Source organism: Magnolia sinica, chromosome 1, assembly GCF_029962835.1.
Source record: "Magnolia sinica isolate HGM2019 chromosome 1, MsV1, whole genome shotgun sequence".
Taxonomy (NCBI): domain Eukaryota; kingdom Viridiplantae; phylum Streptophyta; class Magnoliopsida; order Magnoliales; family Magnoliaceae; genus Magnolia; species Magnolia sinica.
Window position 1 is genome coordinate 124,313,161 of NC_080573.1, and position 137,671 is coordinate 124,450,831.

General features: G+C 39.8%; 6 protein-coding genes and 2 pseudogenes across 12 annotated transcripts; 2 read left to right on the plus strand and 6 right to left on the minus strand.

The window, feature by feature from the left end:
* Positions 1–4,684: 4,684 nt before the first annotated feature.
* LOC131256831 (sulfite exporter TauE/SafE family protein 3-like) lies at positions 4,685–12,160 on the plus strand. Its single transcript, XM_058257887.1, has 12 exons — positions 4,685–5,891; positions 6,729–6,888; positions 7,308–7,508; positions 7,580–7,644; positions 7,744–7,771; positions 8,076–8,167; positions 8,238–8,324; positions 8,435–8,485; positions 8,971–9,192; positions 10,336–10,429; positions 10,508–10,648; positions 11,906–12,160. Exons 1-12 carry the CDS (start codon positions 5,676–5,678, stop codon positions 11,989–11,991), a joined length of 1,443 nt encoding a protein of 480 aa, XP_058113870.1. The 5' UTR covers positions 4,685–5,675; the 3' UTR covers positions 11,992–12,160.
* A 3,702-nt stretch (positions 12,161–15,862) lies between these two features.
* On the plus strand, positions 15,863–19,663 carry LOC131256838 (chloroplast processing peptidase). Of its 4 annotated transcripts, none has more exons than XM_058257903.1 (6): positions 15,863–16,598; positions 17,363–17,431; positions 17,511–17,579; positions 17,872–17,958; positions 18,726–18,883; positions 19,281–19,663. In XM_058257903.1, exons 1-6 carry the CDS (start codon positions 16,020–16,022, stop codon positions 19,330–19,332), a joined length of 1,014 nt encoding a protein of 337 aa, XP_058113886.1. In that variant the 5' UTR covers positions 15,863–16,019; the 3' UTR covers positions 19,333–19,663. The 4 variants fall into 4 exon arrangements, with proteins under 4 accessions (XP_058113886.1, XP_058113881.1, XP_058113901.1 ...); XM_058257898.1 differs by having other exon boundaries at positions 15,865–16,598; positions 19,304–19,663; XM_058257918.1 differs by having other exon boundaries at positions 15,868–16,598; positions 18,816–18,883.
* A 1,797-nt stretch (positions 19,664–21,460) lies between these two features.
* LOC131256864 (protein disulfide isomerase-like 1-6) lies at positions 21,461–39,501 on the minus strand. Of its 2 annotated transcripts, XM_058257925.1 has the most exons (12): positions 38,698–39,497; positions 36,472–36,601; positions 33,465–33,630; positions 27,282–27,400; positions 25,787–25,867; positions 25,595–25,681; positions 24,784–24,855; positions 24,627–24,695; positions 23,616–23,693; positions 23,185–23,319; positions 21,877–21,930; positions 21,461–21,797 (listed from the first exon to the last, which is right to left on the minus strand). In XM_058257925.1, exons 1-12 carry the CDS (start codon positions 39,228–39,230, stop codon positions 21,684–21,686), a joined length of 1,638 nt encoding a protein of 545 aa, XP_058113908.1. In that variant the 5' UTR covers positions 39,231–39,497; the 3' UTR covers positions 21,461–21,683. The 2 variants fall into 2 exon arrangements, with proteins under 2 accessions (XP_058113908.1, XP_058113917.1); XM_058257934.1 differs by lacking the exons at positions 27,282–27,400; positions 33,465–33,630 and having other exon boundaries at positions 38,698–39,501.
* Positions 39,502–43,655: 4,154 nt separating this feature from the next.
* On the minus strand, positions 43,656–76,703 carry LOC131256877 (protein CONTINUOUS VASCULAR RING 1-like). Of its 3 annotated transcripts, none has more exons than XM_058257947.1 (7): positions 76,391–76,690; positions 73,361–73,413; positions 66,372–66,481; positions 58,270–58,437; positions 58,096–58,193; positions 56,971–57,097; positions 43,656–44,009 (listed from the first exon to the last, which is right to left on the minus strand). In XM_058257947.1, the coding sequence occupies exons 1-7, from the start codon at positions 76,532–76,534 to the stop codon at positions 43,912–43,914; spliced, it is 798 nt and encodes a 265-aa protein (XP_058113930.1). In that variant the 5' UTR covers positions 76,535–76,690; the 3' UTR covers positions 43,656–43,911. The 3 variants fall into 3 exon arrangements, with proteins under 3 accessions (XP_058113930.1, XP_058113947.1, XP_058113940.1); XM_058257957.1 differs by lacking the exon at positions 43,656–44,009 and adding an exon at positions 44,296–44,415 and having other exon boundaries at positions 76,391–76,703; XM_058257964.1 differs by lacking the exon at positions 56,971–57,097 and having other exon boundaries at positions 76,391–76,703.
* Positions 76,704–90,345: 13,642 nt separating this feature from the next.
* LOC131218565 (inactive protein kinase SELMODRAFT_444075-like) lies at positions 90,346–92,287 on the minus strand. Its single transcript, XM_058213218.1, has 3 exons — positions 92,140–92,287; positions 91,576–91,808; positions 90,346–90,604 (listed from the first exon to the last, which is right to left on the minus strand). The coding sequence occupies exons 1-3, from the start codon at positions 92,285–92,287 to the stop codon at positions 90,443–90,445; spliced, it is 543 nt and encodes a 180-aa protein (XP_058069201.1). The 3' UTR covers positions 90,346–90,442.
* A 7,099-nt stretch (positions 92,288–99,386) lies between these two features.
* On the minus strand, positions 99,387–108,726 carry LOC131249050 (PI-PLC X domain-containing protein At5g67130-like; annotated as a pseudogene).
* An 18,979-nt stretch (positions 108,727–127,705) lies between these two features.
* Positions 127,706–128,537, minus strand: LOC131249058 (UDP-N-acetylglucosamine transporter ROCK1-like). The gene is made up of 2 exons (XM_058249626.1): positions 128,361–128,537; positions 127,706–128,111 (listed from the first exon to the last, which is right to left on the minus strand). Exons 1-2 carry the CDS (start codon positions 128,535–128,537, stop codon positions 127,974–127,976), a joined length of 315 nt encoding a protein of 104 aa, XP_058105609.1. The 3' UTR covers positions 127,706–127,973.
* Positions 128,538–128,999: 462 nt separating this feature from the next.
* Positions 129,000–130,674, minus strand: LOC131218635 (PI-PLC X domain-containing protein At5g67130-like; annotated as a pseudogene).
* Positions 130,675–137,671: the final 6,997 nt, after the last annotated feature.

The window sequence follows — 137,671 nt, forward strand, 5'->3', positions numbered from 1 at the left end:
AATAAACATTCCAGTGACCCATGAAGTTATTAACGGTGGGGATTCAATCACTGCTAGGAATTGTCCACTTAAGATTTTGATCTGCTTTATTTTAGTGATAGTGCCCTAAAATGAGCTTTCAAAATGGATAAACAGTGTGGATGTAAGGCACATACATCACAGTGCGTCTTACAGTTGGCGATCCACCGACCTGGGAGAACCACCCAAACGCGCTTCCGCCCGGGAAATGTGGAAGCGGGTTGAATAGTGTGTAACTCACTACGCTTAGCGTACTGAGTAAACTCTTGTGAGGTCTACCATGATTTATGTATTTTATCCACTCTGTTCATCTATTTTACCAGATAATTTTAGAGCTTGACCGGAATGTTCAAATGGACCACACTATAAGAAACAGTTGAATTCAATGTCTACCATTGAAAAATTATTGGGGCCACGGAAGTTCTGGATCAAGCATATATTTGTGTTTTCCCTTCATCCAATGTCTGTATGATCTTATGAACCGGTTGGATGGAAAATAAACATCACTGTGAAGCCTAGCATGGTTTCAACTGTGCAAATCATTATCCTCACTGTTTCTTGTGGTATGATCCACTTGATTTTTGGATATACTTCAGTTTTGGGCTCAACCGCTTAAATTAGATGGAAAAATAGATGGACGGCATGGATTAACCACATACATTCAAGGTAGGCTCAACTGAGTTTACTCATTACAATAAGAGCAGGCTGAGTAACTTATTGCGCAATCCGATTTCGGAAAATGTCAGGAAGCGAATTGCCAACTGACTCTGTCAGTGGCAAGTAACTACTGGATGGTATTTTATGGGCCCCACCATGATTTATTTGTTTTATCCATGCGGTTCATTCATTTTTTTAAGATCATTTTATGACAAGATCTAAAAAATAAGGTAGATCTAAATTTCATGTGGAGCGCACGAGAAACAGTAATGATTGAATACTCACCATTAAGAACTTCTTGAAAGCTACAAAAGTTTTGGATGAAACTGATATTTTTATTTTCACTTCATCCAGGTCTGTGTGACTTACTCAACAGGTTGGATGGCAAAAAAATATTACAGCGGGCCTAAGGAAGTTATTAACGGTGGACTTTCTGTTACCACTGTTTTCTCATGGTGTAGTCCACTTGAGATTTAGATTTTTTTTAATTTTTTTTTTTTTAATTTTTGGTCTCATGTGAAAAAATGATCTGGAATGATGAGGCCCATGGATCAATGTCTAGTAGCCACCTTACTACCGGCATTGCCAATAGGCAATATGTCGGCTCTTCAGGCTTATTTGGGCCAGTGGAAATGCAAATTTAGGAAACCTAATTTACATGTAGACAATACTTTTGTTTTATTTATTTATTTATTTATTTCTTGAAAATATAATTTTCATTTTCCTCTCCCTTTTCCTGAAAAAAAAAGAAGAAAAGAAGCTCAATATTCATTTCGTCGTCCATGTGATATACAATTTTATACAATTTTAAATTATTAAAAAAAAGATAGAAAATAATCTATTTCACGTGTTGCCATTCATCTCCAAGCCCCTCAAATTATTAAAGATTGTTGATCAAGAGGTTTTCCCATATGATTATTTTTAAGATCTTGGGTTGATAATTTATGAGAATGAAGAGATTGAGAAAGATGTTTCCTATAGAATTCAAGCAGGGTGGAAGAAATATAGACATGCCCCTCAGTTTCGTGACCATTGTATACCACTCAAATTGAAAGGGAATTTTTTATAAGATGGCTATAAGAACAACCATACTTTATGGTACAAAATGTTAGGTAAAAAGTAATATGTCCATAAAATGAGTGTAGTCAAAATGAGGATGTTGAGATGGAAGAGTGATAAGAAAATGAATGATAAAATTTGCAATGAATACATTTTAGAAAATCTAGGAGTAACACCAATAGGTAACAAGATTAGGAAAGTAGACTTAAATAGTTTGGTCATGCACAACGAAGACCAAGAATTACACTAGTTAGAATGAGTGAGTTTGTACAAGTTAAAGGCTTTAAAAAGGCAAGGGGAATGCCCAAAAGGAGTAAAATAGAAAAAAAGGAAAAAAAGATTTATTGACAATGTGACTGTGGAGATATGTGGTCATTACAGGATCAATCTCATTGGGCTTAGATCCATCATAATATCCTTGGTTCCCATTTGCTCCGAGGAGAATCTGCTTCTTAAACCTTAATAATTGCAGTGAAAGCACCGATCGTCTCTAGGAGGATCTCCCATTTGGAAGCATTATGTGAGATAGCTACGTTGAGCGTACTTAAGTATGTGATAAAATCCCTATCTTTGTGGGTCTTTATAAACTTGTTGGGCAAGTTACTTCGATCATACGTGTTTCTTGTGTGTAGGGCTACGTGTCATTTTGTCGCAACATCTTATCTGTATACGTGCGTATGACCCTATACAATTTTACTTTTAGGAAACGACGCGCCACAAAAGAATATGAGGCAAATAAGCACATAGTGCCAACACGTGGCGGCATCTCATTAGTCAGTGTTGATGCACCAAATTAGATGTAAACACCACCCAAACCACATATGGAACTGCCTTCTTTTGGGCCTAAGGTATGAGACATTTGGCGGTTGGGGTGGATTTCACATAAATTTCATGGTGGGGCCCACCGAAACTGTCTACCTTTTTGCTCGCAAGCTTATGAGAGCTGCCGTTACAAAAAATCCACCGTTGGTACTCTAGTGATAATGGAAGCGGATTGGTTGGTGTACCACACACCATTGACCTGACTGTTGTGTTTAGGGCTGAAAGTCGGGCGGGTTGGGTTGGGTTGGGTCGGTTCAGGTTAGTACTCAGCCCTAGCCCAACCCAAGGTCCCTAAACCAACCCAACCCAACCTCGGGTTGGGAATTCTCGACCAAAGCCCAACCCAAGAGGGTTCGGTCAGGTGAATACATGCTAATTTTTCGTTATTACATTAGTCTATTACATTTCAATACATGTCTTATTTTTTGTACCTATGATTTTATTAATTATATATGTAGTTATTTATCGTAAAGAATTTTATTTTTTCTAAACAAATAAGCTAAAATATAAGACAACTACTCCATTAAAAGACATGTTGTATAGCACACAATCTATTTGGGAGAGAGAAATCTGGTGTATATTGTTAGCTTGAGTGATTGAGAATGACGTGGACCAATGAGACCTGATCACATTGGAATTTCCTATGCTTTCAACACGGACAATCCGCATTCAATTATAATTTATAATTTATATATCGATTGGGTTCAGGTTTGGGTTGGGTTGGATAACCCAAGACCTCATCCTGAGTAGACTCAAGTTTTATCATATTGGTGTTTATATAGCCCAACTTGGAACTGAAGATACATCATGCCCGAGCCCAACCCAATGTCGGGCCGGTCACGGGTCAATCTAGTTGAACCCACGTGGCTTTCACCAAGTTTTGTGGGTCACACCATGAGGTATGTGTTATATCTCAATTGTTCGTTCATTTGCCGAGTTCATTTTAAAGCTTAAGCCATAAAATAAGATGGATCCAAAGATCAAGTAGATCACATTGTAAAAAGCAGTGGGAGATTGAACATCTACTATTGAAATTCTTTTGGGGGTTACAGAAGTTTTGGATCAATATGATAGTAGTTTTTTCCTTTTCATCCAAGTTTGTGTAACCTCATGAATAAATTGGATGGAAAATAGACATTATGGTAGGCCCTATGAATGTTTTAACAATGAGAATTATTGCCCCGCTGCTATCTGTGGAATGGTCCACTTAAGCTTTGGGTATGATTCATTTTTGAGGTGATGCTCTAAAATAGGATAAATTAGGTGGATATAATAAATACATCATTGGGGGCCATGTAACTTAGATCTCCCTTGTCGGTTCGTATAACCCGAAACTAGAAGAGCATCAGCGCTTATCCTCACGGAGGTGGATTGGTGGGTGTACCACACACCACCGATCTGACCAGTGTGGGTGCGTGTCGTGCCACTCCTCGAGCTCCACGTTGTAAAACGGTTTAAATAAGATCAAAGTTACGTGACTTCGAGATGTTGTATTTATTATATTTACACCGTTCACTCATTATGCGAGATCATTTCATAGCATGATCACAAAAATGATTCATATATGTGTCTTAAATCGACCATACCATAAAGAATATAAATAACAGTAGAAAAATGATTCTCACCATTAAAATATTCGTAGGCCTTACCTAACGTTTATTTCCCATTTAATCTACTCATAAGGTTACACAGACGTGAATGAAGAAAAACTCTAAAACTTTTGGGACCCTAAAAGGGTTTCAATGGTAGACTTTTAATCCCCACTGCAAAATGCAGTGTGGTCCACTTGCTCTTTAGATTTTTTTTTTTCTTCGGTTAAAGCCTCAGGACTAGCCCACCAAATGGAAGGACGGCTGGGATATAACACATAACTCATGATGGCACCCACAGAACTTGGTGACGTCAACACATCAGCCAGGTCGGTGGTGTGTGGTACACCAGCGAATCCGCTTCATAATTAAAAACTTTTTGAGGTGGGTCCTGCAAAATACCACAGTACGGTATGGAAATGTATGACCTGGAAAAAAAATCCGATCCCGCCATGCGATGCAGATGTCTCACGTCTGGTCACGTGCCGAAAGCATTCTCTTCCGTAATTCTCTCCAAAGAGAAGGGCATTGTTGCAGACGACAGTTGGAGGAGTTTATAACCAGAAAACCCGCGCCCTTCTCGGCCGAAAACACTGCATCCCTCATTCGAGACTCCCTATTATACTTCAAGCGAAGAAGATCGAGAGCAACACGGGAAGAAGCTCTCTCTCTCTCTCTCTCTCTCTCTCTCTCTCTCTCTCTCTCTCGCCGTTTTTGCTGTCTGACCTCTCAATCTCCCGCATTCACGGCGCAGAATCTCCCTGTCGACGTTTTCGCTGTCCAATATCTCAATCTCCCGCATTTACGGTGCGGATTCACTTTCCTGACGTTTTCGCCGCAAACCTGCCTGGAAAACGGGAAAGGACGGTCAATCTTGTTGGATTTTGGATTGAAAGACCTACGGTCGGAGTTGACGGAGAGTTTCGGGGGAAAGTCTGCCGGAAGCGATAAATCGGTTGCCGGAAGCTCCATTTCCATCAGAAAAGCTCGCTTTGCCTGGATGTTTTTGCCATTCTGCGGTTCGACCTACCGGATCTCGTAATCTTGTCTTTTTTCTGCTCGCATTTGTGGAATTGACAGAGGAAGCCCTCAAGAACCGGAATAAATGGTTGAGTTGTAGGAATCGAGATCAGAGGATATATGTGTATAGCTTAGAAGAAGAGAAGGAGTTCGAGGAGATTATCCAGAAACTCGAACTGAAGAGATAGATCACTTTCTTGAAATCCTCTATTCAGAAGTTAGATCGCTTTCTTGAATTCCTCTATTCAGAAGTTTTGTCGCTAAAAATCGTTTTTTTTTTCCCGGCCAACTATTGGAGATTCAGGCAAAAAGAGGTCTTCAGAACTCTGTATTTCCAGCTGCAAGCAGAGTTTGAAATTTTCTTTCTGTGGAAAATAGGATTTCCGCTGTTTTATCTTTCGTGATCAGAGTTCCTTCGTTTCCTCCTTTTCCATTAGAAGCGTAGGAAGAGAAATTTCAAGGAAATTTAGAATTTTGTTTATTTAGATAAGCTTGAGGATTTTGTGATCGATGGCTGAAATGGGAGCAAAATGGGATCGTTTGAGATCAGTGGCTATGATTGGGCTCAGCTTTCTTCTAGCCTCCATGCTTGCATCGGCAGAACGGAATATAGTGCGTGACGCTTCGAGAAGCGACAGAAGCAAAGAGACTGACTTGAATAACTTCACGAAATTCGTACATTTCCTGTGGCGACCTGATCAATCCAGTTACCAACATGTTTGGCCAGTAAGACTCCAAACTTCGTTTCTAGCTTATCCAAGAAACCCCTTTCCTCAGAGCATGAAAAAGAATCTGTGGTTTTGAGGCTTTTCTTCTCTCCCTCTCTTTTCTTTGTCTTACGTATTTTAATTTTCTGTTATGCTAATTTATTTATAGATAGATGTAAGAGACCGACATCTTAGTTTCTTGAATTATGGTTTTCAAGCACAGAAGATTCAAACACATTGATTTTATTTAGCATGCATTTGGTTGCACCGGATGTCATGACATTTCATGTTATTTGGTGCAACCAAATGCACCCCTAGATTTAGACCAAAGTAGAGGAGATTTCATACATTTACATCTGTTTTAAGTATGAAAAGAAAATTCCATGGTCTCAAATATTTCATAATCTCGTTATTTAATGGGAAAAGATTGTGTAAACGCAGTGCGAACCAAGAGCTGGCATGCCTGTGCCTATCTCCGTACAATTTTGGCAGACAGGAATCCTAACACAGTTCAAAATGGGTGTTTGAATAATGCATTTTGAAATGCTTGTGGGATTGCATAACCATCTATTAGTAATGGGAGATTATGTGCAACTGGTTGCAGTGCACGCTGAAGCCGTCCTCTTATTGAATGTACTGGGATGGTATGCTAATTTGTTGATGAATGTAAGAAATTAACAGCACAGTTGCTCGAATTATAGTGTTTGGGCTTAAAAACATCATTGCTAAGGCAATGATTCCATTTATGCTAGGATAGAGGTGAAGCTTGTGACTCGTTTAACTTTTTTGCTCTTTGTTTGATAAGAATTCAATGCAGACATTAGGTCTTTATAAGATGGTGGTTTTTCTTTTACAGGAAATGAAATTTGGCTGGAAAATCATTGTGGGTTCAATTATTGGCTTCTTTGGAGCGGCATTTGGGAGCGTTGGAGGTGTTGGCGGGGGCGGTATTTTTGTTCCCATGCTCACCCTGGTTATTGGCTTCGATGCAAAATCATCGACTGCTATATCGAAATGTAAGAGAATTTATAGATTCATCACTCTGTCATGGTGATTCTGGAATTGATCCTCCATATGTTTATTTCTTTAACATCATTGTGAACCTGCTTGCATATCTTCGGAGGAGAACCATAAACATCATCAAAGATCATAAAAGCCTACATCAAGATAATTTTCTTGTATTCAAGTTCTCTGTATCTGCACGAGACATCCGTCGAGCACTCTTCAAATAAAACTATTTGGACAAAACCTTAATTTATTTTCCTTATTATTATTTTTGAATGTTTCCTGGCCTTGTGTAAGAGCCTGTTTACCCTGATTATTTCTGAGGGTTATTTTCCTTAATTCACAAGATCCAAATCGAATAGCAAATTTTCATCTTGTCCAACTTTGTTAAACTGCGCTAGAGCAAGTTCTGAGGTCTCCATTTCGGCAGGTATGATCATGGGTGCAGCAGGGTCAACTGTTTATTACAATCTTAAGCTCAGGCATCCAACTTTAGATATGCCCATTATCGACTACGACTTGGCATTGCTTGTCCAACCAATGCTAATGTTGGGGATCAGCATTGGAGTTGCATTCAACGTGATTTTCGCCGACTGGATGGTCACAGTCCTGCTAATTATCCTCTTCTTGGGTAATTTTCATTTTGATTATATCATTATATGGACTTTGTGAGCTTCCTTGATGGTTTTCGTTGGTTTTCAGGCACTTCAACCAAGGCTTTCTTCAAGGGTGTTGAGACATGGAAGAAAGAGACCATAATAAAAAAGGTACTGTCCCTTCATCTGCTTTTGTTCTACCATGTCGAATCACCTAATGCAGCTTAATCAAAAGCAGCTTTAGTCCTGATTATCTGTTTTATATTTCAGGAAGCTGCAAAACGCATTCAGTCAAGTCGTAAGTTGCTATATGCTCTCTATGCTGACATAAACAATGTTTTAAACTACAAACTTTAATCAGGGTGATTGAGCTTTTAGTAGTTTAAAATATTTTTCAGCAATTTTTTAGTTTTTAGCTGTCAATCAATTTTATTTTATTTTTTAATTTGAAAAATCCCGTCAAATCTTGATCTAGTTGCACCAACACCTTGTGCTAGATCGAGATATTGATCATAAAGCATCAAAAGAGTACATGCACTGTGGATTTTTATTTTTTATTTTTTGTTTTGGAGACTTACAATTCATTTTCCCTTTTGAAACAGACACCGGCAATGAAGAGGTGGAGTACAAGCCTCTCCCTGGTGGTCCAAGAAATGGTACTCAAAAAGAGACCAGGGCATATGTAGATGCAGAGGTGAGTCTATGTTGTTAGCTGTATTCCCATCTCTCTAAGCTGTTGGAGTAACTTCTTGTAACCATCCCAGGTCCCTGTTCTTGAGAATGTTTACTGGAAGGACCTTGGCCTTCTTGTCTTTGTCTGGATTGCATTCCTTGCAATACAGATTGCCAAGGTGAGCTCTCTACGATGCTTCGTTTTCATGTTCAAGTGCGGTAGATTTTCCTGTATTTTGTTTGTTAGCACATGAGCAAACCCATCAGTAACCTGACCTGTTTGATGCAGAATTACACAGCAACCTGTTCGATAGCATACTGGGTTTTGAACTTATTGCAGGTACGATCTTGCTCTGATCCTTGGTTTACACACAAATAAAACTCAACCAGGACCATGACTGCCAGAGTCCCAGTCATGTCATTCTGTTTAATATTAATATAAGAAATAGACCTATACTGAGAATAGCTTCACCACACATTGGTGGGATTATGTATTGCTATTTATAGAGAGAGGGGATGCACCTGAATGAGATGTGGTTACAAAATTTAAGTACAGGAATTATTTGACTAAAAAGAATTACACCGTTTAGATTTGGGATAACAGATAAGAATGTTATCTCTTCACAGTTAGTTTAAAAGAATGTGTTATAGTCTGTTTTCCATAGTTTTTTCGTACTTAGGCCCCATTCAACTCAACCTGCATTATTTTCTGACTGAGCAACTCAAAGAGTTCTTAAGATTACTTTGATCAGACATGAATGCTCCTGAGAAGCCTGGTTTTTAATGTGTTGGAGTATCAAATGTCTGTCCATTGATATCTCGCAGATCCCAGTTTCTGTTGGGGTGTCTCTACATGAGGCAGTTAGCCTATACAAAGGCAGAAGAGTGATCGCATCCAAGGGAGATGAAGGGACAAACTGGAAAGTCCATCAGCTGGTTCTTTACTGCTTCTGTGGTGTATTAGCTGGGATAGTGGGTGGACTGCTTGGTTTAGGTGGAGGCTTTATTATGGGTCCTCTTTTCTTGGAGCTGGGAATTCCTCCTCAGGTGAGCACATCATCCTTCAGATTTCGCTGCAGTAGATTGCTCATGTTAATTGCTTTTTCCTTCCAACTTAGTCATCTTTTAGCTCTGCATCTTCCCCTTCGGACCTTCAATACATTTTACTCATGTTATACCTTTTCTGTTTTCAAAAGTCAAATCAGCATTTTTCATTCATTGTCCTGAAAGGTTGCCTCATTGATATCATAGTTTTAAAACTCACTGATTCGACTTGAAACTTGGCTGAGTCAACCTGACTTGGCAAGATTTAGAGATGAATCATTTGAGACTGACTCATCCTGGAGTTAAGAAGACTCGTCGAGTTGACTTTCAAACTCAGTCGACTCTATGCGACTCGCAGTGGCTCGAGCTGAGTCACTCAAAATGTGAAACTGTAGTTTCTAAAATTAGTAAATGGCTTGGTGCAAGATTCAAACTCACCACCTCTAAGGGTGAAGTGGTCCCCTCTACCACTAGACTCCACAAACCTTTACTGTTAGATCTCCTATTATATAAGACTTACATGAAATGTGACTATTTTTTTCTTCTTTGTTATTACAAATATTTTTAATTTATATTATTAAATATTGAGTCGAGTCAGGTTGAGTATTCAAGTATTCAACCCGGATGAACATTCAAGTTGAGTTTTTGGGTTTTAGAACTATGATTGAGAGTACTACTGAATTCATTAACGTACAAGATGACCTCTAGTAATGAAATTTCATGGTAGGTGCAACTAAATGCACCCTAGGAAAAGAAAAGAAAAGCAGAAAAGCTCATGGTCTTTCATTCCAAGTTCATTACTGAATCCTAAACCCCTTGTATCATGTTTCTTAAGGGTACCTTTGACATTACCTTAGGAATCAGGGGCGGGCAGAATGCTTTCGCTGTCAAATTAAAATTCCATTAATCCAAGTATCACTTGAAACAAGTGAAACTGTTATTCCCGGGAGGAAAAATGATGGCCTGACCATCCAAGATTCCTTTTCCGCAATACCTCAAATGTTCAGTAATTTGAAAACGAAGAAATACACCCAAATATTCAACAAATTGTCAATTTGGGAGCAATTCGATATGCTATGAAAATCTAATTTTAATGTGTCGATGTGCACTTGCCTTCTAATCTTGCCTGTCCGAACTTTTATGCAGGTCTCAAGTGCTACTGCCACCTTTGCCATGACATTCTCCTCATCCATGTCTGTTGTAGAATATTACCTTCTAAAGCGTTTCCCAATCCCATATGGTATGGAAATCTGTAGGGTTTCTGTCCTTGTCAAAAATTACTACTGGAAAAGTTATCTAATATCCGATTGTTTTGCAGCTCTCTACTTCATGGCTGTGGCAACAGTCGCTGCCTTTGTGGGGCAGCATGTGGTGAGAAAGATAATTATTTTAGTAGGGAGGGCCTCACTGATCATCTTCATATTGGCTTTCACAATCTTTGTGAGTGCAATCTCACTAGGTATGGAAACGGATTCCTTTCATTCCTTCAATCTTTATTCGAAGTTTCAAGCATAATAATTTTCAGGTATATAGATAGAGATGTTTCATTAAGAAAATAGAAGAACCCTGCATGCCATTTTGACAAGCTTATCTGAAGTACCCAAAAAAGTTTCAAGGGTTCCTTTTGCTCAACCAAGACTATTATTTTGCGTGTGTGCATATGTTTTCTTTTCTTTTTTCTTTTTTCTTTTTTTCTTTTTGTTTTCTTTTTATTCTTCTTCTTCTTTTGTTAAACAGATGCATGTATGTGTGCACACACAAATACAAATAGAGGCGAAGAAAACCCCCTGGAGAGTTAAAAACCTCTAAAACAATGGACTGATAGAAAACTCGAGTTGACTCATCACGTCCCAGTTTTTAGCTTTTAAGATTCAATCCATGATCACAATGACATAACAACCCAAGGGCTTGTTTAGCAACCATCCAAGTTGTGTGCTTGACATGGTGGTCAAGGATACAAGACTATTGAGCTGAGCCCCAATGCTTGGTTTTGTCAAGAAAAACAAATACCATGGTGTCTTCACTTTTGACCGTTGGTGAGGATAATGTCGTGTTATGTAAAAGGGTGTTTTCTACATGAGTGTGGTAGGCACTGGACTACCTGATTATTGTATATATGTGTCTCATGTGCCACGTGCCAACATGCCTTAGCATCCATCTTCAATTGCTCAACATGTGCGGCATTCAACCTTGAACCACCCTATATATGCCCCATGCCAATGTGCCCACATGTACATTCGTCACATATGCCATATGTGTGACCATACATCTTCATTAACCCCACATGTGCCGCTATCAATCCACAAGCGCCCCACTTGTCTACGTGTGCCAATACACACAGGCATCACATGTGGGTGTCTATCCATCCCTATACAAACAGTGCCATGGACAATAGGACAACAAAATTGCCTATCCAAGATAGATGTGTCCTGAGAGAAATGTTATGTACATGCTTCCTAATTAGGCTATTTGGGACACAACTTTGACAGTTACCAAATCATGCCACAAGGGATGTAATGCCATGTCTCTATTACCAAGGCATCAATTTGGGAAATGTTGTGATTGTGGCAATACTAATTCTTGACTGTAAAAAGGAATTGAATCATTTGAATATCCATCATGGATTATTTTTGCAACCTCCAAACCTTAGAAACCCTTTTATATTCTAACAAACAATTTGGAAATCTGATCCGTAGTGGTTGATTCCATGTAACAGGTGGGGTCGGCATATCAAACATGATAATGAAGATGGAGGGAAAGGAGTACATGGGATTTGAGAACCTCTGCAAGTATGAAGTTTAGCATTTCCAGATTCTTCCAATTCAAGAAACTCTGCTATTCTTCATTTTACTCGGCCCTCAAGGTCGGGCCTGTCTTCCTTTCTGTACCAATTTTTAAATTTTGCTTAGATGTACCAAATTTTAAACTTTGCTTAGATGCAAGAAGACTCGTTCACTTTTACTTAGTTACATTCCATTAGTGCGGTAGTCTTTGAATTATTTACTTGGATGGTGTTTGGTATACGCCTAAAAATGAGTTCATCTCATTTTAGTTTATTGAATTATGTATTAGAGATCTTCATCTCTAATATATACTATTAACATGAACTCATTATGTATCGAAGATTGAGATTTCTAATACATAATTACTGTTAACTAAAATGAGATAAACTCATTTTAGGCATCTACCAAACAGGGGTTTAATGATCAACTTACTGGAAGAACTGATTTGTGATCGTGCACTGCAAACTGTCACCATTTCGATCGAATTATTTTTCAATTCTTTTTTGTCGCGTGGCCCGGATGATTCAACGACTAGATAGAACCTTCCTATGGAGGTTGATTTAGTTGGGGTTTTGATATGCGGGGCCCAGTTCCCACCGTTGGATGGGACTCATGACAAAGATCCAAGCCATTCATCAGGCAGCATACACTGTGAACAAACACTGGACCATTTGCCTCCAAAAAGAAAGAAAGGGAAAAACGGACCAAAAAATAACTTTGTCCGCTAATCAGGCAGATGACACTTGCACGTCAAAAAAGGACGTTCCAAGTTCAACTGTACACAGCTGGCTCAGTTGCTGAGTGTTTATGCTTCTTCTTCTTTTTTAAACCTGATTTTTCAGTGCGTGGCATTTTCACAACACGCATACCTAATGAATCGCCCATATGGATCAAAACCCGTTTAGTTAGAGTTATTTTATACTGTGGCAGAGTAAGACGCCTCATACTCAGGCATTCAGGAATTGTAAACGTGGCATAAATTGACTCAAGCTAAGCCGACTTGCAAACCAACTGTTGTTAAGTTACTATACTGAAATCAGATCGGTTGAACAACCCTAAACCCTGATTTGCAGACATGTTTATGGAGATAGGACCATTGGCAATTTTTCATTCCGGCCGTTCATTTAATGTTTGGCAATCCAATAGTCACGTGATCAAATAAGTTTAAATTTTGGCTCATGATCCATCTAAACTGGAGCCCATAATTGGACGGTTTAATTTATATCACTTGTATGCCCATCCCCATGCAATTTCTTACTTATTTCTAAGGGCCTGCGTATCATCCGGCAGACTCTTCCAGAGTATAAAAGTTTTTCTCACTAATTTCTAATGGCATGCATATCATCTGGCACACTCTTCCAGAATATAAAAGTTTTTCTCGTGCGTAGAGGATTGGAAAGGTTTGGCATCCGCTGGATTTCTTGTAAAAGGAGTCTGTTAAAGCTTATTTAGATACTATCCAAAAAAAGTAGCTTTTTAACTATGTAAATAGGTTAGTTTTTTCAATTTAGTTTGGTAAATACTATTATTTAGATAACTTATTTCATAAAAGTAACTTATCCAAATCAGTTTATTAGTATTATTATTATTATTTTTTTTTTTTATAGCTCTTTCAGGGTTTTTTTTTTAAAAAAATATTTTTAAAATCTTTTTAACTTATAAAAAACCTGTTGAAGATTAGTCCTTAGTTTGCCAGGTGATAGTCATGAGGGGGTCCACCATTTGCATGGCTCGACAGTGACACCTTCCATGCCTGGTGTTTTATGTTCCGACAGGCATTCTCCAGGCATGCATTCTCCACACACGCCTGCCAAAACTACCAACTAGGCACATGTGGACGTCTGAAGCGTGGATAAGGTAAATCTCTTCATATAGTCCTCTCATCGGGTCGGTCCAACCTTGTGATCAATTCTCACAATCAACGTATACATGTCCACTGCAGGTTGACTGGTAGTTGGCCGACTTGATTTTTGTGCTACGTATTCTACATGGTGGGGGCCACTTTATCCACCGATGAAATTTAGTTTTTGAGAAATCAAAATTTTAGAAATTTTCATTTTGCTGTTAAAACCATTTTGAAATTTTCAAATGAAAAACTTGTGATTTAAAAATGTGGGGTTGTGTATAGTATTTTTATTTGAAAATTTAAAGATTAAGATGCTCAGGTTGTGTGCGCATTGCAATACATGCTGGTTCGCGCGCCTAATGAAGTAAAAGAAATATTTTTATTTTATTTTTTAATTTTCAGCATTTTAAAAATATTTCACAACATCCACCAGGGGCACAACAACTAGAAGTGAGAGAGGATCTCCTAATCCATGTGGGCCCTCTATGATTCACGGCCCATGTTGAGTGTGGGCTCTACATGATGGGGGTGGATATTCAAGGTGGGCCTCACATGATGGAAAATAGCATTGATCGTGGGTCCAACGTGATATATGACCCTTATCAAGGTGGGTCTAACAATGGATTGACCACATCGAATGTCGGGCTCCAATAATGAAAGATGCACATCCAAGAGGACTCAGCCCCGCCCAAATTCCAAGCTGAGTTGCTAGTCCGAACCCAGCCCGAAGCCCTCTGTACTCAACCCAACCTAGCCAGTCCTCGATCCTCAACCCACAAACACACGTGATAATTCCCAACCCAACTCCACCCGAATTTTGCTCAACCCGATCCAAACCCAAATGCAAATCAGGCTAGCTTTTCTAACTTCAGAGCCTTCACAACCAGACTCGTGACCCAACTAGAACTCTCGTTGGGTCAACCCGAACTCGAACCCAAGTTGCAGCTCGAATGTTTTGCACGGTTCGGATGTATTGCACTATTGATAGGTTGGCAGGAAAGGAAAGAGCTGCATATGAAATCACATACAACGCGGTGTTGCGAACCGGCGGGGATTGGAATTTGGAAAAACTACCCAACGAGGGAAACGGATTGGCTACTCCCCCTGCCATCAGCCAGGTGGCTGGTGGTCGGTGCTCTGTGGGCCCACCATGATGTATGTGCTTCATCCATTCCGTTCATCCATTTTACAGATAATTTTAAGTCTAATACCAACTATCATATAGATATAAATCTCAGGTAGACCAGACCACAGGAAAACAATAGTGATTGGATATCTACCATTAAAATCCTCCTAAGGCCCAATGTACTGTTTATTTGACATACAATCTGTAGGTCACACAGACCCACTGAAGGGAAAAAACAAAGATCAGCTTGATACAAAACTTTTATGGTCCCAAAAAATTTTCAATGGTCCACGTACATTCAACATTGTTTCCTGTAATGTGGTTTACTTGAGATTTTGATATACCTCATTTTTGGTCTTATACATAAAATGATCTATAAAAATAGATGGACCGCATGGATGAAACACATGCATCATTGTGGGCCCACAGAGCACGACCATCAGCCATTGGCTGGTGGCAGGGCGAGATGTGGGCCCCACCATGATGTATGTATATCATCCATGCCGTCCATCCATTCTTTCAGATCATTTAATGGTACGAAGCCAAAAAGTTGGTTGATCCAAATCTCAAGTGGACCGCATAGTGTTTATTCAACGGTCATCGTTAAAAACTTATCCGGGGCACAAAAGTTTTGTATAAAGCTGATATTTTTTTTTTCCTTTGTCCAAGTCTACATGACCTAATCAACAGGTTAGACGTCAAATAAACTTTACAGTAGACGTGGAAGGTTTTTAATGGTGGATATTCAATCACTACTGTTTTCTAATGGTGTGGTCCACCTGAGATTTATATCTATCTCGTTTTTGGTATCAAGATCTAAAATTATTTTTCAAAATGGATGGACGTCGTGGATAAAACACATATATCATGTTGGGGTCCACCTAGCACCGACCACTAGTGGCAGCGTCACCAGCGAAACCGCGTCCATCGAACTCCACTTTCTGGGAAACAGCCACTGGATGTTGCCGAAAGACCGTTTTGCACAGTAAAATCGCCTTTCACACCTTCATATATAAACCCTAATTTCAGTCCCAGCTTATCTGGATTGGGGTGTGGGGAGAGAGAGGGGCAGAAAATGAATTCTCTTCAACCCTTGAAAAGCCCCTGTTTCAGCCCCACCCAAATCACAGCCTCTTCCTCAAAAACCTCCAATTCCAGTTTTACCCTTTTCACCTCTACCTTGAAAAACCCTAATTCCAACCAAACCCAATTCACATCTCCATCCCAAAACACTAATTCCAAACCCACGCAACTCATCTCTTCGACAAGCCCTACCCATTTCACCTCTTTCTTGAAAAACCCTAGTTTCCTAGGGTTTAAGCCATTCCGCCCAAGGGCTCGAACCCAGAGAATCGAATGCAGCGGAATCAACGGCCCAGCTGAAGAAACGAAACCCATCGTGGAATTGAAGAGTGACGATAGCGGTGGGAAGGGGGATGGCGGTGGAGGAAATGGCGGGGGCAGCAGTGACGCCGGGGAGAGCAAGAGCCCATTGCCGGAGTGGCTGAATCTGACGTCAGAAGATGCGAAGACTGTCTTTGCAGCGCTTGCTATATCACTTGCTTTCCGCTCGTTTGTCGCCGAGCCTCGGTTCATCCCTTCCTTGTCAATGTACCCGACTTTCGATGTCGGAGATCGGATTGTTGCTGAAAAGGTAGTTCTCTTTCTTTTCCCATTATCATTCTTTGAAATCTTGAATTATTCTGTATTTTTCACCAAAGATTGGTTTTTTTTTTTTTTTCCTATCGTTTTGGTGAATTTTGAATTGTGGTAATAAACATTCAACTGTGTATAGTACATTAGAGTTCAAAAGTAGAATTGGAGGGTTTTTTTTTTTTTTTGGATTCTAATGTTAAATTTAATAATGGGAATCAGGAGAAAATATCAATTTTTGTTACTGAACATTTTAGAGTTTTATGGTGGAGATCTAACATTTGCCTAGTGCATAGGTTAAAAATTGCCATGCGCACTGTCCAAAAACAAGTGTGACGGTTAGATGATCCTGGAACATTCATCTGGTGGGACCTACTGTAGATGTGTAATGTAAGATAAATATCACAGACTGGATTATCTTAAACCAATTAATCTGTGATACTCAGCAGGGTAAAGAATAATAGTGGTGACAGTGAACACTCAATGGGAAAAATTCCACCAATCAGATGACCAGGGTGGTCCAATCCATGCAATTTTTGGACTCTGGTCTACTAGCTATAGTCACTGCAGATTTTGAATTATCTTTTGGATAAGAGATTAATTGGGCAAGTTGGGATAGTATCTTAACATGCATAAACATCTGAAGCAAATCCATTCAAAGGCCTTTTTAATCTTTAAATTTGCAGATTTCTTAAGGTAGGATTTTATGTAAGTGTTTTAACTTTGAAGATGCTTCCCTAACATGCGTTATCCTGCCATTGTTAGGTTTCATACTATTTCAGAAAGCCATGCGTGAATGATATAGTGATTTTCAAAAGCCCACCGGTCTTGCAGGTAATATATTGTCTCTAGAGGTCATGAACTCATGCAGACATATTTTGTTTGTGTGCTTGGTAATGCTTTAACTTTGCAGGAAGTAGGATATACCGATGGGGATGTCTTCATTAAGCGGGTTGTTGCCAAGGAAGGTGATGTTGTGGAGGTGAGTCTAACAATCCAATGCAATTTCACATGCTTCTTTTTTTTTTCTCTCTCAAATCAGATGGAAGTAGAAAAACACATAACAGATGGAGCTAGATTTTTAAAGAATATGCAACTTTTAAGTGCTAACATTAATTTCAATTTATTCAATACAAATAAAATATAATGTTTGTTACGTTAGCTTGATTCCATTATCTTGAATAGGTCATTGTTGTTACTTCGAGGTCATCTCTCATGTATTGATTACAGGTCGTTCGAGAGGAAGCTAAGCGGAATTATTTTTGCTCTTGCAGGTGCATGATGGGAAGCTAATGGTAAATGGGGTTGTGAAAAATGAAGATTTCATCCTTGAGCCACCTTCTTATGACATGAGTCCCATTGTATGTATGACTTCCGTCACCTTCTTTTTTAGTATATAAATACTAGCAAATTGTATTGTAGCAGCAGCAGCAGTAAAAAGAAAGTACCTCATTAACTGCAGTCCTTTTGTCACAAAGCAGTTGCTTCAGGGAGACTGATCACCTACAACCATAGTTCAAAAACCCAAATACTCGCCTTAACTCAATGTCGAGTTGGGTCGGGTTGACTCCAAGACTCAAACGTGTCTTAAAATGACCCGACTTGATATTATACATATAATTGATGATTAAAAGCAGGAATAAACATTTAAAATGCACACATATAAATTTATTTATATAAAAGCACAGCTTCCACTTGTGGAACGCTGGTAACAGGGCTGTGCTTCACTGGCACCTTCGCAGCTCTCCTGCATAATTTTTCAATAACTAAAAAGGCACATAACTCGGCAGCTAAATCGATTCCGAGTCACACTGAGTCATATTGAGTCGAACAATTTGCCAAGCTGACTTGATGAGTCTTGTTGAGTTTGGACCGAGTCAAGCCGGTGGCTGAGTTTCCCAGAGACTTGCGTGGTTAGTTGACCTACAACCCATTTTTAGACCAATTTGCCCTTGAAAATACCATATATTTTCAGGGACAAACTTGGAAAAATCTGAAGGCCAAAGAGGAAAAAGAGAAGTTAATAGTGTACCACCAGTTGTAGGTGACTAGTACTCTTTGGTTTCTTAGAGTTTTTGCATTAAGAGGATCTCTTCAAAGTTGTAACTATCTTATCTTTTTCTTGTAGACACTGACAGCAATTGTGCATCGCTACCTTTTTTTCTTGCAAAATGCCATTGATTTTGGGTCTGTTGTTTCTGCATTTGTTGTGATGCAGCATGTACCAGAAAAATCAGTCTTTGTGATGGGTGACAACCGCAACAACAGTTATGATTCACATATCTGGTATTTATGCTACTTCCATGAGCCTAGAATGAGGAATGCTAGGCTTTGTTGCATTTACAATCACCATGTGCGAGATCCTTGCCATTCATCAGATGACCCTGGTGAATTTGCCCTGGCCAAGAGATCAAGCCAGTTGGCCAGACAAGTACATTTAATGTGAACTGTTACATTTTTAGCCATACATTTTGTTACATGCATGTGTGGGCCACCTGTTGAGTGGACTGGCCCGATTTTGGCTAGTAGTGCTAATCACCTTGGGTGCCACCTGTGAACCTCCTGTATCTCATACATGTGCCACGTTGGTGACTGGGGTTCGGCAACTGAGCTTTAGCATGCCTCTTCCCAATTTTTCTTTCTGATCATGACTTCTAACTTTGCATGGCTCCATGCTTTTAAGTCCAAGCTGTTCATTCTCAACAGGGGCCCACTTCCTGCAAAGAATATATTAGGAAGGTCGGTGTTGCGATATTGGCCACCTAAAAGAATTGGCAGCACGATTCTGGAGGGTGGTTGTGGGGATATCAAACCAAAGAGCAGTCCAGCATTGCCGTCATGAGAATTCCGATTCCCAGATAATCCAAGGAGCACTTTGGTGGATGTTTCCGAGCTCTTGGTTAGCTGAACACCATACTCATGAGCCCTTGCAAGTCACATGCGTGCAGTCTTCAATCCAAGAAACCATTTTCCCTACTGGTTTCTTGCATGGATTGATCCCTTGTTCTTTATCTTGTAATTTCAGCTAATTATCCAAAATGGAAAAAAATGTCATTGTTTTAGCTTCATTCTTCATGCCAATGTATGCTCCCTTCATAGAGGTGGGCCCCTATGGCTCGGTGATCTAGTCCATTGGTATGATTTATCCTGCCTCGGATGGTCCATACACCAAAAGTACACAATGCAATGCTCCCAGATAAGATCCCACCGTTGAATCTCAGCCTCTTCTTAGTTGTGAGTCTTGTGACCACTGTTCAATCATCTTTTATATATATTTGCAGGAAATTTTGAATTTTAAACATGAGGCCCCACACGTACTGGTGTTGCCTTAGAAACTTCTGGGCAGATAAACTGCATATTACCTCAACAGAAATCCTGGCCACGCCATCAATGGGCTGGGCCAACAGGTGTCTTGGTGCCAGGCTTGGAGCTGCTGGATCTGCACCATTTAGGAAGGCGTATTCAAAATTTTGCATATGCCAGGCCCAAAACCTGGCCGATTGGTATCCATCCCCAGAAGCAGCTTTTCCTTTCTTGGATCGAAATCAATCAGCATCGTGGGTCGGGTGGGCTCTTAGCATGAGATCATTCATTGTCAGTTTTAGGGAGTGAAAATACCATTTACCAAACTGCTTACAGAAAACTCTGGCTATGGATACGGATATGGTAAATCCAGGAGTTGTTGATCCAATCCGGCTAAAGGTTTCACGTTACCGTTCAGTTCTTTCACTTTGTATGGGTGGGGCCCACAGTGATCGCAACAAGTTAATGCATGGACCGGGCCGATGGCCCAAGCACCAAAAATCCCCCAAAACCGAAGAATTGACAGCTAACCGCCGGCTTCCCATTCAAACTGAAAACCAGAACAGTACGTTGCAACCCTTTTCAGCCCAGCATTGCAGCATAATCTCTACTCGCACCAGTAGTTTTTTTTGGACATTTTTGCCCCCGCAGTTAATTTGGCAAGGGTCCAGAACTTTGAGCATTTAGAGACATGGGAAGACATTTTAAATGAGACACCGGGGGTATTTTTTGAACTGTTAAATGTGGCTGTTGTTGATTGTGTGGTCGGGATTTTACCCACCAAAAGTGAGCGAGCAGCTTTATGTTCAAGCAGTTTGGACAATCCTACAATTTTACTCTCGCAATTATTTAGAGCTGTTACTCAAGGTTTGTGTTATTTCGCACTTCTTTTCAAGAAACCGGCACCAACTCTCCCTCTTTTTTTTTGTTCTTTTTCTTTTTTGCGTGGAGCCTGTGCAGAACGCCAGTCCTAGGGAGCCGGGGACAATGTGATGAGATGACTGTGTTTTTACATCATCTGTACATCTGTTGCACCAGCCCAAGATAGGATGTCGGCCCAGACAATGAGAGGATTGGAAATTCGAATGGACCACAGTTGAAAACAGTTGGGATGCGTCATACTTCATAATCATGCTGCGCTAGTGGCAGTTTTTTCGAAAGAGGTGTTTAAATTTAAACTGCCATTTTTGATTGACCTTGTAACTTTACAAAATAGGCCGTCCAGTGATCCAGATTCCGTACTTTTCATTTCATACCTATGTTGGTGCCGACCCAATAGGCTGCTCGACTCATCACGTGGGATGTGTTAGAAACAAACTGATAGCTCTAAAAATATTTGCCAAGCTCTTTTTAGCTGTCCATTTGCTTCATAAACCAACTCGGATTGATCCATGGACCAGCCTGATTTTGCACCAGAGAATCTACACAGTAGGACTCACCTGATGGACAGCTTGCCGTTTGCCAGGTAGGCACATACAATGCTTGCGATGGATTAGCAAATGAAGTATAATATGTATATAGCTTTTTAAGTGTGCATATAACCAAGGAAGCATATGAAGCTATATGAAGTTTATACTGCTTTTATTAGACATAATGACGTATATATACTGTTTGAACAAAATGTAGAAAGAATCAAACGGCAGGGAAGAAAGGCCTCGTAGTTAAAAACTTGAAAACAACAAGTATAGGTAATACTCCCTTAGTTTCAAACCATTTTACTCATTTGGAAGTCGAATGTCTTTAGCCTTCTAAAATCCAGATGTGTTTCCATTATATGATCAATTTATAATTCGTCTTTCACTGTCTGTTCTGAAGTTGAGATTTTTCCTTTGGCTTTTACATTTGCGTTGATGAAAGCAATCAGGTCCTTCAAGCTAGACTTTGCAGAAACTTTGATCTGCAAGTTAAATGGACTTTAGGCCATGTAATGAAGGTTTAATGAAGCAGATCAAGCAAATGTGTGAAGAGATAATTACCGGATTAGATTTATTTCCAGATGGGTAAAACAATACCGTCGGGAAGTCATTGATCTGGAAAAGAAAGAAAGAAAGAAAAGAAAGAGAGGCTCATCAGAATGTTCCTTGTAAACAAAACCATGATTGCAACTCCATAATAATCATCACAACAGGACAGAGAAGAAATGGATCGAAACAAAATCTAGTATGAATAATGGAAAGCATCTTATAGCTTGCAAATATTCAAGAGAAAATGTAGAAAAAAACAAAGTTCCACAGCTAAATCATTGTCATATGCTCGTATCCACATGCTCATAGTTGTATCAGCATCGGATCGTCAATCATAACCATAGTTGTCATTGACGTTATCAACAAAAAACATCCTTTACACATTATTATAGAAAATACCCACAACGGATAATGCAAGACTCGCAATCTAAGCTATTTGCTCGAAAGAAAGGCACATTTTCTTGTCTCACCAACTAGCAAATTAAAAGTTCAAATGTACTTCCATCAAGTACTTGACAAGCTCCCCCAGTTTGAGTTGCCTCATTCAAGGGTCACGACATGGTTATTATATAGTATCAAAAGAAGTAGATTGGGTAATTGAAAAACTAAACGAAGTGCTCAAATACTCAATTGCATACCCAGAAAAACAAACTACAGCATAGATGTTTTAGTCTTAAAATTAGAAGTGTTCAACCAACTTTCAAGTCAACATGGATTTAGGGGCTTGTCAGGTCCAGGTCGAGTTTTCAACTCTCGGTACATATTAATTGCTATGAAGTTAATAGTTATAAAAAACAACACACTGAAACTGCAACAATTCTTTCTGATTTTTAAGTGAAAGTCCATTAAAAGAATGAAACTATAATGCTAGAAAAAATATAAAATACTCAGACCGAATGAAAAACTTCTTTCTTTGGCCATCAGTTATACAGGAGGCCCTTGCCTCTTTGTGATCCAGACCGTTCATCTGGTGGGACCCATATTGAATTGCACCTCAAAATTTTCAAGCATTAAAAACCTAACGATAGGTATATTTTTTTCCAAGTTGACTTCAGACAATTGGCTAAACTGTCGGTGTGCAGGGTCCTCAATCAAACAATATCTTTCATCGGAGATTTTACGGGATGTTCATCCATAATGGGGTACGCCAGATCGTCCAGATCATCAAAAGGTGGGACCCACATGTACAATGGCTGAGCTGGAATAGCCCACATAATGCTAGGAAGTAATAATTGAGAAAAACATAACAAAACAATATATATTTTATCATTTTCATGGATCTTCTAGACATTTTTATTATGCAATGCCCAAAATACATACCTGCAGTTTTGGATGTTCATTTGAAGAGGCATCTATTCTTGCAAATAATAGATTATCCACCCCTTTGAAGTGGGTAGCCAGCTTCTCTATCTCCTTACTCATTTTCTCACAGGTCATGCACCATGGGGTATAGACCTTTGGTTTCAGTTGATTCACATTCAAAAGAAAGGAAAAAAAAAGTTTCAGACAATAATTTTACCGTTAACGGATAAAGGATTCAGGTGACCACCACACAGACCCAAACAGGTAGATGACCCGGTCCAAGAATCAGGTCAACCATTTCAGGTGGGCCACAGTGTGGAAAGAAAATGGACAGCTGAAAAACCTTCATTCAGAGAATAAAAAATAAAAAATAAAAGTACTTGAGCAAATCCGTATAAAACATGAGGCGAGGATGCAGGTCTGCTTAGGCAGCTGCATAACATACAAACCTCTAGAAGCACATTCTCAGGACTGTTCAAAACCACCGCGTCAAAAGACCTCCCTACCACAGCCTGGACAATGCCTTTCTGCAATTTTTGCAAGTTCCAGAATATATCATCACAAGGCATTAAAAGCCGGTAACCAATGTTAAAAGGGAAAAGGAAATTGAATTGGACGTAAGTATTTCCAAGTTAGACAAGTCTGGGTTCATGCGAAGTTTGCTGATGCAGTCTAGTCAACAAAATATCGCTAGGAAACAATGAAAGATGGGCAAAAATTAGATGCACAAAGTGTGAGAGGAAGCTGAAGTGGTTTGGGTGAAGGAGCATGGAAGTGTTTGTTTCAAAATATTAGCTGGTAAAACCCTAGGAAGCAGGTGTGTCAGTCCAAAGCACGAGTGCAAATTGGAGACAGCACCTTGGCAGAAGAATTATACAACTAAGGGGCAAATGCAGGAAATAATAAACTGTAGGAGAAGCGGCGAGGGGAGTGACCAGGAGAAGAATAACCTAGGATTGGCCAATTAGGGTTAGGACTAAAGGTGATTTTTCCTGGGTTCCTTGGACGGGGTTTTCAAATTGGCCGAAGGATGGGCATGAAAGGAGCTTTGCCGATCAAAGCATGAGCAGACTGGTAGCAGATTCCACTATTGGTAAGTGCTGGTTCAAACATGTAAGTATGAACACTCAAGATGAAGGAGCAGGAACAAGACATCAAAGCAGGTGTGGGAGTGGGAATGGCACATTAGTTATTACGTAGAAGGTTCCCACGAGGCTGCAAGGGAAGGAGTGAAGAAATTGCCAAACATTCCCCAATTTGAAGAGAAGAAAAAAATTAAGACAATCCAAAATAAGATTTCATTTTTGGCCTTCAACAGATTCAGCTAAGTTGAAAACAGAACCCAACAAATCTACAAAAAAAAAAAAAAAAAAAACTGAAACATCCGAGATATGTCCACCCCCCTAACATCTGGATTCTCACATATACTAGGACAGAGAAATCAATGGATGGGTACATACGGTGTCGGAAATTGGATCTGATCTATAGTACGGTGAGAGAGTACCATGCAACAGCCCCGAGCAAAACTCCTGAAAGCATCATATCAAGAACCATCTTATGAGTACCCAACTTTCAATATTTATCGAATAATAGAACAGCACTAAGTAAAGATGTTACTTCCAAATTACTCGATGTAGGTTCTGACTCTAACAAATACTTCGAGCCAGTTGTGTAATCAAAAGCAGTCACCTGTAAATCAGATAGAAAGCAACATTGGCTTAGCTAATTGCTGTAAACCATGATAGAGGACAACGGAAATTTATAATCAAGAAGCTTAGTTTGGAAAGCATAAAGAAACCAAAGAGGGCACTCTCATGCAAGCACATACAGATTGATGCTGCATGTGTTATCTGTGATTCCTTTTTAGCCATTAATACAAGTTTTTTTAAATTTTTTTTAATTTTTTTTATTATTATTAGTCAAGACTATTTCATATGCCTCAAGAAACAAGATATATATATATATATATATATATATATATATATATATATATATATATATATATATATATATATATATATATTGATGTTAGAATTTTGCAATGCCCACACACAGTCACACATGCTACTGTGTTAGACATGTTTGATCCCAAAAAAATAACTCATTGAGCAGGGCCCACTGTGTAGATGCCCTGGCCCAAAATTCAGGGAGGTCCAACCATCAGGTGGGCCTTGCATGCACTTTGAATGTGAACTTCTGGAAACCATTTTTTGTTAAAGCATCCACCGTTTCGTACAACAATTTTCCACCTGATGACTGGACTATCCTCATTTTTCTGCCTAGGCATAATTCTGGAACCCACCCAATGAAAGGCTTGGATCTTGCACATATAGCGCACATTTGTGTGTATGCGTGCTTTTTGGTAGAGATGGGTGTGAGCTTAATAACGCACATTGATGTTGAGACATTAAGCATACGGAAAACTCACAATAGGCTTCTCTGAATCAAGCCCAAATAAAGTCAAGAAGGGTTTGGCAAGGTCGTCATCCGCAGTATCTGCATAAACGAACATTATCTGCAGAAAAAGAAACATTGTTAAAGCAACTCCCACCCTATTAAGAAGTCTAGCTACCGTAGTCTAAAACCTAGGGTGACAACTGAAACTCTACAGAATAAATACCTTCGTCTTAAACTTTCTTGCAACATCCTGAAGCATCACAAGTAGGTTCTTGAAATCATCAGCCACCGCAAAGATATAAACCTGGAAGAAAATTGGATGGTTGCCATTTAATAAAAATCTATAAACGAACAGAGAGAAAAAGAGCACTTCATATACACAAAGGCATTTTCAATAGAAACTGAACAGCAACCAAGGGAATAAAACGTGTGAACCAAGATTTTTGTTCTTTTTCTGTCTTGACTCTGAGAAAATACAAAAGGGAGAAAGAAAACAGAAAGAAAGGGACCCCAGATATTGATTACTTCGGGATTGAATATTCACATCAAAGAGAAGGGAGTTAAAAAAACGGTTTGCTATTTGGGATTCCATGGTTTCTCAGAAGATGCTCTGACCTTGAAATTTGTGAGAAAGGTAATGAGTTACAGCAGACAGCTTTTAGTGCATGAAAAACTTCCATGGCTGAATGCAGGTATTATTCAAAGCATGGAACTGTCCAGGTAGAACAGCATATTTGAGGAGGGGTGTGCCTTCAAGAGAGATTTCATCAGTGCAGCAAATCAGCACATCCAATTGGGTCTCAAGGTTGGGAGAGATCTGATCCTTGGAGCTGTTTAAGTCAATTGACCTACTCTCAATTTGTGGGCTGCAGAGCTTATCTTTAGGGTCGTAGGTCTGCCTTCCATTATGTACTCTCTAAAGAAGCAAACTTTTGCCTTCCATAATCCTCAAACTCTTTGTTTATTGGGTTTCAATTCTAAATGATAGGGCTTCTGAATCTCCACTGAAGTATGAAGAACAAGGGTACATTAGGAAATACATTGGAGTTGGGCAAGAGCAATGCTTTTTAATAATTTTTATTTTGTTTGTTCCAAGTTTCAAGAAGTATTCGACCCAAAGAACATTGTTATTTTGGGGTGGAAACGTAGAAACTGATAGCCCACCCATTCATATTTCATTTTTCCAAGCCCCTGCAGGCAGGAAGAGCTCCCCGTTCCTGGTTCTCCTGTAGCTGGATCCTTTGGAACCACAAGAATCCTTATAATAGCCTTTGCCATTTGATCTCTCTTCCCTTCGACTAGGAATGCTCAGTGACCATCTCTCACTTGTTACTGCCTGGCCTCTCCAGGAACTTCTATCCATCTACAAGCGGCAGTGCTCCAGCTGGTAGGGATGTTGGGGATCAGAAACTAAATCCTCCCCCCTGGTGATGTTACACAACCGGCCAGCCTTCTGCTTTTCCAAGGTTTTGCCAGGTTCAGACCGGTAGGTGAATGCAGTTCCTGCCCACAGACATATTCAACCAAATGTTGATTTGGGGGTACCTCAACTGTATTCGTATATGCGATTCCATTTGCATTCACTAAGAATCCAACAAGTAATGCTCTCGTCGGTTGAAAAAACTAATCAAATTTAAAGCAACCACTACTTACATAACTTACATATTGGAAGCAGAAACAAGTGAAAGAGAAAAACAAGATTTAGGAAGGGTAATAACCTGGAGCTTTATAGGACTGGAGTGGAGTCTGACTGAATTAAGGTCCGTCAGTACAGTAACTAACGGGAACTTGTTATAATCCAAGAACTGCAATATTTTGCTCTCTTCAAAGGCATCCTCTGCAGATCAACGGTTGACCAATATTCATAGTAATAAAATATCCATTAACATTATCAGCACAATAACTTCAATTTGATAGTCAAGCACGTGAGTTCAACTAATAATGATCACTCATCCCTGCTTGAGCAACCACGATAACCTGATTGTTTCTATATTATTAACTTGGTTAAAAACACAATTTACTGCAACAAACGATTTCACTGGACATGGCAAGAACCACCATACAATCATATCTATCAAACCTTTCTTTCTTTCTTTCTTTTTAAAGATGGAGGAACTTTATTAAAACTTAAAGAGGGACTGAACTCCTAATACAAAGGGACCAGCAGCTGAAACCATCTTCAGCTAACTTGTCTCTGCTATAAATCTGCATATCTACCAACGTGGGCAAAATAAATGTTTAAATAGTGATATGGTAAATCCTAATGATAACAAAACTCAGCTTCCGCAGGCTGGAGTGAGTCAACCAGGCCAGGTGATCACATTATCAGAGTAGTATTCAACAGGAGTGTGGAACGCTTATGACCGAAAAGATACAATCATCAGCCTCAACCATCCATGCGGTGGGCCCTACCTTTGAACGTGTTGAACCATGAGGCTACATCCGTTGTGGAAACTGTAACTTGTTTATTTCTCTAAGAATAAGTGGAATATATAGAAGAGATGTATCATTTCAATATATATATATATATATATATATATATATAGAGAGAGAGAGAGAGAGAGAGAGAGAGAGAGAGAGAGAGAGAGTAATGCTCCCCTATGAACCGCAGCGTAGGGGAGCTATATGCACACCTAATCTAAACCGTAGCTTTCCAAAATTTTCAGATTGTTCATAAGAGAGCCTCCAAAGACTCTCACTTGAGTTTTAGTGTCTGAAAGAGAGCCTTCGAGACTCTCTCTCACTCGGCTTTCTCTGTCTCATATTCCTTCCTTAAACACTAAGTTTTGTGGGCCCCACCATGATGTATGAGTTATATCCACATAGTTCATCCATTTTGCGAGATCATTTTAGGGTGTGGGCCAAAAAATGGGGCAGATCCAATGCTCAAGTGGACCACACCACAAAAGGCAGTGTAGATTGAGCGCCTAACATTGACATATTCTTGGGGTCAAGAAAGTTTTGGATCAAACTGATATTTGTTTTTTTTTTCCTTAATCTAGGTATGTGTGACCTTTTGAATGGGTTGGATTGCAAATAAACATCATATGGGCCCTAGGAAGGTTTCAATGGGGTTGTCACTATCCCCACTGCTTTCTGTGGTATGGCCCACTTGAGCTTTTGGATCTGCCACATTTTTAGTCTCATGCCCTAAAATGATCTCGCCAAATGAATGAACGGTTTGGATATAACATATGCATCATGATGGGCCCACACAAAACTTAATGACGTCAACACCCCATCGAAGTCGGTGGTGTGGCACTTTGCGCAATTCGCTTCCACGTGGATTATGGGAGCAGATTGCCTACTGACTTGCCAATAGCCAGGTGGCTACTAGACAGTACTCCGTGTGCCCCACCATGATCTGTGTTTTATCCATGTCGTTCATCTATTTTTTCAGATCATTTTAGAGCATGGTCCCAAAAATAAAGCACATCCAAATCTATGGTAGTCCACACTACAGGAAAATAGTGGTGATTGAATGCTCACCATTAAAATTTTCCCGGGGCTCATTGTAATGTTTATTTGCCATCCAACCTGTTGATTAGGTAACACAAACTTGGATAAAGGGAAAACACAAATATCAGCTTCATACAAAACTCTTGTGGCCCGCGAGAAGTTATCAATGTTAGGTATTTAATTACACAGTTTCCAATGGCATGGTCCACTTGAGATTTGTATCTACCTCATTTTTAGGCTCATGGGATAAAATATTATGGAAAATTGGATAGACAGCGTGGATAAAACACATACACAGAGCATGCTCCACGAGCTATTGATGGAGTCAGTAGGCAATCCGCATCCGCGGATTCCCTGTAGAAGTCTTTGGCAGGGACTTCCTGCGACCGGGGAGCTAAGCGGGGCCCACCATGATGTTTGCTAGATATCCACCCCATCCCTTCATTTTTTCATATCTTGTCAAGTCATGGAGCAAAAAATGAGGCAGGTCCAATACTCAAGGGGGTAAGGAAATGCCCACAATTGAAACCTACCTGGGATCCACTATGATGTTTATATGCCATCCATACCGTTCATAAGGTCATTCTTACTGAGATGAACAGAAACACAAAATATTAGCTTGACCTAAAACTTATGTGGCCCCACAAATGCTTCAATGGCGAACATTTACTCCTCACTATTTTCTCTCATGCGACACACTTGAGTTTTGGATCTGTCTCAATTTTGGGACCATGTCCTAATATAATTTGAAAAAATGAATGGACCAAGTGGCTATCTAACAAACATCATGGTAGGCCCTGCTAGCTTTCCTCCGCTACCATGGGATAGTACCCAATCCGCACCCCTTCGAGGTAGGTTGAGGTTTGGTGTGTTGAAATTATCAAGTTCTATGGGCCCCACCATGATGTATGTGTTATATCCAAACCATTCATCAATTTGGTGAGATCATTCTAAGGCATGAGCCAAAATAAATGTGGCAGATCCAAAGCTCAAGTGGACCATACCACAGAAAGCAGTGGGGACAATGACAACCAGTTGAAACCTTCCTAGGGCCCATTGTGATGTTTATTTGCAATCTAACCTATTCAAAAGGTCACACGGACCTAGATTAAGGAAAAAACAAATATCAGCTTGATCAAAACTTCCATGGCCCCAAGAAGATTTCGATGGTAAGCGTTCAATGCACACTTTGCCTTTTGTGGTGTGGTCCACTTGAGCTTGGATCTGCCTCATTTTTTGCCCATGTCCTAAAATGATCTCGCAAAATGGATGAATTGTGTGGATATAACACATACATCATGGTGGGGCCCATAAAACTTAGTGATGTTAAGGAGGGAATACGAGAGAGAGAGTCGTAGGGTGAGAGGGAGTCTCGAAGGCTTTCTTTTGGATACTCTAAAACTCAAGTGAGAGGAAATCTTTGGAGGTTCTGTTATGAACAATCTAGAAATTTTGGAAAGCTATGCTTTAGATTAGGTATGCATACAGCTCCCTTATGCTAAGGTTCATAGGGGAGCATTACTCTCTCTCTCTCTCTCTCTCTCTCTCTCTCTCTCTCTCTATATATATATATATATATATATATATATATAAATATTGGAGAGACGTCTATAGAGATTTGGAAAGACCTCAACAGGTATACCTCTTAACAAATATAGAAGATTCCTAATCTAAGAAGATTACCCTAATCTACACTAACATCCCACCTCAAACTCTAGGTGCTCTAAAAGGAGTATAAGTTTGAGTTTGAAAGGTCCAGACAACATTTATTCAAAAAACAAAAGAAAACTTCAACTGTAATGTGGCGATGAAACGATAAGTAGCATGAGGAAATGAAATGAGGAGTAGTATGAGGCAACAAGACGATGAGCGACATGAAGTGACCGGGCACTTTTGACAAATTTTGGGCTGTGAATCATTGGCACTTCCAACAACCGGCGAACGATCCAATGTCACTTCCACTTGTTAGGATTTCAACTACTATCTACTGCTCATTCGGTGGATACAAACTTCTGGTGGGTAGGAATTCAACCGTTGCTCTTCTAATGGTTCTAGATGTTCCGATAGAAAAGAAAAAATAGGTACAGCCACAAGATTGACTAAGGTAATAGGTTTGGTCCATATGTCTGACAAAACAAGTCTGGTCTAAATGCCCGGCACAATAATGAAAAACACGTCTTGGCAAAAGGTTCGATATGGGGAAGACACATTATCGAAAGTACCGAGGCCCATGAGGCTAAGAAGATGAACCATCTTCACGAAGTCCACTCAACATCCCATTTGCCTCAATTCATCAACAATGAACTCTATACCGCCACCCAAGTTCCTAATTTTGCACATGAATTTCTCCTCCAAAACTTTGTCAATGCAGAAAGATGGGTTCAGTGCAAATTTGGAGATGCCATATCTAGAGAGGCAAGCAAAAAATGGCATGGTGATCAAAGGTGGTGAAGATCTAAGGTATTGGAGGTTTGAGGCAACCAGAAACAATGGCAACGGTCGGAGAAGATGGTTGGAATAGCAGTGGTGGCCCTGCTTCAACAATCTGGGTAGACCATGGGTCTATAGCAAATGCAGACAACAACGGCCATGCAAATCGGGACCATCGAATGCATAAATGAGTAAGTTGATGATGAAGGTGACAAAATGTGCTAGATCAAGGTGCTCAAGGGGCCAAAAAAGATGATGAAGCAGAGTGCATATAGCATCGAACAAGGATTTATGGTGATGGATTTTCATGGCTAGGGATAGAAGGGCAAAGACGGTGGTGGTGCGCCACATGGTCAACGTTCTAAAGATGAGTTTGGGTGCCGAGGCATGATGTAGATAGTTTCAAGTCAAGTTCCTGTGCAAATTGAGCAAATTGGTAGCCGCAAGGGCTTGGTCGACAATGGCACCGACAGTGGCGAGGGTTTCGTCAACATGGGGAGCGGCAACAGCGAATTGGGGCTTCAAGTAGATGTTGTCGGCGCTATGGAGAAGGAAGAAATGAAGAATGGAGGAGAGGAGAGGAACTAGGGTTTAAACACCCCTATCTCTAATACCAAGTTGAACCATAAGAGGCTAGATTTTGGAAACTATAACTTGTTTACTTCTCTGAAAATAATTGGAATATATAGAAAAGATGGAGATCTGTAGAGATATCTATAGAGATTTGAAAAGACCTCAACAAATACACCTCTTAACAAATATAGAAGATTCCTAATCTATAGAGATTTGGAAAGACCTTAATAGATATGCCTCTTAAAAAATATAGAAGATTCCTAATATAAGAAAATTACCCTAAACTACTCTAACATAACACAAATTGCTCTCAAGAATCACTTCATTTGGACAGTGCAAGACACCCAATCCGTGGCTTAGAAAGTGGACGGTCATAGCAAAAGGAGACCAAAGGTTGAACAGTTTATCATCAAATTGCTGTGCTTTCTGCATAGAGGTCCATGAAGATTGGACTGGACCAAATGGATGGTCCAGATCAATTATTAATTGTCCACCAATCCAAACTCCATGTGATTATGTGCTTTATTACTTATGTGCAGTCTCCTAGATATGCAGGGCGGGAGGGCCATGCTAAAAGGTGACTTTCACCATGAACACCTAGGTGCAAACTAAAGGCCGATATCTTAGACCAAAAGAATGGTCTTATGAGTGAGACCAATGCAGGCCGGCAGATCATATGAACGACAAGAACTTAATTTCTTCAAGTAGAACAGTTCAAACTTCAAAGCTGAGAAAGATGAACAACACTTAAAAGCAACTACCTTCTCTCTCTGTTTTTTTTTTCACATCTTCAAGCTTCTCAATTTTTAGGTATATGGTTTAAGAAAGAACTTCAACCATCTCTACTGCAAATTCCAATACCAGTTAGAAATAGATCTCACTGCTTTCAAACACACTTAAGAACTCAAAATATTTGGGGTCAGTTCAAACTTCAAGGCTGAGAACAACAGCTAAATGCAACTTAATTCTCTCTCTGTTTCTCATTATTTAGTTTTTTCACGTCTTCAAGCTTCTTGATTTTCAGCTATATGGTTTAAGAAAGAACTTCAACCATCTCTACTGCAAATTCCAATACCAGTTAGAATAGATTTCACTGTTTTCAAACACATTTAAGCACTCGAAATATTTGGGTTGAGTTGACACAACCTTATTAGGACTCATTCCTAGTTGATGGGATGACTTGGTTCTAAAATAGACACTCAACTGTGTACCCAAAATGCTAAAAGAATAAGACAGCAGCATAAGCTTTTTAAAACCCAAGGAACTCTATCCCAGCATGTGACTGAGTTTCGAGTTTACTTGAATTCAGACCCTTGCTGAGTTGAAGTCTGAGCTTCAAGTTTTCAAACCTGGAGTGAAACGTCAGAAAGCTCACAATAGATTCAGTAACCAAACCCACTTAGAACTAAAAAGTAAGAAGTCCAAATTCATCAACTTACCAAATATCTCATATTTCTCAGGTTCGCTTTTGACGAGGCCAAGGAAATGATTTTTCGGTTTGACATCTGGAAAAAGAACTGCAGCAACCTCAATATTGCAAGTTTCAACAAACTGCACACTGTTATCAGCAATAGCTACTTTCACAAATTCTTCATAATCAGGTCCCTGAAAAAAAAAAAGAAGTAAATCTACGTATAAGTATGATAATTTGTTGGACCCTATGTAGTTTAATATCCAACTAGATTGGAATATTAATCTAAAATTATAATATCTGACATTCTGACTAGATTGGAATATCTATAAATAATCTATATAGCTGTGACAAACACAAACAAGACTGATCTAAAGGACACAAGTTCCTGGCTTCACATAGCAAGTTGGAAAAAGTTCCATTGGAAGAATATAAACAGCTCATGGCCCACATCTAAGGGACACAAGGTCCTGACTTCACATAGCAAGTTGAAAAAGTTCCATCGGATGTATATGAGCAGCTCATGGCCCACCCAACCAACATTCTGTCCTATAAAAGAAGGCAAACAAACTTGTTACAAGCAGTCAATCATAATTTAATTTTCGCATGCAAACCGGTTTATCCTTTCCAGAGTTCAGAGACCTCATTAGTAGATTTCAAGACAGTGATAGACAAGTAGAAGCGTGGCTGTAGAAAGACCGGGGGGGGGGGGCATGAGCGGAAGACAGCAGTTCTCACAATGTTAGGGAGTGTGAACGTCTATGAAGCGAGAGCAAGGGCAAGATTCTGAAATGAGATGCTGAGCACCTTGGGTTGAATGTTCATGCAACTAAGAACCAACCAATGCAAGAATTCTTCTAAAAGGCAACACAATTTTATTAAAAAGGCAGGGGAGCAAAGACAAGGAATCAACAGCCCACAAAGCTACAAAAGAGCAAAACAACAAAAATCAAAATAAAAAGGGGAACAAGAAAAAAAATTTGCTTGAAAATGTTTGAATGCCGGTGCCCAGAAACCACATTAGGCTTCTTGAACACCTTGTCCGGGCTACATTCACGGCTGAAAAAACACTTGTTATTCCTCTCAGTCCAAATCAACAACAGGCCTGTGAAAGCCTCCACAGAATGCTCCGTTCTTGACCAATGAGACCCAACGCAAGCATAGCAGTAGTACAGTAAATACATGAACAAATAGCTAAAATTGCAATTCACGCATGTGATATCAAAAAATATGGTGCATGCATGTAACCTAGAACAGCATCTAGAAGCTAAAACCACCATGCCGCACGCTCAATAAAACCTCTTAAGGGAGACTTTTTCTTCCTTTACTTTTTCCTCCTTTCTTTCTATAGATAAAAGAGAATGCAGCAATCACTAAAAGACAGGAAACTGGCTGCTAACCATAAAAGAAGCGGATTAAAAGGGCTCAAATGAGGGCTCAAACGATCTACAGGTAGATTGAAGATGAGCCCGTAAGGCATACTTAAAGGCAATTAGTATGGTGCAGATGTGCCTCTATAGTTTTGCGTGAATGTTGCATACCTATGAATTTTTCTAAGACAATTATTCAAACATGTATGCTATTTTTGTGAGCCATTTTTTTTTAAAGGTATTGATAATTTTTATCAAAAAAAAGATAAGAGACGATTTACCCCAAAGACTCTTAGTTGAATGCAAAATTTGAAGCTCCTACCCATCAAGAGATTCTCTTGCTCTAGGAGCTACTCCTGAAATCAATGATCCTCAATACATGCATGATGTGATGCTATATTCATACAAGGAGTTATTTTACTAGTTAGATGCTAATCATTATAGAACAGTGTGATATTATCCATTGTTGTCGAATCGCATATGCGATCATGTGCGATCGCATATGCCTATGCGCATATGCGATCGCATAATTGCATATGCGATTGCATTTTTTATTTCTTTATTTTTGAAAAGTGTGTGTGTGTGTGTGTGTGTGTGTGTGTGTGTGTGTGTGTGTGTAAATATGTTAGGGAAAAATTCAAAAAATTGTAAAAAAAAATATAAGAAACTAAGGAGAACTTTTCTAAGTTAATAGATAACTAATTTTACATATTTAAAATACATTTGAGAGAGATAAAATCAATTAAACAATGAATTAAACATCAAGTCATCCACATTTAACAATATAGTTAACAAGAAGTAACAACAAAATCAACAAGCTATTTCCAACTTCCAAGAGAGAGGGAATGTAAAGGAGAGAGAGATTAAGATCGCTTGGAAGTACGAAATACAAGAGAGAGGGAGATTAAGACTACTTGTAATTAAGAAATGTAAGAGAAAATTAGAGTAAGAGAGTTTTGGAGTGAGAATATTGCGAATGGAGGAGATTTGGAAGCCTTTTTATAGACAAAATGTTATTTTTTTTTGCAAAAAAAATAAAAATTCAATGTGCCATGGCCAATATGCGATCACATATGCTGTATGCGATCGCATATTTTCGCATATGCGATTGCATATGGATATGCGCATTCGCACATGACAACATTTATCCAACTTCTATTCTAAGATCTAAACCTGCAAATCTAGTCTTCTTCTGTTCTTTTCTTTTTTTTTGAAATCATTGCATATATTTGTTCTCCAAGTATGGAGAAAGATATTGTTGGCTGATCACGACTGTCCAATGTCAACATCCTGTGTCACCTGTTTACCTACCAAGGATGGGGCCTTAGATAGGAATGACTAGCAAAGGGACTTCATACCTACCCCAAATAGTTGGGACAAAGGTGGGATGATGAGGATGGTGAACCAATAAATCAATTAAAAAGAAAGATATCAATAATCTAAGATCAGGTTGCTCGCCATATATTATTGGAGTCATCTAAGATATTAGTCCACAATAAGGTACCAGGTTCATCATATCCATGGCATATTTCTTTTTTTATAAAGTCAGGTGAGAAGCAAATTTTATTATGAGAATGCACGAGAAAACCCAACAAGGTCAAACACACATTGTTCATCAAGCATGTTTCATTGGTTCCAAGTTCTCATAAAGATCAGTTCCCACACCTCAAAGTTCTCAAAGAGGCCAATGGCGAATATCCGATGCTTCTCAAGGAACTTTTCTGCTTCAGTCACGGAGGATAGTCTGATAACAGGGTTGCCCGTCTTTTTTCTGGTCCAAATCACTATTTCTTCCCTGGTAAACAATTGAAACCCAAGTTAAGAAATACACGTACCTACTACCATCAGTAAAGTAAATGTGAACGAAAAAAAAAAAAACTAGTTACAGATATTAAGAAATGAAATATAATTAAATAGCATAATTATAGAAACTTGTGAGACAAAACAGTAGATTCAAAGAAAGTGGCTATGATCCGTGGCGACTGCCTCCAATTTCCTAGTAACAATGCTCCCAAGTTCAAATTGCTTCACTTTGATAAAGTATAGAATGTATTATATACTTCTCAAAAGAAACAAAAAGAAAAGAAAAGAAAAAAAGAGAAAAAAAGAAAGAAAAGTATAGAATGAATTACATCTGGAAATAAGACATTCAATCTATCGAAATGGCTTGCCACTAAGAGTAAAGATTTAAGAAATTTCATGAATAACCTCACACACTCCATTTCGGGAAAAAATAAAAATAAAGATGTTCTGGTTTTGAACATTAAAATCCTTCAAATTTAGAAGAATGTTTGCATCAAGAGATGTTGTACAAAGCCCAGGCCCAAGAATTTTCCAGCAACATTATGACTTTCAGTTTCTTTAACTGGGGCCCATTGTTCAGTGATCCAAGCCATTGATACTATGGGCCCCCAGTGTGGATGGTCCATGCAAAAAATCTCCCAAAAGGAAAGATCCTGGACCCTTCAAGCGGTGGCCAAGAGCTATATGGGTAAGAAAGAAAATACAACAACAATTCGTATTCAACCAACAAATGTCAAATATTATATACCTAGGATATTCCAATCCGAGGGATTTTTGGTGCATGGCATGGCTAGGTGAGTCCCAAAATGTTAATGTTTTGGATCACAGAACCATGAGTCCCACTGGTACATACTGAAAACTGTACCATTCTATACAATCATGCAGCCAGCACATAAAATGTGTTCACATTTAAACGCTTTAACTCAGGGACTGTAGGTTGGTTACTGGTGGACTTGTATCTGGACCCTACAAACAAAATCGGAATTTGGTCCTGCCAGATTCCACAGGTACCATAAATGAGGTACTGGATCCAAGTCCAATCAGGTTCGAGTGTCCCCTCAGGTTTTCTTGTGTCCAGTTCTAGTACAAATTACGAAAATGGGGTTTGTATTAGGAACTGGATCTAGAATTGGCTCTGGGTTGGGCCTAGATATGGATCCTAGGATGAATGGAGTTGTAAGGAATAGGGTCTAAAATCGGCTCCTGATCAGGTTCAAGTCCAGCCCCGGAATGAACGGATTTGTATTTCGAATCAGGTCTGGAATTAGGCCCAGTCTCATGTTCAGGTCTGGATATGGATTCAGGAACTGGCATATATAATTGAATAAGGATAAACTACAAAGCATGTCTTGGTACCTGACAAATACCCAAGTCAGGCACCCAACCAGCCCAATTTATAATCAGATCTAAGTCCATGGACTAAACCAGCTCTAGAATCAAGTCCGTACTCAGGTTCTGGTCCCCAATACATCCCGACCTATTTCTGACCAGATCCAAGCCTGTTGACCCGAATCCAAAATCATCATTAATCCGGCCCGGAATCTGAATTCATAAGTAATTTGGATTGGAAACTTCAGGCATCCATAGAACCAGATACCAATTTACAGCCCTAAATAAGCTCCAAGCTGCCACTTGTCGCATTTTTATTGAATAATAGCACGCAATCCATGGTGGACCACATGTGCATGAAAAGAAGGAGAGTTAAAAGAAATTGACAAGCAGTCCACATTTGATCTACATGTGCGGCCAACCGCATGACTAGATCGGCTTGGTTTCTTGGCCAGCGCACATACACAATGGGACCCACCCAATGAATGTCCCAGATCCCACATACTCATCGTGCAACTATACATGATACCGGAATTGAGTGACAGTAAAATGATACCGACAAAAAGCCAGTGATGCAGCAGCAATAACAACAAGATCTACAAGTAGGGTGTTGATATTCCCATCTCAACAAGGGTGATTTGGTCATCAAACAGATTGCTAGAAGCACTCCCGACAATGCGCATCAGGACCAAATGACCAGAACATGGTTGAAAATATCAAATTCATGGCCAAAATTCTAACGTCCGTCAGATAAATTACCCCGAGAATCCACCAGTATAGAGCTGAGCGCTCCCATTGACGAACAGCTGCAGCGTTGGGAAACCTTTGATCCCCAGCATCCCAGCCGCCTTGGGATACCGCTCAGCATCAAGCTTTGCCAGCAAGACCGGACTGCCCATCTCCTTCAGCGCTGCAGCTGCCCCGGCGAAGTGCGGCATCATCTCAGCGCTCCTGTGGCACCAAGGAGCAAAGCCCAGGAGCAGAACGTAGTCATTCCCATCAATGACCTGCCTCGCATTCTCGTTCGTTAGTTGGAGAACAATCCGCTGGGCCCTACTCAGGACCTCAGCCTCAGAAGATTTCCACTTTTGCCCTTCCTCCTGCTCCTCTCCCTCCTCCTCCACTTCCTTATCTACTGCTAGTAGTTCTTCAAGGCCATCCATGTCAGCATCGTCATCGTCATCATCATCATGGCCATCATGCATGGCATGGTGAGGAGCTGTTGTGGAGAGGAAGAGAAGAAGGGCGAGGATGAATGGGATGAGTATGGATGTGGGTCTTGCTGAGGGCATATTGGGTATTCGATGAAATCGGAAAGGGAATGAGGATTTTTATAGCTTGTGTTTGGGGAAGGAGATCTGGTTTTTGGTGGAATTGTAGTTCGACTGTTTGGGGAGCGTTGGGTTTCGCAAAAGGAGAAGAAATTCAAGAGTTTCTGAAATGATTTTTCTTTTGCAGTCAGAGGCTGTTTTCTGTTTAAGTAGATTCTTGGGTCGGGGAGAGTGCGAGAGTGTGAATGCAGACTAATACGGGAGTTTTTGAAGGGTTTTTACGACACGTTCACCGCACCAGACTGTGCGCATCCAAAAGATGCGCTGCCAGAGTACGAAGATATTCGTACACTTACACACCAAAACTTTGCATGTATAACGCATTTAGTACAATCGATACCGTTAAATTTGTGTGAATTTCAGCAAATTTCTCATATTGATGGAGATTAGCTTCATAAAATTGACTTCTATTGATAGGATTTAGATTTTCTTACTACTGTTGTATTAGTCCTCCACTGTTGGACATTCAATGGACGGTGATGATTATTATTTACTTCTAATCTTGGTTGGTAACCCAGGACTGATATTTGAACCGTTTGGAGTAGAAATATTCATGCCATATGTAGAATTTCTGTGTGAAAGATTATGAATGGCAGTAGTCTGCAAGTGACCTAACTATTCTCAAGGGTTATTGCGTCTGCCTCTTTGCCTTTTGAAGGTTAGAGAGATTCTGCGTGATCTTTTCTGTAAATACCCGCGTACGTGTTAGCGTGGCAATTGACCGGCGGACCCGCCTGTGATGCCGGTATGGTCGAAGATGGACGCGGATTAACTACTGACAGGTCGAGTAGCGAGACTCGCTAGTCAAGTGACGTCACCTAGTTATGTGGGCCCACCATTATGTATGTTTTGTATACACACCCTTCCTACATTTGTAGACATCATTTTAGGGTATGAACCAAAGAATGATGCAGGTAGAAGGCTGGGGTGGACCCATCACGTAAACCAGTGTGGAGAGTGACGCCCACCGTTGAAGCCTTACAAAGGTCCACCGTAATGTTTTTTTGAGATCCAGCCTATTCATGCGTGAATGGAGATACGAAAGAAAGGAAAACATAAAAATGCTTGAACAAAAACTTTTGTGACCATTAGAACTTTTTAGTGATGAGTGGCACTCTCCAGGTCCACTCAAGAGTTTGATATGACTCATTCATTAGATCATTTCCTAATATAATCTCTTCAGGTGAATGGACAGTGTAGATACAAAACATACATCATGGCTGGGCCTTCGGAACTTGGTGACTTTACTTCAGCAGCCAGTCTTGGGACTTAACCTGTCACTGCTGTCAGCAGCTAATCGGCTCGAAGATAAATGGGTTGTAGGGAAAGGGACGCGGTTTAGATAGTGACAGGCTGAGAGTTGCGGCCTACTGAAGACGTCACCAGGTTATCTAGTTACGTGGGGCTACTTTGATGTAAGTGTCGTGTCCACACTGCCATCCATTTTGATATATTATTTTAAGGCATGACCTAAAAAGTTATGAAGGTAAAAAGCTGTAGTGGACCCCACCACAGAAAGCAGTGGGGAGAGTGATTCACACCATTGAAACTATTCTAAGGCCCATCATAATGTTTATTTGAAATCCAACCCGTTCTAAAGTTAAAAAGGACACGAAAGAAGGGAAAACACAAAAATCAGCTTGATCTAAAACTTTTGTGGCCTCTAGACGTTTTTAATGGTGGGCATCACTGTCCCCATTGTTTTCTGTGCCGGGTCCAAAGGAGCTTTGGATTTAACTCATTCTTTGGATCTTGCCTTGAAATGATCCAGGTGAATGGAAGGCGTGAAAACAAAACATACATTATAGTGGGGCCCACGGAACTTGGTGACGTGACTTCAGTTGCTAGCCTCGCTACTCAACCTGTCAGTAGCTAATCTGCGTTGAACGGACCCTACACGACTAGACCTGCCAAAATAGGTTGGGTTGGGTTGAACGGGTAGTGGCACCAGTTTAAATAAATGGGTGGGGTCTGTGTTTAACTACACGACTAGACCTGCCAAAATAGATTATTAATGAGTTGGGGCTACATGACCCGATCCAACCCAACCAAAAAAACTACGAGGACCAGTATATATGAATTTAGTCTACTGATTGGGCTAGGTTGCGCATGGCCTTAACATCATATTCCATCCTTAATCCTAAGGTCTTGTCCATCTGGGTTGGGTCAGTCAAAACCGACTCATTTACTATTAACTGGGTCAGGTTGCGTCATAAGTTTAAATGAGTCCGAGGTTGTGGGTCGGGTTTAAGGAATAACTTTTGACCCGTTTAGTAAATGAGTCATGCTTGGGCTTACCCCGTACAACCGGGACCCATTACCACTCCCAAGTACCTGTTGCTTTCATATAAAGAATTATCTCAACTATTTTCCATTTTTAAGACTTTTCATTGACTAAATGCATGCTTTCAGATCCGATACACTTGGCAGGTATATATCAATCGGAACCGTCCATCTATCTAGTTAGTCTTGATGAAGATGGAAATTGGTTCAAAGAACATGTAGATCTGATGGCTGTATCCATTAATCAAAGGATCAAGATTCAGTGGCCTAAATAATGAAGTCTTGTCCAAGATAGTCTTATGGTGTGATTTTTAAACATTAGTCATCTATAGATGGACGGTCTCAATTGATAAATTACTCCGCCATGTTTACCTGAGTTGAGTACCCATCCGCAAAGATCCACCACCATTTCTACATAGGCTTGCCTGACCGTGAGTTTTCGGGCCCTTGACTAAATAGGCTGGGCGAGGTCTGGACTTAGATCCTTTGCTGGCAGGCCAGACCGGGTTCAGGCATGGGGATTTTGCTCCAGAGTGCACTCAATCAATGTCAACCCTTACTGCACACCCGAGTAGTATCATCCAACCATTCATCTGAGGAGTGCTTGGTAGAGATGCATGGGATGGGAATTTCCACCAATCTAAACATAAGATCAATGGCCTCTAAATGGATGGCCAAAGAAAGATGATGGTGATATGCGCTCAACAAGCAACCGGCCAATGGTCAAGATCATTCGATTGGTTTAGATAAAGAACTGATGGAGGCCCAAGATGTTAGGGTAGTATCTTCCAATGGGACTAGTTCTGGGGTACTGTCCATCCATTCGATGGGTCCATCAGATCAATAGTTCCAATCATCAACTGAGTGATCTTCACAAGTTCTCTGCAGTGCGTTTGGTTGCACCTTGATGTCCCAAATTTCCCAATATCACAAATGATTTTCTATTACGGGCATTTTGACATTTACATGGAAAACTGACAATATGTTTTTACCATTGGAATCCTCATCTCTCCATTTCCTATGGATTCCACATTGGTTTTCAATCATTTCTACTTCCCACAATTTTTTTTTCTCTATCATTTATATACTTCTCACATTATTTCTTATGTCTACCAATCCTTTCAAAATTTTCCAAGGTTTATGCCTTGATACGACCTCTAGAGACATTAACCGTCTCAACTACAACTCAAGGTTTTCAAAGGGAAGTTATTCGATACTCTGCTATGAGGCTTGATACACAGGCACTCAAAGAACTGTTACACAAGCCATACATAAACTCACATTGAACAGACTAGATTATGGTATGGTGGCTAAGTCACAGTCCCAAAGTCAGATTGGTTGAACAATTCAACCTCTCATTCATGAAAGGTTGTTCAAACATGGCATTATCACAATCATATAAGCATTGTCCTAACTAATTGAGGTCAGCTACATGAATCCCATTCCAATCTACCCAGGGCCATAATTTCAATTAGACCATAAGTCATTCATTAGTCTTTTTCTTACTACCTTCCTTTTAGATCCTTCAACTTTACCAACTCGCTCCTAAACGGCACAGTTCTTGTTCTCTGTTGCACATGATCAACCCATCCAAGTCTACTTTCCATGGTCTTATTACCTATTGGTGCTATTCTAACTTCTCTCAAATGCATTTCATTTCTAATTCTCTGTCCACATCTGACCACTCATCCATCTCAACATCATTTTAGCTACACTCATCCTGTGACCATGTTGTTCCTTTACTGCCCAAGATTATGTCCTAATTTGTTGAAATAGGACAGTGCCATACTGACATTGTCTTTCTCACCATTCCGGCAGGCTTCCATAGTCGGGCCCCAGCCCGGCCCAAAATCTCAGCCACTAAGGTCGATTTCGCAACCCTGCCTATTGGCACTCCTTGAAAACTTCTTAAAATAAAAACTGGGTTCCGGTCTTCATTCAAATCAAATGGTTAGGTTTGAATCCGAACCACTCTGAATGACCCACACCCTGCTCTAGGACACATGGCATGCTTACATTCGTTTAGATTCAGCATTCTGTAAATTTCATCACATGCCAGGTCAAATAATGGGAAAAAAAAAAAAAAAAAAAACATCGCTGGAACTGAAAAGAGTTTTCTACTAGAAAATTTACTCAAAAAGGCCCACACCACACCAACCTACAATTCTTAGCCTCTTCTGCCTACAACTTTCCAGCACCAGGGTGAAAACCAGAAAACAGAATGTTACATGCTATCAGAATCCAGCCAAATATGGGAACCCGAAAAACTGACAAAATCAAACCGTGCAGATGCTTCCGATAGCTCAAACCAAAGGGGGGAATAGAAATACAAGGCACGACCCTCCATCTCTCTCAAGATTCAGCTTCTGCTAGCTCTAGTTCTATCCACCTGTATTGTCTGTGAGTCCAACGTTGACAGGATCTGAGGCATCGACATGCCCCCAGAAACAACAATCTCTGCATTTGCAAACAGATATAAGGCATAAGACTCCAATCACGCAGGGAAAAAAAAAAGGACAGGAGAAGAAGAAACCCATGTTATGCAGTTACAATGACATTGAATCTCAAATGGAGCCATTTGAGAAATTCAAGAGGATGTGATGCATTTTCATCCCTCCCTCTGCACCATGCCCTTGGTTGTATGAAGCAGTACCCTGTGTGAATGGGGCAAATACTTTTGATGATTGTGGGCAATGGGCATTGATATGGTGGGGCATTGATATGGTGGAGCACAGTGACCAATGAGAGCTGCTCATTCTTTGAGTTATCCATCCATTTTGTAGGCCACTGATAGGGTGATTCCAAGTTCAGTCCCCTTTTGAGCTGTCGCCCGCACACATTGCGGCTCCCCAAATCAACAGTCCTGATCACCACAAACAAGTGCCATGCGTACAGTGGAGATGTTATTGAACACTCTATGAAGTATGAACCACGTGACTGCAATAGCATTCCACTAGCTCAATAAGACGTTGAGTGATGAGGGCATCCGAGCACCAATACAAGTTTATCAGAGGAGGAGAGCTAAGGCCCCAGCCTCAACTTCATTATGGTAGGCTGATCATTATTACATGGGGCCCAGTGGACCCAATTCAAGTTCTTAGACGTGTTAAAGACCCAACATGCATGATTGTGCATCTTTGAAGACCCCACACTGGGAAAACGCATGTGGGTTGCTTATTTAGAACTGATTGATACATCTTTGGACTGTTTGGAAGTCACCCAACTTGACCCGGAACACATCTGGACGTTACAAACATTAGACCATGCCATTGGATATCTTAGACGCATCATTTTAGCAATCTGGACCATTGGAAATGTTTGGAGGCTCGGGTTTGGGTGTATGGACACTCTAGTCTTGCACATCCGAGCCATGGACACATTGGACCACATTTACTCAGGTCGTTGATCACGTGTGAACGTGTGGACGTACCTGTTGCATGTTGGAGATCATCATTGTGACGTGTGGCACATCTTTATTTCTGCTTTATTTTTCAGTTTTATTTTAGATTGTTAGAGATTTATGGTTTGATCTTTATAGTTAATAAATTTAGACAATCAAGAATAGTTCTATATATGTATCCATATTTGCTTAAGACTTGAGACTTGGGATAATGGACATATTGAATGAAATTTCTCTACATTGCTTCTCTGAGCAAGAAAACTTCCTTAAAATGGAATTTGGTGTGAAGCAGTTGGAGTGATTCCAAGTTTATCTTTCTTATTCCTATTCAAGTATTTCCTTCTTCTCTTTCTCAAACCCCAACTCTACCATCATCTATCCAACCCATCACCAACCAAACCAACCCAGTCCCACCACCACTGTCCATATGACTGTACGGACTGCACAGATCTGTCCATGCAGTGTCCGTACAACCGATCGGCCTCCCCCTAAATGATCATTTTCTCTTCTTCTCTATTGTATATAACCCTAGCCCTAGCTTTTTTATAAAATCCTAAATTCCCAATTTTTTATTTCTAAACCCAAACCCTAGGAAAGCGCAATTGAATTCTCAAATCTAGAACGAATCCTATGTTAAATGGAAGTTTTACCTTCCATTGGGCCATTTCTGATGAATAGCCTTAAGGATCTATTTTACGATATTATGATGTGGTCTTGAACTTGAGCTTAATTGAATATTTGATTTCTTTACATTTGAGGTATATTGGCTTTATTTTATGTTTTGATTTACTCTGGTAATTCATTAATTCATTTATTTGCATCATCCTAGTTTAGGTCATCCGTCCTGCATCAAATCTTGGTATCAGAGCCTAGGTTAGCTTAGGGTTTCCCGAGTCCATTGCATTTAGAGTCTAGGGTTTTCATATTGCCACATCTAGAGTTAGCAACTTTTTCCATCTTCAGCACATTGCATTTAGGGAGTTTAGTTGCCAGCCCTTCCTAGTTAGCGTGCCTAGTTTATGCGTACCCATAGTGGGCGTCGTTTTGGTCTACACCCCACAATGAATTCGGAATAGCTTGTCGAGGCTATCAATGCCATCAATAACCGTCTCACGGTGATCGAGGCACAAAGCAAAACCACCAGTAACCAACTAGCAGCCCTCCAGAATGAGATCAATACTCACATGACCGAGTTGGAAACTCCCCTTCATGCAGACCGTGCAAATTTGGAAGATGATCAATCCCAGGTGGGAGGTCAAGGTGGAGGGCGTGAGAGAGAGTGTGACCTAGACGTTGGTCGTGATTTTTTATTTTTTTTTTTGGTGGGGGGGGGGGGGGGGGGGCGGCATGCCCAACCGCCCCTTATAGAGTACCAAACCCACCCTGATCCCAATGAGCGAGTGATGAAGAGCGTAAAGATTGAACCGTCGAGTTATAACGGTCGCTTGGACCCAAAGGCATTCCTCGACTGGCTTGCAGACATTGATCATTATTTTGAGTGGTAAGATATGTCTGATAGCCATCAGGTGAGGCTCACTAAGATGGAGTTGGTGGGCCAAGCCAAACTGTTTTGGACGAATGTTGAGCGAAAGATTGAGAGGTTTGGTGACGATCCAATCTCACGGTGGACTAGGATGAATGACATCTTAAAGAAAAGGTATCTTCTCCTCTCTTACCGCTAAAGGCCCGTTGATCAGTGGCGATCCCTTCCTCAAGGATCTATGCTTGCGGTTGATTACATCGCAAAATTTGATGAGTATATGATGCGATGTAACATCAAGGAGGACCCGTTAGTGACCCTTTCTCGCTTCGGAATGGGCCTTTAACCCAAGCTTCAACGAGAGCTCATTCCTCACAACATCAGCACTATAGAGCATGCATATCAAGTAGTGCAAGAACTCAAGCGGTATCTGAAACCGCAATTTGTGAGGCGATTCAACTCACGTGATTCCAATGTCAAGGCCACTCCCCGAGGAGAAGCCTAATTTTGGGAGTCATTTTAAAGCCCCCTACTGGCACTTCGTCCAATAATCGGGATGTGAAAGATAAAGATTTAGCTAGTACCAGCTTGGGGGGAGGTGAGCAAGCGTGGTGTTACGACTACCAAGGATAGGGCCATTTCGCATACTAATGCCCTACAAGAGAGCAAAATACAGCCCTCGTGATTGATGAATAGGATGGGGATGATCGGGACGATTATGATGAAGAAGTCTATGAGCCAAAAGTTGGTGCTAGTGATGAAAAAGCTGAAGAAGTTGAGGCCGCACCACTTACAGTTGTCAGTTGCGCCTTGGCCCAAGCCAAAGAAAGTGATGATTGGCGCGAAAATTCAATTTTTTATACTTACTCCAAGTGTGGCGACAAAAATTGTAAAGTAATAATTGATAGTGGTAGTTGCACCAATGTTGTCATCGCTAGCATTGCATCTCATTTGGGTTTGAATCCCATCACTCGCCCTCAACCATATTGAGTTTCATGCGTTGATGCGTCATCGATGCCGGTTTCTCAATAGTGTCTTGTTCCCATTTAGTTTTCTTCCTACAAAAACATGTTGTGGTGTGATGTTTTGGCCGTTACCTATGGATGTAGGCCACATCATTTTAGGTAAACACTAGTTGTATGATCGTGATGTGACACTATTCGACCGTTCGAATACGTGTTTTTTAATTTACAAAGATTAGAGGATCAGGTTAAATCTTCCCCAACCCCAAAGCGCCCCGGAAAAAGATGACATAAAGAAGAGTTACTCGAAAGATGGGAAGAAGCCTCAACCTAAGTCTCTCCACATAATAAATGCCAGAGAGTTTGAAAGAGAGGCTAGAATTTATTCGATGGTGTACGCCCTCGTGGTGAGAGAAGTTGTCTTTGAGGTCAACATAGAGTTGACACCTAAGGTAATTCGGGTATTGGAGGATTTCCATGATGTTTTCCTAGAGGATCGACCGAATGAGCTTCCACTCATGCAGGACATTTAGCATGCTATCGATTTAGTCCTTGGGTCGACTCTATCAAACCTCCCCCACTACTGAATGAACCCCGCAGAGCATACAAAATTGAAGAAGCAAGTTGATGAGCTTCTTAGGAAATGATTTATTCAGGAAAGTTTGAATCCATGTGCCGTGCCAGCCCTCCTCACGCCTAAGAAGGATGGCACTTGACGCATGTGCATGGACAGTCGGGTCATCAACAAGATCACGGTCAAGTATTGGTTTCTTATATCATGTCTTGACAACATGTTAGATATGATGGCCAGTGCCATGGTCTTCTCTAAAATTAACATAAAAAATGGGTATATCAAATACGCAATCACAAAAGAGATGAATGGAAGACAACCTTCAAGACGAATGATAGGTTATACGAGTAGTTGGTCATGCCTCTTCGCTTGACTAACGCTTCGAATACATTCATAAGAGTGATGACCTGGGTGTTGAGGCCCTTTATGGGTAAGTTCCTAGTGGTATATTTCTACAACATCCTTATTTATTATACCTCTAAGGTACAACACCTCCACCATTTGAGGCAATTTAGTAGGGTCCTTAGAAATGAGAAGCTATATGCCAACCAAAAGAAGTATTCTTCCATGTCTGATAAAGTTATCTTCTTATGGCTCATTGTTTAATCTGATGGCATATTTGCGGATCCCGAGAAAGTTAAGGCTATAGTAAGTAGGCCTAAACCACAAAACATTCTTGAGGAACGTAGCTTCCACGACTTAGCTACTTTTTATAGGCGATTCATTCGAGGCTTTAGTTCCATTATGGCTCCTATCATGGATTGCCTTAAAAAGGGAGAGTTCAAATGGACTAATGTTGCCTTCAAAGCATTCAAAGAAATTAAGGCTAAAATGATTGAGACTCCTATCATGCGCCTTCCTGACTTTTCTAAAGTCTTCGAGATTGCGTATGACGCATCTGGTATAGGTATAGGTAGGGGTGCACATCGAACTGGTAGAACCATGGAATCGAACCGGAACCGACCAAACGATCCGGTTTGGTTTGGTTCTAGAGTAAAAAAGCCCAAGTCCCTAACCCCTATTCACGCTAACCCAACCCTGCTGCGACTACCCTCTCTCTCTCTCTCTCTCTCTCTCTCTCTCTCTCTCTCTCTGAACCATGGAACCGAACCGATTTTAATGGTCTGGTTCCTGTTCAGTTCTAGGGTGCTAACGGTTCGATTTTGGTTTCGGAAATCCTACAATCATTAGGAACGGTTCGATTCCGGTTTCAACCCAGAACCGGATCAAACCGACCGGTGTGCACCCCTAAGTATAGGTTGAGTGCTTAGCCAGGAAGGGCACCTTGTTGCCTATTTTAGTGAGAAGTTGAAGGAAGTGAAGCAGCATTACTCTACCTATAACAAGGAATTCTACACAGTAGTCCGATCCTTGCAACGTTGGCGACATTACCTACTACCACAAGAGTCTGTCCTGTTTTCTAACCATGAGGCCTTGCGATACCTCAACTCCCAAAAGAAAGTAAACCCAAGGCATACCAAGTGGGTTGATTTTCTCCAAGAGTATAATTTTGTTTTGAAACACAAAGCCAAGGTCAAAAACAAACCTGTCGATGCCCATAGCCATAGAGTGGCATTAATTCAATCCATGAGTGTAGAAGTCACTGGATTCAATCAATTGAAATGAGAATATTTTGTGTGCCCAGATTTTGGAGAGGTGTACACATCACTTTTGGGTGACCAATAGAGGAGTGACAGTGGGATTGTCCTGATTAATGAGTTCTTATTTAAAGGCGACGGACTCTAAATTCTACGTGCCTTCCTACGATATTTTTTTCTAGTTTGGGAAATTCATGCAAGAGGAGCAGCCGGTCATTTTGGTAGAAACAAGACTATTGGCCTTATTGAGGATAGATTTTATTGGCCTACTCTTAAGCAAGACGTTGCCAAAATTATTGGGCAATCTAGGACTTAGCAGACAGCAAAGCAGAAAAGGCAAAATACTGAGTTATATGCGCCTTCGCCAGTACCACATGCTCATTGGAAGGATATCAGCATGGATTTCGTACGGGCTACCCAAGACGAGCAGAAAGCACGATTCCATTTTTGTGGTGGTTGATCGTTTTTCGAAAATAACCCATTTTCTTCCATGTTCCAAAATATCTAACATTTTTCTTTGGAGAGGTGGTTCGCTTACATGGTTTGCCAAAGACCATTATGTTTGATAGAGATGTGAGGTTCATGAGCAATTTTTGGAAGACACTTTGACCGTATGATGGGTGCGAGACTCCAGTTCTCAATGGCATACTACCCTCAAACTAACAGTCAGACGGAAGTGGTCAATTGAAGCTTAGGTAACCTATTGTGATGTCTTGTGGGTAACGATATTAGGACTTGAGATTCGGTTTTACCAGTTGCGGAGTTTGCTTATAACAGTTCAATCAATAGATTGATAAGCACGAGTCATTTTGAAGTAGTTCATGGTTACATGCCTAGGAAGCCTATATATCTCATTCGCATGTTAGTCCCCCACAAGCCTTCAAAGTCTGCAGATACATTTGTACGGCATATTCATGATTTGCATAATGAAATTAAGAAACAGATTACCATGAGCAATGAAAAGTATAAAATATTTGTTGATTCTCATTGCAACTTTAAGAAATTCTAAGTAGGAGATTATGTGATGGTTCGAATAAGGCCGGAACGGTTTCCACAAGGGGTCGTGAAGACATTACAAGCCCGTAGTGGACCTTATAAGATATTGAAAAGATTGGGTTCCAATACATATGTTAAAGATCTCCCACTTGACATGGACATTAGTTCCACATTCAATGTGGAAGATCTTGTGTCATTTAAGGATCCAACACTTTCATCCGCTTGCCCTTTTCTTGACCTTCACATTGACCAAGATAGTAGTGCTCCCAATCCAATCCATGACCCGTGGCTCTTGCCTGACCAACCTTCTCATTCTTTGCCTCATTTACCATCCATACCTACCAAAAGAGGAGATAGAAGGTATCTTGGATGAATACGTGGTTTCCACCAAACATGGAGGTTTTCAAAAGTATCTCATCAAGTGGAAAAACAGACCAAAGTCATATAGCACTTGGATCACCGAGAACGAGCTTCAGAGACTAGATACAGATCTTTTAGAGTGTTATTGTCATTTTATTTCGCTAGAGGCAAACTCTTCTCAGCCGAGGGGAGTTGATGAGGGCTTCCAAGCACCTACACGAGTTTATCAGAGGAGGAGAGCTGAGGCCCCAGCCCCAGCTTCATTATGGTTGGATGATCGTTACAAGAGGCCCAGTGGACCCAATTCAAGTTCTTAGCCACGTTAAAGACACCGCATGCATGGTTGTGCATCTTTGAAGACCATACATTGGGAAGATGCATGTTGGTTGCTTATTTGGAACTAATTGATACATCTTTGGACTGTTTGGACGTCACCCAACTTGGCCTGGACCACACCTGGACGTTATAAACATTAGACCATGCCATTGGATATCTTGGACACATCAGTTTAATGACCCGGACTGTTGGATATGTTCAGAGATTCGAGTTTCGGTGTGCAGACACTCTAGTCTTGCACATCCAAGCCATGGACACGTTGGACCACATTCATCTAGGTTGTTGATGACGTGTGGACGTACCTGTTGCATGTTGGAGAGATAATCCTTGTGCCGTATGGTACATCTTTATTTCTACTTTATTTTTCAGTTTATTTACGTTGTTAGAGATTTATGTTTTGATCTTTACTGTTAATAGATTCGGACGGTCAAGAATAGTTCTAGACTTAGGGTTTGCTTGAAGAAGTCCTTGCTGCAGCTAAAGGGCTGCCTCCTGATGGTGCTCCAAGCCCGGACGGGTTTTCTGGAGCTTTTTTCGTGGGGTGTTGGGACATCGTGGGCCAAGATCTCCTCCTAGCTACAAAATCTCTCTTCAACGGTGGAGCTCTCCCAAGGGCCTTCATCGACTCTTCTATGCCTCATCCCAAAATCTCCTTCAACAGATACTTTTCCTGACTTTCGCCCTATTAGTCTTTGTAATTGCGTTTATAAAAAAATTTTCCAAATTACTTGCTAATAGATTGTCCAAGATTCTGCCAAGAATAGTTACCACTGAACAAGGGGCCTTCATCCATGGGAGATCTATAGCAGAGAGCTGCGCTATGGTGCAAGAGATTAACCGTGATATTGATCACAAGGCTAGAGGTGGAAACATTCTCATTAAACTCAATATGGAATAGGCCTACGATAAGCTCGATTGGAGCTTTCTTAAGGCGGTCCTCCATAAGTTCGGTTTCGATGCGAGATGGGTAGCGATGGTCGAAAAATGCTAGAACAACTCCTGGTTCTCCGTCATCATCAATGGTGAACCTTGCAGTTTCTTCAAGTCCTCTAGAGGCATCGGCCAAGCTCCAAGCTTATTCATCCTAGAGGCTGAGGTCCTTAGTAGAGGATATAAATTTATGTTATCCAGTGGTCTCTGCCACCCTTTCACAAGCCGAAGAAGCTGCCTGCTAATTTCCCATCTGCTTTTTGCGGATGACACAATGCTTTTCGCTAACGGTAGTTGTGAATCTATTAGGTGTATCAAGTGCTTCCTATCCCAATACCAGATGGCATCAGGCCAAAAAATAACTCCAAAAAAAGCTTTTTCGTCCTCTCAGCTACTCAATCAGATATGAGGGTCAGATCAGTCCAAAGAATCCTGGGTTTCAATAAGGGGACTGCCACACTCACCTACCTTGGAGTCCCCATTTTCAAAGGGAGACCAAGAGTCTTTTATTTCCAAGCTCTAGTTGAGAAAATCCAGCACTGAATATCAAGTTGGAAGAGTAGGATCCTCTCCCAAGCGGGTCGTTTAACCCTGATCAGTCACGTTCTAGACAGCGTTCCACTTCATACTATGGCAGCAACGGAGGTCCCTCCTTCATTGTTATGCAACCTAGAAAAAGCCTTCTCCGACTTCTTCTGGGGCTGGGACGGAGAGCGCACGCTGCCATTGGGTTAGTTAGAAGATCTCCCCCCCAAAATTTGAAGGTGGCCTTGGGATGAAGAGCCTAACCAGCATTATGAAGGCCTTCAGGATGAAAATGGCTTGGACCATCAGGTACATGGGTATTGATAGTTGTTGGGCCGCCTTTGTGAAACTGAAATACGTCGTCGACCTCCCTCTCACCGATGGTGTGAGTCTGGCCCCCTTTGCCTCCCCCCTTTGGAAGGCTCTTTTCAAGTTATTCCCTGAAGTTGTTGCCCATAGCCATTGGATTATTGGCAGAGAGGAGTGCAGTTTTTGGGAAGACGATTGGACAGGTTTTGGTCCTCTTAGGGAATGGGTCCCCCTCTCTTTTTCCCCTCAACCTCAAGCCGTCCATGAGCTGATTGGACCCTCTGGTTGGCATAATCCAGCAGGGGTCCAGCGTATCCTCCCCTAGACGTTGCTGGACCACGTCACGGACGAGGGGATCTGCACGTCAAACCTTGATGATAGGCGCAATTGGATCGATTCATCGTCAGGTGAATTCTCTATTAGATCGGCTTGGAAGAGTTCTACTCCTCCAGGAGATTCGAAAAGGCGGGCGAAGTGGGTGTGGCACCCAAAACTCCTGCTGAAATTAGCCATCCTCTCTTGGAAGATCATTTACAGTGTTGTCCCTGTCGATGAAAAAATTCAAACTAGAGGGATCTCTTTGGCGTCTTGATGAGCTTGCTAAACACAACCCCCCCGGTCAAGACGATTGATCATGTCTTCTCATTCGGTCCCCTAGCCGTCAAAGTGTGGGACAACTTTGAACTCCTCTTCAATATCCATTCATCGCTTCCAAATGGTGGTCCTCAGCTAGATCCTCCGATCGCTTCTCAATCTTAAAGGGCCTAAACCCTTCATCTTCTAGGAAATCTGGTTGGCCAGGTAATGCATGGGCATTTTCACACCGGGCTTGAGTAGGGTCGCTGTGGAATGCAGGGGCATTTTCACATCGGGTGGGCAGGGCCCACGGGGGAGGTCTCGTGTTCGAAACTCCTCACTGGGAGTGATTAATGTGCATTTCACACCGGGCTCGAGTGGGGTAGCCTGTAGGATGCGGGGACACACTCGGGGTGGGCAGCCCGTGTGATTTGAGGCCCACGAGCCCACAAGGGGAGTTCGGCCGAGGTCCTAACCCATGAGATGTGGGGCCTGGGCTATGAGATAAAGGGATTAATTCGTCATACTCTAACAGTTCGAGCTTTTAAAGCAAGTGGTTAATTGTCCTGCATCACCAGGAACACAGTTCGCTTTGAAGAATTGTCGAATATTGTGATCGCCAAGGTCCATCACTGGATCACCCGTCTTGAGCCTTCCCTTCCTCTTCCTATGGTGATTAGGAGGACCTCAGCAACGGCCCTTTCTACACTTGGGATTGTGGGGTCAGCCACGGTGGTTAGGCCTGTCCACGTAGTCAAGTGGTTGAGACCGCATTTGGGCTGGATCAAAATCAACGTGTATGGCTCTTACCTGGGCAACCCGGGCCCTTCCAGGGGTGGTGTTGTGTGTAGGGATCATGCGGGCAACATCCTTTTCGCTTTCTTTTTAGGTTATGGCTTCGGTTCAAACACCAAGGCCGAGATCAGAGCTATTTGGGAGGGCCTCTCCCTATGCTTTTCTTTGGGCTTCTCTAAGGTGGAGTTGGCCAACGAGTCCAAAACGGCGATCGGGTCCCTTTCTAAAGTGTCCTCCATCACTTGGGCCACTCAATATTGGTGGACCAGGATCAAATCTCTTATGACCAATATGGACGTAGTCATTTCCCATAGTCGTAGGGAAGCTAACACGGTGGCGGATGCGCTAGCCCAAGGGGGAAGTAACAACCAAACTCACCATTTCTTCAATCACCACGAGGAGCTCCCAAGGCGGATCAATGGCCTCCTTTTTCTAGATAGAGTTGGCTTAGGTTGTCTGAGGGAGGGAAATTAGCTTTGTCTTTCTTAATCTTGTTGCTTTCATATGATAGGTGGGTCCTTCCCCTTTTTGTCTTTGGGCTTGCCCGAAATCTGTCATGTACATCTTTCTCGTTAAATGAATCTTCTTTTAAAAAAAATAAAAATTAAAAATTAAAAAATAAATAAATAAATAAATAAAAAGACTTAGGGTTTGCTTAGGCTTTCTTTTATATATATTTGTTTGAGAATTGAGACTTGGGATAATGGACATATTGAATGAAATTTCTCTACATTGCTTATTTGAGCAAGAAAACTTCCTGTGAATGGAATTTGGTGTGAAGCCATTGGAGTGATTCAAAGTTATATCTAGGTATTCCTTTCTTCTCTCTCGAACCCTCTTTTCTCATTGAATTTTTCTCTTCTTTCTCAAACCCTAAATCCATCATCAATCCAACCCATCACTGACCAACTCCCACCACACCGTCCGTACGTTCCCATACACTACACGGATCTATCCGTACAGCTGATCGGCCTCCCCCTCATTGATCATTTTCACTTCTTCCTTATTTTATATAACCCTAGCCCTAGCCTTTTATAAAATCCTAAAGTCCCAATTTTTTATTTCCAAACCCAAAACCTAGCAAAGCGCAATTAAATCCTCGAATTTAGAAAGAATCCTATGCTAGATGAAAGTCCTACCTTCCATTGAGCCTTTTCCGATCAATAGCCTTGTGGCATGTTTGGCCTGACGCACTGGATGGAACTGGATAGTATTAAGTGGGATTTTATCCAAATTTCCATCCAACTGTCTATTTGGATGGCTGGATGTTACTCCAGCGCAAAACGCCTCGTAATCTGCACCAGCCCCCAAGGGATTCGTAAAATCCCTCCTTCTGGCTTCGCCCATCCCTCGGTACAACGTGGGATACGGGATGGGACCACAGGCGGCCCACCGTGATGTATAACTTTGATCCACACTGTCAGTATGCAAGGTCCATTCGTTATAGAGAATTGGACCAAAACAAAGGTAGATCCAAGGTTGCAGTGGACCACACCATAGGAAGTAGTGGTGCTAAAGACGCCCACTGTTGAAAAATGCTTGCATTTCCAAACATTCCCACGAGTTTATAGCTAGAGGGCTGAATCCCACCAACCATCCAAACAAAAAACCTAGATCATCCAAGGCTCTTCCAATCCACTGGAAGTCCTGGACAACCACTGACAGTTATCTCATTACCTTAAATCTAATTCCATCCCTTCTAATCCACTCTAATGCAACGTCCCAAACTGGCTCTTAAGGATCTATTTTGCAGGATTGTGATGCAGTCTTGAACTTAAGCTTAATCGAATATTTGATTTCTCTAAATTTGTGGTAGATTGACTTTTATTTTATGCTTTGATTTACTCCGGTAATCCATTAATTAATTTATTTGCATCATCCTAGTTTAGGCCATCCGTCCTGCATCATTGCGTAAAATTTGAATTAGTGACTTCGGAAGCTAGTTTGACAGCTTGAAAACCTTCAAAAATCATATCAAAACAGGACTTCAGAAAAAATTACTTGACCAAATTTAGCTGTCAGATTTAAGCCCTCATTTTGTCCAGGTCAATTTTCAAATTTCTAAATCTTTCTACTCAGTGCCCTCATTTGTTTACGAGTGTTTTAGAACTAGAAAAGGTAGTCATCACAACAACAGGTATATTATATGATGCTCAACATGAGAATTATCTACAGTTTACTCACGTTGCCTACTTTGTAAAAGTGACCATGATACAGCAATCCAAATGGTTAATACGATGGGCTCCACAATGGATGGCTCATGCAACAAACTTCTTTCCAGTCAGGAAAAGTTCCAACCCCTCAATTCGCCGTGGCCAGAAAACAGACGGTTAAAAAATAAAAAAATTATAGCAATGACCTACACTCATCAGAAGGACAAAAATTCAATGCCTAGGATCTTCCAACATGGCAATTTTTGGCTGCTGGTACATGGTACATCCAAGGTGGTCCCAATCATACCAATGATTTGGAACCATGGGAAGCCCCACTTGTTCAATTTGAAATCCAGACGAACTGTAGACATACTCAAATCAGTTTGTATGATATCTCTAACAATAATACTACAAAAACGAGACTCACCGATTCCTTCACGAACAGATAAGTTTGGTCTAATTACATCTCTGGAGTTGATTAGAAATATATCACCGATGTAAAGGTGGTTGGTGGGTACATAAACACAGCAGAGCTCCTCTTCCCCAGAATCACTCTGTAAACAAAATCATGGATTTCATTTAGGGGGAAAAAAGCATCATCATCCAAATGCTCTAATGAAAGTGTAAAACCCTGAATATTAATAAGGAAAAAAAAAAAAACATTAATTGACGTGAATGTGCACATGGCTTAAATACATGCCACATGCATAATGCATATAAACACATGAACACATGCATATACACTGTACGCATATAGGCCCACCAAGCTAGGAGACTTTAAGTGTCATCACATCTCCAACAATGAAAAGTTGTGACTTACAAGATTCTCCAGAAGTGATGAAGAATATGCAACCACAAGACTTTCTTTTTGCAAAAACATCAAAGAAAAATGAGAATACTTCAGTTGACGAGAAGAAAAACTAACAGAACATACATGTATTTGAGTAGGTATCTACTTGATTCATTCTCTGACAATAATAACACAAGAAAAACACCAGATCTTCTCCAGAATCTTTTCAGAACCAATCATCAATACCCATGTTCCTTTTTATTTTAGAACACTCCATTTTGACAAAACAATAAACTAACCAAATTGCACAATTTGGAGATAAAACAATCCAAGACTTCTGAGTTCAAATTTCCATAGAGAATACAAGACTTGCCAAATTTTGTACCCAAAAAAAAAAGGGGCATTTCAGCTCTCTTCTTCAAGCCAACCAAAACTGAGTCGACCCAGTTTCTTGGGGAGCAGCACGTTTTTGAACAAGGGCACAGCCTTTGAAAATGAAGGAAATGTTTCATTTACAAAAGTGAATATTACAGTCCTAAAATCCACAACAACAACAACAACAAAAAAAAAAAAAAAAAACCCCGCATGTAAGCATTCATTACCCCATGAACCAATTCAAATCATCCAGCAACTGACAAGCACAGGTAAATGGCTATTATGCAGATGATCAAGGTTTAAGTTATAACTGAAAAGGCAAGGTATTATTTCAGGATGGTTCATACTTTACAAGGTAGCAAATGGAGCCAGGGATTCATTTCAGACCTGAAGAACGACAGCTGAAGTGATAAATCCAAATGCATATTCACCAATACGTGGATGTCTAATGATAGCAACTTCCTTGAAGGCTTGAGTGTTCTGATCTGTGGAGTAACAGAACGTCAGCAATGTGCACTCATATTCAAATTGAATGAGAAAATGAAAATCATAAGGAAATACCAGGAGAAATGGCTGCACTGATTTGCTTGGAAGCATTATAAATATGACGAACAAATGGCATACGCTTGATAAACCATTCGCCTAGGCCAAGAACTGATGCCCCCAACCATGATGACATGAACACCCCGACCAAGAAGATGAACGTTATGGAGGTTAGGAAACCAAGTCCTAACCAAGAGAAACAGCAAAGTTAAATCTTTAAGCATACAAAATAAAACAGGTGGCAAGGGAAACAAATCAAGGGAATTGCAATTCGCATTCAAATAATGTCAAATGGGATAAGGATACACCACTCTTTAGAAAATTACTATATCCAATACCCAATTCAGATGCTTTAAAAAAATCAGGATTACATGTCAGAAACACTTGTCTTTTGGAAAGGTATGTAAACACTTTTTTTTTTAACGGTGATGAATTTATTTCAAAGAGGACAAAAGCATAAAGATTAAAGAATACAAGAAAAAGGAAAAGAAAAAGAAAAAACAAAAGCTACGAAGCTGCTCAATTGGCAAGAAACCGATCCGCCACTATCATTTTGGATTCAATCACCCATTCCGAAACCAGTACTATTGCTGACTAGCTGACTTCCAAAGAAAGACCTATACAGTTCCTGAAGTACCAATTGTTCCTTTCCCACCATATCACCCAGATCCCAGGCAAAAGACAGAGACGCCATATCTTCTTTCCTATCTTTCCTTTGCTTCCTTCATGCCAAGACAAAAAGAAAACAACAATAGAAGCCGGCATAACCCATTGAGGTACAAAATTACCAAGAAAAATATCACAGACCTAGGCAAAGTCACAATGAAGGAAGAGATAAGCCACCAATTCCTCATCTTGATAACATAGTAGACACGCGTTCGGAAGGGGCATTCTTCTCTTGCACAAATTGTCAACCGTAAGCACTTTATTTCTTCCCACTAACCAAGCCTTGCCTACCTTCAGGGGAGTGCCATATCGCCATAGATAAGTTGTGTGACTCACCTCAAAACCATTTAAACCACCACTAACCCTTCAGTACAAATATTTGACTGAAAACCTTCCAGACTTTTCTTCTAACCATCTCATCGAGTCCCTTTGAGAAACCATCGGACGAGCCTTACTCGAAACTTCCAATAATCTCAAATACTCCTCCAACTCTTCTTCATACAAATTCCGCCTACAAAGAGAGGCCAAAATAACTTCCTCACCCAAGGAGAGAATAACATCTCGCCACAGGAAAGTTTCCCTCCAATGATAATCTTGGGGGAAGGGGAAAACTCTCCCTCAACTTTTTTACCCCAACATCTTCCCAAACCCTTATACCCTCACCATTTCCCATAGTAAACTTCACTCCTTCCCAAACCTTGTCCTTTAAAGAGGCTACCGCTTTCTAAAGGGACTGTGCTCTATACAATGATCTGTCTTTATCCGCCAAGATCCCTCTTGAACCCCATATTTCATACTCACTACCTCCATCCATAAGCTACCCTCTTCGACCCCAAATCTCCACACCCATTTACCCAATAACGTTAAATTCATCTATCCCAAAACCCTCAACTTGGCTCCCCCTCGATCCCAAGGTTTGCATAGTTCTTCCCACTTCATAAGTTGAAACATATGTTTATCATCCCCCCCACCCCCCAAAAAGAAAAAAAAAAAAAAACCCTCCTAATATTTTGAAGCTTATTGACTACCCCCTCTAGGCACTTGAATAATGACATATAATATACCAGTAAATTGGACATTGTCGCCTTAATCAACGTTTATCTAGCTCCCAAAGACATGTGCCCATTTCTCCAAACTGATAACTTACTTGAAACATTTCAATAACTTTATCCCATAGATGTTTGGTCAGCTTTCTTATACATAACGGCACTCCAAGATATGTGGTTGGAAATGAACCTTCCCTACACCCGAAAATCGAAGCAAAAGGGACTACCTCTTCCCTTGATAAACCAACTCCTAAAAGTTCACTTTTTATTGGAGTTAACCTTTAATCCCGACACCACCTCAAAACAAACAACTATAAAACGCACATTATCTATTTCTAATTCATCTACCTCACACATGAGCAAAGAATCATCCGCGTAGTGTAAATGAGATATTTGAAACTGAGAATTGTCAACTTTAAGACCTTTCACTAAACCGACCGCCACTCCCCTATCCATCATCCCATTGAAAGCCTCCATTATCACCACAAACAAGTATGGCGACAAAGGATCACCATGTCATAGCCCTCTTGATGCTTGAAAAAAAAAACCATTTAGGGAACCAGCTACCAAGATTGAGAATTTTACCGATTTCATACAAACTCCAATCCACGATAGCCATTTCTGACCACACCCCAATCAACCCAACATATAATCTAAAAAATCTCAATCAATATGATCATATACTTTTTCAATATCCAACTTACAAATCGCCCCTTTTACTCCCTTTTAGTTACAAGAATCAATTACTTCACGTGCTATCAACGCACTATCCACAATTTGACACCCATTTACAAATGCCCCTTGTGATTTGGAAATCACTTTGCCTATAACCATACAAAATCTGGAAGATAAAATTTTTGCCAATATCTTATAGGGGCTCCCTAAGAGACTAATGGGCCTAAGGTCCTTTAAACTTTCTGCCCCCTCTTTTTTTGGAATTAATGCCACGAAAGTAGCCCCTAATTCCGTCACTATAAACCCCTTTTTAAAAAATTCATACACAAAATCATCACATCCTTCTTTACTAGCTCCCAAAACTTTTGAAAAAAAAACAATCAGATAACCATCCAGACCCAGGGCTTTATCACATTCCAACTTCGAAATAGCTGCTTCAATTTCATTAACTGTAAAAGCTTCCTCAAAAGATTCGGCCACCTCCCTCGAGATAGTATGAAAATGGAGATCATCAACTATAGGTCTAACCCATTCTTCCTTTGATAAGAGCTCCTTATAGAATTTCACCATTGAGTAGAGCTGGACACAAACCAAGTTAGCTCGCTCGACTTGACTCGAAGCTGGGTTCGGGCCTAGTGAACTTGTTTTTTGGGGCTCGAAAAAATTTCGAGCCGAGTCGAAGCTAGCCCGAGCTCGACTTAGCTTGGCTTGGACCACAACTCGAACTCGACTCAATTTGACTCGGCTTAGTCTCGGTCACTTAATACAAATTGAAATTTCAAACCCTAACCCACCTTTCCCATTCGAACGCCTGAGCCAAGCGCCCCCACCCCAAATTGAAATTTCAAACCCTAACCCTCATTTCCCATTCAAACGCCCAAGCCTGAGGGCCCCCGCCCCAAACCCTACTCATTTTCCCATCTCTCTACCCGAGCGGCCCCACCAAGAGCCCTACCCCCTTTCTCCTCTGTCTGATCCCCAACCCCACCCCATCCCTACTTCCATCCGAGCAACTTGTTGCCTTGCGCGCCCATCCAACCTTCCCTGCCTCCACCCGAGCTTGTTACCTGCCATGCGCGCCCATCCGTCCAAACCGTCTACATCTCTATCCACCCCGACAACACACTTGAATGCCTCTCACTCTCTTAATCATTGTATTTTGGCGTTCAAACCGTTTACATTTGTGCCCGACCCGATAACATGCTCAAGTAACCTGAAGCCAGTCTTCCTTTTGCTTCCACAACATTAAAAATAGTGTAATCCTCTGGTCTATCACCGAAAGTAACCCTCAGCATGCGAGCTATCTGCCCCACTACCTTTTTCACACGCTTCATTCCTTGCACCATTGTAACTTTATGTACCTCATTTTCCTTTAAGACTGTATCTGCCTTTTCCATATCCTGAAGATTCGTATTGACTAACCTTCCTTCCACGATTTCCTTTGCCTGTTGAAACTCCACCGAGGAGCCGTCGAACTGTTTTACCAGTTCCCCAACCACAACCGCTGCTACCCTTTCAGTACCTATCTCCTGCCTCTGTATTTCTATTACTGTGAATGCTGAGTTAATCTAATTTCTCAAACCTTGCCCCGTACTTACGAAAAATTGCTGATCTGCGCTTTCACCCCTTCTTTCTTCTGGATGTAATTGAGTCTCTGCTGCTACCAGACTGAGAATGACCATCCAAGAGTGACTTTCTTCTCCTGCTCATAGCAATTTGAAATCGAGAAAAAACAGGAAAAGGCAAACCAGAAATTCATTCTGAGTTAACTTCAAACACGTGCCATAACTAAAAACATCCCTTACATGTGTAAAGAAAAACATGTGCCAAATACATTCTAATTACCCCAAACACATGCCAAACACGTTCTGATTACAGCCATTACAGAAAAAGATAAAAAGGATCATCATTTGTCCTTTCCCATATCTTTTGGTATTATTCATACACTTCTTTTTGCATAATTCTATGTTAGTTCTATTCGTCCAGATACATTTTGGCCATATCAAGTTCTTTTGTAGACTACCATTTGATACATCAATACATCTTCTAATTATCATAAGGTTGTACTTAAAATAGTTGGCATGTGGAGTTCCCTCAACTGCCATGTGCCTGACAGCGTGTGCTTGTGCCGAAGTTACACAAAAAGGCCCCGGAAGAAAACAAAGTACAATCACGGAAAAGAAGGCAGTCAAAACCTACTTATCATGTATTATGGAGGCCACTCAGGCAAAACATAGGCAATGAGCAACTTCTACTTGGGAACACATGACCTTACTCTTCGGTATTCGGTCCCTTCGCATTCTATTTTTTCTTCATATATATATATATATATACACATACATACATACATACATATATATATAGAGAGAGAGAGAGATGTCCCTTTGCATTTATCACTGTTTATGTTAAAACTTTTCTCTTGGGCTAAAAATTTGGTTCAATGATCGAGGGACAGTTTCAATCATAGACCATGCAACATCAAAGCCAAACTGTCGAGTGAAAGATTGTCCTTAGGTCTGCCAAATATGGATGGTTTATTTTATGTAGCATTCAAAGAGGAGAAGGTAGAATATTCATTCTGGACTTTTTGACAGCAAAAGTAATAGAGAAAATCAAGTTTCTTATTATTCAATGCAAGCAGGGAACTATCACGACAGAAAAAGAATGGATGACAGCAGTAGAAGGCAATGTTAGAGAAGTCAAAAGGGCGGCTAGGTGGGAATAACCACCACCACCATCATCATTGAAGCCTTATCCCACTTAATTGGGGTCAGCCACATGAATCATGTCCCATGATTCCACTCTATTAAGGACCATAATTCCAGTTAGACCATAGGTCATCAAGTCTTTTCTTACAACCTCCACCCATGTCCTTTTGGGCCTTCCCTTTGCCCTTTTAGACACTTCGACTAGTACCAACTCACTCCTAAGTTCTAACCAGCACAGTTCTTGGTCTCCATTGCACATGACCAAACCACCTATCTAGATTCCCTCATCTTATTACCTATTGGTGCTACTCCTAAGTTTCCCTCGGATGCATTCATTTCAATTTCTATCCTTCATCTTCTTGCCACTCATCCATCTCAAAATCATCATTTCAGCTACACTCATCCTGCAAACATGTTATTATTAACTGCCCAACATTCTGCCCCATAGAGCATAGATGATCTTATAGCTATCCTATAAAACTTCCCTTCTCTTTGAGTGGTACACAATCATCACATAGAACCCCAACGGCACATCTCCATTTCTTCTACCCCGCTTGAATTCTATGGACAACATCCTTCTCAATCTCTCCACTCATGAATTATCAACACGAGATATCGAAAGTAGACATTTTGGCAACTTCTTGGTCAGCAATCACACCTAATGCCTCATTCTCACTCCTATTGTTACTAAAATTGCACTCCTTGTACTCAGTTTTTATTTGACTAATTTTAAATCCTTTAGATACTAAAGCATCCCTCTAGCTTTGTTTTTACGCACTCCCTCATCTTGTTAATCAAAATTATGTTATTTGCAAACAACACACATCATGGGATTTCTTCTCATTAATTCGCCCATAACCAATGCAAAAAGGCACAGGCTCAATGACAATCCCTGGTGCAAGACTACAGCAATTGGGAACTCACTTGTCTCTCCACTAAGCATTAGTTGCTTCAACCCCCTAGCATGTGTTTGCTGCAATTTTATAGCATTATTTGCTTATAATCTATCCTTCTAGTTGAACAAACAAGAAGACTGCTGGAATTTACTTCCACAGTCAACGATTTTAAGTATTTATCTCAAACATCAGGCACATTGGTGAAGAAATTTTGAGCTTTAACTGGTATGTATTTATCCCAATACTAAAGTTCGGATTCTTTTCATATCTTGCTGCATCAAATAGCATTGCAATATAAGGAGTATCTGATCTGCATTATGCAATAGGCAGTCTCTACCCCATAGCAGGCTTGTATTTGCAGTTTTCTTTTCCTCTTCTTTTCTTTTCTTTTCTTTTCTTCTTCTTCTTCTTCTTTTTTTTTTTTTTTTTTTGTTTGTGGAAGGATACCTTGTATTTCTTTTCTTTTTTCGAAGGATAGTTTGTATTTGCAGTTTAAAAAGAAAAGAAGAGAAAAGAAAAGAAGAAGAAAGGATAAAGGAGACATCAATAACAAGCAGATGGCAATACAGGAGTGTTTCAGCAGAATATGGGAGGCATTTCATGGTACCAAATATTTCTCCTAGAGGCATATTCAAAGGTTTGCAAACCAAGCATGTTCGCATATTCCACACCATCCTCCCACACTGTTAAAACTTGTTCTGATCCCTAGGAAAATTCATTAAGATCCATGTACTAGGACATGATACTTTTAAAATAATGTTATCACAAACATCACCATAGCTACTAGGGAAAGAAAGCATTGTTTCTTTCATCTCTAGCCCCATATTCAACTTTGGCAAAGTTAGAATAACCAGCAAGCCACAACTTATAAGGATGTTGATACCCATCCACCGTAAATGTGGCATACATGCGTGCCCATCCAAACTCACCAAATATTGGGCCCAATGATAGAGCATTGCCAGAAAATGACACTGACCAGATTACCCTAGCCATTCAATATGACAATCAAATTCAACAAGCAAAATAAGAAGGTTAAGATCATATAAACAGTCCACGTTGGCTTTCATGTATGCCACTAGTAAGGTGGATGAATTCCAGCATCCAAGCGGAGATAGCACCTAGAAACATTAACTTTACCTTATTAAGTTCGATGTGTTTTATCCTTGCATCGCAGGCCTTTATTAATGAAAATATATAATAACATAGCTTTTTAATCATATAAAACTGCACGGGCTTGTGCACAGGACAAGTTTCCCATATTCATGTGTTTTGACGCCTTGTCTCGGTATTTGAAAAGGTTGTGTCAACCCAGTTAGACACAAACATGGGAGTGTGCCATAAAGAGGAATCACATCTCTGTAATCCAGTTGGACACAAGCATCTTTCTGCTAACTAATATGTCAAATGGAAACTCTTGATGATTGTTTTCCTTCTCTCTAGCACCATAAAGAGGAATCACATCCAATAGGAAGAAGCATTGGATGATGGATTTGTTTTATGATGCATCATGAATGTCAAAAAATGAATTATGGTTAGCCCATGAGGACTACAGCACTTATAATTGTAATCATACAATGTGTGATAGACATCTGATATGTCAAAAATTAAAAACACAAGCAACCGAGATTAAAGCTTCTTCCTTCACAGAATCAGCTTGCTGAAAACTTATATCTATGGGTCCATGACATCATCCACGTCAATAGGTAATACAAGATGTCGAAAATTAAGCAAATAATGAATGTAAAAAATAACAGTTTCAATAGTTCCAACTTTTCTAATTCTCAAATAATGGTTTTAACAAGTTATAGCTTGTCAATGCATAACTCTCATGTGTTCTCTCCATATGGGTTATATGAACCATGCACGAGTTAAGAAGGATTTATTTTTTATCAATTTAAAAGGTAACTACTGTCAACCAGCACAATGCATGTGATGAATGAAATGTCAGCTTCACTAAATTCTATACATTCAATGCCGGTCCTCTATGTATCCTTAAAATATATGTATAGTGCATGCATGGATGCAAGCACGCACGCACACACATGTATATGTGCAGAAACTTGGAGAAATGTATATCTGAGCTGAGAGAGAGAGAGAGAGAGAGAGAGAGAGAGAGAGAGAGAGCATACCAAAGATGTTGATTCCAAGCTGAGCGTAGATCGGAGAGAAAAACCCATCCACGAATTGTATAAACCAAAAGGTGATGTAGAAAGTGAATGCTATTGGGAACAGTATAACACTGTAAAGTACAAAAACAACAAGCAAGAAAAACTAATAGCATGAGAGGAAATAGAATTTGAACATAAAAATTTAAAAATAATAATAATAATAATAGCATAGAAAGCTCCAGAGACAGCCCCATGATAGAATATAAAAATTACACAGGCCATGGAATGCCAGGTCATAAGCAAGGATGCTTGAACACCATGACTTCCTAATTTATCAGCTAAAATAATATGCTTTGCAATGAGTATCACACTTACTCATCAATATCAGTAAGTTTATTCACTTTGGCCCCATTTTTAAAAAATGGAGCTATGCAAAATTGGCCACAACCCTAGAGAGAGATTATTCATTTAATAACAAAAAAATTGTGGTCTATGTGTCCTGAGTAGTAACAATATAACAAATTTACTATAAGGAAATAAAACTCCTGGCATTAACTGTGGATGTATTGTTGAACATGATTACCAGGAAAATGTTTGATATAAAGAATACAGGGATACAAGCACTCTTTTTTTCTTCTTTTTCTTTTTTTGTCAGGGACAAATAAACATGACCATATTTCTCTGAAACACCTGTTGTTAAAGATTCCAAACAAATGGAAGCTAAAGCACTCCATTATTTAGAAACTTTCAGCTCGTTGACGAAAGGAATGCTTTTGGCTGAACATGACTCAGCTAGCATTGTTTTCTAAGCCATAATAAAATTCTAGACGGAGTTTCTTATGCGGGAAGAATGGTCTAGGCCAAAGTTAGATAATCTTTCCTTTGAAACAATTTCAAGAGAAGGGGCAGAAGGATTGGAGAGGCTGTTTTCAGGAGAACAAATTAAATGGCCAGTTGATGAACTAGGAAAGCATAAAGTTCCAGGTCCAGATGGGTTCCCTATTGCTTTTTCTTCAGGAATTTTGGGTAAATGATAAAAGCAAATAATCACATTTATAAATGAGTTTTATGACTCTGGTAAAATAGCAGGAGAATTGGGTGCTACATTCATTGCTTTGACTCCCAAAAAAACGATGGGGCGGAAACTTTGCAGAATTACAAACCAATCAGTTCATTTGGTAGTTTCATAATCGCAAGCAGCCTTTGTAACAAATTGACAAATAGTGATCGTGCTCTGATAGCGCATGGAGTCATACATTCTTGACACAAAGAAAAGAAAATTGAGGTGGTTTGAGAAAGGCATATGATGCAAAATTCTCAGTATTGATAAATGGTTCTCCGAATTTCCACTTCGAGGGGCTTGAGGCAAGGGGACCCGCTATCTCCTTATGTAGCTATGAAGGCATTAAGTCGTATGATTTAAAGAGGTGCGGAATCAAATCTTATCGAAGGCTTCAAAGTGGATAAATCATAATTTCAAATGTCACACTTACAATATGCAGATGATATGATCCTATTTTGCGAGGCGGAAGTAGAGAAGGTGGACACTTTAAGAAAAATTGTTACTTGTTTTGAGGCGGTCTCTGGAGCTAGGGTGAATATAAGCAAAAGTGAATTGTTGGGGATACATTTATCTAAGGAAGAGGTGGGGGATCTAGCGAGTATTTTTGGGTGTCGGACAAGGTCTTTTCCTTCGACTTATTTAGGCTTACCTCTATGCATAGGAAAATTGGCAAAGCACTTGTGGGATCCGATGGTAGAAAGATTTGAAAGGAAGCTTTTAGTTTGGAAAAGGATGTACTTGTCCCTGGGAGGAAGATTAACTTCGATTAAGGCGGCAATGTCCAATCTCTGGGTCTACTACATATCCTTATTCAAATGTCCTAAATCCGTTCTCAGTCACCTGGATAAAACCAAGAAGGATTTTCTTTGGCAATGTGCAGAAGAGAAGAAAAGGTTCCATTTAATGAAATGGGAGGTGTGCAGACCATTTTCAAGAGGGGAGAGCCCGCATTAGAAGTTTAGAGTTGAGGAATTCTGCACTTTTGGGGAAATGGCTTTGGCGATTAGGTGGGGAGGAGGGTTTTCTATGGAAATGGGTTATAGCTAGAAAATATGGATTGGGGGGAGGGAGGAGGGGGATTAGAGTGTATTCCTTATTGGAAAGCGATAGATGGTTTGAGAGAAATTTATGGACGAGATAAGATTCTCATTAGGGGAGAGAAGGAGCATTCATTACCGAGTTGATGTCTGGTTGGGGGATAAGCCTCTTCAAGAATAATTCTCAAGTTCGGCTGGAATATCAGTGGATCAAAACATTATGGCTGCTAATTAATACTCAATAGACGGGAATGTGATAATTTGGGCTCCTCTATGCAGAAGAAACTTGTTTGAAGAGGAAATAGAAGTGTGACCAAATTGTTGGGATTGCTCTGAGAGGGACCACTAGTGGCGGGAGAGTGTTGAGTGTCAAATATTGCATATTTCCCCGTGTTTATATCTTGGTTTTATGAACATGATAATGCTTAATTGGTATATTTCATACTTGTTTGTCTTGCGAGGTGAATCTGAGAGCTTGGAATGAAACGAATGTTAAAAGCATGGATTTGATGCTCAAGAATCACCAATGCAAGGGATGGATCTTAGGAGACCAAGATTGAAGATTTCAAGACCTTGAGATTCAAGGAAACCAAGTGGAGAAGGAAGTCACAAGCGCAAAGTGCAGAAAAACAGAAACTGTTGAACTCATTGTCGATGACATCAAACACCCTTCGATTCCATCAAAGTATTCGATGTCATCAAAGCTTGTTCGATTGCATCGAGATTTACAAGAATTTCAAGTTTGGTTGCTGGACTAATTGGTATGATTCTTCGATACAAGTTCAACGAAGACCAGTTCGATGCCATCAAAGACTAGCTCGATTACATCGAAACATGTTCGATGGCATCGAGAATTTTGAGAATTTATAGAGCAACTCGCTGGACAGTTTCTAGACGTTTTTCGAGTCATCGAAGACCTTTTGATGCAATCGAAGGTGTCCTCGATGCCATCGAAGCATGTTCGATGACATCGATAACTTATGCAGTGCGAAAGGGCGCGACTTCCAAATTCGATTTAATCTGGGATCCATGTTCGATGACATCGAAAGTTATTCGATGCCATCAAAAGCGTTACGCAGAGTGCGTAAATTTGAGGCGGTTTCCAAAGACGGTCTAGGAAAGATTATAAATATGGGTTCTTTAAGGAGTTCAAAAGACAAATTAAGGTTCCAGGAGCAGAGCAAAAGGGTGGCAGCCTCCAAAGAGTTTTTCTTCTTCCTTAATTTATTTTTAATGTTTTGTTTAAGAGATTTGGTTTTAATCATGTCTATGGTTAATTAAACCTCTTAGCTAGGGCTAAGAGGTGAAGCTTGTAGTTTGTTGGGATGTTTATCTTGCTTTGATTCATGTTTATGTTGAACTTCATTGATTTCTAGTTTGAATTAAGGAACATTTTTAGTTTTCTATGATTTATTGTGACTCAAATTATAATAAATGATGTGATAGTTTTGAATATCTTCTTATCTATTTTGATATTGTTGAGATTGGTAAAATTCGTGACTCACCATTGTCTCTTGGGCATGGTGGATGTTTGAATTCCCTTCCAATCATCACAACAATGCTTTATGTGTGGACTATTTCAATAAGAAGTTCAGATTGTGCTTCGACTGTTTTATCTTCCGACTGGATAGGATTGGACTCCGATTCCAGTTGTGTTTTGTTGAATCAAGTGAGGTAGAATCCTAATAGCTACAAGTGGATCCTTGGCGCTCTAGTTCCTCTTTTAATTAATTCATTCACAATTGTTCTCAACTCTTCCAGATTTTAGTTTTAATTTCAATTCTAGTTCTAGTTCTACTTACTTTCGGAATACGTACAAGTATATTCATTGTGGATTAGACCTCCGTCTCACCGAGTTATTACTACATCGCGACCTTGCACTTGGGATTGTGAACAAAGAGTGGGATTCTATGGTGTGGACAAAAGAAAATTCGAGGAAATTTTTTGTAAATTCATTATATAACCTCCTAGCTAGGTCTTCATCCGAGGGGGGTTTTAGTCACACAGGTCTAGCATGACAACGCCATAAATGAATGCCCACTTTCCTTGCCATATTTGCATGACAACACCTTATTCCACAATCTGTCCTTTTCCTCTCCAAACCTCCACAAACACTTAGCAATGAGTACCAAATTGAATAGTACTAATGACCTTTATGCCAAGACCCCTTTTTCCTTGGGCTTGCGACTTCGATCCAATTGACAAGATGGAACTTCTTCTTCCCTTCTACACCTCTCCAAGGAACACCCTTTGTATTCTCTCAAGCTTCTCACTAACCCTAGTGGGGTGATAAAATAGTGACATGAAATAAAGCGGCATATTTGAAAGAGATGCTTTTATCAACATGATGTGTGCCCCAAATGAAAGATGTTTGCTTTTCTAAACAAATAACTTTCATTGCACTCTTTCTAAAACTAAGTCCTATAAGTGTTTTGCTAGTTTCCCAATGCATAGTAGAAGGCCAAGGTAGGTGGAAGGAAGATTCCCTTTCTTGCATCCAAAATGTTGCACATAATATTCTACCTTGTCTTCACTTAGCCCACACTCCCAATAGTTTGCTTTTGTGTATGTTTATCTTTGGTAAAGTATATTTAGTTAATCTTCTATATTAGAATATTTCCTTATTTGTTAAGATGTGTGTGTATCTGTTAAGATTTCTTAAAATCTCTCATCTTCTATATATTCACCTATTTATACAAGTTACAGTTTCCAAAATGTAGTCTCTAGCAGTTTAACATGGTATTGGTATCAAAGCTAGAGTAAAACCCTAGACCCCATCTCTTTCTCCCTCTCCCTTCTCGTCATTGGTAGCCGCACAACCGACATCCCCGAATAATGGCGAGACCACTCCCACACAACCCCAACACCACTGCAGTCACCAAACAGTGGCGATGTCACCGCCTAGCATCCCTTTCTTTCTTCCTTTCTCCGTCGCATGCCATGACAATGGCCAGCATCACCACTTGAGGACAACTTTCCATCACATCCCACATGTAGATCCAAGCACTTCATATCTAAGTCTTGGGACCATTAAAATGGGGTTTGGCATGCAACGATGAGCATGGGCCATCGTCAAAACAAGATCCCCACACAGACCATCTTCCAGCGGCCCTCTTCATCCACGACCACCACCATCTTCAAATTAGAACGTTGCTCACAACTCCTCCCCATCTTCGTTTCTCTTTCGCCCTCGTTTACCAATCCACTGCCTTCTTCTCCGACCAACATTTGCAGCCCGTCACCAATGAACCCACCATCCCCATTTTTCATCACCATTGCCATTTTTGAGCGATCACCACCACTGCAACAACAGTTATCTACCACCATCGTTGTCATTGGATCTTTTTTTAACCTCGCTAGATATAGCCCCTCTTCTTCCCCATTGCTTATGAACCCATCAGTCATTATCACCATTATCGCCCTGATCGGAGGATCATTCGTTGTCAAAACTCCGTCTCCAACCCAGTCACCACCACTGCCAACATTTTTCCAGCTCTTCTATACCAATCTGACCTCAAATTCATTGGAGCATCAGATCCCGATTACATCATCTCCAACATCGATCAGCTTGCTTTCAATCTTCTTCCGCCTGCTTTGCTTTAGTCAATGCCAGATGAGATGATCGACACTCTGTCAGGGTTGGATCTACCATGCGATGTGCGGTTCTTCACAGAGTGTCAAAGGTTCTTTAGAAAGACAAACATAGCTATCATGGGTTTGGGCCAGAAGAGGTTTTAAAGCTATTTTCTAAGGTGGCTTTTGATTCTTACAAGAGGAAGAGTGCTTGCCATGGATTCACTCCCCTTTTATGGAAAGCTAGGATTTGATGGTAGATGAAGTGGGTTTTATTAGGATTTTTTTTCCTTTGGGATTTTTAGGATTTTAGACCATGATCAACTCCCTTATACCAACCAACAATGTATCTTCTCCATACCAAGCCTTTTGACAAGATATGTTTTTCATTTGTGCCGGGCATTTTAGACTGGATTTATTTTATGCAAGGTATTTCGTTTGTGCCGAACTCACCTAAAGAGATTGAGAAAATTAGCTCCAAATTTCCATAGCAATCATAATCAAGTAAGGTGATCTACAACCTCATCTTCCCCACACATGAAAGCAAATGCTAGGAAAGCTTATTCCCTATGACAAAGACGATCAAACCAAATTTCTGACACATGGTACACCATGTGGGCCCGAACTCATGCAAGCCGCCCCTAAAGAGAATGAGAACAAAGATGACAAGAAAAGAGAAAGCAAGATATAAGCAGTCATCCGACACTAGGCTATCCAAGACTGAACAAATTCCTCATGCTCTTGCTTTTGGCAAGCACTCAACCCTTTTGCCCACCAAAAGATCTACCCTTTTTCCCTATGGAAAACATCAATAGATGATTCCAATATGTGATTGAAAAATCAGTTGTTATACTCCTTCCATGCCACAACACAACCCAGATAAGCAGTAAGTAGAATGAGAGAAAAGTGGGGAAACAAATTATCGTGAAGATAGGGCTCCAACCATGATGGACCAAGTCAAGAATCATGACCATAAACAGATTCTATTCTCTCCCTTTTTCTTTTTCTTTTTTTTTTTTTTTTCTTTTTCTTTTTGGAGGATGAAGAAAGAAATAAAAGTTTGGACCTTTTTAGTGAGTAATCATCCCCCCAAATGGCTGTTGAAATTGGTAGCACCAAAAACAATCTGGCCATCACTTTTTTTACTTTTTTTCCTTTCTTTTTTTATTTTTGAGAGAGAAAGATAGACCCGATATTGGCTGTTGAAATAAAGGGGTCCACACAAAACAGCTGATTCAGGAGGAATGTCCTCATCCAATAGGACTTGGCTGACTACTTGCTGATTTACATAAAACTTCATAGAAAGAAACAAAGAAAAGTTATGAGAAGATTCTCACCATCCTGTCATGAAATTTTTTGAAGCCCAGCTTCGAACAACTTTAAAAAATGCCTGCACCATAAAGGCATGGAGTCAATATCTTTTTTTGAAAGAAAGCGTTGAGTTAATATATTTTTTTGAAAGAAAGTGTGGAGTTAATATCTCAAGCTTTGTTAACAAAACTGCAATGATAACACATGCGTGCACGCACGCACACAAAGACAGGGAAGAGAAAGATAACAACCACAAATTTTGCAGTGTAACAGCCCAATAAGGTCAAAGAGTTCTGAAAGTATATCATGCTCCTTGAAAGCACAAGGATATCTGATAGGATCACCATACTTGTATACAATCAGAAGTTCTATCAACTAACCTAAGGTTCCTAAACAATAGTTTTATGGGTTAAAGTGCATAAAGTCACACATGGTTTAGGGAAAAAAAAAACCAACACAACTGTAGCAATAAAAAATGCTGCCTTTTTGTCAACATTAGGTCAAGTGCACATGAAAATAGAAACTATTTTCTCATCATATGGAAGGAATAGGCAAAACAAGACATGGACTGGTCTTTTGCTTATCATGCACTTTATATATGAAAGGCATCCTTAGATCTGATTTTCCCTTTTTTTCTATACAAATGCTTGGTGAGGTAAAATGATGCAATCGCCCCACATCCCACTCTGCACGTGTGCAAAAGAAAGGGCCCACTTTGCCTTTTTAGGCCATCCCTACTTTCCTTTTCTTTCAAATCTCTACGGTAGGAAATATCTTTACTTTCATTTTCTTTCAAATCTCTACATTAGGAAATAATATCTTTATTTTTCTTTTCTTTCAAATCTCTACATTAGAAAAATTCATTTGATATCTTTATATTAGGCAAAAGTAATCTTAGATTTTTTTTTATTCAAGTACTTCTTATTAAGTGTTTTCTTATTTAGGTAGTTTCCTATTTTTCATATCTTTGCTAGCTAGGAATTCTTCCTTTTTTTTAAGAGATAACTGAAATTTTATTAAGAAGCTCACAAAGTGAGAAAAGAATACAAGCCCAAAAACCTCTAACAATCAACTAGAGGGGAAGGGCAGCCAAGGCTGCCTTTACATAAACCGCCCATACCGACACTAGCCTTTTAAATTTAGAAATCACCTCATTGACCCCCACTTCCACGTTCCATAAACAATGACCATTTCTGGTACTCCAAATGACCCATAACACGGCCATAATGTGCATCCAAAATAAGACTTTACGATCCTTCCCGACGCCACCTCTATGCCACGTCCATAACAAGTCTTCCACAGTTTTCGGCATGACCCAATCCATATGAAATGAAAAAAGGAAACAGTCCCATACCATCTTGACAAAAGAGCAATGAATAAAAAGATGGTCAATTGACTCTTCATTCCCCATGTACATCACACAAATATTAGGGAGAACCATTGCTCTTCTTTGGAGGTTATCAATAGTAAGAATTCTTTTCCGGCCACCAACCGGACAAAAGCTGCAACCCAAGGAGGGGCCCCATAAAACCAATGATGAAACGGATGAGGCAAGCCCGACGTAGGAGGCAAAGAGAAGATGAAGGAAAAGAGCAATCTAGCCAAGATCTTCCCAAATCTATTGCTTGACCAAAAGAGCGTATCCTCTTCCCTCAACTCCAACTTTGCCAACTGAAGAAGGGCCGGCAGCGAACTAATCAAATTCGATGTTCGTCATGTTTCGATGGCACGGGGATTCCATAGATTTTATTGTGGATTGTAAGGACTAAATATAAATAAGGCTTGGCCTATGGAATAAAATAAACGATATTCTCTTTTTATGAAAATGATCTCGTTTTCTCTACAGTGGTTGTTGAAGGGGGGAGGGGGGAGTGATTTCTAGTTCAAGACCGGAGGACTGTTGAACTTGCTCAGTCTTGCATTCTTTTCTCTTATGGTTTGAACTTCAATCCGGAATGTTGATTCCCATTGCAATTAGTTTCTTCCCCGATCTAGTTGCATTACAAAACCAAGTGCATTGGGCTGCAAGCATCAATGATCTCAAATAGTCACCAAACAATCAGATTGCGAACAAGGATTCTCGCTGTGAGGTTTGAAACTTTTTTTGTCTCCAAGACAAGGGACGTCAATCTACAATTGGGCCCGTCCGTTGAATGAAAAGATATGGACAGATCTTTCTCCAACAAATTATTCCACCTCGATCTTTCTTCAATTTTCTATCCTTGGAGAGCCGTTCTGTGGCTTCTTGTGGGAGTGGCCATCTGAATCCTACTCTCTCAGTGTGTGGATACAAGTAGGTGAAAGATCTGGCCCGTTTATCAGGTGGTGCATGCCTTGAACATACCCTGGCTACCTCTCAAAAATAATAATAATAATAATAACGTGCCCTAGCTGGAAAAATCAGGATGGGAATTCTCAACAGGTGAACACCAGTGTATATGAAAATGGACTGTTGGAAGTAAAATGATCGACGGTCCGTATCTCATGTATACATGCGGTACACCTGATGAGTGAACAAATCCCATTTTTATGGGGTTAGGCCATGTCCACAGTGGCCCAGCCTGATGATTGGCCTGGATCACTCGCACACAAGCAAAGAAGAAAAACCTCTTTCTCACGCAACAAGCAAGCAGCCATTGCAGGTCTTCGAAAGGTTAACATAGATGGCACCATAAGGACGTTTCTGGGGCACGATTCATCCGCAGCCATTAAGATCGTTGCATCGAGGAGATTTCCAGGGCACGGCGAATCCAAGGCAATAACCATCAGATCGACCGTCTGGATCGCCACACTCAGCCTAAGGATACTGTGTAAAATCCTCGGGCCCAGGACCTGTGCAATCCCTCCTCGGGACAGAACCCTGTAAATTCTAAAACCAAAGGCAGCAGAACTGCAGAAGAGAACCGCCTAAAGAAGAAGATTTCTAAGAACCCGATCTAAACAAGGGAAAAATAGTTCTCCAAAAAGCCCATCGGAAAATTAAAAAATTACATGAATTCTACAACGAATCAACCCCGAAAAGAAAGGGTAAAAGGGGCAGATGAAAGAGAGCGAACCTCTCTACCAGAGTGATGGTGCGAGGAAGGGGTGGACGAGGAAGAGGCTTTGGATTCGGCATCGACTTCACCGGACTCCATGACTTGGATGAGGAGCTCTCGATCTCTGCTCGCCATCGGAATCGCCGATTTGTCATCGCCCATCAGCAGCAGCTTTTCTTCTTGCTTTTGAAGGAGATTTCAAAGATTCTTCTTTCTTCCCTGTTGTTTGTTAGGAAGAGAAGACGCGGGATGACTGAAAGCAACTGATGGGGAAGAGATTATTTTGCGTCCCCGGATTTCAGCGGGAGGTCGGTTTGCCTCCGTCGCGACACAGGATCCAGCGTGTGTCGCCGGACACAACACCAGCCATCTAGCTGATGTCAAAGCTCTGTGGGCCTCTCCATGATGTATTTTTATATCCACTCCGTCCATAAATTTTTAAATATCATTTTACACTATAAACTAAAAATTAGGTAATCCAAAGCTCAAGTGGAACACACCACAGTAAACAGTGGGGGTTGAACGCTTACCGTTGAAAACTTCTCGGGGAAAGTTTTATATCGAGCTGATATTTGTGCTTTACTTTCATCCATGTCTGTGTGGCCTTATGAACAGTTTTGATGACAAATAAACATCTCTACGGGGCCTATGAATGTTTCAACGGTGAATATCATTCTCCCCAATGTTTCCTGTTGTGTGGTCCACTTAGATTTTGATTTGCCTAATTGTTTGGATCACGCCCTAAAATGGATGGACGGCGTGGATAAAACACATGCATCATTGTAGGGCCCACAGAGATTTGACCCCAGCTAGCTGGCTGGTGTTCCTGTCACCAGTCAAACCGCGTCGCCCCATTGGACCACGCATGCTGAGTGGGCCAATGATCGGATACATCCGTGTCGTGGTTGTCTCGCACTCAGCACTAACAACCAAAGGTTAGGATCATCAGCTAAGCCTGCTCATGGTAGTAACCAGACCGTTCAAATCGTTGGACCATCTCATCGTGTGGCTTCCAGTCAAGAACGCTCAAGTGTTTTTATGTGTTGTTTTGTTCGCATGAGATGGGTAGCATGGGTTCGATGCGTACGTTATCCTATGAAGCGGCCAGTTGGATCGTCCACACGCCATGTTGTGGTACGCTTGTACAAGAACATAGACCGTCAGTTTTTTTCTAGATATTGATCTTTTTACAGAATAAATGCATCTGATTATGACGGTCTGGATTTGCTCCAGCGAGTGTTCTTAGTGTGCCTTATCTGATGAAAAGCTCAGATCTCGCACCTGTTTGCTGCGAAGGCCCTATTCCATCTCATGCGAGCGATTACAATTGTGATTATTCTTAATTCTTTATAATAAGTCGATTATTGCAATATGATACATCGGTTTTGTAGCCGCTGGACTTGGGTCTTTTTGTCAATGACCTAAAACTGTTTTGTGGGGACCATTTGAATTGGGAAAACTCTTATGCTGAATATTTCCTCCCTTGATTATCCAGAAGTTATGGTGACGGTCCATGTTCAAAGCAAATGAACCAAATTATCAAACGGTTGAAATAATCCATATGCAGAGCTCTTATTTATTGTCCTACGATGTGAAAAACATCGTACGAACTGTTTGGATGACTGGAAGATGGCCCAGATTCGAAAAAAAATGGAAGGTCTCATGATCGTGGACTAGCGCAAATCTGCAGTTCTGTGATCCTCCAATGCGCGTGGAGCTTGGCTGCTCCCCCTGCCACCCGCCAATGGCTGATGGTCGGTGCTCTGTGGGCCCCATTATGATGTATGTGTTTCATCCATGACGTCCATCTATTTTTCTAGATCATTTTATGGCATGAGACCAAAAATGACGTATTTCACAATCTCAAGTGGACCACATTACAGGAAACAGTGTTGAATGAAAGTCAACCATTAAAAACTTTTGGGGACCATAAAAGTTTCGGATCAAGCTGATCTTTTTTTTTCCCCTTCATCTGGGTCTGTATGACCTAATCAAAAGATTGGATGTCAAATAAACAGTACAGTGGGCCTTATGAGGATTTTAATGGTGGATATACAATCATTGTTGTTTTCCTGTGGTGTGGTCCACCTGAGATTTATATCCCTCTCATTCTTGGTTTAAAGCCCTAAAATGATCTGTAAAAACGGATGAACGGAATGGATGAAACCAATACATCATGGCAGGGCCCACAGAGCACCGACCACCGGCCACCGGGCTGGTGGCAGGGGGAGTAGCCGATCTGTTCTCTACTGGAACGGCTTGTGATTGGCTTGGCCATGGAAGGACCGTGTCAAAAGATCCTGCTGTGTTCGATGATCTTATCGCTCCTGCCTAGGCTGACAAATTGATGTTTAATCTTCAAGTGTCAGCCGTTCATTTTCCAATTCGAGAGGTAGGATTTCCCAACCAGTGTGCTTTTTCACAATCAATATGATCATCATGGTGGGACTTGTTATCCGAAAAGGTAGTACCTGGGGGCTACATTTTAGTGTGGTCCTCTGGACTATCAAACAAGCTGACGGGAAGTAAATGATGATGCGTTTTCTTCCGGGATAAGGGCGTGTTTGGATTCTCGTATAGTATTGTAGAGGGAAGTAAAACTGTCTCATCAAGGTATTAGTGGTCTTGCAGCGGTAAAGCGTCTGCAAATTGCAAACCTCTCACAATGTTTGGATAAGAGTGCACCTGTAATCACACGAGACCATGGTTTCCGAAATCAGTGTTTGGGAATGGAGTGTTCATCAGCCGCACTGCTTCCCAAGCATTAAATAGGTATGAAATTATCGTTCATTCGTCTTGTGATGAGAAGAGCTTGCTTCCTTCAATAGGGCATCTACATAGTGAGAATGGTAGAGGGGAATTCTAATCTGGCACATGTGCCCCTCGTGTCGATCTGTGAGCCGAATGAGCAAACCTAGCTTCAACATCATCCATCAAAGAGGAACGCTAATATGCAGTTCCCTCCTCGTGGCACACGGGTTGCAAATTGGCATAGTGATCGAAAGGCTATCTCGTGGCCCACCACATCAATAACGGTTGGAGCAGCAGTCCACATTCAACGAGCGGATGCGATTTTTTTTACCCGTAGCTCATCTACAAAAAACTTGAAAATGATGGGAAGGATGGAGGAAGAAGTCAGGCAGAGGAAGAGGAAATCTTCTTCTTGTTGGGATGGTCTTCGGGGCAGTAGTAAAAGGAGGCGAACATAGTTGTAACGCCCTGAAAATCGGGGGTCGAGCATAGACTCAACTCCCGAGTTCCAACGCATCACTTATGCAACATAGATAATGATGATTTAATGTTGTCCATATTAGTGCCTGAAACATGAATGAGATTATACCAAAACAGCATGTCATACTCCAGAGACAGTTAACTTATGCAAGCGGAAGACTGTGATGGATTTATATAAAGTACATAGACGTGTTTCTCAACCTCCTGAGTATGATAGCATCACTGAGCTGAATAAATACATATCTGTTTCAAAAAGAGTACAAAATGACAAAATGTGGATGTCCAACTAATCATATGTTCCTGTAATCCCGTCGTTCCGAGCGGCCTATATAAATCCGCCAGAATACTGAATATATGAGAATGCCTCATCTTTATCCTTAAAGTCTGGCTCCGCCTCGCAGGCATCGCCACCACCTGTAACTAAGACAAAGTCTGGTTGGTGTGTACAATACCGTCCCGTAACGTGGGGAGTGAGTGATCAACTCAGCGGAACAATAAAGCAAAGGTTAGCATGTTATCAATTCAGTCAAGCAGTAATGATAACATAATACAAGCAAACACCCCTAAGTACTGTGATTAATGCAAGAATGATATGAAATAATGATGCATGCCCTCGCCTGCGCTCCCTCAGCGACTTCATCTCACGATCGCGCGTGAAACACTTCCTCAGTGCTTGACCTGCTACGCCAAACACACACGTAATGCGGTGCATGAGCGTGATTACCAAGTTCTTATTAATCATTTTCATACAGCAAGATTGTAAAGCTAAGGTACCTCCCTTATATCAATTATCAAACAATGATCCATTCTAGGGTCGTCAGTCCTAGCAATTCTCATACTATGTTGTGGTTCTAGGTCACTACAAAGGGCTCGTCACCTTATCAGTGCAGGCCTAATTTGTACTCTGGTTGCTATGGAAAGACTCGTCGCCTCATCACAGTCTCAGCGTACACTCGAGGTCACTACCGCCCACACCCTACCAATTGACAGTCTATTTTCGAAGGCTCGTCACCAACTCGACTGGGGACCACAGTCAGGCTGCGCAAGGGTAGGCCGACAACTCAAATACAGTGTCCCATACTGCCGTATTTGGCTCACGAGTTTGGGTTGTTCACTGGTCACTATGGGGAGGCTCGTCACCCCAGCGTAGGCCGACAACTTGACTACGGTGTCCCATACTACTATGCCCGGCTCATGAGTCTTAGCGGATCGAGGTACCAAGGTTAAAGGGATTTTCCACTGATGAGTTTGGTACCTTAGATTCTATACATGGTGAACATACATTGGGTCAATCGGGTTACTTGACGAGCTCGACTGGTACGAGCGTACGCTGAATTAATCGACAAGGTACCATTGTCGACGATCATCGTACGACTCGGATTCATCGAACGCATCAATTGTGGCAAGACTAATGCGGCCACTCAAATAGGAATTGTTACCAATTGCCTGGACTACATAGTAGTCCCAATCATATTCAATTAAAACATATGGAGACATGTGATAATCATATAAGCATTTAGTGAACATTTCCAACATGAATCTCATTCGAGCATTTCATTAAACACATTGCACATATTGTCATATATTGCATTTCATCCATAAATTTGCAAAATCAGAATTTAGGTTACATGAAGAAAACTATACATATAGATAAGGTAGCTGAGAATTCTATCTCAACACCCTTATTAAATACAGTTCAATGAACAATACCTCATTCAGACATTTTATCAATCATATAGAACATGTTATTATACATGTGCATTTTATACATAAACCACGTAGTTGAAATTAAGACTACATGGAGGAAATTATATACCTAGGTAAGGTAGTTGGGAAATCCTATCTCAACGCCCTAAATAAATACAATTCATTGGACCATTTCTCATTCAAACATTTTATCAAACACTTGGTCTACACATTCTATTATATATGAAATAAATTAGTTATAACCTATATTATAGCAAATCCTTCCACCAAGGAGTTGCCACCCATACAACAAGCAGAAATCATAATTTCATATTCATTTAAGCATTTCAACAAACGCATGGAAGGCATTAAAATCAACATAGTTTACATATATGTGTAATATATGGGAAACATCGCATCTAATCACATGTAACAGTAATCAAGTCCGTCATAAACCATTTTTGACATTGAAGGCCTTGAAAACCATAACTTAAACGTTTATAGTCCACACCTTTTGCCAGTAAACGCGTAACGAACTCAATTTAAACACTAAGTCTTTGTTTACGGCACAACGACAATCTACAGTATGAAACAGGTCAGCTATTTCACCATTTACTCTACCTGAATCCCTAAAACAGATTAGAGTTAGGATTTCTTACTCGAAAATGGAATCAGAATCGCTAGTATAGCAATACAGATAGGCCGATTGAGCACGTGGAGCGATGGGCTCGGATGCCAGGAACTCTCTCCCACTTTCTCTCCCTTTCCTTCTCTCTTTGCTCTCTTCTCTCTCCTAGGGTTGCAAAATCGTATGGAATGAGAGAGAGAGAGAAAGTTTAAGGCCCTTATATAGGCCCAGGTTTGATGGAAATGGCCCTAGGGCCAAAGTATACTTAAGTTATATCCAAAGGGCGTCTGTTTCAGCCCAACGGAGCACTTCTGGTGGCCCTTTTTCTACGTGCAGTCGAACTTAAGCTCCCTAACCATGGATATAGGTTAGGCTGAGTTTTCTCTCCGATCTGGTTTACAGATCGACCGTGGCGGACCAGTTTCAGTTCAACGGTCACGGGCACTCGAACAGGGCCACAAGTGCATTGCCATGTATGGGACATTTCCCCTGATCTGAGGGTGTATTTGGGTAAGATTCTGACGGTCTGAATCCTTATATTTGGCCCGCAAGCGACACGACTCAGATTACTTAAATTCGGATTTTATTTCTAAAGATATCCACGTTTCTCACGCACTTCGCTCCGAACTCAAGTTGTGCATTTTTGGGTATCATTAGGACTTGATTTCCGAGGTGGATGTCAAGTCCAGTGAGACGGTCCTAACCGTATGGTTTCGCAGTAACCGGACTTTTGACGTGCGGTCCAGGTTCGATACGGAGTTTCAGTGTGCTCCCGAGAGCAAACGGGATTAGGGATTGATCATAAGTTTTAGGGTATTGTAGCGGTATCGATTCTACTCGTTTTGGGTCCTGCAGTTTGTATTTAAAGTGATTAGGGCCCATTGCATAGAGAATCTAGTTTAGCGCTAAATTAATTCTCGTTTAGTTTCTAAAGGATTTGATCCTATTTGATTTCTACCTGAGGTCGTACTTGGGCCTTTGTAGTTTGTATAGAAAGTGAGCCAAGTTATTAATACTTAACTAAATTACGCCCTAATTACAATAGAATAAGGTCCTAGGGCAGTTCTACGTCCAAGGACGTCCATTGCCAAGTTGGGAAAAATTCGGGATGTTACAATAGTGCCTAGGAATACTATGTATTGAGAGAAGGTTATGAGCTTGGAAACGAGAGGCTCTCCTTTCGGAAATATGCTTTCGATGAAAATCCTCGATCTTGCAAACCCAACCATTTCTTCCTTCCTCAGCCGCTTCTTTCCTTTCGCCCAACGTGTGCTTACAAGGAAGGCAATAATGATCGTATATGTCCGCTGAACCATTTGCAATCTCGGGATTTTTAATTTTTTTTTCTTAAAACTCTCATCTTCTACACAGACGCCTACATTGTAACAGTGTTTTACAAAACGTGTCGTTTCGAGAAACTGGGCTGGCAATGTACTCGGGTCGCCAGCGTACCACGTGGCGGTGTTTGGATAGCGTCGATTTCAAGGATGTATTTCACTGACATATACGATACATTACGTTATGGGCCCGGCATCCAAACACGCCCTAAGGAAAGTATCTTGGCCCATCGAGCTTAATTACTGGATGGCCCATCGAGCTTTTGGACCCAGCCCACTTAGATATGGGCTTGGATTGCGTATTAGGCCCATGGGCAGGGCCTGGGAATAAATTTTAAGATTGTTTATTAATCTGGTTGAGCTGGGACTGTATCTAAGAGCCCCTTAGCCTAGCCCGTTCAGGATTTTGAAAGGCATGCTTGTCACTAGTCGGAATCATGCATGTCAGGGTACACTGGATGCTAGACGGTGAGATCAAGGGCCAGGAAGTTTGGTCTAGTAACAAAAAAAGAGCCATTGGGCTCTGGCTTTTAAACAAGCGTTACTTTTCACTTTGAATTTCAGTTTTGTGTTGCTATGGGAGATGGGAGCAGATTTGGTGAAGTTGTGATAGCACTAAATTAAATTTGTGATGTGGCGTCATTTCAATGGTTTAATGGATATAGTTGAATAGAATCTTTTAAAAGTTGGTGAGCTACTTTGGAGCTTGGATTGTGCAAGAACTCTTGATAGTAGTCACTAACCAATTATTACGATTCTGCAGTCGGTTGGATCCCATATAAACACATAAGATCGAGGACCCGAAGATCCTTAACATCAAGATGACTCATGAATTTACGTTTCAGAGATTCCAAGTAAGGGACCGCGGTTATAGAGAGGAAAAGTGTTAGGCGGTCACTCTGCCCATATGGATGTATGGTCTTTACTTCATATGATCTTACTAATTTCTGAATAATAAGAGTAGTTCTTGCTTGTTGTAAATGTAATGCGATTGAATGCTAGAGGTGTTTGATTGATCCAATTTTCTGATGGACAGGTTATAATTATATCAGCAAGCCGCATAACATACATTCAAAACGATCAAATGCAGGGTGCAAATGATGCTTGATGTTGTATGGATGCTTATTATAAAACGATGGTCAACCAGCTAAGGTTTTCTAGTGGATTTGCTGTGATTATATCGGCAAGTCTCAAAGCATACGCTCACCAGTCATATACGATGAAAATGATGGAATGCAATGTATGAGTTAAACGATGGCTAACTGGCTAAGGTTTCTGATGGGCAACATCTGATTATATCGGCAAGCCACATAACATACGCCTGTCAGTCAAATTGTGAAAACAATGAGATGAATTATGATGTTGATGTATATGAGGAGCATGGGGGTTGAAAAAGGAATGAATGTTGCACGATGCTAATGCACCGGTTTGATGAAATTTATAGAGGCTTAAACAGTAAGATAAACAGTGGTGTCGCAGGGTTATATTGAGTTGCTCATATTTGAAATTGGGTAGCTCATAAGGCTTGGACTCTGGCTAGACTGTACTAGACCAGGGTTAGGCTCTCTCTCTCTCTCTCTCTCTCTCTCTCTCTCTCTCTCTCAATGGAATGATGACTTCCTAATAGGTGAGCTCTCTAATATGAGAAGGCTCTTTGATGCTTATTGAAGCATGGTGTGTGTGAAATGGGAAGGGAAGGGGGCTATTTATAGTCTCCCAACATATTTTTCTTGTGATTTCTAGTGATCTTATGGGTAAAATATGGTTGAATGGTTGTGAGTGGAGATTGTCACGTGGCATCATCTCATGGGTTAGATGAGGTGGTAAAAGTGTGATTTTGGGTAAGGAGTTCGGCATCAGAGTAAATATACCTTAACTGCACACTCAAGGTTCGAAAAAGGAGGAACCCGCATGCTTGAGAGATGCGACCCGAAAGAGGAGTGTCGTCCCCACTTAAACTCCCTGCTTTGGCAAGCAGCATCCTACAAGGGTGTGGAGGCTCTGCTATGAGGGTTGATGCTTTGAGGTTTCGGTCATTTCTCCGATTAGGCTTGGTTTTGGGCTTCTATTCAGGCATGGTTTTGGGCTTAACTAGGTGAGTTGACTTGGTTATGGGCTTGGGTAGGATGATGGGGTGAGTTGAGTACCTGAGTTGAGTCAAGGTTCTAGGGTTTCGAGTTCCTAGGGTTCAGGGTTAGGTTGACCAGGTTGACTGGGTTGAATGGGTTGAGTTTATGGTTCAGGGTTGGGGTTCATAGGGTTCAAGCTTATAGAGTTAAGGTTTAAGATTGGGGTTCCTGGGGTTTACGCTTTTAGGGTTAGGGTTTAAGATCAAGGTGTGGTTGTCTATCCATCCATTCAAATTCTAGTAGCTTATTAGCCTAATGTGGGGTATCTACAACGCCCCCTTGGGATAAGGAGCTACATGGGGCTCGGGCCTATGTTCTACTTTGCCGGACATGTTGATTAAAAATTGTATTGGCAAAAACTGAAATCGAGCGAAATAAAAAGAGTAAACCGGGCTTTGAATCACGTATAAGATATGCTTTTATTAAAGCATTATTTGCCCTCTATCGTTGGTATGAGATTGCTATTGGATTTTTAACGAACTGCTTCTAGGATACGACAAGCCTTGATGGTTCTATATGCAACAATCATGAAGAGACCACAATGGGAACTTGGTACGCAGTTTTCATTTTTAATAGACTGCGTATTGAGAAAATAAAAATAAAAAACCCACTTCACTTGCTTTTTAGAGAAAACGATCAAGAAGATATATATTGTGTTGTATGTATAAATCATTGATTCATAAGGAGTTTTATAAAGAGTAAGAGGTGAGTTTTTACGAAGAAGTGCTTATAAAAGACACAAGCAACACCGTCCACAACAGTTAAGTTATATAAGAAAATATGCAACTTAACAAGCGAAATTAACTGATTCTTATAACAATTGGGTTCTACAGATTCTTCAACACAATAGGAACATTCAGCCAGCCAATACATAGTAACAATCGAGATTTGTTAGCAAATTTGAGACACGACCAATTTCTATAGGCCAATCGGTGAAATAGTCGAAAATAATCGGCCGATTGATACGATGATCGGAATCCATCAGCAAGTCGTTGCAACAACCATTATTTGTCGACCAATTTCTATAGGCCAATCGGCAAAAAATGTTTACTCATCTGCGTTTCACTGCTTGGAAGCGGAGCATTAAGGAGAAATTTCCAACCGTACGACCCATTTATGGCCCATTTACCTTTTTAAGCCTACTTCTTTTTACCTCCCCAGAATACTCCCTAGCTGTACGGATGTCTTGCCAAAGGTCAAAAATGTCCCTGCATTTTTTGCAAGTATGGTCAGAGCAGATGAGGACGAAAATACCCCTACCCTCTAAAGTAAAACTATGGCTACAGATTATAACTGTAGCCATGGATAACATAATACGTATCCATAGGTATCGCAGGCCGATGTGTCAGCATCCCCCCACTCCTTTTTATATATTTTTTCTTTTTTTTCACACACACTTGTGGGAATGAAGGGAATGATCTTGGACTTTGCCAGAGTTGTATATAGTCCACATTCAGCTATAAAAACCCATGAACTATTTGGGTAATGCTTTCCAGTTGGAGAAAATCCTAGGACCAGTGTTCAAAGTATCGGTATCGCTACAAGTTTCGCTGGCCAGGGATACGAAAACAATATCGATATCGTCAATAATATCGTTGATAATCGGAAATGCGGGCAATACAAGCAACACTTAGAATTTACATAGTTGAAGATATTGGTGACTACATTAGTGATATTAATACATTGGTGATACAAGGGAGAGATGTTTGAAAGATGAAAAGATGGTGGTATAAAGATGAAGAGAAAGATATTTAGAAGATGAAGAGTGGGGTGTTTAGAAGATGAAGAGAAAGGTATGTGGAAGATTTCGAGTTTACCCCACTCAATTTCATGTTTACCACACTCAATTTTCTGCCCCGCTGATATTTCATGTTTGCCCCGCTCAATTTCTAGTTTGTGACGATCAATTTTGACTTTGCCCTGCTCAATTTCATGTTTGCCTCGCTCAATTTTCAGTTTGCCCCACTTAATTTCATATTTGCCTAGTTGAATTTTGTGTTTGCCCCGTTGAATTTCATGTTTGCCCCGCTCAATTTCCAGTTTGCCTTGCTCAATTTTATGTTTGCCCCGCTCAATTTCATGTTTGCCCTGCTTAATTCTAGTTTGCCCCGCTCAATTTCGTGTTTGCCTTGCTCAAGTTCCAGTTTCCCCCACTGAATTTCTTGTTTGCCCCGCTCAATTTCCAGTTTCCCCCACTGAATTTCATGTTTGCCCCGCTCAATTTCATGTTTGCCCCGCTTAATTTTCTGTTTGCCCTGCTGAATTTCATGTTTGCCCTATTGAATTTCATGTTTGCCCCATTCAATTTCGTATTTGCCCCGCTCAATTTCGAGTTTGCCTTGCTCAATTTCATATTTGCCTCGTTGAATTTCATGTTTGCTCTGCTCAATTTCATATTTACCCCGCTCAATTTCCTGTTTGCCCCGCTCAATTTCTAGTTTCTCCCGCTGAATTTCATGTTTGCCCTGCTCAATTTCATGTTTACCCCGCTCAATTTTCTGTTTGCCCTGCTGATTTCTGGTCTTCTCTACTCCTGTAGAGAATCTCCATGAGAAATTTCCTACTGTACGACCCATTTATGGCCCACGAGAGTAGAGAAGACCAGAAATCTTAATGAGCCTCACACGAGTGAGATTGTGGAAAGGCCTTGCCATGCATCGGACAAATATGATAGTTTTTAGCGATCTGATCCATTTATCGGATCATAAATAATTTAATTCCTTCTTGCGAGTAAAATGATGCACTCAACACGTAGATTTAGCAAAAGATTATGAGGTACATTGTTAGATGATCCGTTTAACCTTTGCATATGGATTTTATAAAGGATATCTCACAATCGTGCCAAGTTCTCCACATATTTAATGGTAAGTTATCGATAATATCGAGACCGAATCGATAGTATCGAAACTAATGATTTATGTCCATTGATGTAGATTGGAAAACTCGTGTCGACATATATCGAGAGTGTCTCGATAATATCGAGAATCAATCTTCGATATATTGAGCGTTGCTTAATAATATCGACATTGCCTTTGAAATGTCTAGCAACCAACATTGAATTTTCAATAATTTCTCGATATATCGAGCATGTCCCGATAATATCGACATTCAAATCTCGATATATCAAGCAATGCTCGATAATATCGAACTTGAGCGGGGCAAACTAGAAATTGAGCGGGGCAAACATGAAATTCAGCAGGGTAAACTAGAAATTGAGCGGGGCAAACTAGAAATTCAGTGGGGTAAACATGAAATGAGCGGGGCAAACTAGAAATTAAGCAGGATAAACATGAAATTAAGTGGGGCAAACTGAAAATTAAGCGGGGCAAACATAAAATTGAGCGGGGCAAACATGAAATTCAGCAGGGCAAACTGAAAATATAGCGAGCCTAGCATGAAATTGAGTTGGGCAAACATTAATTAGAGCGAGCCTAACATGAAATTCAGCTGGGCAAACATTAAATAGAGGGATCCTAGCGTCAAAGATTGTAGCTACAACCAGTTTGGAGGATTTCATGTAACCCTAGCCAATATGGAAAATGGCAAATGTAGAATGATAATATGTAGATGATAAACGAAGATTTTAGTTAGAAAAATAGGAAGAAAAACGTGCTTACGAGTGTTTTTCTTTGAAATGGGGTGAGAAAGGCATGTGTTTTGAAGAGCAAGGGTATTTCATGTTTGCCCTGTTCAATCTCTATTTGGCCCTCTCAATTTCCGGTTTCCCCGGCTCAATTTCATGTTTGCCCCGCTCAATTTCTTTCTTACTTTATCAACAGGATGAATTACAAATAAAAATTCCAGTGACCCATAAGATGTTTTTAATTGTGGATATTCATTCACAACCATTTCCTGTGGCATGGTCCACCTAAGGTTTGGATTTACTTCATTTTTTGAAGCATGCCTTAAAACGAGCCATCAAAATAAATGGATGAGTGTGTGTGAAAAAAAAACAAAAAAAACAAAAAAAATAAATATAAGGAGTGGGGGGAGGATGACACATTGGCCTATGGTACTTATGGCTATGGTTAATCCATAGCTATAGAGGGCAGCCGAATCGGTGTGGCCCCGCCGGATAGGCCATAAACTGGCGGGGGATCACCAGTTCGGTGAGCCCGCCTTGATACCCCTTTTGGTTTTGGCTACGGATTATGTTATCTATAGCTACGGTTATCATCCGTAGCCAAAGTCGACTTTAAAGAGCAGGGGTTCTATTGTCCTCAACTGCTTCGACCGTACTTGCAAAAAATGCAGGAGCATTTTTGACCATTGGCAAGATGTCCGTATGGCTGGGGAGTATTCTGGGGAGGTAAAAAGAAATGGGCTTAAAAAGGTAAATGGGCCAAAAATGGGTCGTACAGTTGGAAATTGTCTATCTGGAGAAATTTCCAACCAGACAAGAAAAAAATGACAGTTGACCAAGCTTGTGACTCAGTTTAAGTCACCATCAGTCATGTCGAGTCGACTGAGTCCACAATCAGACCCAATGGGTTGGACCAAGCCACATTCACCAGCTAGTTCTTAGTGAATTGACTTGAAAGCCCGTCGAGTTGAGTTGACTCAGCCTGGTTCTGAAGCAAATCACTGAGCTTTAGAATTGTGACCTATGTGTGGCCACATGTGCCAAAATTTGGTGGACATCTGAATTATGCATCGAGTGGGCCACAACATGTATGCTGAATGAGGGCAGTTGGCAGTTCTATTTACAACCTTCCATTGTTTCATACATGTGTGGCCCACCTAATGAGTTGATTGTCTGATATTTGGGCTAGGTCCCATACATGGTACAGTACCTAATGCATGCATTGGATATCCAAATTTAGAAGTGCATGTGGAGAGGTATATATGGGCTTAGGAGAGCTCTAGACCATCATGTATTTTATTTTACCAAGAGAAATCCAATACCAGGAAAGCCACCAATGCTCCCTGATTTTGCAAATGATCACCTTTAGCTGCCCCAGAGCTACTGAAAGCCTATTCTTGAATTCTAGCAGTTCATTGGAGATCTGAGCTGCACCTAGATAATAAAAAAACCCATAGATCTATGTGACCAACTTGCCTATAAGTTCATATTGGAAGTAACAACACAATTACCATATAAGTGACTGGAAACACTGCCATTAGCTATGTACTCATAAACAAGCATTTGCTGGTTATTTTCCTGGCAATATCTCAAAAGAATTACAATATTTCGATGCCTGATGGATGACAAGTAGCGTACCTAAAAGAAAATTAAAACTTCATTATATAACATTTAAACGATAAGAAAAACCAGAAAATGCAGATATTGATGCATATCATTACACATGTGCATATGGTTGTATGCTATCTTGTAAAACAGAGATTTCCATAAAACAGACTGTGTAAGCAGCCCAAAATATGTGCATAGACTCGTATGCTATAACATGGTCTATATTATATGTTTTACTTTGAAATTACAGAACTAGATCTACAATAAGAGCCTGAGCTCCCTGTTCAAAACTTCTCTGTTGTGCATCTAGTTTGTAGATGTGGGGTCCATGTTGGTCGATCCAAGCAATTGATCTGATGGCCCCATATGGATGGACCATTTCCCCTAATATCCCAAATTGGAAGATCCTAGCCATTGAATCTTTGGTCTTTCCTACACTGAATGTGGCTTATTTCTGCATTCCTTTTAACCACATATTTGCATGCCAACAGTGGGAAGGTAAGAGTTGACCAGTTGAGGGGATTTTTCGGGTATGGTCTATCCATGATGGGCCATCAGGTCAATGGCTTGGATAAACCAACCCTGGGCTCCATATGTACAAACTTGTTGCAAATAGGAAATTTCCCTGGTCGAAACAAATAGGGAACTTGGCCTCTTACAATAACTCTTTTAGAAGTATATAAAATTGTTTTATTTTTTGTTATTTTGAGCATTTAAATTTGCTTGTCTTTTATTTCCTTGGTTATACATATTGAAAGCTTTTTTTTTTTGGTGGAGGTTATGAGTTCGGCCCTTGATCGGTGTTTTTTATATTAAGAAAACAGTTACGCACCTAGTAAGCTATGTTTTGACTCACCTGGCCCATTTGTGTGGTTGGTTCCAGTCCAAACTGGTCTGATCTGGGTGTTAAAACACAGGCTCTACCGACTCAATTCAGTGCATTCATAACTAAGTAACACCAGCTCTATTTCATAATCTCATGTGGATAAAGATGCGATTACCTCTTCGATAAGTTCCTGATTAGGTGCACCAGGCCGCGTTTTGATGGCCACAATCATCCCATCATTAAGCAAACCCTTGTACACTTCTCCAAATTTTCCTTGCCTGATCAGATCGATATTGCTGAAATTCTTTGTAGCCAGGTTTAACTCGTCCAACATAAAACGCCTTGCCTCTCGCGAGTCGGATGGGTGAGGGCCACCTCTCAGAAGAGACAATTCAATGGCTTGTCCTGCTGCAAATTATCAAGAAAACCACATGATTACTTTCTTCAGACTGAAATCCACATGACTCTCACATACTCTTAAGTTGGCGTTTGGATACATTAAATAATTGAATTGCAATAATTATTTCAATCTAGCGGAAATTACCAAATTATAAGTACCTTTGTAGTAATAGTATTCAAATTGCAGAAGTTAACTTTCAAGTTGGAATTGGAAGGGATTTAACTGCAAAATGAATACTACGGAAGGTAGATGCAATTTGGCCATTTCCAGTTAATTGAACTGCTATCCCAATCGAATTCAGTAGTGCACCCAAACACATCCCAAAAGTAAGGCATGTACCTTGAAGAGATGGATCTGAAGAACCTGTCTCAGAAGTTCTTGAAACACTCCTCTTATGTAGTAGGCAGAACCATAGGAATACAAGTAGTGCCACCAATCCAACAGCTCCTGCAGCGCCTCCAAGTATCACTGCAACAGATGTTGTCATTTGGTATGTGCCACACTTCAATGATGCAGAACAGGAGCCTGGAAATATATATTCCTAAACATCGAAGATGAAATATAAAGGACATTACTTGATGTCAACAGAATCACCAACTGAAGACCCAAAAAAGAATTATGGCCTGTTTGGCAGACACCTAAAGATTGGTTCATCTCATTTTAGTTAACTGTGATTATGCATTAGGAATCATATTTTTTTTTGACAACCAACAATCATGATCTCTAATACATAATTACAGTTATCTAAAACAACAAAAACTCATTTTTAGGTGTCTACCAAACAGGCTCTTAGAAGATGCCAATGACATGTCCTAATTCAAGAAACCAAGATCCATAGAAACATGTTTACAGAATTATCGAACACAGGAATGCTGATTCAAGAAAGCCCATCTTCAAGTGTCAAACTCCTGTGCCAGATGTGCAATCCTTGCAGATGCCTGTGGCATCCGAGACTTTCATCACACATGCATGTTGAACATGATCGTTGATGTCATTTTTCTAATAATCTTCTTGGTACACGTGTCCCACCTGATAAACGGACCAACCGGACTTTTGGGCTAATGAACATTCACCACAGGCACCAACCAACTTCCTGGATCCTGAACACAAGCATTTTTGTCGGTTGAAGATGGGGCATCTGGAATTAGCATCGCCTTGTTGAACCTGTTTCAATTACATGATTCCAATTGCATCTCCATATTGATAGTCCTAAGAAGGATCGATATAGAGTCAATTTCCACTCTTTCTTATTGTTATAGAATTTTAAAATATAACATATTGCAACCAATTCCATGTTTCTTACTCCAAATCCAAAATCCTGTTATCCATCGATGATCATACTCTACTATGAATGAGGAAATAAAAGAAAAGCAGAGAAATCTTGAATTATGTCGACATATTTCAGTTTCTGGCAAGAGTAGTTCAATACCCGCAACCTTTTCCCGCAAAAAGATCGCAGCACAATCTCAACAACGCTTTGGGGCTCGGCTCCTGAACTGTACGTGAGCTGCCTCATACGGCTCTTCCTAAGAACGTCGAAGCCCCCCTGTCTCAAAATTGGATTTCTTTATTTATAGTGGTCAGCCTTTCGAATGCCTCCTTCCGGACTTTTCTGAGAAGCCCTTTACGACTATAAAGGACAGGCTTCATTCGCCAATCATCGATTGATTCAATCACATTCTCCACACACCCACATTGCCGATACAAAAAATCACCCACATTCACATCAAGAATCCTCCTTGGCAGATCCTAACAAACCGACAACCAATTGAAAAAAAATGAGATACCGAAAGACAGTTCCACCCAATTCCCCTCGAAACCAATCTGGAAAGTTCCTGTAAAGACAATGAACCGATCCACCAAATGCTTCTTGAGTGTTTGAAGAGCACAGCTTGATTTGAACAAGCTTCACTTCATATCAATTCAATCAAAATTCCCATTCGTGCACGTGTCGTCCTAATCAAAATTCACATGCATTCTTCCTCATTGGACCCCAACAAAACCTCCCACATCAATAGAAAAGAAATCAATGAATACCCAGATGCCACCACATGGCATCTAGAGAACAGTTCCATCTGCTCCTAAATGAATCCGATTCATGATCTCCCAATCGAAAGCAATCCCAACTTGCCGGCTTTCAAAAAAATAAGACCCTCCAACTGCTCTCAGATCCCAATACAACCAACACTCACCTTAGGCCAGGAGAATGTGTACTGCATTTGGATTAATTAAATCGAGTCCGCTTCTCTGTATCATCGTTTCGAATACCAACAATGCCGACAAACAGACAATGACCCCACACCGACAATCTGGGTATAAAAACACCATCAAACTACCATTTCAAAGTTCAAACCAATTAAAAAGTTCAAAAACAAACATTTTTTTCTTCTTATTTTGATGTTTCAAAGAAAACCCATGTGAGCAAAATTCAAATGGATGGTAAAAAACCTCGCCCCAAAAAAACATGGGTCTTGAACAGTACATACATAGAGAGAGAGAGAGAGAGAGAGAGAGAGAGAGAGAGAGAGAGATAGATATATAGATATAGATATATTGAGAGAGAGAACATGGGTCTTGAATAGTATATACAGAGAGAGAGAGAGAGAGAGAGAGAGAGAGAGAGAGAGAGAGAGAATTTGAATTATAGGGGCTATAAAGCAGTTTGAAGGGGTTGTCTAGTACTGCAACTTAGAGGGATTTGGATGGGTTTTTTTGCCATCCTGTCCCATTTTTGGGATGTTGGGCAATGGCAGCAGAGAGAGAGACTCTCCCCCCCTTTTTTTTAAAAAAAATTAATTTTAATTTTTTTAAGCATGTATCTCTCTATTGAAAGTTGTGGGGTTGTGTTATTGCTAACATCCAGTTGCATTGACGTTGCTCCAACCGAAGGGGGGAAAAACAATTAATAATAATAATAATAATAAGAGCTTTGCTAAGCACATGTGCTAGAGTGTCACACATGTGCAATAGAGAATCCATCCAGAAGGTTGGTCAAAATATGTAAGTGTTCTTGCACAAAAAAATAGATCTGGTCCACCCAGCAAGTGGGCCACAATCTAAAAAACATCTGAACTGGTTAGAAATTTTCATCAGTAGAGTTTTTTTTTTATATATTTTAAAGAATGATTTTTAACCATTGATTTACATGGATAATATTTGGATGGCATAGGTTATCCTATTGAAGTAATTACAGTGATGTAGATAATATGGTTGTTTTGATATCATCAATGATATCATCAATGGGTCATGTGCCCAATATATTAATAGCCTAGTGACACACGTGTTACACATGCAACTCTTGAAAGGATTTTAGATGTAATCCAAGCTTCTACTTTGGATTTAAAACCCCCTCTTTAACAGGATTTGAAATTCCTTGTAAAAACCCACAATTACTTTATGATGCCAAACATGTAAGGGAATTTGAAATCCTCCCAAATCCATGGTGTCAAACTAACCCCAAGTCTAATTATCTAGAAGTGTTCCAAGTCAATTTTGGTGATTTTGCTACTTTTAGTGACTTTACTAGCATTTGAAGTGGAGTTGAGTTAGGAATTTAAGGCCAGTATAAGCATCATCAATTTGTTTGTAAGAAGGGCAACTCATTTTAATCAATTTTATTTCACTTTGAGAAGTTTTCTTTTCTTGTGGATTCTAGTCCTTACATAGAGAAAGAAGAGGGATGATCTTTTTTCTTCTCCTTTTGCCTTTGAGAAGTTTTCTTTGAATGTCACTAGACATAGCCCTTCCAAGTTGGGGTCCATTGAATTAACAATCTTATAAATCTAATCACTAAAGCATATCAAGTTAGAAGTCTTGGATACTAATTACATCTTTAGGGCCATTTGGGAGCTTGTATTTCTAATGCTTAGATTTTGAATCAAGGTGATTCAGAATCCTTCACTTATGTTTGGCAACTTGTATTCAAATTGCACTGGAATCCAAAAATGACAATGCATTGAAATTATGTAGTATATTAATGGGATATTGAATTTGATTAGTAAATCAACTTTAATATCCCTAATTAATGTACTTATGTAATGTTTGACACAATGATTGTAACAAGCCCACTAAAATATGTACTTTGGCAAAAAATAATGAAATTCAAAGCCTTGAATGGGCCACAAGCATAGGATCACAACTGATGAACCGACTAACATTTTTTAACCATTGATTTATGTGGCTAACTTGGACTGCTCATATCATTCTATTAATGTAATTTTAGTGATGCAACTGATAATATGATTTTTTTAAGGATATCATAAGTGGGCCATGTGTGCAATGGATGATTAGACTAACGATAATTATGTTATACACATGTGACTCTCCTACCTTTAAAAATGAGTAAAATAGAGGAATGACAATTTCAACAAAAATAAGAGATTTCATAACTCAGCAAACTGAGTATTTAAAATCCACATAGATTCCAAATAGTTCCTAATCCACACCGCCAAATGATCCCTGGATTCTGAATCCATTAAATACCCCCAGAATCCATTCAACACCCCCATCCACAACCCTTTAATAGGTTTATAATTTAAAATTATTTGAATACTTTAAATGGTATGAATCAAGGAATAACGATATTTCACTTGTCATCAATCTTGTGGAGACACTAGCCATAGATTCAAAAAACCAAAATCCAGACAACCAATCCACTCACCCAAACAAAAAATACGATTGTCCATTTCTAAAATTTAAGCCATGGACATGCACCCGGTATTAGTTCGCGCCGGCAAAGGATCTCCTCCAGCGTTGGCTTTGCTCCGGGAGAGGCATAAAAGGGTATAGAAAAATGGATGGACGGTTTGAATCGTACACATACAACAGGGTGGGTCCCACGAGTGTACCACCTATTGTTTGGAATGTTACTAGTTCACGCCTGTATCACCTTATGAAAAGTCAAGTGCAATGAATGCAATGGTCCTGGGTGGTGTTCAATGGTGGATGTTTTTGTCTCCAGCCATTTCCTATAGTGTGGCCCACTGAGAATCTGGGTCAGGCAGATTATTAGGACCGATGTCTAAAATGGAATAACCAATCAGATGGATGGTATGGATTCTCACAAAACAGTGGATCCACGACAATATGTATCAACTAGATATTCATGTTTTCACTTTACATAGGCATACGTGACAATACTAATAGATTAGATGGCAATATATGCCATGCTATGGCTATAGGAATATTTCAATGGTGCACAATGGTGAATACTGTATTTCATTTTCCGCTTTTTGCTGCATAACATGAAATGGGCATAAATGCTTGGATGAAGACCATCCATCCACCAAACTTGAAAACCAGTGTCCCAAAAACAGAAACCAATGCTTCTCTACTTATTACAAAGTCTACATGATCTTTCGGAAAGTGCAAAAATTCAATACGTTATATGAATCAAAACAAATTCTAACTTAAAATGCTGATATGAGTGGGTTATACCCGAAAATGATAACCAACAAGAAGGTCATTGATGGAAATAAGTTGGACATGACATATACAAATGTCGACGAAGTTTGTTCTAGTCGTCCAGTATAATACAATGTCCTAGCAAGCACAGCCCTGAAACACACCATAACAAAAAATTTAAAAAAAAACCTCAGAAAATCATGGGTATTAAAGACTGCATTTACTTACAAATTTCAGCTGAGTTGGGAACATCGATTCTGTTTTCCGGTAACTTTTGGGAATGCATGGTCCATTAAGCAAAAGAGCTTGTATAAGAAACTTCAGTGATTTTATTTCCAGATAGCTATCTATAGCACCTGTCGTATGCAATGGGTACAAAACCAGCCTATCATGTTGTGTGTGACATCTACTCGGTCTGCATCTCATGTGAATGGATGGTCCTAATCATAGGTGAAGATACATTCATCATGAGGCCAGTGTGACAAAGGGCTTGGACCACCAGCATGTGTTTCAACTTTCTGTTAGACACCTATGCTGCATACATGACCTCATAATTACGCTGAGTAGATAATCACAGCCATCTGATTAAGAGCCTTTGAAATGGACGATAAGACCATTTTGCACTACCGTCCCTTTTGTTACAAATGAATGGTCATGGAGTGTCATACCACATCCAAACTGAGAGTTGGATCTACTTCATTTTTGGGATCACGCACTAAAATGATCTAGAAAAATGGATGGACAGAGTGAATAAAACTCTTACACAATAGTGTGTAGTGTGTTCCACAAAGCTTTTCCAGCACCACCAAATAACTATGTTGGTGTGTGCTACAACAGCCAACCATGTGTATGTGAAATCCTATTCTATCAGTAGATGTGCCTAGAATTGAATATTCTTACGGTTATAGCTATATTGTCGAGCGCACAAGATACTGTTATAGTCCATCATTTCTATTATCTTGCTTCACCATGGAATGCCACATGATGATTTTATTGTAGGACATTTTCTGTAAGTGCCGGCTCTTCATTTTTCCCCCATTTTCAAAATGGCTCCTACCTTTATCTTTAAAAAAAGCAAAGCTAAAAGAAAAAGAAAAGAAAAAACAAGGGGCTTCTTTATCTGTTCATGACCCCACGTTTTTAGACCTTGTTTTCAGTTCAAGCAAAAGATTTTTCTGATAAAAAAAAAAAGAAGAAGAGAGAAAAGAATCATCCCAAAAGCAGAAAGAACTGCATCATCATAATCGTAAAGATACAACCATCTGCATAATATGATCAAAATATACTTCATGTTAGACCTTGGGAAGGTCCCGACAGTGGGCAAACCGTCCCTCTCATGGGACAAAATGGCAACTGATGGTTGAAAAAAATCAAACTGATAGGACAATCCTAGCTGCCTAACATTTTCCCACTGAATGTGATCCAATGCCATTTTATTTAACTGCCCATTTTAAGGCCATTAATCTGACAAATAGGAATAACCAACCTGTATTTATACAACTGCGCACTGCATGCAACTAGAAACCACATATACAAATCACTTCTGTATTTTGTATCTCATGTAAACGTTTTGAAATGAACAGACCAATACCTTTCTTAAGCATTGAATGTGGGGTCCATCTATCTTAGACAGTGTCGAGATCTGAGCATTCCACTTTCTTTCTTCTTTTTTTTTGGAAAAAAGGGCTTTCCCCTGTATCTTTGTTAATTAGCAAAAAGAGATATACAAAGACTGGATGGACATTCAGGAGGGCTCCACAATTACATCGGGCCTCACCTATTGTATAGCCAAGATGGGCAGCAGGAAAAGGAAGAAAGGAAAAAAAAGAAAAAAGAAAGAAGAGAAAATTGGATAGACAAAATGGGCGCTTCTCGAGGATGAGAAGAGGGAGACAGGGAATCATGTACGATGAGAGGTTGAACCTAGCTGTGAAGCACTCCAAGCTCCCAACCCACTCCCTGAGATCGAATCTCTCAACCCACTCCCTGCCTTGCGCTGGAGCTCCTGATAAAGCCCATACCGGCGCAATCTAGCACAAGGGAGCCTCTAATGTGTCTCGGGAGATCGGCTTTGGAGCGATAAAGGGAGTCAGCCTGTTTATCGCTACCAAACTTTGCTAGAGCATCCGCGACAGAGTTACCTTCACGGAGGGTGTGGGAAAAAAGCAGGTTAAGCAGCCGAATCATGCATCTGAGCATTTCACTTGAACCTGTATGCAACATGAAAATTAAAGCATTTGAGCAAGTATTCAAAAAAAGCTAAGGTAAGCTAACAACATTTGAGCAATGTATAGAACGCCAGCTGCAGCACCATTCCACATCTAAAATCCTTTAAAATCCATCTATCAGAAAATTGATTTCTTCTCGTATAAGTGAAGATCTGATGTAGCGAGAAAAATTGAAAAATCATATAGTAGACTAAAGAAATAAAATTTCAAACAAAATTCACAATGAATCATTAAAAACAAAGAAGCAGAAAATTCAGAATTTCAATCAAACTAGCAGGTCAGGACAGATGCAACCTATTACTATGAAATCTAAAATTTTTGAGTAAGAAATGATAACAGAACAGAACCTTTCTGTAAATCTTCACAATGAGCATATGTTTTTATAATTTTTAGTTGGAACTTGGAATTATAATCTAATGGCACATATCATGCGCCGTGTACTCATGCTGCATTGTGCACACTCTTTCTCTATTTTCAAGCAACTGCTAATTTTCTTCTTGAAAGTGCTTTAAATTTGTCTGAATTGGAAATCTTTCCATGTCTTCTGTTCTGTTTGTTTTATTCTCTTAGCTTCCATTTCTAATGAGTTCTCTCACCACCTTTACTGAAAGATATGATTGTGGGATGATTCTCATAAATTATATGATTATTCTTATTTTTATTTTCTGTGCTCTTGATTCTCTTCTCAATATCTTCCAAAGAATCTTATTATTATTCAGTAAAATCCAGAAAATCTGGCTGTAATGCTGTGTGCATTATAATGACTGACTTTTTTTAATCAGCCAAATTCTAGCGATGTGAAGGAATTCAGAATGAAGCTTGAGGAGAGGAGACACATGTTCAAGCAAGACAATGTAAGAGCACATGATGAAAACATAGCCCACGTACAGCTAAAAGTAACTGGGTGATTGGAGTGACAGATAGATTGATTTTAAAAGTTTAAATTAACCTATGAGAGGCAAGCATAATCTATCATGCGGCTGAAAATGAAGAGAACGCAGATCAGAAAGACATTACGCTTGAGAGTGAGTTTCAGGTGTAAGTTGCATACAAGTGAAATCACTTCTTTTGCTCAGGATTTCAAATGCACAAAAAAAGTTGTGAGTGACTTACAGCTTGTAACTCGCTTACAGGTGAAATTTTCTGTCCAAACACCACCTTTAAGTGGGGTTGCCTGTAAACCCTTGACAACTAATAAAACTTCCAGGCATCCAAATGACCCCTAAATGCACCGGAAAATTGAGAAATCATATGATCATTGGTCTAAGCATGTAGTGTCCTCAGATAGATGGCTAAGAGAGAACTAAAGTGGCAATCTAAATTCAACAGAAAATGCCAAATTTGGGTTGGTGGGTCTTCCCAATCTTGCTATATTTGGGGCATGGTCCATCCACTGTGCGTCCCATCATAGTAACGGTCTCAAAGACTGAACCACAGGCCCCACTTGTACAGATTCAAGGCTTATACAGTAAGTATCCCTAGGCCAAGGATCAAATTCAAGGAGAAAATCAGATAGAGGAGATAATTACCACAGTCAATGTGGTCCAACCATGAAAAAACCCATGCTGTCTGATGGCTTCTTCATCTGGAGACTTAGACATACTTGCCAATAAGCACAGGCTTCCAACTATAGACATTTCTACGTTCATGAAGCATGAGCTGTGTTTCTTCACCTGCACCAAAAGGAAACAATATAGAAAGGATAGAAGAAAATGGAGAAAATGGAGGAATGTAAAGGAGTCTAACTTGAGAAGCCCACTGACAGGCTTCCAACTATAGACATTTCCACAGTCATTAAGCATGAGTTGTGTTTCTTTACCTGCACCAAAAGGAAACAATATAGAAAGGATAGAAGAAAATGGAGAAAATGGAGGAATGTAAAGGAGACTAACATGAGAAGCCCACTGATAGAGAGAAGAAGCCAGACCAGAGAGCACAGAAGCAACTAAAACAGGAATGATTCCACGAAAGAGAACTTGATCTGGGTTAGTGCCACTAGAATCCCTGCCAGAACCTTCTCCAAAGCTTAGAAGTATGGCAGCAATTATTAGTAAGAATAGGGCCCCCATTTGTTTAAATGATTGCTTCTGCCTACAGATTGCACCCAGAAAAAAATATAGTAAAGTGAATGTCAGAGAACCTGGTAATTCTCTGAAATTACCTGCAAGCGCATAGCCATTAAAATGGCCTAGCATCAGCCTAGCCAACAGAAATGCTCAACTCAGAAAATATAAGAAAAGTTTTCTCCTGCCTTTGGAACCAATAGGAAATGATTGAAAAGTTAGACATAAGACAGTGATTTACTATCTGGAATAGGCCTAGGAAAATAACCAGTGATTAATAACCACTGCATTCAAAGAGTAAGTGGAGAGACAAAAAGAATCTACAATACATCTGGTAGTATAAACTATAAAGTGAGTCAGGAGTCAACAAAGAACATTGAAACTTCTAAAATAATCTTACATGTATCAAGACCAACAGACCAAGTCTATGGTTCTTATACTGTTTCCCCTCAGCTAGAAGCAAGGTTCTCAAAACTCGGTTTCAGTGTGCAATTCAACAACGAATTAAACCAACCAGGCAGACAGTGACTCATCAAAGCAAGGTTCTCAAAACTCGGTTTCAGTGTGCAATTCAACAATGAATTAAACCAACCGGGCCGACAGTGACTCATCAAAGCATACATGTTTATGGTCAAAAGTCCAAAAAGAAAGAACTGATGGCTAGGATTATCTGGTGGGGCTTGTGGGACTCCCCCTCCATCGCTTCTCTGCAACACACGATCCACATACAAATAGGCACATGCACTAAAGAATTAAAGAAAAAAATAAAATAAAATCCATGAACAAAGACCCAAATGCATATAAAGGAAACACAATTCCATCTTTAATGAAAGTGAGATCTCATGCATTACCTTGTAGAAATCGACAGTAATGAAGTTGGGCCATCGTTTTCCTGTTGCTTCATAGTCATGCTAGTAAGTGGAGCTAAGTTGTCCTTACAAGCTGTCGCTAAATTAGGATTGTCGGGGAAATAGTTCTCTAAAACAAGGGATCTTGTTGTTGTGTTCATGGGAGATGATTCCGCACAATTAGGATAAGAACTCGCCTTCATCCCACTGTCACCATCTGCAGTTTCAGCCCAATCACCAAAACCAATAAAAAGAGAATCAACGATAGCTTCATATGTTTATACTCCTATGCATCAGAAATTCAAATTGGACAATGCTTCCTATTTTGATGTATTTTATATCAATTTCATTTTATCTCGAAAAGCAAATTGATTCAAGGAGAAAACATAGAAATTTTATATTTTGACTAAATTTCATTAACAGTGCAGACCTACTCATGAAGCCACATTCGCCAACCTGCGGAAAGCATTAGAGCATGCATCAAGTGGTCCACGCTGATAAATAGCCAGGCCCGAAAATCACGCCAGTTCACTCGTCAGGTGGAACACACATTTAAAAAAGAACAATGTGTTGCGCAGCACACCAACAACGTAGTGAACCGAGATCCAATCTCAGGTCTCACCCATAAACGATAAACAAGAAGAAATATAAACTAGAAGAAGAATCAAAGCATTCCAAACAAACCACAAGACAAGATATACGTGGAAAAACCCCAACAAGGGTAAAAAACCACGGATGCAAACTTCCACTATGAAGAAAACAAAGATTACAGGGCAATAAACTAACCTCTTCCCTTGGAAGTACAGAGAAAACCCTTTGCCCACACCTTGGAATAACTCTCATCATACCTAGAAAAGCCCTAGGGACCCCTATTTATAGTTTAGGCAACTTCCCTTTCGCACCTCTGCGAAAACCGACTCAAAAATCCGCAGTCCGCATCAAATCCGGAAACGAATATACGTAACCTCGACTGGTCGAGCATGGGCCTCGACTAGTCGGGTACCATGGAACCAAAAAATCGATGCTCACTGGACTTTGAGTCGAGCCAGTCCACGATTGGTCGAATGGGCCACTCGACCGGTCGAGCGACTGTCTAGATGTAGCTCCACATCTCAACAATCTCCCACTTAGAGACACATCGCCATAAAGCTTCGTCTTCTTCATCCGGAGTGTACCACCTCCCTGTCTTCAAGCCTGAAGACCAATGAAAGCTGAACAGAGGTTCAGCTTCTCCCATGTGATCATCTTGGTTAGCATATCCGCAGGATTTTCACTTGTATGGATCTTCTCCAGAGCAATCGATCCATCTTCCAGTAACGAACGTATGAAGTGATATCTAATGTCAATATACTTGGTCCTTGAATGAAAGGCTAAATTTTTAGCCAAGTGTATTGCACTCTGACTGTTACTGTACAGCTTGCAATATGCTTGCTTCTTACCCAACTCTTCCATGAAACCTTGCATCCACACCATCTCCTTGCACGCTTCTGTAGCTGCAACATATTCTGCGTCCGTCGTACTGTTAGATACTATCTTCTGTAACTGAGAGACCCAACTGACTGCAGCACTGCCCAGAGTAAAGACATAACCTGTAGTGCTTCTTCTGCTGTCGATATCTACTGCCAAATCTGAATCTACGTAGCCTTGTAGCTTGATTTCCGATCCACCATAGCACAACCCTATATCCATAGTACCTACCAGGTATCTAAGGATCCACTTCACAGCTTCCCAATGTTCCTTCCTAGGGTTGTTCATGAACCTGCTAACAACTCCTACTACTTAAGCAATGTCTGGCCTCGTGCTCACCATAGCATACACGAGACTCCTAAGAGCTGACACGTATGGGACTTTAGCCATGTAGTCCCGTTCCTCCTACGTCTTTGCACCTTGCTCCTCAGAAAGCTTGAAGTGGTTGGCTAATGGAGTGCTAACCGGCTTAGCACCTCCCATATTGAATCGATCAAGTACCTTGGCTATATACTCTGCCTGTGACAAAACCAGTTTCTTGTTTTCCCTGTCACGCTTTATCCTCATGCCTAGGATTTGTTTTGCAGCTCCTAAATCCTTTATGGCAAATTCTCTAGACAGTTGTCTTTGAGATCTGAGATGTCCTTCATGCTTGAACCGGCCACAAGCATATCATCAACGTACAGAAGAAGGATGATGTACGATGTATCAAACTTCTTCAAATAGCAACAGTGGTCTGCATGACATCTCCTAAAACCGTTTCCCAACATGAAACTTTGAACTTCTTATACCACTGCCTCGGGGCCTGCTTTAGGCCATATATACTCTTCTTCAGTCTACATACCTTGTTCTCCTTTCCTGGTGCCACGTATCCTGTCAGTTGATGCATATATATCTCTTCTTCAAGGTCCCCATAAAGAAAGACTGTCTTAACATTTAGCTGCTCTAGATGTAAGTTCTCTGTAGCCACTATACTCAAGACTATGGGAATCGTAAACATTTTCACTACCGGTGAAAATATTTCAGTGAAACCGATACCTACCTTTTGTTGAAATCCTTTCACGACCAATTTGTCCTTGTACCGTTTCGAACCATCGTGCTCCTCCTTCAGTCTGTAAACCCACTTGTTATGAAGAGCTTTCTTACCCTCGAGTAGATTGACTAGCTCCCATGTACGATTACACTCAAGAGAGTCCATCTTATCATCCATGGCCTGCTCCCACTTAACCTATGTATCTGACTGTAATGCCTCTTTAAAACAATCTAGTTCACCATTATCTGTCAGCAGTAGATAATGTAAGGAGGGTGTATCGGACCGTGGGTCTCCTCTCCTGAGTAGACCTCCTCACAACCGGTGTCTGTGGCTCTGCCTCATAATGCTCTTGTGCATGATCATCCTGTGGCGCTGTAACACCCATGTCCGGTAACTCTTCCAACTCTATGAATTCTTTCTCCTCGGCCTTATTTTCCTGCACACTATCCTTATGCATCACTTTTTCATTGAAGACGTCTTTGCTTCTGATGATTTTCCTGTTTTCTGCATCCTAAAACCTGTAGCCAAAATCATGCTGCCCATAGCCTATAAACGTGCACCTCCTGGACTTCGCATCCAGCTTGTTTCTGTGCTCTACATCAATGTGAACATATGAAGTGTAACCGAACACTCTGAGATGTGCAAGGTTCACTTCTTTTCCAGTCCACGTTTCTTCTGGTAGCCCACCATCCAATGGTGCTAAGGGACTTCTATTGATGAGATATGAGGCAGTATTCACAGCATCTGCCCAAAAAGTCTTGGGCAACCCTGCATGTAACCTCATGCTCCTGGCGCGCTCAAGGATGGTCCTGTTAATGTGCTCAACCACACAGTTCTGCTGCGGTGTCCCTGGAATGGTTTTCTGATGTTTGATTCCATTTGCTGGACAATACTCCTCAAATCTCTTATCACAGTATTCTCCCCCATTATCTGATCTGAGACATTTGATTGTTTTACCTGTCTCGTTTTCTACCATTACTTTCTACTTCTTAAATACATCAAATACATCAGATTTGTGCTTTAAGAAATAAATCCACAGTTTTCTACTAGCATCATCAATAAAGGAAACAAAATAACATGAACCACCAAGAGATAATACCTGTGCTGGTGCCCACACATCAGTGTGTACAAGCTCCAACAGATGCGTCTTTGGAGCGCGTCTTGTCTTCTTGAAGCTTACCCTCTTCTGCTTGCCATACACGCAGTCCTCGCAGAATTCCAAGTCAATAAACTTCAGCCCTGGTAGCTTCCCTTTTAACAATAACACTTTCATCCCCTTCTCACTGATATGTCCCAACCTCTGATGTCATAACTGTCCTTTCACTCCAGTTGATGTGACTGCGAGTGAACTATACGATCCTGAAGTCACGTACAGAGTACCTTCCTTTTTTCCTCGAGATATCACCAAGGCACCTTTTGTGATCTTCCAGGAATCACTAGTGAAGGTCGTCACATATCCGGTATCGGCCAACTGCCCCACTGAGATCAAATTCCGTTTCAAACTCGGTACATGTCTGACATCCCTCAATGTCAAAGCCGTTCTATCTTTCTGATTTATATAAATGTCTCCCTTTCCAACAATACTGCACGGCTCATCATCACCCAGGTAGACTCTCCCGAAGTCACCTAATACATAATTACGTAGAACCTCCTTACATGAAGTGGCATGAAATGAAGCACCTGAGTCTATAACCCAAGACTCATTCCTCGTATCAAGAGACAAGATCAACTCCTCTGTGTCACTCTCCTCAGATAGATTCACTGAATCTTTCCCGCCTTGAGAGCTTTCTTCTTGTTTCTTGAGCGCCCTGCAATCACGTTTCATGTGCCCCTTCTTGCCGCAATGCCAACACCTGTCTTTGTCTTTCGGTCCCTTGGACTTCTTCCTCGACTTAGAACGTCCATGTTTATTACCTCCTTTATTCAGCTATCTTCCTCTTCCTTCAACGTTTAGAGCATTATCTGAATCCCATAAAACTCCTGATGCCTTTCTTCTAGATTCTTCGCTGAGAATTAGACCGGCCACATCATCAAATTTCAGCTTTGTCGACCCTGAAGAATTGCTCACAACAATCACCATACCATCCCAACTGTCAGACAAATTGGACAATATCAATAATGCCCTGACCTCATCCTCAAAAACAATGCCAACGGATTCTAACTGGCTCGTGACTGTATTGAACTCGTTTAGATGTTTAGCCACGCTCCCACCATCTGACATATTCATGTTGAATAGTTGTTTCTTAAGATGAACTTTGTTGGATGCTAAGGGTTTCTCATACATGGTGGCTAGGGCTTCCATTAATTCTTTTGTGTTTTTCATCTTGGATATATTGAAGGCGACGCTCTTAGACAAAGAGAGTTGGATCGTTCCTAAAGCCTTCCGATCCAATAAAAACCATTCATCATCTGTCATCTTCTCTGGTTTCTTCTCTTTTCCTCTTAGAGGAATATAAAGGTCCTTTTGATACAAATAATCCTCCATCTGCATCTTCCAGAAGGCAAAGTTTGAATCATTAAACTTCTCAATTCTAGTCTTCCCTTCTTCCGTCATCTCTCCCAATAGAACTAAAACCAATAGCTTTGATACTGGTGAACAAAGAACCGAGATCCAATCTCAGGTCTCACCCACAAACGATAAACAAGAAGAAATATAAACTAGAAGAAGAATCAAAACATTCCAAACAAATCACAAGACAAGATATACGTGGAAAAACCCCCAACAAGGGTAAAAAACCATGGATGCAAACTTTCACTATGAAGAAAACAAATATTACGAGGCAATAAACTAACCTCTTCCCTTGGAAGTACAGAGAAAACCCTTTGCCCACACCTTGGAATAACTCTCATCATACCTAGAAAAGCCCTAGGGACCCCTATTTATAGTTTAAGCAACTTCCCTTTCAAACCTCTGCGAAAACCGACTTAAAAATCCGCAGTCCGCATCAAATCCGGAAACGAATCTGCATAACCTTGATTGGTCGAGCATGGGCCTTGACCGGTTGAGTACCGCGGAACCAAAAAACCGATGCTCACTGGACTTTGAGTCGAGCCAGTCCACGACTGGTCGAATGGGCCACTCGAACGGTTGAGCGACCGTCCAGATGTGGCTCCACATCTCAACACAATGAACATTTTAAAAGAATTACCAGGAGTCCACATTCAACTAAAGCACGTGGCCTGCCCAATGAATGTACAACAACCCTTATTCTCATGCCACATCATCTACTCGGCAGAGCCCATGTTATGCACGGCTCTAACATCAGGGATGGATGCATGTGGGCTTAGCAAAGCATGTACTAAATTTCTACAGAAAAAAAAAAATCATCCGTCTATCTATAATAGTTCCACTACAAGATCTGCATTTATCTCCATTTATGAAATACATTTATGAAAGGAGAGAAAACAGGGCTTACATTGGTTTTCTACAACATATCTCCACCCATAGGCAATGCCTTCAGAAGCCTCCTTGGCTGATTTTGAGGTGAATACCAACAAACGCTGGTTCTTACTAATCAAATCATCGATGATGGGCCAATCCTACCCATTTTTAGGCATCCTTGATACCAGAAACCAAAATTTCCTCAGGCTGGCGGCATCGAATACCTTAGTCAGGCCTTGAGGTGATGTGACATAATCTTCTATGAAGATTGTAATGATCTCCAAAGGTTGGCATCAAGGAGCACTTGAATTTCTTTCAGCACATTAATAGCAGGTTGTTGCTAATTAGATAGGTTAATCAGAATTCAATCATTTCATTAGATTTATATAAAAAGGAATCAGCTGCGACTTACGAATGCTATCAAATTGTAGCATTGGCCTCCAAAGGAGTGGCACAACCAACAAATGTCATTGTTGAAGTCGTACATATTAGGCATCACCCCTCTAACATCCTTCTGCAATGATTCAGAGTATAAATAGCAGCAATAAAAAAATAACCATATCTTTTTTTCGTTCACTTTTTTCTTTTTGCAAAAATATTTATATATTTGTTAAGATGGACATCTTGTTCATGAACATTATACAGTAGCAAGCATGTAAATCATATCTTCTATCTAAGAAGACCCACCTACACATACATACAGATCCCATCTTCAAGACATAAGTATTTCTATGTTGCGTGTATGTAATTTTCTGTTAGTAGAGTTTGCTTACGGGTTTATTACGGATTCCTAGCTGAGCCCAGGTGATGACTTCCAAGAGCTCTTTTAAGGTTCCATACCCACCTGAAATAGGAAAGGAAATAAGAAAACCTGAAGGCTTTAGGAATCTGATTAAATGGGTTATTGAGAGAAGAAGAATAGAACCTAGTAATGCGATGAAAGTGTCGGAATGGCAGGACATCTCTGCCCTCCTTTGATGCATGCTGGCCACTGGTTTCACCCTCTCCTTCTGTTTCTCCTGTAATCTGCCATTAAAGAACGTCTTTCAGCAGCATAAGAAAATGAGAATAGATGAAAGAAGCAAGAGAAGAAAGGCATATCTACTTACTTCTTTGCACATGAGAGTCTTCAGTATGATCCTACAAAGAAAAGCCATCAAAGAAAAGGTCGAAAAACGTTCATTAATCCAATGAAAAACAAAACCCATATCAAAAATCATTCCTTTCTTTTATGATTGTGTTGGTTTTTACATTTAACCATCATTGCCTGTAGACCCTTGGACTTCTAACCAACAATGCCCTGTAGGAGTAGACATTTTACAACCAGACAAGATGTTAGTATTAGAATTTCTATTGAATAGCGTTAGTACATTCTTCCGCGATATGTTACACCTGCGATATGTTACACCTGAAAACAAAAACAAGTATAAAAACAGTCACGCCCCAAACTCGAAAACCGGCCTCAGAATGTGGACATTTAACCACCATTGCCCATCAATGTGGACATCTAACCAACATTGCTCCCTGTGAGCGGCCATTTAACAACCAAAATAGATGTTAGTATTAGAATTTCTATTAAACAACGGGAGTAGTTTCCTCCACGACATGTTACTCCTGAAAACGAAAGCAAGGAGAAAAACTTTCACGCCCCAAATTCGAAAAACGGGCTCACAATGTGGACATTTAACCATCATTGCCCATTAATGTGGACATTTAACCAACATTACTACCTAAGAGTGGCCATTTAACAACCATAATAGATGTTAGTATGAGAATTTCTATTAAATAGCGTTAGTAGGTACTTCCGCGACATGTTGCTCCTGAAAATAAAAGCAAGTATAAAAATGATCACGAACCAAACTCGAAAACCGGGCTCACAATGTGGACATTTAACCATCATTGCCCATTAATGTGGACATTTAACCAACTTTACTACCTAAGAGTGGCCATTTAACAACCATAATAGATGTTAGTATGAGAATTTCTATTAAATAGCGTTAGTATGTGCTTCCGCGACATGCTACTCCTGAAAACAAATGCAAGTATAAAAATGATCACGAACCAAACTCGGAAACCGGGCTCACAATGTGGACATTTAACCATCATTACCCATCAATGTGGACATCTATCCAACATTGCTCCCTAAGAGTGGCCAATTAACAACCAAAATAGATGTTAGTATGAGAATTTCTATTAAATAGCGTTAGTAGATTCTTCCACGACAAGTTACTCCTTAAAACAAAAACAAGTATAAAAACTGTCACGCCTCAAACTCGGAAACCTGGCTCACAATGTGGACATTTAACCATCATTGCCTATGAATGTGGACTTCTAACCAACAATGCCCTGTAGGAGTAGCCATTTTACAACCAGACAAGATGTTAGTATTAGAATTTCTATTGAATAGCGTTAGTACATTCTTCCGCGATATGTTACACCTGAAAACAAAAGCGAGTATAAAAACCGTCACGCCCCAAACTCGGAAACCGGGCTTAGAATGTGGACATTTAACCATCATTGCCCATCAATGTGGACATCTAACCAACATTGCTCCCTATGAGCGGCCATTTAACAACCAAAATAGATGTTAGTATTAGAATTTCTTTTAAATAACGGTAGTAGTTTCTTCCACGACATGTTACTCCTGAAAACAAAAGCAAGGATAAAAACTTTCACGCCCCAAATTCGAAAACCGGGCTCACAATGTGGACATTTAACCATCATTGCCCATTAATGTAATGTGGACATCTAACCAACATTACTACCCAAGAGTGGCCATTTAACAATCATAATAGATGTTAGTATGAGAATTTCCATTAAATAGCGTTAGCCGATTCTTCCGCGACATGTTACTCTTGAAAATAAAAGCAAGTATAAAAATTACCACGAACCAAACTCGGAAACATGACATGTTAAGCCTGAAAACGAAAGCAAGGAGAAAAACTTTCACGCCCCAAATTCGAAAAACGGGCTCACAATGTGGACATTTAACCATCATTGCCCATTAATGTGGACATTTAACCAACTTTACTACCTAAGAGTGGCCATTTAACAACCATAATAGATGTTAGTATGAGAATTTCTATTAAATAGCGTTAGTAGGTACTTCCGCGACATGTTGCTCCTGAAAATAAAAGCAAGTATAAAAATGATCACGAACCAAACTCGGAAACCGGGCTCACAATGTGGACATTTAACCATCATTACCCATCAATGTGGACATCTATCCAACATTGCTCCCTAAGAGTGGCCAATTAACAACCAAAATAGATGTTAGTATGAGAATTTCTATTAAATAGCGTTAGTAGATTCTTCCACGATAAGTTACTCTTTAAAATAAAAATAAGTTTAAAAATGATCACGAACCAAACTCTGAACAAGGCTCACAATGTGGACATTTAACCATCATCGCCCATCAATGTGGACATCTAACTCCCTGGGTGTAGCCATTTAACAACCAATAGATGTTAGTATTACAATTTCTATTAAATAAATAGCGCTAGTAGATACTTCCACGATATGTTACTCCCGAAAACAAAAGCAAGTAAAAAAACTGACATCATTGCCACTCAATGTGGACATTTAACCAATCATGTGGACTCTCATCCACATTCCAACAATGCCGTGGCCTAGTAGCCATTTTAACAACCAAAATAGATGTTAGTATTAGAATTTCTATTAAATAGCGTGTAGTAGATTCTTCCCCGATATGTTACTCCTTAAAACAAAAGCAAGTATAAAACTTGTCATGCCCCACTCGGAAACCGGGCTCACAATGTGGACATTTAACCATCATTGCCCATCAATGTGGACATCTAACCAACATTACTCCTTAGGAGTGGCCATCTAATAACCAAAGTAGATGTTAGTATTAGAATTTTTATTAAATAGCGTTAATAGATTCTTTCGCGATATAAAAATGATCACGAACCAAACTCGGAAACCGGGCTCACAATGTGGACATTTAACCTTCATTGCCTATTAATGTGGACATCTAACCAACATTGCCTAGAGTGGCCATTTAACAACCAAATAGAGAGTTGAGTATTAGAATTTAACAACCATAATGTACCAAACTCAAACCGGCTCACAAGCGTTAGTACATTCTTCTATTGAATAGCGTTAGTACATTCTTCCGCGATATGTTACACCTGAAAACAAAAACAAGTATAAAAACTGTCACGCCCCAAACTCCGAAACTGGGCTCCCAATATAGACATTTAACCATCATTGCCCATTAATGTGGACATCTGACCAACATCGCTCCCTAAGAGTGGCCATTTAACAACCAAAATAGATGTTAGAATGAGAATCTCTATTAAATAGTGTTAATAAAATCTTCCGCGACATGCTACTCCTGAAAACAAAAGCATGTATAAAAATAATCACGTACCAAACTCGGAAACCAGGCTCACAATGTGCACATCCAACCAATATTGCTCACTAAGAGTTGCTATTTAACAACTAAAATAGATGTTAGAATGAGAATCTCTATTAAATAGCATTAGTAAAATCTTCCGCGACATGCTACTCCTGAAAACAAAAGCAAGTATAAAAACAATCACGTACCAAACTCGGAAACCGGGCTCACAATGTGGACATTTAACCATCATTGCCCATCAATGTGGACATCTAACCAACATTACCCCCTAGGTGTGGCCACTTAACAACTAAATTAGATGTTAGGATTAGAAGTTCTATTGAATAGCGTTAGTAAATTATTCCGCGATATGTTACACCTGAAAACAAAAACAAGTTTAAAAACTGTCATGCCCTAAACTCGGAAACCGGGCTCACAATGTGGACATTTAACCATCATTGCCCATCAATGTAGACATTTAACCATCATTGCCCATCAATGTGGACACCTAACCAATATTGCTCCCTAAGAGTGGCCATTTAATGACCAAACTAGATGTTATTATTAGAATTTTTATTAAATAACGTCAGCAGATTCTTCCACGATATCTTACTCTTGAAAACAAAAACAATTAAAAAAACTGTTACGCCTCAAACTCGGAAACCGGGCTCACAAAGTGGACATTTAACCATCATTGCCCATCAATGTGGAAATCTAACCAATATTGCTCCCTAAGAGTTGCCATTTAACAACCAAAATAGATGTTAGTATGAGAATTTCTATTAAATAGCGTTAGTAGATTCTTCCGCGACATGTTACTCTTGAAAACAAAAGCAAGTATAAAAACTGTCACGCCCCAAACTCGGAAACCAGGTCACAATCTGGACATTTAACCATCATTGCCCATCAATGTGGACATCTAACCAACATTGCTCCCTAAGAGTGGCCATTTAACAACTAAAATAGATGTTAATATGAGAATTTCTATTAAATATCGTTAATAGATTCTTCCGCGACATGTTACTCCTGGAAACAAAAGCAAGTATAAAAACAATCACACACCAAACTCAAAAACCGGGCTCACAATGTGGACATCTAACCAACATTGCCCCCTAGGAGTGGCCATTTAACCACCAAACTAGATGTTAGCATTAGAATTTCTATTGAATAGCGTTAGTAGATTCTTCCGCTACATGTTACTCCTGAAAACAAAAGTAAGTATAAAAACTGTCACACCCCAAACTCAGAAACCGGGCTCACAATGTGGACATTTAACCATCATTGCCCATTAATGTGGACATCTAACTAACATTGCTTCCTAAGAGGGCCATTTAACAACCAAAATAGAAGTTAGTATGAAAATTTCTATTAAATATCGTTAATAGATTCTTTCGCAACATGACACTCCAGAAAACAAAAGCAAGTATAAAAATAATCACGCACCAAACTCGGAAACCGGGCTCACAATATGGACATTTAACCATCATTGTCCATCAATGTGGACATCTAACTAACATTGCCCGCTAGGTGTGGCCATTTAACAACCAAAGTAGATGTTAGTATTTGAATTTCAATTGAACGACGTTTGTTAATTCTTCCGCGATATGTTACACCTGAAAAGAAAAATAAGTATAAAAACTATCACGCCCCAAACTCGAAAACCGGGCTCACAATGTGGACATCCAACCAACATTGCTCCTTAGGAGTGGCCATTTAACAACCAAACTACATGTTAGTATTACAATTTCTATTAAATAGCGTTAGTAAATTCTTTCACGATATGTTACACCTGAAAATAAAAACAAGTAGAAAAAGTGTTACGCCCCAAACTCAGACACTGGGCTCACAACGTGGACATTAAACCATCATTGCCCATCATTGTGGACATCTAACCAACATTGCTCCCTAAGAGTGGCCATTTAACAACCAAACTAGTTGTAAGTATTAGAATTTTTATTAAATAGCATTAATAGATTCTTCCACGACATGTTAGTCCTGAAAACAAAAGCAAGTAAAAAAAAACTATCACGCCTCAAACTTAGAAGCCGGGCATACAATGTGGACATTTAACCATCATTGCCCATAAATGTGGACATCTAACCAACATTGCCCCCTAGGAGTGGCCATTTAACAACCAGGCAAGATGTTAGTATTAGAATTTCTATTGAATAGCGTTAGTACATTCTTCCGCGATATGTTACACCTGAAAACAAAAACAAGTACAAAAACAGCCAAGCCCCAAACTCGAAAACCGGCCTCAGAATGTGGACATTTAACCATCATTGCCCATCAATGTGGACATCTAACCAACATTGCTCCCTGTGAGCGGCCATTTAACAACCAAAATAGATGTTAGTATTAGAATTTCTTTTAAATAACGTCGGTAAATTCTTCCGCGATATGTTACACCTGAAAACAAAAACAAGTATAAAACCTGTCACGCCCCAAACTCGAAAACCGGGCTCACAATGTGGACATTTAACCATCATTGCCCATTAATGTAATGTGGACATCTAACCAACATTACTACCCAAGAGTGGCCATTTAACAATCATAATAGATGTTAGTATGAGAATTTCCATTAAATAGCGTTAGCCGATTCTTCCGCGACATGTTACTCTTGAAAATAAAAGCAAGTATAAAAATTACCACGAACCAAACTCGGAAAACGGGCTCACAATGTGGACATTTAACCATCATTGCCCATCAATGTAGCCATCTAACCAAAATTGACCCCTGGGTGTAGCCATTTAACCACCAAATTAGATGTTAGTTTTAGAATATCTATTGAATAGCGTTAGTAAATTATTCCGCGATATGTTACACCTGAAAACAAAAACAAGTTTAAAAACTGTCACGCCACCAAACTCGGAAACCGGGCTCACAGTGTGGACATTTAACCATCATTACCCATCAATGTGGACATCTATCCAACATTGCTCCCCGAGAGTGGCCAATTAACAACCAAAATAGATGTTAGTATGAGAATTTCTATTAAATAGCGTTAGTAGATTCTTCCACAACAAGTTACTCCTTAAAACAAAAGCAAGTATAAAAACTGTCACGCCTCAAACTCGGAAACCTGGCTCACAATGTGGACATTTAACCATCATTGCCTATAAATGTGGACTTCTCACCAACAATGCCCCCTAAGAGTAGCCATTTTACAACCGAACTTTTCAATACCCAAGTATTGAAAGTCCTCGGGTGTTACCATGAATTTAGTCTATCATATATATGAGAACGATACCAATTTAACTATTCTCACCTTGCATCTATCCTCAAACCTGAATCTGACCACTGGGAATGACTTTCATCCATAAATCAAGTCATCCGACCGTTGATCATGTGGTCGGATACATGTACCTTCCCTCGACTAAATCGGTGAATAACTCTTTAACCATAATGATTTAGATGCAAGTTATTTTGTAAGAATTGTTTAAAAATAGACATAGAACCAAGTAGAACTGTTAGATTTCACAAAACTCTTAGATTAACAATAATTACAAAAATGCCATCAACCTATACCTTGAATTCAAATTCACATGGTTCTCATGATCCGTTTCATGTGAAATTTTATACCGGGTCTAATTATCATAAATCAACCGTACACATCAAATTTCAGCCCTTAGATCCCATTAATTTAGCTACTTGATCCCTACATCCGTCCGTACACTTATCAGATCAAGATTCTGATCCGTTCACCTTGTTCACACCATATGAATATGCTTAACCCACCATTAGAATTACAATTTGAGAAACCTACACGTGTGAATAAGACACCCTAATCCGACGATACACATGCTTTACCCCTAATCCTCCTGAAACCCGCTTTACATATTATCCGTTTACGAAGCTGACCGTATACCCACCTACATACATAGTAAGATTGCTAACCATTAAGTTCTCTTATTTCTCTTAACAAATGGGCCACAAGAACATCACGGTAAACCGATCATCATGAAGATCTTAGGTTCTAAGTCCAAACTGCCCAGTAACTTGTTGATTAGAGGTGTACAAATATTATTTTGGAATTTTGAAGTATATTAGCCATTAAAAGAACATTTTATTCATCCTCAAGAGATCGGGACCCAAACTGGATCACATGAAAGAGCACGAAAAATGATGCATGTTCGTCAAATTTCAAGACATTCGGACGGCACATTTTGACATAACGGGCGTCGGATGCCGGTTGAGAAATGGATGACGAGTTCGTAAATAGTGAATGCCATTACATGCCACCATTGACGCTTGAATTGGATAGTATGGCCCACCCGATCAACAGATCTGCCCCATTTTTGGACCTTAATCCTAGCAGGATATGTTAAACATAATGAACAGAGCGGATCGTACAACCATAAGTAGTAAAGTGAACTTCTCACAGAATATCTCAATTCATTCAAATTTCTACGTGCATGGGGTTGGACGGTAAATACCATTTAATGCATTAACAGGTCGTGTGGCCCACCTGGAAAGCGGATCTGACTCAAACTTGGGGCTGTGGGCTACAACGACATGTAAAGAGTGGTGAATGGCATGGATTCTCCGAAAGATCATCACAAGTGGACCCCACCTAATCAAACAGGATTGGCATTTTTCCGCACAAGCTAGTTGTTGTTACAGCGACTAAACCGAGCGGAATGATGGGTTTCACCCCACTTCCCTACCCGGCGTGTGGGTCACCTGATCAATGGATTCCCACCATATTTTGGCCCCTGGCCTAAAACAACCCTACAAAACTAATGAACGGATTAGATTTATGGGAATGCCATTAAAGTGGACCCCACTTAATGCTACAGTAAGTCACAACTCTCCAAGCTAGAATCCTTCCGAAATAAGTACGTATTCAAATTCAAAACGAACTGCCTCCGTTTCTTTCTCCTAAAACAATCACGTTCCAACTAGGATTAGCATCAATAGATCAATCACGTTCCAACTAGGATTAGCATCAATAGATCAATCACGTTCCAACTAGGATTAGCATCAATAGATCTCACCACTCCATATGGGATAATCCCCACCCTCAGTGGACCCTGCTAACTGAAGGACCGATTTGGAAAAGGAACTCTCTCGCATGCTACACCAATGCCCATGAAAATCGTCATTGTAACGATATGTAGTTTAGATTTGGGGTGTGCCCCATTAGCATGGGCCACTTGAGTTTTGATCTTGCACCACCCATAGTCAGATGGCCTAAATAAGACCCATAAAACATGACAGACGGTATGGATCTCACTAATCCTCACTGAAGGCCCCACACATTGGTGGTGGTGTACACTCCTGAGGATCACCAAAACTAAGGCTAGCCAAGATTTCACTCCAGATTTCACGTGAAAGAAATCCTTTCTTCCTTCCGCATTCACGGACGACCGTCCACTGGGACAAGTCGTGGCCCACCACGATCGTCCCTAAGGATGATCTGAACCATCCATTCAGTTAGTTACGCGACAAAACCCAAAACCTTAAAAAATTGAAAGACTCTATACAACTCGTGGCGTGTGCACCAGGAAACCGGTAGTGGCAATTGTTCTGCGTAAGTTCAATCAATCATCCGGTTGCGTGAAGGATACGCACGAGTCCTCATGTCTACAAAAGACCTCCCATCCCACCAGTATAAGCCACGACAGAAAGAAAAGAAGAAACGTGGGAGAAAGAGAAAGCTGAAAGATTCAGGTAAAACCCCATATCTGAACTCCAATTCCCACCATTATTAGAATTTAGCCGTTCTCCCGTTTAGTTGGATTTAAATTCTCCTGTTTTGATCACCTCATGTAGTTTTCTGTTTTAAAATTTTGATTCCAGTTCCAGTGCGGATCTCTTGAAACCAGTTGCATTTCGGCCACATTAAAAGGTCTGGCTCTCACTTCCTGATTTTAATATATAAATATCTATCTTTTCATCCATTGCTATAAAACCCCTCTCTTATTAGTATTATTACCAAATAAATCCTAATCTTGCACGCCAGTTGGCCGAAGTTTTCCATCCCACCTGCCGACTTGGATGGGGTACTACTTCTCTAGTAATCTGAGGGGCCCACATGATCTCTGGTTTGATCACTATACATATATTCCATGTGGAGTGTGGTTAATGTTACCTGGATCTTACATGTATCAATGTTCGACCCGGCTAGGTAATCTAAACCTTAGGTTGAGATCTTAACCCTAAATAGTTTGTAAGCTTGAACATAACTGTATAAATTTATAACTCATGATAGGGTTTGATTCTAAGGAAACACGCACTCCCTAGCAACACTGGTAGGCGATTCAAAGTATAAGGTGATGATTTTTCCCCTTAAGCTTTCCATTTCCAAATTGGTTTAAGTTATAGTCTTTATCAAATGTTAAAATTTTTAATTCATAGCATGCGATCTCTTGTATGATTTATATATGATTTACGATTGATAATTGTGAAACATGATTGCATGTGATAGTTGCTACATGATAGCTCTCATTTTAATTTATAGTTCACATCATGACCTGTTTTGATTATTATGCTTAACATATGCCTGTCATGCTATAGCAGTATATTCTCATATGAATTGTTGTAAGTCATTATGAACCTATATTCACTACACTTATTAGCGGGTAACCGTCTAATGTATGTGAACCCAGACTTAGGATGTAACATGATGGAGTGTGGAATCGAATGAACCCTAAGGTGAGAGAAATCTCATGAGCCAGGGATGGTGGTAATGGGACACTATGCCCGAGCTGTCGGCCTATGCTGGGTGACGAGCCTCCCGTAGTGACCATTGAGTAACTTAAAATGGCTGATTGTAATTGGAATAATAACGGGTTGGCTGATCATGCATCCATAGCATATTAGCGATGACGGGTGGCTAATTCTGGATGTTGTAGCATGTTCCCTTAGGAGCATTAAGGGATTACTATGCTAGCTCCCAGACCACCGACTATCGACCTATTTGTCCGACTGGATACATCCCCAGGTCGATGATACTATTTTGAATGTTTGTTGTTTTTAACTATGCTTAGCTAAGGCAGCGGTGGGTAATCTTGAGGGGAATTCACACTAAGCTGGCCACTCATTCATTGAATATCCAATGTAGGTATAGGTGGAGAAAACGATAGTACTGACCCTGATGGTACGATGGTGGAGCCTGAAAACGGATATTACGAAGACAAGCCGCAACAAGAAGTGGCCGGTTGTTTCGATTTAAATTAATAGCAGTAGTGCTCTTATGTTTAATTTGATACATTGATAATTTTTATTTTTAAAAAAAGTGTGTAATAAGGCCCCCAGCTGAGTGGGCTAAATAATTGAGCTTATATGATATTAATCCATGCTTGCTTACGCTATCATACTCTGATTTTAATCTTCCGCTAGATCTCTGATTTATAAACTCTCGGGTTTCCAGAACAAGTCTCGTACTTGGGTTCTGAAAACACGGGGTGTTACACCATGTTACTCCTGAAATCAAAAGCATGTATAAAAACTAAACTAATTAGATATTGGTAGTAAAATTTATATGGCTCGTGTCTCTCAATCTCCACAAAACACATAAACAAGCTGCGATCGGATTAAAAACTGCATGTGTCAACAACAACCCAATTAAATGTTAGTATTAGAATTTCTATTAAATAACGTTAGTATATTCCTCTGCGCCAAAACAAAACCATGTATAAAAACCAGTGTTTCAAATATCGCCTGTAGTGTAGCGATAGCGTACACTACATTGCGTAGCGTGATTGTAGTGCTATGTAGCGTCCTTAATCGCATAAATATAGAATAAAGGGGTCGTAGCGTACGCTAAAGATATGTAGCGCGTAGCGTCCGTAGCATAAGATATAACATATTTTTTTACTATTTTATTTTCTTCACGTTTTCTTTGTATTTAATGTTGAGGAATGCGACACTTGTATTGTACTTGATAATTTTAACCAATAAGAATTTTATTTCTTTTCATAATTATGACTTGTGGTTTCATCAGACATTATTAATTAAAGTGGCTTGATTAGTAAGTTTTTAATGTGCTAAATATTTGATTTGACTTATATATGTGGATAGGCTTTAAAAAATGATAGCTAATAACTTGTTTGAAGATGCTTATAAATAATAAAATTAATCATATTTTAGGAATATTTATATTTGTTTTTCCTTTTTTTTTCATATATATGTATATATATATATATATGTATATATATATATATATATATATATATGTATATATATATTTCAGCATTTATTACATTTATCCTATTTTTAAATTAATCATCTTTTAAGCTACACAATAACGTTACACGCTATAGAGGGTTCAGCGCTACGCATCACACTACTGCTATTTAAAACACCAATAAAAACTAAGCTAATTAGATATTAGTAATAGCATATAGATGACTCGTGTCACTCAATCCCCACAAAACACACAAACAAGTTGTGGTTCCATTAAATAACGTTAGTAGATTCTTCTGTGCCATTTTACTCATGAAAATAAAACCATGTATAAAATCTAAGCTAATTAGATATTAGTAGTAGAATTTAGATGACTCGTGTCTCTCAATCCCCACAAAACAAACTAACAATCTGTGGTTGAATTAAAAACTGCATGTGACAAGAACAACCCAATTAGATGTTAGTATTAGACTTTCTATTAAATAGCAATAGTAGATTCTTCCGTGCCATGTTACTCCTGAAAACAAAAGCAAGTATAAAAACTAAGCTAATTAGATATTAGTAGTAGAATTTAAATGGCCCATGTCTCTCAATCTCCACAAAACACACAAACAAGTTGTGGTCGAATTAAACTCTGCACTTGTCAAAAATAATACAATTAGAAGTTAGCATTAGAATTTTCATTAAAATAACGTTAGTATATTCTTCGGCGCCATGTTACTCCTCAAAACAAAAGCATGTATAAAAACTAAACTAATTAGATATTGGTAGTAAAATTCAGATGGCACATGTCTCTCAACAACCACAAAACACACAAACAAGTTGTGGTCAGATTAAAAACTGCATGTGTCAAGAACAACCCAATTAGATATTAGTATTAGAATTTTCCATTCAATAGCGTTAGTAGATTCTTCCACGCCATGTTACTCCTGAAAACAAAAGCATTTATAAAAACTAAGCTAAATAGATATTAGTAGTAGAATTTAGATGACTCGTGTCTCTCAATCCCCACAAAACAAACTAACAATCTGTGGTCGGATTAAAAACTACATGTGTTAATAACAACCAAATTAGATGTTAGTATTAGAATTTCTAGTAAATAGTATTAGTAGATTCTTCCGCGACATGTTACTCCTGAAAACAAAAGCAAGTATAAAAACTGTCACACCCCAAACTCAGAAACTGGGTTCACAATGTAGACATTTAACCATCATTGCCCATCAATGTGTACATCTAACCAATGTTGCTCCCTAGGAGTGGCCATTTAACAACCAAACTAAATGTTAGTATTAGAACTTCTATTAAATATCGTTAGTAGATTCTTTTGCGACATGATACTCCTGAAAACAAAGCAAGTATAAAAATTGTCACACCCCAAACTCAGAAACCGGGGTCACAATGTGGACATTTAACCATCATTACCCATCAATGTGGACATCTAACCAACATTGTTGCCTAGGAGTAGCCCACATAGAGTCAAACATATAGTGAGCCCATGACCTCAAAAAAACTAAGTTAATTAGATATTAGTAGTAGAATTTAGATGCCTCATGTCTCTCAATCCCCGCAAAACACACAAACAAGCTGTGGTCCAATTAAAAACTGCACATGTTAAGAAAAATACAACTAGAAGTTGGCATTAGAATTTCCATTAAATATAGTTAGTAGATTCTTCCATGCCATGTTACTCCTGAAAAGAAAACCATGTATAAAAACTAAACTAAATAGATATTAGTAGTAGAATTTAGATAACTCATGTCTCTCAATCCCCACAAAACAAACTAACAATCTGTGATCGGATTAAAAATACATGTGTCAACAACAACCCAATTAGATGTTAGTTCTATTGAATAGCAATAGTAGATTCTTTCGCACCATGTTACTCCTAAAAGCAAAAGCAACTATAAAAACTAAGCTAATTAAATATTAGTAGTAGAATTTAAATGACCCATGTCTCTCAATCCCCACAAAACACACAAACAAGCTATGGTCGAATTAAACTCTGCACATGTCAAAGACAATACAATTAGAAGTTAGCACTGGAATTTCCATTAAAATAATGTTAGTATATTCTTCGGCGCCATGTTACTCCTAAAAACAAAAGCATGTATAAAAACTAAAGTAATTAGATATTGATAGTAGAATTTAGATGGCTCGTGTCTCTCAAGCCCAACAAAACACACAAACAAGCTGTGGCCGGATTAAAAACTGTATGTGTCAACAACAACCCAATTAGATGTTAGTATCAGAATTTTCATTAAATAGTGTTGGTAGATTCTTTCGCACCATGTTACTCCTGAAAAGCATGTATAAAAACTAAGCTAATTAGATATTAGTAGTAGAATTTAGATGACCCGTGTCTCTCAATCCCCACAAAACAAACTAACAATCTGTGGTTGGATTAAAACCTGCATGTGTTAACAATAACCCAATTAAATGTTAGTATTAGAATTTCTATTAAATAGCGTAGTATAAAAAGTAAGCTAATTAGATATTAGTAGTAAAATTTAGATAGCTCATGTCACTCAATCCCCACAAAACACACAAACAAGCTGTGATCGAATTAAAAGTTGCACGTGTCAAAAACAACACAATTTGAAGTTAGCATTAGAATATCCATTAAATAACGTTAGTAAATTCTTCGGAGCCATGTTACTCCTAAAAATAAAAGCATGTATAAAAACTAAACTAATTAGATATTGGTAGTAGAATTTAGACGCCTCGTGTCTCTCAACCACCAGAAAACACACAAACAAGCTATGGTCGAATTAAAAACTGCATGTGTCAACAACAACCCAATTAGATTTTAGTATTAGAATTTCCATTAAATAGCGTTAGTAGATTCTTTCACGCCATGTTACTCTTGAAAACAAAAGCATGTATAAAAACTAGGCTAATTAGATATTAGTAGTAGAATTTAGATGGCTCGTTCTCTCAATCCGCACAACACACACAAACAATCTGTGGTCGGATAAAAAACTGCATGTGTCAACAACAACACAATTAGATGTTAGTATTAGAATTTCCATTAAATAACGTTAGCAGATTCTTTCGTGCCATGTTACTCCTGAAAACAAAAGCATGTATAAAAACTAAGATAATTAGATATTAGTAATAAAATTTAGATGGGTCATTGTCGGATTAAAAATTGTATGTGTCAACAACAACCCAATTAGATGTTAGTATTAGAATTTTCCGTTAAAAAGCGTTAGTAGATTCTTCCGCATGATGTTACTCCTGAAAACAAAACTATCTATAAAAATAAGCTAATTAGATATTAGTTGTAGAATTTAGATGGCTCGTGTCTCTCAATCCCTACAAAACAAACTAACAATCTGTGGTCAGATTAAAAACTGCATGTGCAAAGAACAACCAAATTAGATGTTAGTATTCGAATTTCTATTAAATTGCGTTAATAGATTTTTCCGCGCCTTGTTATTCCTGAAAACAAAAGCAGGTATAAAAATTGTCACGCAGTAAACTCAAAAACCGAGCTCACAATGTGGACATTTAACCATCATTGCCGATCAATGTGGACATCTAACCAACATTGCTCCCTAGGAGTGGCCCACATAGAGCCAAACATATAGTGAGCCCATGGCCTCACAAAAACTAAGCTAATTAGATATTAGTAGTATAATTTAGATGCCTCATGTCTCTCAATCCCCACAAAACACACAAACAAGCTGTGGTCGAATTAAAAATTGCACGTGTTAATAACAACACAATTAGAAGTTAGCATTAGAATTTTCATTAAATATAGTTAGTAGATTCTTACACGCCATGTTACTCCTGAAAATAAAAGTATAAAAACTAATCTAATTAGATATTAGTAGTAGAATTTAGATGACTCGTGTCTCTCAATCCCCACAAAACAAACTAACAATCTGTAGTCGGATTAAAAACTACATGTGTCAATAACAACCAAATTAGATGTTAGTATTAGAATTTCTATTAAATAGCGTTAGTAGATTCTTCCGCGACATGTTACTCCTGAAAACAAAAGCAAGTATAAAAATTGTCATGCCCTAAACTCGGAAACCAGACTCACAATGTGGACATTTAACCATCATTGCCCATCAATGTGGACATCTAACCAACATTGTTCCCTAAGAGTGGGCCACATAGATCCAAACATATAGTGAGCCCATGGCCTCACAAAAACTAAGCTAATTAGATATTACTAGTAGAATTTAAATGGCTCATGTCTCTTAATCTCCACAAAATAAACAAACAAGCTGGGGTCGAATTAAAAACTGCACGTGTCAAAAACAACACAATTAGAAGTTGGCATTAGAATTTCCATCAAAATAACGTTAGTATATTCTTCGGCGCCATGTTACCCATGAAAACAAAAGCATGTATAAAAATTAAACTAATTAGATATTGGTAGTAGAATTTAGATGGCTCGTCTCTCAACCCCCACAAAACACACAAACAAGCTATGGTCAGATTAAAAACTTCATGTGTTAACAACAACCCAATTAGATATTAGTATTAGAATTTCCATTAAATAGCGTTAGTAAATTCTTCCGCGCCATGTTACTCCAGAAAACAAAAGCATGTATAAAAAAGTAAGCTAATTAGATATTAGTAGTAGAATTTAGATGACTCGTGTCTCTCATTCCCCACAAAACAAAAAAATAGTCTATGGTCGGATTAAAAATTACATGTGTCAATAACAACCAAATTAGATGTTAGTATTAGAATTTCTATTAAATAGTGTTCGTAGATTCTTCCACGCCATGTCAATCCCCACAAAACACATAAACAAGTTGTCGTCGAATTAAAAATTGCACGTGTCAAAAACAACACAATTAGAAGTTAGCATTAGAATTTCTATTAAATAACGTTAGTAGATTCTTCGGCGCCATGTTATTCCTAAAAACAAATGCACGTATAAAAACTAAACTAATTAGATATTTGTAGTAGAATTTAGATGGCTTGTGTCTCTCAATCTCCACTATACACACAAATAAACTGTGATCGGATTAAATACTGCATCTATCAACAACAATCCAATTAGATGTTAGTATTAGAATTTCTATTAAATAACGTTAGTAGATTCTTCTACACCAAATTACTCCTGCAAACAAAACCATGTATAAAAACTAGTGCTTCAAATAGCGCCCGTAGTGTAGCGGTAGCGTACACTACGTTGCATAGTGTGATTGTAGCGCTACGTAGTGTCCTTAATCACATAAATGTACACTATAGGGGTCATAGCGTATCCTATAGATATGTAGCGCGTAGCGTAAGCTATAATGTATTTTTTTATTATTTTATTTTCTTCACGTTTTCTTTGTATCTAATGTTGAGGAATGTGACACTTGTATTGTACTTGATAATTTTAACCTATGAGATTTTTATTTCTTTTCATAATTATGACTTGTGGTTTCATCAGACATTATTAATTAAAGTGGCTTGATTAGAAAGTTATTGATATGCTAATTATTTGATTTGGCTTATATATGTGGATAGGCTTTTGAAAAATGATAACTAATAACTTGTTTGAAGATGCTTATAAATAATAAAATTAATCATCTTTTAGGAATATTTATATTTGTCCTTCCTTTTTTTCATATTTATATTTTTTTCCTTTTTTTCAGCATTTATCATATTCATCCTATTTTTAAATTAATCATCTTTTAGGCTACGTAATAATGCTACACGCTATAGATGGCTCGTGTCTCTTAACCCCCACAAAACACACAAACAAGTTGTGGTCAGATTAAAAATTGCATGTGTCAACAACAACCCAATTAGATGTTAGTCTTAGAATTTCCATTAAATAACGTTAGTAGATTCTTCCACGCCATGTTACTCCTGAAAACAAAAGCATGTATCGGAAAATTGATTTCTTCTCATGTAAATGAAGATCTGATGTTGTGAGGAAAATTGAAAAATCATATAGTGGACTAAGGAGATAAAATTTCAAACAAAATTCACAATGACTTATTAAATACAAAGAAGCAGAAAATTCAGAATTTCAATCAAACTAGCAGGTCAGGACAGATGCAACTTATTACTATGAAATCTAAAATTTTTGAGCAAGAAATGATAACAGAACAGCACCTTTCTGTAAATCTTCACAATGAGCATATGTTTTTATAATTTTTTGCTGGAATTATAATCTAATGGTACACATCATGTGCCATGTACTCATGTTGCATTATGCATGCTCTTTCTCTATTTTCAAGCAACCACTAATTTTCTTCTTGAAAGTGCTTTAAATTTGTCTGAATTGGAAATCTTCCATCCATTCTATTCTATCTGTTTTATTCTCTTAGCTTCCATTTCTAATGAGTTTTCTTACTGCCTTTACTGAAAGATATGATTGTGGGACAATTCTCATATATTATATGATTATTTTTATTTTTTTTCTGTGCTCTTGACTCTCTTCTCAATATCTTCCAAAGAATCTTATTATTATTCAGCAAAATCCAGAAAATCTGGCTGTAATGCTGTGTGCATTATAATGACTGACTTTTTTTAATCAGCCAAATTCTAGCGATGTGAAGGAATTCAGAATGAAGCTTGAGGAGCGGAGACACATGTTCAAGCAAGACAATGTAAGAGCACATGATGAAAACATAGCCCACATACAGCTAAAAGTAACTGGGCGATTGAAGTGACAGATACATTGATTTTAAAAGTTTTAAATTAACCTATGAGAGGCAAGCATAATCTATCATGCAGTTGAAAATGAAGAGAACGCAGACCAGAAAGACATTACGCTTGAGAGTGAGTTTCAGGTGTAAGTTGCGTACAAGTGAAATCACTTCTTTTGCTTAGGATTTCAAATGCACTAAAAAAGTTGTGAGTGACTTACAGCTTGTAACTCGCTTACAAGTGAAATTTTCTGTCCAAACACCACCATTAAGTGGGGTTGCTTGTAAACCTTTGACAACTTACAAAACTTCTAGGCATCCAAATGACCCCTAAATGCTCCAGAAAATTAAGAAATCATATGATCCTTGGTCTAAGCATGTAGTGTCCTCAGATAGATGGCTAAGAAAGAACTAGAGTGGCAATCTAAATTCAACAGAAAATGCCAAATTTGGGTTAGTGGGTCTTCCCAATCTTGCTATATTTGGGGCATGGTCCATCCACTGTGCGTCCCATCATAGCAATGGTCTCAAAGACTGAACCACAAGCCCCACTTGTACAAATTCAAGGCTTACACAGTAAGTATCCCTGGGCCAAGGATCAAATAGTATTTCAAGGAGAAAATTAGATAGAGGAGACAATTACCACAGTCAATGCGGTCCAACCATGAAAAAACCCATGTTGTCTGATGGCTTCTCCATCTGGGGACTTAGACATACTTGCCAATAAGCACAGGTTCCAACTATAGACATTTCCACAGTCATGAAGCATGAGCTGTGTTTCTTCACCTGCACCAAAAGGAAACAATATAGAAAGGATAGAAGAAAATGGAGAAAATGGAGAAAATCAAGGAATGTAAAGGAGTCTAACCTAAGAAGCCCACTGACAGAGAGAAGAAGCCCACTGACAGGCTTCCAACTATAGACATTTCCACGGTCATAAAGCATGAGTTGTGTTTCTTCACTTGCACTAAAAGGAAACAATATAGAAAGGATAGAAGAAAATGGAGAAAAGGGAGGAATGTAAAGGAGTCTAACCTGAGAAGCCCACTGATAGAGAGAAGAAGCCAGACCAGAGAGCACAGAAGCAACTAAAACAGGAATGATTCCATGAAAGAGAACTTGATCTGGGTTAGTGCCACTAGAATCCCTGCCAGAACCTTCTCCAAAGCTTAAAAGTATGGCAGCAACTATTGGTAAGAATAGGGCCCCCATTTTTTTAACTGAGTGCTTCTGCCTGCAGATTGCACCCAGAAAAAATATAGTAAAGTGATTGTCAGAGAACTTGGTAATTCTTTGAAATTACTTGCAAGCGCATAGCCAATAAAAAGGCCTAGCATCAGCCTAGCCAGCGGAAATGCTCAACTCAGAAAATATAAGAAAAGCTTTCTCCTGCCTTTGGAACCAATAGGAAATGATTGAAAAGTTAGACATAAGACAGTGATTTACTATCTGGAATGGGCCTAGGAAAATAACGAGTGATTAATAACCACTGCATTCAAAGAGTAAAATGGAGAGAAAAAAACAATCTACAATACATCTGGTAGTATAAACTATAAAGTGAGTCAGGAGTCAAGAAAAAAATTGAAACTTCTAAAATACTCTCACATGTATCAAGACGGACCAAGTCTATGGTTCTTATACTGTTTCCCCTCATCTAGAAGCAAGGTTCTTAAAACTCGGTTTCAGCGTGCAATTCAACAACAAATGAAACCAACTAGGCAGACAGTGACTCATCCCAAAGCATACATGTTTTTATAGTCAAAAGTCCAAAAAGAAAGAAAGAAAGAAAAAAACGGATGGCTAGGATTATCCGGTGGGGCTTGTGGGGCTCCCCCTCCATCGCTTCTCTGCAACACAAGATCCACATACAAATTGGCACACGTACTAAAGAATTTAAAAATAATAAAAATAAAAAATCCATGAACAAAGACCCAAATGCATATAAAAGAAACACAATTCTTTATCATGTTTCCATTTCCGTCTTTAATGAAAGTGAGATCTTATGCATTACCTGGTAGAAATCGACAGCAATGAAGTTGGGCCATCGTTTTCCTACTGCTTCATGACATGTACCAGTCATGCTAATAAGTGGAGCTGAGTTGTCCTTACAAGCTGTCACTAAATTAGGATTGTCAAGGAAATAGTTCTCTAAAACAAGGGATCTTGTTGTTGTGTTCATGGGAGATGATTCCGCACGATTAGGATAAGAACTCGCCTTCATCCAACTGTCATCATCTGCAGTTTCAGCCCAATCACCAAAACCAATAAAAAGAGAATCAGCGATAGCTTCACATGTTTATACTCCTATGCATCAGAAATTTAAAATGGACAATGCTTCCTATTCTGATGTATTTTATATCAACTTCATTTTATCTCCAAAAGCAAATTGATTCAAGGAGAAAACACAGAAATTTTATATTTTTACTGAATTTCATTAACAGTGCAGACCTCCTCATGAGGCCGCATTCGCCAACCTGCGGAAAGCATTAGAGCATGCATCAAGCGGTCCACGCTAATAAATAGCCAGGCCCGAAAATCACGCCAGTTCACTCGTCAGGTGGAACACACATTTAAAAAAAGAACAATGAACATTTTAAAAGAATTACCAGGAGTCCACATTCAACTAAAGCACGTGGCCTGCCCAATGAGTGTAAAAGCCTGAGAATATTCTCAGGCCACATCATCTACCTGGCAGGGCCCATGTTATGCACGGCTCTAACATCAGTGATGGATGCATGTGGGCTTATCAAAGCATGTACTAAATTTCTACATTAAAAAATAAAAAAATAAAATAAAATAAAAAAACATCCGTCTATCTATGATAGTTCCACTGCAAGATCTACATGGGATATACATTTATGAAAGGAGAGAAAACAAGGCTTACATTGGTTTTCTACAATGTATCTCCACTCATAGGCAATGCCTTCAGAAGCCTCCTTGGCTGATTTTGAGGTGAATACCAACAAACACTGGTTCTTACTAATCATATCATCGATGATGGGCCAATCCTGCCCATTTTTAGGCATCCCTGATACCAGAAACCAAAATTTCCTAAGCTGGCGGCATTGAATACCTTAGTTAGGCCTTGAGGTGATGTGACATAATCTTCTATGAAGATTGTAATGATCTCCAAAGGGTTGGCATCAAGGAACACTTGAATTTCTTTCAGCACATTGATAGCAGGTTGTTGTTAATCAGATAGGTTAATCAGAATTCAATCATTTCATTAGATTTATATAAAAAGGAATCAACTGTGACTTACGAATGCTATTAAATTGTAGCATTGGCCTCCAAAGAAGTGGCACAACCAAATGTCATTGTTGAAGTCGTACGTGTCAGGCATCACCCCTCTAACATCCTTCTGCAATGATTCAGAGTATAAATAGCAGCAATTAAAAAAATAACCATATCTTTTTTTTCGTTCACTTTTTTCTTTTTGCAAAAATAATTATATATTTGTTAAGATGGACATCTTGTTCATGAACATTATATAGTAGCGAGCATGTAAATCATATCTTCTATCTAAGAAGACCCACCTACACATACATACAGATATCCCATCTTCAAGATACAAGTATTTTTATGTTGCGTGTATGTGATTTTCTGTTAGTAGAGATTGCTTACGGGTTTATTATGGATTCCTAGCTGAGCCCAGGTGATGACTTCCAAGAGCTCTTCTAAGGTTCCATACCCACCTGAAATAGGAAAGGAAATAAGAAAACCTGGAGGCTTTAGGAATCTAATTAAATGGGTTATTGAAAGAAGAAGAATAGAACCTAGTAATGCGATGAAAGCGTCGGAATGGCGGGACATCTTTGCCTTCCTTTAATGCATGTTGGCCACTGGTTTCACCTCTCCTTCTGTTTCTCCTGTAATTTGCCATTAAAGAACATCTTTCAGCAGCATAAGAAAATGAGAATAGTTGAAAGAAGCAAGAGAAGAAAGGCATATCTACCTAGTTCTTTGCACATGAGAGTCTTCGGTATGATCCTACAAAGAAAAACCATCAAAGAAAAGGTCGAAAAACGTTCAATAATCCAATGAAAAACAATACCCATATCAAAAATCATTCCTTTCTTTTATGATTGTGTTGGCTTTTCTCACCCTAGAACATGTCCTCCTCCTTTATGAAACGAGTGAGAAAAGAGTGACAAACTCAGCTCCTTTCTTTCAACCAACATTTATGAAAATTTTTATTTTCTTTGTCAAGGAAACAATGATAAAGGTTGATAGAAAGAGTAACAAAACCTTGAGGAGAAAATAAAGTGACGATGAAATGATCAATGCCCCAGTCGCGATTACAGGATTCAAATGTCTAAAAAGCAAGACATGCACACATGCCAATATGATTAATGCCCCAGTCGCAATTACAGGATTCAAATGTCTAAAAAGCAAGACATGCACACATGCCAATATGTTAGCATTAATATTATAAAAACCTATGTATCAAAAAAAAAAATTATAAAAACCTACCAAAAAAAAAAACCAACAAGCTTTTATTCTCTTCACAATTTGTTGAGAGAAACCAAGAAGACAAATAGTTTGATCCGGATCCAAAAGAAATAGTACCATGCCTGATCAAATGACACCTGATCATCACATCAAGGATTAAAATAGTTTGTGTGATGACTTCCAATGTGTCCACACATGCAAACATGGGTAGAAGCCCAATTGTCAAACTTAATTCTAGAGCATTTAAGAAACCATGAAAGGTAAAGATAAATTAGTACAGGGTGCACAGGATGAGATTTAGCTTACAGGAATGATTAGTTTTGATCCGGATCCAAAAGAAATAGTACCATGCCTAATCAAATGACACCTGATCATCACATCAAGGATTAAAATAGGTTGTGTGATGACTTCCAATGTGTCCACACATGCAAACATGGGTAGAAGCCCAATTGTCAAACTTAATTCTAGAGCATTTAAGCAACCATGAAAGGTAAAGATAAATTAGTACAGGGTGCACAGGATGAGATTTAGCTTACGGGAATGATTAGCTTTTGCCCCCCACAATGGAATTCAATTCCCCAAAAGGTTCCCTACAAGGACAGTTTGAGTCTAAATACATTATTGAGCATGACAAAAGGAAAAACAAATCTCAGCAGGATAAATGGTGCTAATTCAAGGTAATTACGAACCATCAACTAAAAGATGCCTTTTTAGAAATTGAAACGGGAATGGAAGAAATGACAAATAAAAAAATGACAACGAAAACAAGAAAAGAATTCACATTTAGATACAAATGGCAAAACAAAATACCTTTGACAAAAACAGTATTGTAATGAAATCCCAATTTCCTAGTATTCATGATGAGAAAGTAGCCCTCAAATTACAGATAGATTCTTTTCAAATCCAACTTGAAAGTAATGCAATTGCAATTTGGAGCATGGTTCCTCAATATGAATGCTGACGAAGGTTAATTACAATTAGGTTGTTTCTACTTCATTAGTCTGAATGGACTACTGAATATTTTTCCTGCTCTATTTTTAGTGATTTTCAGCTCCATTGCTGAGCATTGGAGGAAAGTCGATGTGGGTGTCGTCGTTTGCAGCCCGCCAAGCCTTCAATCAAGTGTTGCAGCAAAGTGCAGATCACGAACCATATGGGGCACATCCAATGGACCAATATTCCACTTCAACAACCACAACTTTGAGTTATAGAAACTTTCCACTATTGTATAAAAGATGAGAAACGGTAACAGATCAAACCTAGAGAACGAAACATGGCGAGCACATCTAGGGTCTTGTAGCAATCATTTGAAGCTTCAAATTCGAACCTACAGTAGGCCAATGCCGTTTGGCCAGCTTGGTTATTGCAAGATCCAAATGCGATTGAATTAGCTATATATGGGTAGTAATTGTTAGTTGATAGTCAGCAGCAATTATATCATTTGGAACATTACTCATGTGAAAACTCAGTTGTAATTTCTATATTCAACCAAGACCTGACTCAAGACCGACCCAAACCCAAAGCATGTGATAAATGGGTCGGATTTGAGTCCTCTGCTCTTACTGATCACACCAGCCAGCAAGAGTACTGCAATGAAATCCCAACAACAGTCTAGCAGGAGTATTGTAATGAAATCCATAACAAATACACATCAGCAGTTAAACATACAATGCAATGGCAATATACAAGTGAGCTTATCCTTTAAGAATCCATCTTCATCTTTCAAAAAGAAAAGGAAAAGAAATAGTTCAACAGTCCACACTCAAATGTAGATGTGTGGCTCATGGGTGAGTGTGCTGCCCTGATTTTGTTTTTTGGTTTTTATGCATTTGCCCAGATTTGCTTCAGATTTATCAGAACCGATATGAGTGTCCATCTGGACAGGGGATAGCCCAAAAACTGGGATATTGGCTCCATGACCTCCATGTCAGATTTGCTTAATTACAACTACATAATTGTGACTAAGTAGGAAACTCCATCACCTTTGGAAGCAGTTAACCATCTCTTGCCAAGGGGGCATGGAGGATGAATGGCTGTACATGCACAAATGTCCCTTATGGAAAAGAAAAACAGATATTGTAAAATAAATTAAGCTATATTTACAAAGCTCATCCATGACCAAGCAAGATGGGGCCTATTCACAATTGAATGGTGAGGATTGACAGCCCTACCAACCAATCAGGTGCATCCGTGTGTGTGAGTGTGATTTATACAAGCTTCAGTTTCTCTCCTCACTTGATCTATGAAAACACTTATGTCCATTTGCAAAACTCCAATATGTTAAGGAGGGTTTGTCTGGCGTTTGTGATTTCCACACTATAACTTGGCCATATTGGGTTATGCAAATGATCGAATATGATCATCAAGTACAACATCATTCTAACCGTTGATTCACGCATCCAAGCATTCAGACAGTAAGGATTTCCACCGGTGAAATGGCCCATCTGAAGTGGGACACAATTAGTGAAATTCCAATCACCGAGAGATAGGTTTACATGAACGGTGAATCATTCAGAAAGAGGGATAGAAAAGCTTCTCAGGGTTTTCTAATCATTGATTTTTCATCAAATCTAGCCGTTAGGTTCCTGTCCAAAACCAATCCGATAGTACAGCTAGGAGTTGGGTCTGGGTTTTAGAACTGGTTCTAAGATCATTGAAAGAAGGTAAATGAAACAGGATCTAACCAAAAGAACTGGTTCTAAAATTTTCTCAAATATATTGGACTACTTGTTAATTTCGGGGATGTAATGTGAAAATATAACAAAATCCAGAGGAAAAAATAAAACATACTTCTGATAGAACCTCCAAGTCTTTCTTCAGAGAAGACGCTTCAAGAACATGCTCATACTTCTCCCTATCCATTTCCTTATCAAACAATACATTTTCTTTGGTTTTCCCTCTCTGTATCCAAGGTGATTGAGCAACAGAGGTTAAGAAACTGTCCAAGGAGAGAGGGAGAAAGAACGATGGGGACCGAGAGAAGTATCCGGTGAGATTCGAACTGTATGCTGGCGCCTGGCTGTTACCGTTACGTTGATATGGTTTGAAACTGGACGCGGATTTCTTGCGAAAGCCTTTCGCAGGAAGTTCCTGCGCTTGGGAATCCAGGTGGGGCCCACTGCGATGTTTATGAGAAATCCACCCCGTTCATCCGTTTTTTGTGTTATTTTTAGGTTATTATAGAATAAATGAACCGGATCCATTGCTTAAGTGGGCCAATGACGTGAGAATTGAACGTCCACAGTTGAAATATTCGTGGGCCACAGAAGTTTTGAATCATTTTAATATTTGTGTTTTCAGCTAATGCCAGTTATGAACGGTATAGATTGCATGTGAACATCACTGTCGACCCAGGAAGGTTTCAACGGTGTGAAATTTCCTAACAACCTTCTCTTTTAGTACGGCACACTTGAGTCTTGAATCCTGCTCAATTTTGGTTTGAAATTCGAAAATGAGCTCAGAAAACGGATGGACGGAGTGGATTCCTTAAAAACATCACGGTGGGCTCCACCTCGGTTTCCAGCGCAGCTGCGAAAGCTTTAGCAGGAAATCCGCGTAATTCAAACTTGCGAGCTGACTACGTATTACCGCCACCTCGGGACAGGGGAGGCTCCTTCAGGGGATACTGGATACCGTGACGTATGAACTTTATCCGCACTGTCAATCCATTTTTCCATATTATTTTGAAATATTATCCCAAAAATACAGAAGATAAAATTCTTAAATGGGCCACACAGAGGATATTAAATTTCTACCGTTGAAAAATTCTTAGTGACCACAGAAGTTTCATATCAAGATGATTTTTGAAAAAAAAAAACTTCATCCAGGTGTATATGACCATGTCAAGGGATTGGATGGAAAATAGACTACAAAGTGGGCCCTAAGAAGATTTCAACAGTTAGTGTTCTTAGCACCGCTGCTTCCCAGGAGTGTACATCGGGCCAAACCGAGTCGAACTAGGCTCAACCCGGCCCGACCCAGTCACCGAGCCAACTTGTCCAGCTTGAACCCGGCCCAGTCAGTAATCGAGCGAGTTCGAGCCGAATTCGGGCCAATTTCAGACCCACGATTTGGACGGCATGAATTGCTGTAAATGGTTAGGGTAACTGGGTAAGAATTTAGGTATGTGTGTGTGTGTGTGTGTGTGTGTGTGTGTGTATATATATAGGCCGAGTTGGGCCGAGTCGAGCTGAACTGGAACCTATCCAAACTCAGCCCGAACTCAATTTCGAACCAAAGAAAATAGCTCATCCCAACCTAAACTCAGTTCCGGATAAGACCGAGTCAAGCGAGTTAATCCGGCTAGCCTAGTTCGTGTATAGCCCTAAATAGTGTGGTCCTCTTGAGAATTGAATATGTGTTATTTTGGGTTCTGTATTGTAGAATGATATGAAAAGAGTATGTACGGTGTGGATAAGAGTCATACATCACGGTTGCCCCTTAGTGGCCCTCGGAGCCTCCGCCTACCCGAGCTACGAACAAGCGGGGTAGTACCACGCAAGTATCAAAGGACGCAGATTTCTCGCCAAGGATAGTTCCTGCGTGAGGATTCTGGGTGGGCCTATTGTGATGTTTGTGAGAAATCAAACCCATCCATCCGTTTTTCAACCTCATTTTAAGACATGCTACCAAAAATGAGGATGATTCAGAGCTAAAGTGGGCCATAGGAGATGAAACAACGGGGAAAGGAATGCCTACATTGAAACTTTCCTAGGCTCCACCTCGCTGTTTATATGTCATCTAAACCGTTTATAAGGTCATCTTCACTCAGATAAGGTGAAAACACTAAAAAATTATACCGTTAAAAAACTTTTATGGCCATATAAATGTTTCAGCTGTGGTCATTAAATCTCCACTATTTCGATTCGCGTGGCCCACTTGAGTCTTGGATCCTCCTCGGTTTTGGTTTCATCTTATAAAATGAGCTAAAAAAAATGGATAGAGGGGTTAGATTTCTCACAAAGATCTAAATAGGCCCCACACAGAATCTTTGCGCATAAACTTCCTGCTAAAGGCTTTTGCAGAAAATCGGCGTCCAGTTTCAAACGGGCGCGGATTAGGTACTTTCCCCCGCCTGTTCACCTTGATCCAAAACTTCCGTCGTCCCCAGGAATTTTTCAACGGTAGGGATTTAATCCCCACCTTATGGTCCATTTAAGCCTTTGATATTCTCCATTTTTGTCTTAATAATTTAAAATGATATGGAAAAATGGATGGACGGTGTGGATAAAATTCAAACGTCACGGTGGACCGTCAGTTGCCCTCAGATCGTCCGCCTGTCCTGAGCTCGGAACACGCGGGGAAAGTACCTAATCCGCGCCCGTTGCAAACCCATATCTACACAACGGTCACAGCCAGCTGGAAGGCGCCAACGGATACTTTCCGTTTCCAACGGATATATCTCGCTGGAAGGCGCCAACGGATACTTTCCGTTTCCAACGGATACGTCTCTCTGCCCTCATCGTTCTCTCCCCCTCTCTCCCTCTTCCGAACAGGCGGGAGTATCAAAGTTTTTCTCTTCCAAATTTGAACGCGGTATGACGGTCTCTGTATAATGTATGTTTGCCACCGTTTACCGTCTACCATACATGTGTACGGTTATCCCGACCATCCAAATTGTGGGTCCATGGTAGATTGGGAATAGCCCGACAAGACGGTTCCTAGCCACCTCTGCCGATAAAATGGGTTGCTAGAAAGAAAACGGTCAGTAGCCGAATTCAACAGGCTAAATAAGAGAGTGTTAGGATCTTAGATCGTGGACGGTTTGGATTGAGAGACATGGGAAACTTTGTAGCCCAAATATCAAGACGCAAATTTCTTATAGAGATCCTGTGCAACAAAAAAAAAAAGCCTCTGTGGGGTCCACTGTATTGTGTGAGTGACATCCACTTCGT

Bases quoted from the DNA above. Each gene is read 5' to 3' on its own strand.
- LOC131256831 (XM_058257887.1), top strand. From the start codon at position 5,676: ATGGCTGAAATGGGAGCAAAATGGGATCGTTTGAGATCAGTGGCTATG. The intron at 7,509-7,579 runs GTAATTTTCATT...GTTGGTTTTCAG, and splicing joins GCTAATTATCCTCTTCTTGG to GCACTTCAACCAAGGCTTTC. The intron at 9,193-10,335 runs GTGAGCACATCA...ACTTTTATGCAG, and splicing joins AGCTGGGAATTCCTCCTCAG to GTCTCAAGTGCTACTGCCAC.
- LOC131218565 (XM_058213218.1), bottom strand. From the start codon at position 92,287: ATGACAACATCTGTTGCAGTGATACTTGGAGGCGCTGCAGGAGCTGTT. The intron at 91,809-92,139 runs GTACATGCCTTA...GATAATTTGCAG, and splicing joins TTCAGATCCATCTCTTCAAG to CAGGACAAGCCATTGAATTG. The intron at 90,605-91,575 runs GTAATCGCATCT...ATTTTCTTTTAG, and splicing joins ATCAGGAACTTATCGAAGAG to GTACGCTACTTGTCATCCAT.
- LOC131256877 (XM_058257947.1), bottom strand. From the start codon at position 76,534: ATGGGCGATGACAAATCGGCGATTCCGATGGCGAGCAGAGATCGAGAG. The intron at 73,414-76,390 runs GTTCGCTCTCTT...TTTATGGTGCAG, and splicing joins ACCATCACTCTGGTAGAGAG to GCATTTTTTAAAGTTGTTCG. The intron at 66,482-73,360 runs GTGAGAATCTTC...TGTACTTTACAG, and splicing joins AAAAATTTCATGACAGGATG to TGTTATACTGTTCCCAATAG.
- LOC131256864 (XM_058257925.1), bottom strand. From the start codon at position 39,230: ATGCCCTCAGCAAGACCCACATCCATACTCATCCCATTCATCCTCGCC. The intron at 24,856-25,594 runs GTGAGTTTTCCG...TCTGATTTACAG, and splicing joins TTGATTCAGAGAAGCCTATT to GTGACTGCTTTTGATTACAC. The intron at 24,696-24,783 runs GTAACATCTTTA...TGATGCTTTCAG, and splicing joins CTACATCGAGTAATTTGGAA to GAGTTTTGCTCGGGGCTGTT.
- LOC131256838 (XM_058257898.1), top strand. From the start codon at position 16,020: ATGAATTCTCTTCAACCCTTGAAAAGCCCCTGTTTCAGCCCCACCCAA. The intron at 16,599-17,362 runs GTAGTTCTCTTT...TGCCATTGTTAG, and splicing joins ATCGGATTGTTGCTGAAAAG to GTTTCATACTATTTCAGAAA. The intron at 17,580-17,871 runs GTGAGTCTAACA...TTGCTCTTGCAG, and splicing joins AGGAAGGTGATGTTGTGGAG to GTGCATGATGGGAAGCTAAT.
- LOC131249058 (XM_058249626.1), bottom strand. From the start codon at position 128,537: ATGGGGGCCCTATTCTTACCAATAGTTGCTGCCATACTTTTAAGCTTT. The intron at 128,112-128,360 runs GTTAGACTCCTT...CTTTTGGTGCAG, and splicing joins TCTATCAGTGGGCTTCTCAG to GTGAAGAAACACAGCTCATG.